This window comes from Equus quagga, chromosome 11 (assembly GCF_021613505.1).
Source record: "Equus quagga isolate Etosha38 chromosome 11, UCLA_HA_Equagga_1.0, whole genome shotgun sequence".
Taxonomy (NCBI): domain Eukaryota; kingdom Metazoa; phylum Chordata; class Mammalia; order Perissodactyla; family Equidae; genus Equus; species Equus quagga.
In genome coordinates, this window is record NC_060277.1 from 5052234 (window position 1) to 5196412 (window position 144179).

Below are 144179 nucleotides of genomic sequence, written 5' to 3' on the forward strand. Positions count from 1 at the left end.
CATTTTGCAGTTCTCTGAAAGGAGACTGTCTGCTTAAATAAAGTTTGTTTGTATCATGAAATTGTCTTCTTGAACCATTTCTAAGCGGTCCTTACCTCCCAGAGTTCCTGCAGGGGTTCAGTGGGTGGGGGATGCTGGGTACCTGGCACAGTGCCGACAGGGAGCAAAGATGAGTTTCCCGTCCCTTCCTTGGCTGCTTCCTTTCTTCGCCATTTTTCACTCAACTGAATTTCAAACCAAGCAATTGAAGTCGACATGATAGGATTGGCATTTTCACCAATTTTGAAAGGATTTTGTACGGTGATAAGAAGGCAGGTTGACTCGAGACATGGGATATGTGTGACCCAAGACATTGAGCTAGCAGGGTGAATTGATTTTCTGCCCCCAAAATGTAAGGAGCTCCAGGGCACTGTCACTGAATGAAATGGGATCAGACTAGTTGTGTAATCTGTGAGGGAGCTTCCCTGGCTCTGGCCTGCCCTCCTCGGCACCGAGCTCTGTGTCTCTTAAAATGCTAACGTTGTTGTTTTTTTCCCCAAAACTCTCTTGCAGTCAGCTCTGGCTGCTGGTGCTGGTATCAGTCATAAACGGCATCTCTGCTGGAATGAGTATATTTCCAACTTTCCCCGAGATTCTCGACTGTGCATAGTAAGTCACTTCCGTTGCTCGAAGAGCTGTATTGTGAATAGCAGTGAACATTACAGGCTTTTCTGAATTTCTCAATTTTGTAGGATGTTGGGTATTTTTTTCCACAATACTAAACCTTCAAGATTTCATGTCATACAATACTGTGATATAAATAGTGTAAGCAATCATACAATAATATCAATGATAATATGAAGTAATATTAATACAGTAATGGGTAAAACAGGTTGTGGATAGAGGCTTGGCTTGGTTTATGCTGTGTACTGATATACTTTTCAAAAGCCCGAGCACAATGGAAAGCCCTCAGCTTTGTTCGCCTCTCATGGGGAAGGTCCACCCAAGGGCATAGAGTGACCGGCTGACCTGACCCCGGGACCAAGAGCAATGTATGGGGTGTCCCCACACCACCAAGGAATTCTCTGAAACCAGCCAGGTGTCCTGTGATCCAACTTAATTCTGACACTGTTTACCCAGAGATAGCATCATATCCCACAGTTGAGGGCTCAGTCCCACAAGACTTTGTCCTCCACTTCAGATGCCAATCACAAGCCCAGGTTGTTACCTGTGCTTCTGAACAATGGACTATAAATCAGAGGTTCCCACGACCCCCTCCTTTGGTTCGATAATTTGCTAGAGCAGCTCACAGAACTCAGGAAACCAGTTCACTCACTGATTACTGGTTTATTACGAAGGATATTAAAGAAGAGATACATAGGGCAAGGTCCCAAAGAAAGGAGCTTCTGTCCCTGTGGAGTTTGGGGCCTGGCACAGTGGCATAGGGAAGCACATGGAAGCATTCTGCTTCCCTAACCTGGAAGTTCTCTGAACCCTGCCCTTTTGGGTTTTTATGGAGGATTCATTACATAGGCATGATTGATGAAGTCATTGGCCATTGGCAATTGATTCAACCTGCAGCCCCTCTCCCCTCCCTGGAGGTGCTGGGGTGAGTGGGACTGAAAGTTCCAACCCTCTAATCACATGGTTGGTTCCCCTGGCTACCAGGCCATCCTGAGAGGTGGTACAAAGTCACCTCATTAACATAACAAACGCTGCTTTCTATTGCTTTCATCACTTAGGAAATTCCACAGGTTTTAGGAGCTCTGCCAGAAATGGGAACTAAAACCAATTATATTTCTTATTATAAATCACACTATCACACCAGGCATTTGTCACTTGGCCATCAGTCTTTGTTTAATCCACCCGATGATGAAGAGCACAAAGGGCACGTGAGCAGGGAGAATATTGATGGCTACGCTGTGTCAGTTCAACAATTCTCAGAGGAACAAGGAGCTGCCTCCATATTTTCTAAAAGTTGCCCACTGTTCTCTTTACATGTTCATCTCATTTTAAGAATTTCTTAATTAATTATATATTTTTATGAGCATTTAGTGCAAATAGATCGTGATTCTCAATAATGTATCCTATATATTCAATCAAATTATTTTTGGAAAACCGTGGAGTAAACATAACTGAGAATTCCTTCCAATTGCATTAGCTTTTTATCTTAGAAATGGAGTGTTCTTGTGGGTTGGTTTGTCCAGATTATCGCTGGCTGATCTGAGTGTATCTAGCACACCCTATTCCTTTTTTTTCACGTGGGTCTCCTTTTAATCACGGATATGCTCTTGTCTCTCTTTGCAGTGAAAATGGGTTTGAAGAAGGATTAAGCACACTGGGACTTGTGTCTGGTCTCATTAGTGCAATGTGGTCAGTTGGGTGAGTAGCCATAGAATGTCATTCACACCTGCAAGATGGAAAATACTATCCCCATTTTACAGATGAAGAAATTGAGGCACCAAGAGGTCAGATCGATTGCCTGAAGGCACGTAATTCATTGAGGGCAGAGCTGGAGTCCTAACCCACACCCTCTGACCCCAAGGTCAGGCAGTTTTAATACCTGATCAAAATGGTCCCATATACTTTGTCTTATTTAAGTGATCTTTTAAAGTTCCTTTAACAGGAGCATGTCACAGCTTTAAAAATGTATTCATTTGTTTATTCATGTTTTTACTCTCTACTGTACCAGAGAAGTGAAATGTATGCTGGCCATGTAGATATCATCAATAAATATGTATGAGTTATTTTCAATACAAATACTGAGAAGAGAAGAGAGAATAATATAAAGAGTCTTTTGAATGTGTGTCATTTTTTATTTTCATATGAGGCACCAACTTTTCAGAAGCGGTTATAATTTTAGGATTGGTTAAAAATCGTAAACATCATCGTTATCAGGTGGAATTATTTTCTGATACCCAATGCTCTGTCCAGGACTCGGCTGTTTTCTTTAGTACTTATGTTCCAATTTAATGAAGACCTGTGACTGAGGGATCATGCAGCCTTTAGGACATGACTCTTTTTTTCACACTATTTAGTACTTTTCTTCCTTTCATTGTTAGTGCTTTTGTGGGACCGACACTGGGTGGATTTCTGTATGAGAAAATTGGTTTTGAATGGGCAGCTGCTGTGCAAGGTCTGTGGGCTCTGACAAGTGTGAGTCACCAGTCTTTTGTTTTCATTTTCCTTATATTCATGGGGAACCCTGACTTGGAGAACTGGGATTGACCAGTCCCTTTAATTGCGTTACAGGGCCTAGCGATGGGCTTGTTTTACCTACTGGAGCACTCCAGGAGGAGGAGGTATGGTCAGCTCGGGAGCTTTAAAACCCTTTAAAAGTCAGCTTGTGGGAGTGGAAAAGAAACACCATTTTCCATCTGTTCTTCCCGTCAGCAGATTTCTGGGTACTCTGAGCCTCCTCACTTGGTAGACACATTTACGGACATAGTTGGGTAGAGATGAGGGGACTGAGTTTTTTTCTAAAGATGAGAAATATTGAGTTTCTCCTCCTCTTTCCTTCGATGTAGATCTAAACTTCAAAACATCCTTGGCACAGACGGGGAACGAGCTGCTCTCCTGCCTGATGAAAGCCAGCCTTAAGAGTCCCGGGTTGCTACAGGGGAGGGAGATGCACACTCCTGGCCTGGAACATCAAAGTTGGAAGGGTTTTCTTAATTTTACGCACAAAACTCCATGGACCCCACACCAGGATCGTGGACGTGTTCATGTATTTTTGGATGATCCTGTGTTGGGCTGCACCTACTGTTGTCCTGAAAAGCTGCTTTGCCGAACTAGCCATATTTGAAACATGAAGTATGAGAAGAATACTTGAAAATCAGCAAACGTTGGTGTTTTTAAGGGCCTAGACTTGGCCTTGAAGATGTTACTGATTCTAGGTCTTCTGCTTCCTCTCTTTACTTTTTATTCGACGTGCACTGATTCTGTGAATGTGACTTTTCTTATTAACAGGGAAAGAAACGAATAGATTTGATATGCTTAAAAATTACAGAAAGGTGACTCAAAATATACAAAATAATTGCTATGAAATAAGTTTTTTTAAAAGATGTGCTTTCTCTTTTCTCAAAAGATTTTTTGATCAAGAGATTTTTATTCTGGTTCAAAAGACAAAATTCCAGCCTCCTATGCAAAAATTAGAGCAGTCCCTGGCCCTCAGCTCTTCTACAAATTTTGTTTGCGGGAAAGCGACAAGAATAACATTTCTTAACACTTCCATTTTTGTAACATACTTTGAATTATGATCTGGATTTATAAACAATGCTTGGTATAACCTCATTCATTTCCCTTGGTGTCTGTTTCGGTTCTACCATCTGTTTTTTTTTAAACATACTCCTAGTAGATATATCCCGTTTGCAGAGCGAGTCATCCCCCAGGAGCTTGCTCTCTGTTAGGAAGGGGAGCTCTGACTTCGTGGAAACCCATGCTGCTGTTGGAAGTGAGTGAATCTCTACTGTGCAACTCCCATCCCTCCTGGTCCGTTTACATGGTGTAGTAGCCACATTTACCATTTTTTAAATAGAAGAAATGATTTTATCTCTCATTAATTCAAAAATATTTATTGAATGCGTTCTCTGAGCTGACGCTGTGCTTGCTGCTAGGGCTTTAGCTGTGATCAGGATAAACAATCTCTGCCTTTATGGAACTTTTATTCCAGTAGAAGAGACAAATTGTAAATAAATACCATAATCTCTAATTATCTTACAGAGATGGTGTGAAGGGAAAGACATGGTGATAAGAAAGAGTAACTGACTGGGGTTGATTGGGTGTGGGGTCCTAAGGTAGACGTGGCTCTCCGTGGAGGGGGAATTTTTCAACTGAGGTCTGAAGAATGAGGAGGAGGCAGTCATTCTGAGGGCTGAGCAGTCCCCAGCATGTGCAAAAGGGTGTGACATGTCAGATGAGATGGTGGCGTGTGTGGAGAAGGCAGCCTGTTAGTGGGGGATGCCAGAATTCCGTTCCTATCTCAGGAAGGTCGTTTGGTCTGCAGGCGGCTGGTGACTGGGGATGCAGATTAGCGGGGTTGTAGGGAGATCTTCAGAAGTTCTGAGAGAGACATGAAGGGGTGTGGAGAAGGCAGCCTGTTAGTGGGGGATGCCAGAATTCCGTTCCTATCTCAGGAAGGTCGTTTGGTCTGCAGGCGGCCGGTGACTGGGGATGCAGATTAGCGGGGTTGTAGGGAGATCTTCAGAAATTCTGAGAGAGACATGAATGGTTTGGACCAGGGAGGTGGTGGTGGCAATGCAGAGAAAAGGTTGTGTTTGGATGTGGAACCAACAGGACTTGCTGATGTGGAGGGAGAAGGAGAGGCATTTAGGATGACTTCCAGCTTTTGGCTTGAAGGTATGTGTGGATCGCTGTGCCTCTTAGTGAGATGCGGAAGACTAGGAACCAAACAGATCCTGAAGGGGGTAAATTAAACCATGATGGGATGCCCTTTGAGGCCAGAAGAAGGACAAAAATTACAAGGATGACAATACCAAGGTCGGGGACGATGGAGAAAACTGGAACTATGACCATTTAGGAAGACTGGCAGAAATTGCTAAAATCGAATATTCACAAATCCCATGAACTCTTCATCCCCTCTCCCCCGATGCTACCCTTGTTCACAAGACCTCCGGAGAGCGTGGTCCAGTGCACACCTCGCACAGCGGCCTGTGACCCCTTCCCCACTCCCACTCCCAGAGCGGCAGCAGGACGGAGTGTGACCCCGGTCCGCTGCACCCCTGTGGGTGCAGAAGGGGCCAGGCCTCCATCGCCCTGGTTAAATCGCCCTGGCCGCTCTCCAGCGCCTTTCCTTGCTCCGTGCAGGCTCCCGCGGGGCGCCGGTCCCCCGCCCAGGGGCCGAGGATGCCGCTGGACACCTGCAGTTTCCGCTGCTGCCGCGCGGGGGCCGCGGCTACGAAAGCACCGCGAGCGCGCACCGCCCCCACCCGGCGGCCGTCGCTCAGGACAGCCAGCTTATCCCCGTTACCAGCGCTGTTGACTGCTTAAGGTCAACGCAGAGATTCCAGGCTTTGTTCTCCTTCCCAACGCGCTCTGCCGTCGGTACGTGCTGCGGATACCAGTGTATTTAAAGACGCTTTGTACGAAACCAGCTTTGCCCCTTCCTCATTTTATGATTTTGAAGTATTATAACAAATGACCAAAAAAAGTTAAAATTATGAGAAAGGATAGAGGAACTTTGAACAGTGAAACCAAAAGACAGGTCAAAACTATCAAAGGAAATCTGTGTGTGTGTTTTTATTTTTATATATTATTCTACATGTATCAAAGGTGCCCAATTTAAAATCACCTTTTTTTAAAAATGAGACTGGATGTAGAATATAATAATAATAAGTAAAAGGTATCTTTTATGTTAAGATCATATTGCAGCCTATACATATATGATGTACAGATAAATCGAAAGGAAGAATAAAAAGGGCAAATCACAAATTTTTTTAATTAAACTTTTTTTATTTTGAGATAATTGTTGATTCACATGCAGTTGTAAGAAATAATACCCAGAGATCCTCCATTCTCTTTCCCCGGGTTCCCCAATGGTGACATCTTGCACCGCTGCAGTACGCTGTCATAAGCAGGGTATATTGGTGGAGTCGAGGGGGATAGACATCCGCCTCCTTCCTGTTGACCATGTTGCTGCACCCACTTCCCTCTAACCCTCACTCCCTCCTTAATATCTGGCAACCACTCCTCTGTTCTCCATTTCTGGTTTTGTCATTTCAAGAATGTTGCATAAATGGACTCACATAGTGTGTTACCTTTTGCGATCGGCTTTTTGCATTCAGCGTAATGCTCTTGAGATCCATCCCCATTGTTGCATGTATTGATCGTTCATTTCCTTATATTGCCGAGTTGTATTCCATGGCGTGGATATACAGCTTAACTCTTCATCCACTGAAGGACATCTGGATTGGGTCCAGTTTATCCTAATAACAAATAAATCTGCTATGAACATGTACAGGTTTTTGTGTGAATATGTCTTCGTTTCTCTGGGATAAATACCCAGGAGTACAACTGCTCCAGTGTATGGTAGCTGCCTGATTAGTTTTTTCCCTAAATAATCCATTTATTTTACATAGGAAATTTGATTTGGACAATAAATATCATACATTAATGAAATATTTTATTACTTGCTTATTAAGATACCAAGATTTAAATGTGTTAAATATACCCTCTCAAACCTAGCTGGCAAAAGAGGTGGACAATGAATGCTGACATAGCCAACTGATTTTCATTCAATGCAATAATAAATGAGAAGTGAAGAAGCAGATATCTTTTATTTACAAACCATCGTATCAAATGGGGATGCTCCAGGGGCTATGATAGCTGTCTTTCCTTTGGTATTGCTGTCATATATCCTCAATTTATTAAATAAACCCATAGGAGAGTAAGGCTTAGAAACAACGTGTTTAGACAGAAAAAATAAAATGTTGCCTAAAGTATTGACAAATGGAACTAAAGCCTGTTTATTCAGTCTTTCATTAGGAACAACTTGCAACTCTTAAAATATTTGCACTAGCTTCTCTCAGAAAACCCACAGCTCCGCCTCTAATCCCAACTTATTTGCTGTGGTGCCTATCGGGAGACAATCTGGGAGGGCGTGGCGTCCAGTAATGACTTATGACTTCCAGTTTAGTGCGGTTTCATCGTCACTACTGACATAAACAACTCAAAGTGATTTTCTTGTTGACAATGGTCAACAATAGCATGATAAATACAAAAAGTGGACCGTTATTATCTTTTTAAAGTTTTTGTCATTCAAGACAAATTTGAATACCACATCAGTTAAATCACATTAGTATATATTTCAAAAGTGACAGCCATGAAATCAGTTGTTGGATGAATTCAGATAGGAGAATTAAAAGCAGTGTAGATAAATGTTTCATTTCATTTTACTAACACCTTTCCTTCTTATACTTTCAGATCTTTCAGCTACATTCACTTCCTCTGCGGTTTCCCCTTCATTTCTCACTATTGCCGGTTTGCTTTTGCCTCTTCTGTTTACTCATCTGAGAAGGAGAAGTCACTTGATTGTTGCGGAGTCCCTTTCTGAGCTAGGCCCAGCCTCTAGATCTGCAACAGGAGGAGTGAGAGGACAAGGACGGATGTGCACGAGGAGGTGACGCTGTCATCTCACCGTCAGGAAGCTGCGGCATCAGGTTATATGCATGCCACTGCAAACTTTCTGAAAGAAGAAACAGTCCGGAGGATAAAACAGCATTATGAATTGAAAAAAACCGCGTGAGAAAGGAAGATCTGATCAGCTTCTTCTTCCTGTAGCTGGTGAATTTGTCCTAACACAGCTCTCAGGACTTGGTGAGTGGACTCAGAAGAGCGAGCACTTCCAAACAGATACTGCGCATTAACCGATCTTCCGTATAAATGAATTCCACTTAGCAGAGTTGGGGCGTAAGACTCAGATTTGGGGTGTTCAAAGCAGATAAATGTAAGACATCAGCTTTTCTTCTCTGTCTTTGCATATAGCCACTTTGGTTAATGGCCCAGCCAATAAGAAACTGAAGAAACAGCTCATAAAGAAATTCTTCGCGCCCCGGGACCTCTAAATTCTTCACCAACAGTGTCCCATGGTCCTCTTCCAGAGCAGGGAACAGGAGGGTGTGCTCACTGCGTCACCCGGGAGGGGCGTGGCTGAGATTAGCTTGTGAAGAAACTGCCAAGCTGCTTCCCAGAGTGGCCAGGGCTGTTTCACAACATGCCCTACAGCGATGTATGAGGGATCCAGTTTCTTGGTAAGTTTATCTTGTCTGTGTGTGAGGTTTAAAAAAATGCAATGATGTGTGAAGCAGAGAGTGAGAGCCAGTGATCCCCGGGGGAATCTAGGGAACAGCTGGAGGAAAAGCCGTCAGGGTTACCCAGCAGAAATGGACGTTAGGCTGATAATTCCAGGAGAACCCACTCAAGTCAGGTTGACACAGAAGAGGAGAAACGTGAGCAACTTTGTGGAAAGAGACAGAACAAGGAGAACTAGAGAATGTGAACTAACTGGCATTCTTTTAACAGGTTAGTGGCCAAGAACAGGTGGGCATCTGACCAGAGAGTTCAAGATCTGGGTCAAAGCTGCACCGGGCATTGCCCTCACAACAGAGCCCCCATCTTGTGGGCATGAAGCAATAATAATAATGGCAAAAATTATTCAGCACACAATGTCACCATTTTGCAGCTGAGGGAAGCTGTGGCACTAAGAGGACATAACTTGTTCATGGTCACACAGCGAGGAAGTGGTTGAAACCCAGGCATTCTGGCTTTGGGTCCATATCCTTAACCATTGCCTGACACCATCATGACTCATTACCACAGTGGGAAAAAAGTCATGCCAGGGGAGTTACCAGTAATTAGATGCAACATGCAGATGTAGTTATCTCTATGGAAGAAAGTTCTAGAGTGGATCTGTGTTACAGTAGAAGAATAAAGTGCTGAAGAGAAAGAGTATGACAGGAATTGAAGAGTCAACTTAGGCCTTGAGGGATGGAAAATATCCAGCTTCTACCGCTCTGTTACTTCTCCTGGCCATTTGGTCATTGTTCGGTAGAAATCATGTAATTCTATCTGGCCTGTGTTACCTGGCGTCTGCGACTGCTTGAAAGAAGACCCCAGAAGTCAGAGTTGCCAGGCTAGGATGAAACAAATACATCCTCTGCTGGGGCCTGAGGGGCAGAATCCTGGCCGGCTGCTACCCACCCAGAAAGGAAACTGAAATAGGAGCTCAGGGTGACTGAAGGGGCCAGAAGCCTTGGAAAGAGGAAAGCAGGTGGAATGAGGGGAGGGGAGGGTTTCACCCAGACAGAACCTGTGAGTAGTTGCCTTGGGTCTCGAACATGGTTTTTGCTTTCTTGCTCATTGAAAATGAACAAGGTGAATTCTCGAGATGCCCTTGCATTGCTCGACAAAGCAGTAAATGTACCACAGCTTAACACTTGTCTGTTTTTAACCTATCTGTTCATTTTTTTCCCCGTAAGTACCTGAAATTTCAGTTTTATTTTTGTATCTTACGCTTTCAAATGCATGTCTCTACAACTGCATACGTAAAGAAACATGTGACTTTGATCCAGCGCCTTTGAACTTATTTCAGTTGTGGTATCATCCTTACTTTACCAAAGGCTTTGAATCCAACTGTTTTAGTCTGTTTGTGTTGCTGTAACAGAATCCATAGACTGGGTGACTTCTAAACAGCAGAAGTGTACTTCTCACAGTTTTGGAGGCTGGGAAATCCAAGATCAAGTTGCTGGCAGATTCAATGTCCAGTGAGGACCTGTCTCCTGGTTCATAGACAGCCATCTTTTCACTGTGTCCTCATTTGGTGGAAGGGGCAAGGGTCTTTTATAAGGGCAGGAAGCCCATTCATTTTTTTTTCTTTTCTTCCCCAAAGCCCTAGTGCGTGGTTGTATATCTTAGTTGTAAGTCATTCTAGTTCTTCTGTGTGAGCCACCACCACAGCATGGCAACTGACAGACGGATGGTGTGGTTCTGTGAGCGGGAAGCAAATCTGGACTGCCAAAGCAGTGAGGCTGGACTTTAACCACTAGGCCATCAGGGCTGGCTCAGGAATCCCATTCTTGAGGGCCCCACTGTCACAACCTAATCACCTCCCAAAGGCCCCACCTCTGGAGAGCATCACACTGAAGGTTAGGTTTCAACATTTGGGGGGACATGAACATTCAGTCTCTAACACCAACCAGGAGAATTTTTAAACGTTCTTGTTGGTGAATGCTATGAACTTTTGGCAGAGTTGTGTCAGAACTAAGTTAATGATCTGTGAATGAAATCATCAAGAGAGCTTGCTACTTTTTTTCTTTTGAGAAGTGGGGGCCCTCAGTGTGGGAGCATGCTACCCGTTCAAAGGGGCTTTTGCAGCTCAGCATCCCACAGTCCTAAACTTCTTGGGGCAGAAAGGAGAAGTGTAGGTTGAATCACATGAAATTGCTGTTGCTGTGGGTCTAAAACAGTTGACTCTTGGCATCTTCCTGTGGCACGACCCTTTCCATCCAGTAGGGAACGCCAGGACATGGCATTTCATTAGGCTCGGATTTTCTCTTGGTTTCAGTTGCCTTACCTGTCTGAAGAGCTGAACACTTGTCCAGGTCTACACCTAGAGGAGCGCCTCACCTAGGTAGGAACTGGCACCAAAAGGTGCTTAAGGTTCAGGCTGGTTCTGCCCAAGCAGATATTCTCTTTCAAGGAGGCTGAGTCAAACAATCTTGGTGAAGACATGTTCAAGATTCCAGTGGGGACAGGGACAGAAACATTGCTTTTCACTACTAAATACTTTTTTTGGATACAGTATCATCCTTTTGTTGGTATATAGTAGCAAGAGAAAATAGTTTTAGGGGCCTGATTTTTCTGTTTTTCTTCTTATTTTGATGCGTCATCCTTGCTGCCTGTAAGGAAATGCTGTCAACAATTGTGTGTGCTATTTCCAACTCTTCATTGCTCAACTCACTGACTTGTCATTTCATATCTGGAAAGAGGCCAGACTGGAAAGTCCTTCAGCGTGTGTCAGAGCCCAGAGCTGCTCCTTACCATCCTGTGGCTGTGTTTGTTGGTGTCTTTGCTGTGTCTCCACTGCGTCGCGGGTGTGTATCTGCCATACCCAGCTTGGCATGATCCAGGAGTTGGTGCCCAGGTACCCTGTCCCCCACTTCATCCCCAGCAGTTCACTAGCATAGTACCCCAAATAGACTAGATTTGTTTAATTGAATAGTAGTAGTTCTGTGGGCCTAACAATTAGATGAGATTAAGCAGTCAGCATGATTACGTTACTAAATTGTCATGCATTTTTGTTAATTATTGTCATCCCATTATAACCTTACAGAGAACTTTCATGTGTCTTTGACTCTCGCAATAACCTTGTGAAGGAGATAGAGCAGGTATGATCACCTGAGAAATGGGAGTTCAAGAAGTGGGTGCAAAGGAGAAAGTATACTTCTACTCTTCTTACTTATTACACACTTAAAACCTGGCCCAACTGAGTACTATTCCGAGATGATCAGATTTACAATTAGAAGCAAGTATTTGAGCTATGATTGTTCTTTAAAGTGACTTTTTGATCTAATTTTGAATTGATTTTAACTTTTCACCCTTATAACTAAGTCTGTTAATCACACAATGATAAGTTAGAAGTAGGCTCTGTTAGCAGTGAATTATAATCAATGTTCCCTGTGGCAAAGTAACGTCATTTTATAACTGAGTTAAACTGAAGAAGTTAAACCTTACTAAACCAGTCACCTTTATGAACATGAAAATGTAAATTCTCGACCTTCTGTGTCCTGAATTGGGTCTTCTACTTCTGAAGTTTTAAAAGAAGATCAGCTCCCGCTATGGGAAGTGTTTGAAAAGATCATTCACTTTTTTTTTATGTCTTAAGGATCTTTCTACATTGAAGTTGCTGTTTCATTTACTAACTTCTGGCTCTTCCATGCAATTGCCTTTGTACTCAGATTCTCAATTTTTACGAATAATTTTGAAATAGCGCAGAGAGAAAAGGGAGCTTGGTCTTCTTGGCTTCACATCAGAAGCCATTTGCCCCTTCCCCGTCCAGCCAAAAGACTCTAATTAACACCATTTCTCTCGTTTATAGCCACAAAGAGAGAAAAACATCCAGGAAATTTGGGGACACTGAGACGTGAAAGACAGATGTGATTGTTTCTGCCCCTACCCTCAAAAGTAAAGATATTAGCTTGTCTTCACCAGCTTAGCCGACTCCTTCTAAGCAAGAGAGATAATGAAGTGTTGCTAATTGGTGAGATTAAGTCACATGGAAGCAGATCATGATCCAAATTATACTTGCAGAGAAGGAAGAGCTTAAGGGTCTTCACTGGGCATCAGCTGTGTCAAATCTTCATTCAGGTTTAGCAGATCCACCTGGGGTGTCCTTAAGGGGATCATTTTTAATTGGGTTCCTTAACAGATGCAAATGTTCAGACACTTGGATGCAGACATTAAACCAGAGCACAGACACATGCATGATATCTTGGGTGTCAGGGGAAGATTCTGGAATCAGGAATGAGAAGTACCACACCTGCTCTAGGTCACTCTGCCTCTCTATGCCTCAGATTTCTGTCCTGTAAAGTGTGGGCATTTGAGTTACATGCTCTCTGAACCCTAAAGACACTCATAATCTACCATATAAAAATAGATTCTATACACATGACCTATACTAATATACAAACTATTTATACAGTATAATCACATAATAATAATCTATTATACAATCTGCCCAAAATTCACAAAATATCTATTGCTTCACGTTTTCCTCTAAAGGACTTGACGATTTTTCTAGAAATTATTTTCAGTTTTCTATTCTATAGAGGTAAGAAGTTATTTCTTTAATAAAAAGTTCTGGTCAAAGCAGAAAATATGAGAAGAGCTTATTTACAGTCCTTAGACCTTACCCTGACCAAGAATTTTATCTTAGTATAAGGCAAAACACAGAAGAATTATCTTTATGTTTCTACTCTTCTATGCTGTCTAAAAGTATTTGAATGGCTTTTACCAAGAAACTCAGATTTTTTAAAAAAACAATGAAACCCTTGCATAGTAGGATTGAGACAGGGAAAGGGAGAAGATGGATGTCCTAGGAGGTTATCAGAGATCACATAATGTACGTGTTTTTTTAGAAACTCATTTATGTGGTTATTTGCCTCTAACAAAAATGAAAGTTACGTCTTATCTGGGTTATAACAGAAATGATCTCTGTGATCACCAACCCGAGACACCTCCCCTTCCCTTGTATCTATTTCCAAAAGAAGGAAGGAAAGAAGGAAGGAAGGAAGGAGGGAGAGGGAGGGAGGGAGGGAGGGGGGAAGGAGGCTCAGTCCCCTGAGGGTTGGGGCTCCCTCAGGAGAGGTTCTTGATTTCTCCTCTCACCAGACACCAAGAAGCAGCACCTGAAGAATCAGGGCTCTGGGCACTGAAGGTGCAGCAGTGAACAAACCAGACTCGAAAGCTTGCTTCAGGGAGTGCACGGTCTTTGTCTTTAACGGGTAAGTCGGAGCGTGGATTTGGATGAATTTGGTTCCTAATATTGTTCTGTAGTGCCTTCTCCTAGTAGTAAACATTTAAAAATTTTTCTCCTCTTCTAAAAATAAACTTAATGTAAATCATTCAATACAACAGAAAGAAACTGTTTCCTAGCTTTTGTAACTTAATAAACGAAATGTTTGTTGTATTATGATTTTTCACGTGGAAGTTAATTTAGTCACTGTTTTCCTTCTATTAATGAAAGAGGACAATTGTACTATATTTGAATTTGCTTTTTTGAAATTTGAGATCAAATCTCATCAATGGTACGTGTTGTATAGTCCTTACAATACCTTTTGATTGTGTTCATTGAACTGCAATTTTATTTTCCTTCAAAGTGGTCAAGCATAACATTCATAAGATTATGAAATAAGAGCCCAGTAGCTGGCAAGCATGCATTACATAAATGTTTCCCTCTATAAATATTACATGAATGTTAATTTAACTTTCACTAGACGTTGGCCATGATTGCTTCCTCTTTTCGAACCTCTGCGGCTGTTTTTGCTGTAATTATCCTGCATGTTGGGGCCCTGGATACTTTCATAGCTGCAGTTTATGAACACGCCGTCATACTGCCAAAAACAACAGTGACACCTGTCTCTCAGGACGATGCCTTCCTCCTCATGAACAAGAATATAGATATTCTGGAGAGAGCGATTAAGCAGGCAGCAAAGCAGGTATTCTTTTCTTTTTGCTAATCATAATTTATGGGAGGGGCATGAGAGCCAGTGGAAGATTGGCGTTTTGGATTGTCTATGTTACACGTGGAGAAATCGTTTTGATTTGACGTCTTTTGAACAGGGTGCTCAAATCATCGTGACTCCAGAAGATGCCCTTTATGGTTGGACATTTACCAGGGAAACCATTTTCCCTTATCTGGAGGACGTCCCAGACCCTCAGGCGAACTGGATTCCGTGTCAGGACTCCAACAGGTATTTTAACCATCCTAGTTGTTTGTGCAAAAGGGTTGTAATTCTCTAAAATATGAACCTTCACCACAGCAAAATGACAAATCCTGAATTATCATGTAAGTGGTGTATGTTATTATTATATTTATCTTGGCATTGGTTAGATTAAAAAAATTGTACTTAGATACCATTTAACAATCATTTATTATTGAATGTCTTTATTAAATTTGGAGAAAGTACGTAGTAGGGTATTTATTACGGGGATTAGAAACTAAGGGAAGAGAATCTCGTGAATACCAGTTAGTAAGTTAATTTCTGAGGAGGATAATGGGTTGTGTTTGGAAAATACTCCAAGGTCTCTATGGAAGGTAATATATTGCAATTTTATGGAGTCTCTGTTCCAGAATCGCTTCCCAGGCAGAAAGACCTCACTATGTACTCGCTAGTGAATCATAAGAGCTTATGCTTTGAAACTTTGCATTTTCCTAGGCTTCTCAAGCTAGTTTTCCAAGGAAAGTGAAATCTAGAAACCTTGTATTATAAAATATTTAATACATCTAAGTGTAAGTTTAATATGTAAGTCACACTGTCTACTAAGACTTGAAGATTAAATTTTTTAGGTACAGATTGCACACTTCTGTACTTGCAGTCAAAGATCTCTCACTCCTTCACCCTCATTCTCTCTCACCCGTCAGATCCTTTCCCTCTCTCTTACCTTCTCATACTTTCTCTCACGTTTTTACCTCCAATTAAGTTTATTAAACATTCCTCTACCATGTTCTTGCTGGAGGATTATGGATACCACATGTTTTTAGGCATCCCTCGTTATTCTGATAAGAGTTATCAGGAAATGGCTTTTCCTAGCTCAGGAGAGATCAACTACCCAAAGAGGAGAACATGGGTTTTGTGATAGTGGAAGGTTCCATCTTCCCATCCTTCGTGTTTTGAGCTGACACTCTCTATGGTGTTTGCGTGAAACTTTCTTTTGTGTAGGAAGAGAGGCCAATAGCTGGAGAGTCTTTCTGCATAGAAGTTTTGAGAATTGGGACAACTCATTTGTTTTTCATTCACAGTAGGATTGAGTTCTGACTATCCTGTTAAAAACAAAATATGTTGTCTTTTATGGCTGAGTCAAAGATCACACTAGCTATGAAAACTAGTGAAGGTTGGGTGAAGGTAAGGGGACAGGTTTATTCCATATGGTTAATAAATAGATCTTTCATAGCCCTAGAGTGGAAGGGACAAATTTTGACAGAAAATGGGTTTGCATCATCACCAATATAGTCACATTTAATTCATCAATCTCTTCATTCATTCATTTAACCATTGTTTACTGAGAACTTAAAATGTGCCAGATACTATTCTAGGAGTAGGGGATGCATCACTTAAAAAACAAGTTGCCACCATCTCTGCGGCTTTTGAATGTTCTACAGGGAGAAGTCAGATGTAAACAAACTCAGGTTTTGCATAGAATGTCATATGGTGATAAGAACAGGGGGAATGGGGTGCTTGGGTGGAGTGAGGTGTAGGACCTATTGTGGTTCTTCTTTTATTTGGATTGATTACAGAGCTTTGAGTGACTATGGCTTCAGTGTATTGGCAAGGGACAGAAATTGGGGCATGCTGTCAGAAAGGTGCCATGTTGTGCGAGTGATATAGATTATGTTGGGTCTTGAAGTTGATTGTAAGAACTTTGGGTTTTCCACTGAGTGAGACGGGGAGACACTGGAGGGCTTTGAGCTGAGGAGTGATCCAATCTGACTCGTGTTTCAAAAGGACCACTCTGGCTTCTGTATTGGGAAAAGACTAGGCAGGCAGTGGCAAAGCAGGGAGACTATTTAGGAAACTCTTGTGACTGTCTTGGTTAGAGCTGATGGAGACGGAAACTGGGATGGAAGAGGTGGAGGTGGAAAGAAGTGACCACATGATAGCTATGTTTTAGGTGACAGGATTTGTTGCCAGATTGTTTGGGGAGGTATGAGAAAAGAGAAGTATCAATAGTGACTCCCAAGTTTTTGGTCTGAGGAACTGGAGGCATACAAATGCCATTTACAGACATAGAGAGCAGTGAAGGAATAACAAGTCTGGGATGGAAATAAGGAAATCAGTTTTGTGACTCTTAAGTTTGAGCTGCCCTTCAGACATCCAAGTGGAGATGTCAACCTGACCATTGCGTATACAAGTCTGGCATGAAAGGACAAGGTTAGGGCTGGAGATGGAACATCAGGAGTCTGAATATAGATGGCTTTTAACATCGTGATGGGTTCTCCTATGGAGTGAGTTAGAGAAGAGAAGAGATCTAAGGCTTGAGCTCTAGGAAATTCCAATGTTTAGACTTAGGGGAGACGAAGGAGGAACCAGCAAAGGAGATGGAGAAGAGCAGCCAGTGAGGAGGAGAATGAGAGAGTGGGGTCCAATGAGCAAGGTGCAGTGTTTCCAGGAGGAGGGGTAATTAACTGTGTCAAGTGCTGCAAGTAAGTAGGACAAAATCAGGTAAGATGAGGAGGTCATCACTGGCATTGCTAAGAGCTGTTGGTGGGTTGATAGAGATGGGAGCTGCTTTGAGTGCTTCAAAAAACAATGGGGGAGGATGAGTTGGGGACAGCGAGATAGCCAGCTTCTTCAAGAAGTTTTACTGTAAGAGGAGCTGAGAAATGGAGCATTAATTTAGAGGGGCTTGTGGGGTCAAGAGAGGTTCTTATTTTATTTGTTTAAAGATGAGAGATATGAGAGCATATTTGCATGCTGATGAGATGATTCAGTAGAGAGGTGACACGGATGATCAAGGAGAGTGAATGATGAATTGCTGGAGCCAGAGATACGATGTGGAAAAAAATTCATCAGGTTTAAGTATAATATGTGACATTTTAAATCTGATCTCTATCATGTCACATAATTACCATTTCTTTTTTGTAGTGAGAACACTTAAGATCTACTCCCATAGCAACTTTGAAGTTTATAAGATGGTATTGTTGTCTATAATCACTATGCTGTGTGTTAGATCTCCAGGACTTATTTATCTATTAGTTGCAAGTTTGTCCCCTTAATAAACAACATCTTTCCAGCTCCTTGACACCCTAGCCCCTGGTAACCACCATTCTACACTCAGTTTCTACGAGTTCCACTTTTTTAGATCCCACGTGTAAGTGATATCATGTAGTATTTGTCTTTCTCTGTCTGACTTACTGATATGTCTTAATTAAAATTTGATTTAGATTTGGTTACACACCAGTACAAGTAAGACTCAGCTGCCTGGCCAAGAACAACTCAATCTATGTCTTGGCAAATATGGGGGACAAGAAGCCATGTAATCGCCATAACTCCATGTGTCCTCCCAATGGCTATTATCAATACAACACCAATGTGGTATATGATGCAGAGGGGAAACTGGTAGCACGCTACCATAAGGTAAGGGGGTTGGGTGTGTAAAACGGAGCCTGCTCTGACAGTGGTGGATGCTGTGTTTAGGAGTTTGACCTTCATTCCCCATATAATATGATGTCACTAGAGATTTTTTTAAAAGGGACAGTAAAGAAAATGACATTTTAGAAGAAAACTAATCTGGATAAAAATGTAGGCAGAGACTTGTGAGAAAGGTGTTGTAATAGTCCAAGATTGAGGTAAATTTTTTGCATATATAAAACAAGTGATTTAAATATTGACACAGAAGATACTAAAATGACTAATCTGGATACCATTTAATATTGAAATGACACAAAGATGTTTCCAAATTCTATGAATCAGTTTCAGGGAAGTCAATTTCCCTGTTTTCTATCAGGTCACAAAAGTGATCTCTCTATTTATTTTCTACACCAATTAATTTAGTTACCCTCTTAATTGATTTAAGGCCAAATCATAAAATTTTTACTTTAACCTCTGAAGTGAAAGAGTAAAATAGCCTGAAGTTGTAATTTTATACTAATTGGCTAGAGAGAAAGGCTGGCCTTTTAAATGGACATGTGGTGTGCAGGTCAATGTGAACGTCCCTCTTCCTCCCCCATATTTTTCTCAGCATCTTAAATTATAGCCTCAGAATCTTTTGAGTGGAGAAATTATCTCCTGAAAGTCCCAGTTAATATATAAGCATTAGTCAAGAGGAGTGATATTAAATGAGTAATTTTCAAATGTTTTTGATCATATACCCCAATCAGAAGAAAATTTTAAGTCCAAAGTTTTGTATTTATAAATAAAACTCAACTTTCAAAAAGTTTTCTCCATAACTGTAGGTTTTGACAACTTTTCGTATATAATTAAACTTTCATGTTCTCCTCAAAAATGTGTCTCATACTAGGAATAGAAATGTCAGCTCTCCCATTTTCTTGTTTTTGAGACTATGTTTATATTATGAGTATCATCTTTTAATGCACTTTCTTTGCAAGAATCATTTTAAGCTATTCTTCCATCTGTGAGTGTTGATTTAGTAAAACTGGTAGCAGAGTTTGGTCCACCCACTTACCCAGGCCCAGGTAAACTGCAGGGTGGCAGAGCGCACTGCGAGGGGGCGAGCTAGTGAGGAGTCTGTGGTCCTCCTCATCCTAGTGGAGGGCCTCGCTCTCCTCTCAGGGTGCCTCGGAGACGATTCGTGCCCCACGACCTCTGACGCATGGACCCAATCAGAGTACTTTTGTCAATCAATTCTTAAAAATACTAGTAAAGTTCAATTTCTCTTTCATTTTTTTAGATAGAAAATAAATCTAGAGAGAAGTTTTAATAGTCTTATTTCTAACCCTTGGCATTCCTTACTTTGGAAACCATTTTATTAAACTGTTGACTCTGATTCTTATATTAGGGTAGTTTTTCAAGTTTTCCTGAAGGGAATCCAGGAGAATTAAATAAAACATTCATTTGCAACAGGAATTTTGAAAGCTGAATAAGAGTCCCCCAGATTACTTTGGATGGGATGCTGTAAAGAGGGTGGTGGCATCCTGTATCCGATTCACAGGTATTTATTGTGCATCTGTATGTTTCTAGGTATCAGAGATTTCCCTGATACTGAAACATAAAAAAGCTTCTCCACTTTTCAGGAAGCTATTTGGCTCCTCATCGAGAGAGGGGCAAGGTAGGTAGGGGGAGAGAGAGAGTGAGAGAGAGGCTATATTTCTCCATGCTTTCCTTGGACATTGACTTTCAATCATAGATTCATGTACTTCCTATAGGCTTCCTCTTCTTGACCACAGCCAGATCCATTACCAACTTTGGAGGGTTTTTACAGATTGTTGCTTCAATAAACAAGCCTTCCCTGCTTTGTTCCTATTCATCTATTACAGTACCACCTCTACTCTGAGCCTCAGTTTGATGTCCCTGAAAAGCCCGAGTTGGTGACTTTCAATACCACCTTTGGAAGGTTTGGCATTTTCACGTGCTTTGATATTTTCTTCCACGATCCTGCTGTCACCCTGGTGAAAGATTTCCATGTGGATACCATCCTGTTTCCCACAGCTTGGATGAATGTCTTGCCCCTTCTGACAGCTATTGAATTCCACTCGGCTTGGGCTGTGGGCATGAGAGTTAATCTTCTTGCGGCCAACACCCACAATATCCACATGAATATGACAGGTAATTCGTGACCAGATGAGGTCTGCAAGGGTACTTCTAAGTGCGGAGAAGCTAATGTCTTGGACATAACCTGCCATCATGTTTTACTTCTTTGTTGGGACTCCTCACTATGTTTGTCAGTCTTTTACAGAGAGAAAAGCTGATTATGACAGCTATGGTATATTAAGACCTTTATGTGTATTATTTCATGTATTCTCACAAAACACTACGGGATGGGTATTATCATCCCAATTTTACAGATTGGAAAACTGAGACACGGAGAATGCAAGTAACTTGCCAAAAGCTACCAGCCAGTAAGTGGCAAAGCATGGACGTAAACAAGATCCTAACACTGGCAAAGAGCAGAGGAGAGTGTGATTGACATGTTGCTGTGTAACAAATTACCCTAAAAGTGAAAAGTAAAAGTGGCTTAAAACAACAAGCCTTTATTATCTCACATTTTCTGTTGGTCATGAATTTGGGACTGCCTTAGCTGGGTGGTCCTGGCTCAGGCTCTCTCTGCAGGTTACATCAAGCTGTTAGCTGGGCTAGGAGTCATCTGAAGTCCTGACCGGGGCCGTCAGGTCTGCTTCCAGGGTAGCTGCCTCTCCTGGCTCCTGGCAGGATCCCTTAGTTCCTCAGTGGCTGTTGGCAGGAGACCTTAGTTTCTTGCCACTTCGGCCTCCAGAGGGCTGTGTGATGGACCCTCATGGGGTGGCAGCTGACTTCCTCCAGAGCCAGTGAGGAGAGAGAGAGACAGAGAGGACGGTGGTGGTTGGGCGGAAGCTACGCTGCTGTTTATGACTAGTCACACACCGCCACTCCTCCATGCTCTATTCAGCAGAAGTGAGTCACTAAGCCCAGCCTGCCGTCGAAGTGGAGGGAGTAGATCTACCCATCGGAGGGAGGAGCACTGAAAAATTTTTGGATGGATTTGACAACCACCACCACAGTGGGGAACAGGAGAGAATTTTGTATTACCTTCCCCTACCTTTCAGAAACTCCCAAATACAAAGATTTTTATATTTGGCTTAATTGTCCATAATGCTAATGAATAATCCTATTATATTCAAAGTTTATTTGAAATGAGACCATTGAGCATCTATTTTCATTTCCTCCAACAGACAATAGAAGTCCTTAGGTGCTGAGTGTCACTAGCAGCCTGTGTGCTGTCTCCCGTGAATGATGAGGTGACATGACCACAGGCCCAGTTCTGATGGGGGAACTGGCGGTGATGATTTTGTTTTCCTTTCAAAAAGACTTGTCTTGTGTTCACAGGCAGCGGTATCTATGCACCACAGTCTCCCAAAGTATACCATCATGACATGGAGACAGAGTTGGGAAAGCTCCTCCTTGCGGAAGTGGATTCGCGTCCCCGAAACTCTCCTGCCTACCCAACAGCTGTGAACTGGAGTGCCCACGCCACAACCATCAGACCATTCCCAGGAAAGAAAAACACCTTCCGGGCATTTATTTCCCGGGACGCTTTCAACTTCACAGAACTTTTTGAAAATGCAGGAAACCTTACAGTCTGTCAAAAAGATCTCTGCTGTCATTTAAGCTACAGGATGTTAGGAAAGGAAGAGGATGAAGTGTATGCTCTGGGAGCTTTTTCAGGACTTCACGGCCGAAGGAGAAAAGAGTACTGGCAGGTACTTTGAGCTGAAGTGAGAGGGAGCATTTAGGTGTCACTAAAGGGAAAAGGGTAACTTTTTGTGCCTATCTCAGGGAGCCAAATGGTTTTTCTTGGCACAACTCCACGCATTGCCTATATTACACACCCACACACATGCGTACACATGCATGCACACACACACACACACCCCTATGCTTTGGGATTAATCATATGATATTTGCAATGGGAGTTAAGTATAATCTGATTGCTTGCTTTGAGCAAGCAATTTTGTAAAAAAAATTATTAATCTGACCATGATGATTTTCTATTAGACCAAGGAACTAGTTTACATATTGTAGTGTACTTCAATAAGGCTTCCTTAAGTAGTTTTGCTGACATATCTGAGTATAAATAGTCTTGTTTTAACTATTAAAACCATCAATGCGTAGGAATACAACTTTTATCTTAGTTTCTGTTGTAATCAGATGTCCTGGTCATTTTATTCCCTTCCAATGATAAATATTTAAAACGCAAACTTTTTATATGGTGTTGACTGTGCAATTTGTATTTTCTTATTATACTCTGTGCCCCACTGCCTTCTCCTAAAGAAAAGGAGATGGAAAAAAGAGATGGTCAGGTTTTAGTCAGTGTTTAGCACTAGTACTGTTGTTGCCCAAGGACCTCCACTCTCTGGGGCCAAGTGCCGTCATCTGACATGCCAAACTAGTGGTTTCAGTTTAATTCTAAATGGATTTCTTTTTTTTTCAGTCCACTTGTTGCCCAGGAAGTGGGGTTGCTTCTCAAGTCATTTGCCATTTCTAATAAAGCGGTTAACTATAAGAAACATGATCCAAATCTCTTCAACAAATGGAGAAACTGTATGCTTTCTTATGGTTATAAACTGAGTCAACAGTCCTAGTACAAGCAACTTAGATGTAAAGCATGGTATTTTATCCGTGTCTGTTCCTCATAGGTGTGCACAATGCTGAAATGCAAAACTACTAATTTGACAACTTGTGGGCGGCCGGTAGAAACTGCTTCTACAAGATTTGAAATGTTCTCCCTAAGTGGCACATTTGGAACAGAGTATGTCATTCCAGAAGTGCTACTTACTAAAATTCACCTGTCACCTGGAAAATTTGAGGTAGGAGGATTTTAAGAGTATTTTCGTTTGAGCTCTTCTCTGAAGCCAGGTGAAACAGGCTGCAACAGTTGTATCAGTTAACTTTCATTATGCAACAAAGTTCCTCAAAATTTAATGACTTGGAACAATAACCATTTCCTTAGCCTTAGATTTGGTGATTGGCAGTGTGAACTGGGTATAGCCAGGCTGTTCTTCTGGTCTGAAACAGTGTCCAGGTGGTCTTGACTGGGCTCAGACACACATCTGCCCTTAGCTAGTGGGTTGTTTGGGGCTGGCTGGTTTGTGAGGCCTTGTCGTGGGCAGGTGGGATGACTGGGGCCACTCCCCGCCATGGTCTCTCGTCTTAAGGCAAGCTTGGGCTTGTTTACATGGTAGTTGAAGGAGACCAAGAACATCAATAAAGAAAGCTACATGGGCAAGTTCCTTTCAAGTCTCTGCTTGCACCATGTTTACAAATGTTCTCATCAACCGAAGCAAGTCCCGTGACCAGAGCAGCCTCACAGGGTGGAAAAATAAATGATGCGGATCTCTCAGCGGGAAGAGCTGTAAGATCACATTGCAACAGGGCACGGATAAAGGAGGGGAACATTTTGTGGCCATTTTTACGATTTACAGCAACCAACTCTAAAATGAGGACACTTTGTTGGAATAACGGTAGGATAACTAGAACTTATGAGCTCAAAGCGCCACTCATTGAAAAATGTTTGTTTATAGATTTTTAAATTTCTTTTCTCACATGTGGAGAAAATCAGATATTCATTTCACACATTATAGTGGCAATAACCAATTAATTCACAAATTAAGCTGGCCTCAAATTAGAATTAAGACTTTGCGGTTTTATATCAGCACCTGCACACACACACAAACACATACGTACACACACTCCACCAGTCTGAACCTTAATGTCTTCTCTGAACTGTGGCAAACACTGGCAGCCTTCAGTAACTGGGCTGAAGTCATTGCATTTTCTGTAAAAGAAAAATAAGATCTAAGTTAATTATCTAAGGCATTTAGCAAGAAAGTCTTTAAAACTGCAGATTGCTTATGGTCATAAATCTCTGTCTGCCTGTATTATCAGATTGGAATACGTTATATTTATAAAAATATTTAATTCTGTGAAACCAACCATTTAACATACAGTATGGCTTTAAGGCTGGGACACCCAGAGAACAGGAATCTTTGGCTGCTAATAGAACCTGGTTAGGTAGAAATTTCTTGAGCAAATGCTGGAATGAAAGCTTAAATGCCAATTGCAGAAAATCAGATCTGAAGTGAGGGATCTGGAACAGAAATCAAGTAGTTGAAAGGTGGCACAAATAAGCGTAGATGAATTGAAAATATCTGGGACCACTTAAGGAGCTGAGAGGAGAGAGAGCAGGGCTCACACGGGTGAGCTGAGGAAGGCGTGGGTTCTGGCAGCACTGGTGCTCACGGGGTCGTGTAAGCCCTGCCATTTAAACTGAGCACAGTCTAGTTGTCTAGGTATTATTTTGACACTTTCCCCCACATCATGTACTCATAGAAATGTATCTCCCTGAGAAATTATCCTCAAGTGGGACTGGGCATTTATTTCCCCAAAGCGTCTCATCCATGGGAGAAAGACAAAAAGCTGGTAGAGTTCTCCAGACCAGGCTAAAGGTCCAGAGCCAGAAATGCCATTTCACTATCACTCTGAACCACATCAGTATTTTAAGAAGATGGATGGTGGTAGTTGGTGAGGAGTTGTAGACCATGAAGAAATTAGTACATACCTACCTCCTTTCTTTGTTTTAAATTTTTTATCTCAAATGGTTTCAGTCAGTTGGGAACATTTAGAGAATGATACAAAAGAGTAAAAGGGTAAGTGCTTAACCCTATAGTATTTGTAGGTCTCAACTCTTAACAGTTCTCAGAACTTGTCCTGCTGTCTCGCATCTCTGGATACTGACCCCTTACTCCCAGCGTGATTGGTTTCAAGAATGACTATATTTCAAGTTCCTGGGAATTTAACATTCTGTTCTCGCAAGCACATGCACCCTGTTTCTAGCCAGACTGGAGTGAGAATGAACGTTGCTAGACCTGTCACACACACTTCTGTCTCAGAACGAGCCTTTGCTGCTTTGATTTCCAATTCCCAGGATGTCTTCTGTCATACAGCCCCAGGGAGAAATTCATTAACTGCACCTTCTTGTGGCGTGTCGTGTCTGCTCTGGGAAGCAGACCAGTCCAGCTTTTCCTTCTCAGACCTCCTAAGCACTTACCTCTTTCCCTCTCTAATATACTAATATACTGATTTCTCTCTTTATGCTTAGTATCCGCTCCATTTCACCTTTAGCTTTTAAGTTTCTTGAGGGAGGGCTGTGGTTTATACCCTCGTGGGTCCTGATTGCCTCACACATAATTGGACTCAATAAATCTTCGTTGCTGCTGCTTTTTTGACTTTTCATAAAGGGTTACATTTGATTGTTGAAACTCAGATATTGAGCCTGGTGGCTCTAGTCTTCATTACATGTAAAATGGCTGTCCCCTCCTGTCCTGCCTGTTCCCCCCACCCCCTCACCCCTACCAAGCTGGAGCTATTGATCAACCGTGACATCTAGGATTGTTTTGTATTCACTAGTCTGCTTGCAATGCATATTTTAATCAAGCTGACTATACTTTTCCCACTGTTTCTCTAGGTACTACAAGATGGGCGTTTGGTGAACAAGAACGGACCATCCGAGCCTATCCTGACAGTGTCTCTCTTTGGGAGATGGTACGCTAAGGACTCATCTTCCATCCCAGGCGGAACCAGCAATTCAGCAACAACTTACCTGCTGATACCCATTTTATTGATGATCGTAGCTTGGCAGATACTGTGATGGTATAGGATGTCTCTTGATCGCATTCATTTTTCAGCATATATTTTGCTAAAGGTGTTTATCAGGTTCCCAAGTTTACTAAGAAACTTTAAAGGGCTATCTCAGTAGTATAGATTAATGATCTCTAAATGTGTATTTTTGTCAGCAAAGATTATTTTTAAGTATGATGGTAATGTCACGCCTTTTTTGGCTACTCTGAAATATTGCAGTGCAGTATAAGAGAAAGAGCGTGGGTGCTTGGGTCCGAGAAATGAGAATCAAATCCTAGCTCCAGTCTTATCTGCTGTGTGACCTTGTGTGTGTTTGTGTGTGTGAGAGGGAGCAGAATGAAGAGCTCCAGGGCCATTGTAAATATAACCGTGGCCTTTGAAGAGACCAGTAATGATGGGATTAAGAGGTTTATGACATTAAAGACAATTTGAACTCAGCTAGTTTTCTGTGCCAATGATTAGGGGGAAAATTTGCTTTCCAATCAGATGGCAATGTTGAAGTTTATCTTAACAATGACAGTTGCTTTGAGATGTTCTGGAAGAAATGACAGCTAGTCCAGGTTCATATCAAAGGTGACTGTCCAGGCTATCCATAGCCCCAAATAGTCCTACCTGAAGGCTGTGGTCTAATTTAACAGACACAAATCCCATAACACAAGAACCATGGTTGTTAGTGGTAACACTTCTTTCAACATTGGGTAGTCTACTTTTTTCAAAATGTATATATCTCATGCTACTTGAAATGTAAGAGTGTATTTGTTACTGATAATTTAATGCAAATATTCTTAAAATTAAAGAAATGACTTTGAATTTCCAGATTTTATACCTCCAAAGCTATTTTGTCTAATATTTTTACATTAAAAAATCACAATTGAGGCTTTTATGGTTTGTTTCTATGTATTGCTGTATATCTACTCCTTATGGATTCAATGAATATTCTATTAAAATGCAATGGGAAATTAACACGACTTTTATAGTCAAGTGGTTACTAGTAAGAGAAGGGATATGGAAGTTAAGCCATGTTTTGTGTTTGATTTTGAGAAGGGCTATTTGTCCCCTGTGTTCAACATTGGCACATCAAAGATGCTTATATGAAAGTGGTGGTGAGTATCCATATATGTAAATAGTCTAAATCACGTTATCATTAAAATACTCTGTTCTTTTATCTTTTCATAAAACATAGAACACTTCAGATTTGCCAGGTTTTGCTTGAGGAAGTTAGATGTTGTGCAATGGTGTTGCTGTGTGTATCATGACACATCATCTTGGGCAATGGTGTTTCACTTCCAGAAGTTTCAGCCTGGAGTCAACAGCTGACTCTAAACCCAATGGTTTGAGAAAGATTCAAACAAGGATCTCCTCACAGATTCCAAGGGACAGTTCTTCCTCTGATGCACACTTAGGGCTGTTCGCTGTGCTTCAGCTCAATAAAAACAAAAGCCAAAACCAAAATGCACCGCGCCCCAAGGAAAAGAAATGGCTCTTAACTCAATGGTGAAGTTGCTTGTGTTACAACATTTTGGCCCCTACCTCCTCAGTGGTTTACGCACACACTCACTTCATCCAACCAAACAAAGAGGACATTTATTGGTCTTGATTTAGGGAAATGCGCCTGAGGGCATAGCTCTTTGGTTTCTATAGAGTCTAATGTCAGAATCCGGTTTCTTTGATAATCATCTTTCTGGCTCACCTTAAAATCTCCTTATACTTCTTGAGTCCCTTCGTTCTGCAGGGAGTAAATGACGCTCTGGTTTCACCTGTTCGGCTTCCCCAGGCCTTGTTTTCTGACACACCCTATTATGACTTCGCCTGTATCACAAGTCGATACCCTCTGCCTCAGCATCCTCTCAGCTGACTCTCTATTCTTTGTTCCTTCATTCAATAGCACGCATTGATTTCACACTGTGTTCCAAGCTCTGGGTCCTAGGACACTGGTGTATGCATTCTCTTTGCTCTCTTGGCCACTCTGTGACGTTGCCTCTGTGGTATGACTTATTGCGGTAATTTCTGTGATCTACTCGCAGCCTACTCTGCAATTATCGAGGCCCCACTTTCTGCTTTGTACTCCTTCTTTGCATTCTGATCCATTCTCGTGGTGGCAGCTCATTCATTTACATAAGTGATTTCCAAGGCATTCTTTCTGTTCTGACCTGTTTCTTAAATTCGATTCACATTTCTAATTCCGTTCTGACTGCCTCTCCTAGGTATTCCATAGATGATAGTGTTCTAAAAGGAATCTGAGGGCAGATGCGTGCTCAGGTAAATATGGTCATAATACACCCACACGCACACACACACACACACACTCATCCACACACATAGAAACTTCTTGCAAAGGCATTGTTGAAAAGGCATCTGGGTGTAGAAACAGTGACAACTGTGAAGAGGATTTCTTGAGACATGAAGTATTTGGAGTGGAAAAGAAGATACTTCAACAATCTCTTAGAGAATTTCCAGGCCACTTGAAGACAAGTCAAAGGAAAAAAATAATAGAGGTGAATTGAGTGATTTCAATTTACATGTCTTCAAGAATCTTGTGACATCTTACTTATGTAAATATGGATTGGACACCCTTCTTATAACTGGCTTCGGCCAGTTATAAGAGCTAGGATCCCTTGCTCCCCTGCTCTGTTTATGTACTTTTCCTTTTTTATGTCAAAAGTTAATTTTTTTCATACTGTATTCTTCATCTATTCCTGTTGAACTCTTGAATTTGAGTCCATTAGCTGGCGATTAAGTACTTCTTATGCTAAGGTCATTTTACATTATAATTTTAATCTTTGATTAAAATATTTGTAAATATAGATAATTAATTTATAATTTATACTTATTTATAAGTATAGTATAATTATTTATATTTAATTAATATAAACAATTAGTAAATAGTGAAAACATTTTAGGCCATTGCCAATTATAAGTCTCTAATTCATATTGTTTGACGATAAAGTCTCTGAGTCATTGATTTTTTTAAACTTTTACGATGAGCATAGAGAAAAGAGGCAAACAAGGAGGCAATACTCTTTTTTTATGATAAAGAAAAATGGTAGTTTATATATCTTCTAGAATTAGAAGTGCAAATTTGCATACAGTTAGCCATGATGACTAATGACCCAAAAAGTCTTTATAAATTAAAAGCAGACATATGAAATATTTGAGTTCCAGAAGGCTGACATGGAGATTTTCGTAGATAATTTTATGAGGATACTCACATGACTACTGACTACAGGACAGGAATTTACTTCCCTGTTTTTGGTGTCCTACCTCACATAAACTGCATTGCAGGTGGCTTTGTCGTTTGGTCTCACCACCTGTTCTCCTACATTTGGCCTGCCCTTCTCTTTCCTTTTATCAGGAGGCCTACTGCAGCCACTTCTAGGTTACAGATAAGGTTCTATTTGTTGGACTGAATCCGAAGAGCAAGAACTAAACAAATATGAGACTTAATAAAAATATAGGAAATGATAGATTTTAAAGAAAAGAACGTGAGGCCTAAAATATTTTATATCTACAAGACTTTACATCCATTATAAACTCTTACAACCCTCATGGCATTGGTAAGTACTAGTGACCTCATTTTTCAGATGAGGACACTGAAGTCCAAGAGCTGGATAAGTCCCCCAATCTTGATACAACTAATAAGTAGAGAACTACTTGTTAACTACTTATTAACTTGTTATCTGCTTCTTGACAATTAACTTGTCATTTGGCCCCAATCCAACTGACTCAGTAACCTGGTACTTATCCAAGACATAGTCCTACCTGCAGACAAATGGAAAATAGCTACCTCTGGACTCCTGTGGAACATTGTACACTTCAAGTTATAAAAATCATCACATTTGATATATTTACCACTAAAGTGAGCTTCTCAAGGACAGAAATCATGCTCATTCATTTTCAATGTGTTTCTAATGCATAGCACAGTGCCTGGAGCAAGGTGCTGAATGAACTGAAAAGATTACTAAGAGCAGAGAGAGTGGTACCCAGAATGGGTTCCTGGTCTGCATTTGGGACATCATGCTTCTATAGTTTCTACTGAATGAAATGAAAATCTTTCATTGACCAGATCACACTTTCAATATGACCATATATGAGTTCAAGTTTAAGTATCTCAGCGATGTGTAGGACATTAGTGAATTAGCAAGAATACCGTCGTTGGGAGATGACATAAAAGCAATTGCTTATAATTTACTCCTGCTGGGAGACATCTAATAGAAATATACTCTTGACCTCATGAAAATGGAAGTAGGAATCACACAGCTGGAGGGCAGGTGTGTGCCTTACTGTCAAGCCCTAAGTCATGCTTCATGGCCAGGAACCTATCCATCAGTTAAATATCTCATTGATTTGAAAGGAATCCAAATGTATTGGAAAAGATAATAAAGTGATAGTATAAGATGTTAAGTAGAAGAATAAAAGGTCTAAGAAGGAATGAAAAAGCATAAGTGGAACAAATGTCAGGGAACTTGGTGACCTTCAGAAATGTAAGTTGTCTGCCTTCATTGCAATTTTAGGCCTTCATTCTCCCAGAAAGAGATCAAAATGGTCGAGGGAATCAGGATTAGGATTATATTCAGAAACTTTTGTAGCTTCCTGTAGTGAATGTCTATTGTTTCTCTGCCAGACCTCTGGTCTCCTCTCTATATTAATGGGAACTCATGCTGTTTGGGTTGGCGAGCATCCCTTTTAGCTCCAGGATATGGGGTTATACCCAGGCCTGGCCAATCACAGACTAGCCCCGCAGAGCTAGAGGTGTATGCAGGCCTGAGCACATGTTGAAGCCAACCAGGTGAGAATCAGCCCTAGGACTTTTGATAGAAACAATTGGAAAGGAAGCATCTTCTGTGATCAGAGGCACAAGGACCATGTAAGTCTGGAGCGCCCCAGGAGCCGTCTTCACTACAAATTGAAAAGGGCATTTCCAAGGAAGAGGACAAAGGAGAGCTGAGCGGGAGAACTCTGAAGACATCATTTAAGCCCCTGGATCCAGCCAAGTGAAACCAGAATTTCCAGTTACATGAGCCAAGGAGTGTCATTTCTGCTCAGTATTTTGAATTGGATTATCATTACTTGGACAAAGGCACTTCCTCATTTTTGTTACTCTTGTCTAATTCCCCATAGCGAGATGCACAAAACCTCTAAATGCAAAGGACCTGTGTGCTTTCTTCAGGGGGAACTTTGAAGGCATGGTGCTACTCTTCTGCCAGTCTTGGGTTTAAAAATACAGGGTGGGTGGCAGTAGCTATGTAGAAGGCAATGCATGGCTTTTGTCATGTGGAGGGAAAGAGAGGAGGGAAGACACACTGGGGTTAAAGAAGGCGGGCCTGGGACTTAGAAATGTCAAGGCCCTGTGGTATTTCCTTATGAAACATCTGTTTATTAAAAAACAAATGCATCTTCCAAGTTACTTTAAAATTTGTTAAGCAAATGTTTCTGACACAGAAATGTATAAAGGATTGCATGCCAAGTGCCTGGGTACCCACTGCCCGGTTTATGCAATAAAGTGGTTTGAATGCAGCCATATCTCTTGGGTTCCCCTTGGATCACATTCTCCTCCTTTCCCTGTTTTTTTCCCTTAGAGGAAGTCACTATCCTAAGACTCTTCTAGGTCATTCCCATGACTTCTTGGTAGTTTATTATATAGATACATATTCCTTCTTAGTACTATTTTGCATCTTTTTGAGCTGTGTGTATACAGTGTCAAATTATACATATCATTCTGCATATTTCTTTTTATATGTAAGAAATTGTGAGCTTCATCCGTGTAAATAAGCATTACTCTATTTCATTTCATGCATTTTCACTGCTGTGTGGTGTAGTCGTATGAATATGCCAGTTATGCAGCTCTTGTCTCTCAGCTCCAAACCTACCCTTCTGCAGTCTTCTTTGTGATGCCAGGGCTGGAGGTGGGCAAACGCAGTTCTCTTTTGCCACCTGGCTCCCTGTTAGGTTCTGTCGACAGGAGGCGCTAGAGGGACACGAAAGGTTGGAAGAGAGACAGGACTTCTTTCCGTTGCTCGCCCATCAGTGTCATCCTGTCGACAGTGATTGTACCTGGTAGCAGTAGTTTGTGCCGGTTGGTTCTAGTTTTCAGTTTTTTTCCAAACTCTTGGAACCAGTGTCATTGACCTCTTACAAAAATACCGGCACCAGCCAGTGTCTCAGGGGATTCGAGTCCCAGCTCTGCAGGGGCCCTCCTCTGAGGGTCTGGCTCATCAGCACCAGCTGGGGAGCACCCCCTCCTCAAAGGGTCCTCTGGAAATCTTCTTGCTCCTAACACCCTCCTCTTCCTTTTGTTCACGAGCACTAGGAGTGGGAGCTGCCTTCTGCAGTTGCTCTCTCTGTGTTACCCTGCTGTTCCTTTTGCCCTTCATTTGTCAGATACCTGTTTAACCTAGTCCCTATGTTAAAATTACTGGAGCGGATTCCGTTTCCCTTGTTGCATCTTGCTTGATCCAATGGATAAAAAAATATTCATTTGTCCGTTTTCCCATTGATGAATATAGTGAGCATGACCAAACCTGAAATGCTTGCACTGGAATCTTGGGTAAACTTGACAACGTAGTAACAAAGTGTGGGAGCATTCAGCGGTGGTGCAGTGGTTACCCAGGCATGTTGTCATGGCCTCTCGCCCAGCCATTAGTACAAAACCAGCAAGCCCAATGTCTGGCTTCCTCTGACCCGCCATGTTCTTCACCCATTAGGGCTGCTGAAACCATGAACTTCAGGTATACCTGTGTGAGAACGCAATTGTTGTGGCCACTTATATCCTTGATCTTGAACTTATACTTTGTGGTGCTTATGTGATTCTCAATGACAAACTGAACCAAGAAGTAACATTAGCTGACTCTGAGTCATCATTTCTGACAGTCTTTGTCCCTGGACCTGTTTTTGAGGTTTAGCCCAGTTCAATGGATGCTGAAGTTTTCTACTTTTTGGTTACTTATTTGTAGTAATTATTGTTCCTATTACTTCCTCTTGTAGACAAAGCTTCTCTGAACATTCTTGGACATGTTTCCTTATGCATTTTAAGAAGTCAAATGACTTTTTGGATGTCGGCCATAAGTCAGGAAGGTCCTGTGCTGGATGGTGATGAGGAATTAAATGTTCTATTTCTTAAGGATCTCAGTCTAGAAGAGGAGAAAAAGCATCACCATCATCATCTTCACTCATTATCATAGTAGTCAAACACCGAGCGCTTAGAACCTGCCTCACACTGTGCGATGCATTTTCAAGCATCTCATTTAATATATATAAAAAAGTCACAGAATATGATAATATTTCAATCAACATAAAGACTAGGAATGGATCAGTTTTACCTTAGAAGGCCAGAAAGAGTCAGAGACCAGCTGGGCAAGTTAATCAGGGCATTCTAGTTAGAGTTAATCGTGCATGTGAAGACAAGGGAGAATACTGTGCTGCAAGCAAAGTCCAAACAATTGGGGCCAGGAGAAGTGAATGGAGGGAGGGTAAGGAGAGACGATGAAAAAATGAGGCAGGAGAGACAGGCAAGGGCCAGGTCACAGAAGGACAAGTGAAGTCTGGACGTCATCCTGAAGCTAGGAGAGACCCATGGAGGATCTCAGAGTCCAGCATCACGATGGAGAAAACAGTTTAAAAGAATAACCTTGATAGTGGTTTGGAAGATGGAGTAGAAGGGGGAATTCTAAAGGCACTGTGGCCATGGAGCAGGCAATTGTAATAGTCCCATCACGGTTGGGGTGGCAGGAGAGCCTGTGGGACATGCTTGAGGTGCAGCAAGGAGGCCAGCACAACTAGAGCCGAGTGAACATGGGGAAGTTGGTAGGCATTGATGTTAGAAGTAATAGGAGGCTGGACCACAGCAGATCTTGTAGGCCTTGCAAGAACATGGCTTTTTACTCTGAGTGAAGCAGGACATCATTGAAGGTTTTTGAGCAGAGAAGTGATACAATTAGTTTTACATTTTAATAGGATTACTCTGACTGTTGTTGTGCAAAAGTAGAGGTAGTGGTGAGAAACCAGGTAGGAGAGTATTGGAACAATCCAGGCCAGCGGTGTGAGTGCTTGGACCAGAGTTGCAGTAACAGAAGACCACCTGATTGAACAGGTGTAGACTGAGAGAGAAAGGCAGAAGTAAGGGTAACTCCAAGGGTTTTGACCTGAACAACTAGAAGATTAAAGAAGTCATTAACTGAGATCTGAAAGACTGCAGGAGTGTTGGGGAGAGAAGGTCAGAAAAGCGTTTATTTTGTTTATGTTGATTTGATATGCCTTTACATATCCAAGGGGAGATTTTGACCAGACTGTTATTGGGCACAGGAGTCTGGAGTTCAGGGGAGAGGTCTGAGCTAGAGATATAAATCCATGAGTCACTAATTTATAGATGGTATTTACAGCCATGAAATGGATGAGATCACCTAGGGAGTGAGTGCAGATAGGGATGGATCTCCAAGGGTTAGGATCCAGGGCACAGCAATTTTAAGAGGTCAGGGATAATTAGAAGGAACCAGAAAAAAAAGAAGTCCACAAAAACCTCCGAAGTAAACAAATACAAAAGCCAAGAAAGAGGAAAGAGGAAAACCAAGAGATTGTGGGGGAAGAAATTGCATCAAGAATGAGGAAATGGTAGCTGAGTCAAGTGCTGCCAACATGCCAAGTAAGGTGGGACTGAGAATTGACCGATGGACTTAGTAACGTGGAGATCAATGTTAACCTCGAGAAGGTGATAAAATCATGGGGGCAAAATCCTAATGGCAGGAAAGGAATTAAGACAGAGGGTATACACAACCCTGTAAAGGAGTTTTGTTGTAAATGGAGCAGAGAAATGAGGCAGGAACTGGAAGGGGATTTCAGATCAAGAAAGTTTTTTGGTTCTTTTTGAGATAGGAGACATAATAAGATATTTGTATGCTGATGGTAATAACCCAATAGACAAAGAAAAATTGATGAGAAGGAAGAAAGAGAGAAGAATTTCTAGAGCAGTGTCTCTGGGATCCAGTATACAAGGCTAAAGGATGGACTTAGAGAGGGGCATGAGCAGTCATTTATGGTGAGAGGAGGGGAGACAGAATTGGTAGGTACAGATGGTGGCAAGCGGGTTGATACTTGTGGAAGTCTCTATTTAGTTAGAAAAACAGAACTGCAGTTCACGAGAGAAGTTTGAGCTAAAGATAGAGACAGTTGCCAGGTCATAGAGGGTAGTTGAAGGTATGAAGTAGAAAAGGGTCTGCTATGGGGAAGAGATGGTAGAATAAGAATTGAAAAGCAATGAATAACAACGTGGCTACTGACCTTAAGTGCATGAGAGGTTCAGAGAAGAGAAGAGCAACAAAGACTGGAGAGTGAGGGACTTGAGTCAAGGGGCAGGATTTAGTGAAGAATCATTCCAGGATCAGAAGAGCGATGAGATGTTAAAATACAGTAAGAAGAGTGGTCTTAGCTAAGAACAGGAAAGATAAAATGGGAGCAAGCAGGAGGAGGTTCTGACTGTCTGCCTTGATTTGATGTACACGTGGGAAGCATTTTAGTTCATGAGAGCAGTGGTTAAGGGGACTTATGTGGCTTGCAGTATTGATTGAGGAGTAGGCAGGGAGGAGTGGGATCAGAGAGGCTGATGGAGAGCCTGTAAGAGTAATTCTTGGTCACAGAGTCGGGACTCTGATAATGGGAAAGGAAAGAAGGTTTTACAGTGGATATTGGAAATAAAGACATGGGAAGGGTCAACAAACTCTTCGAGACTTTGTTCTAGGGTCCTTTCTCTCCTTTAAAATATATTCCTTACATATTTAAAAGCAGAATTATGTTTATTTTAACATAAAACTTTAGACTCTAAACTTACTAATATCACAATAATTTCAAACTCTCATTCAAGATATATATGGATATCCTATCTAAATAATTTGCATCCATGATCCCTACTGAGGCGTAAGGACACATAGGAGGCAAAGGCATTGCTACCCACATCTGGTAAGGAAATATTTGATCCAAATTTCTACTGATTTCAACATACTAAAAGGTTGGTATGTTTCCTGGAATCAGGGACCAAGAGAATGAAGGGGAATTCCCATGTGTTTCCTTTTGATTCTATTCACAAAATCAGGTGAACCAAGACAAGAGCTGGAATTTCAACTGAAAATATGGAAAGTTTCTTCCTTCTCCCTACAAAGAAATTCATCTGTTTCACACAGTATCCATCTTATCCTCAGATGTTTTTTCTGGAATGAATTCGCATCTGATGGATATCATTTCAGGGCATAAGGACACATAAGGGCCTGGGAGAAGCAAGGCATATTCAGATGGTGTAAAAAGGTTATTGTAATTAAAGGGTTTTAAATTATAGAAACAAACCAAACAAAAAAAGGACACAAATCTCCAAAGCCTACCAGTTTCCCTACATCAGATAAAGATTAGAAAGAATCCAAGAAAGAGGCTGCCAGTATTAATGACTCTAGAATCAAAAAGAAACTTTTTACATGTCAAATGAACTCACATTCAAACAAGAGAGTTCATTTTCAAAGCTGGACCAGGAAATTGAGTTTAATAAATCAGAAAACGTTGATAGAGCTTAGCCTGATCCAAAATTCCACAAGAGCAGCAGAGAATCATAATGTGGTCCCTGTTCTTACGGAATTTATAAGAATGATGTGTCTGAAAAATATAAGAATTTAGAGAGAATTTAGACCTCTCTTTGAAGTATTTAATAATCTGTAAGCGGGAAGCCGGGTTGGAGTTATTATTTTAAACTGTAGAAGATACACAAAACGAATTGCATCTCAGTTCAAGAAAGAGTGTTCTAAAGAATTCGCAACGTCCAAACATGGAACAGACTAGAGTTTCAGGTAGCAGACTCTTCAACATTCGCTCGTGTACTGGGCTCCCACAGCCGTCACGCATGTGCTGGAGTGAGGAGGTTCAGCAGAAAGCAAGACAATTCTTTATCCTCCGGGAGTCACACCCCTGGGATGCATCATCCCCAGATGATGTGGATGTTCTGAGAGGACACATCAAGGTTCCTTTTAATCTATTTAAGAAGACGAGACATATATATACAGAACTAAATATCAGTGCATATAAGATTTAAACTAAAGGTCAAGACAACAGCAAGCAGTGGGAGACATTTACCAGGACAAGAAAAATGTGCCAGGAGTGTTCAGAAATATCACTTAGGGCTGGGGTAGATTTGAGAGAACTCTGCAAGGAGCTGGAACTGAGATGGAGAGCAAGGGCTCTTCAGGGAGAAGTGGGCATCCAGTCACGCAGGTAGAGCAGTGCATGGATCGTTCAGAGAACAGAGAATTATTCAGCATCACTGAATAAAGTGTTCATACAGGCAAGTTGTAGAAATAACTCCAGACTAACATGTCTGTGGGTTGTAGGAGAACTTGAACAATGTCAGCACTCCCTGAATTTCCGTTCATCCTGTCAATATGTCATTATCTGCACGACTTTTACATTAACCATGCACCATTTATTACTTACCTAATACTCTTTTAAGATTCATGGACACCTTTTATGTTGCCTCATCCTCAACTCTACTATCCGTGGGTTTGGTGAGAGAGTTATAAATTTTCTAGTAACATGCGAGTTAACCTGTAACTCTTAAAATAAAAAAGTATTTATCTATATATCTTGCAAAATCAATTTGCTGACTCCTATTGAGCATGGATCACATCTGGAAAACTAGTGTTTTAAATAACAGAGAACCACAGACTCCTTTGAAGTCCAGGTGAACGTAACAGGAGCTGTACTTTAAGGAAAGTTCATCTGGTGGCTGTGTGTCGAATGAACAACTTTGGCCATTGTGGGAGGTAGGGAGACAAATTAAAAAGCAGACATCTGGTTTAGCATAATACATTAGAATAGAAAGAGATGTTTAAAAGAAATTATATGATGAATTGGATGTGGGAGCATAGGGAGAGGAAAATGTCAGAGACACCAGTTAAATAAATAACAACTATATCTTAAAAATGTTTAGCTCTTTAGTGGCACAGGAAACAATCTCCTGAAAATTAGATTTTGGGTGACGTACTAGTACAAGAATTTAGGGAAGAGGGAATCACTTAAAAAATGAGCAGATTCTATGAAGATGAAGAAATTGTATGACCCTGAAGCCTCGCACTGTGATTGCCATCACTGATCATGTTATAATTGCTCTATGTTTTACAAAGTGTTCAGGTTAAGTTCCAGTATTTCAGACTATTAGGCAGTCTTTCCAAGAGAAACTGACAACTGTGGTTTCTGCTGATAACCTCTTACAATGCAAAAATTGAGGGCCATGGTCATGAAAAGTGACTCCCATCATCAGTATGTATCTATATGTTTTTTCTTGTCATTTTGTGAGCTTGGTTAAAACTGGGCTTGCCTGACGCTCTTTCCTATTTCTGTCACAGCTAGATGTATAAGTTCTCAACCAATTGTTGTTATGACGGCTGCCTTTTAAAGCAGTCCAATATTGGCCCTATTAATGGAAATATCGGAATACCAGGACAATATATTTTATTGAAAGAATAGAGCCCAATAACCAGTGTGTACTGGACTGGAGTGGATTCATCTGGTTGGCTCATTAATTCTACTTTTAGAGTTGGGTGGAGCTCTGAACAGTGTCAACAACAGCACAGCCCACTTGAGTCAATCCAATTATGTGCTTCTGGCTGTCGGCTTTCTTGCACAACGTCTTTTCTCAATGCTGCATTGTGCAATGTATTCCTGAGGAAATATAAACAGCTGGTCGCAGGCAGCGCCTCAATGTAGAAGGTTTTCAAGTGACACAAAATTTAAAAATCTGAGTTTATCAAAGTGCGCTAAGTTTTAGTTATGATTACATCATATTTTCCAAAATGTGTGGCCGTTTTTGCCCTCTCTGTCCTGAGTGTCGGTGCGCTGGACACTTTTATTGCTGCAGTGTACGAGCATGCTGTTATATTACCAAACGGAACACAAACACCTGTTCCAAAAGAAGAGGCTTTGCTCCTGATGAACAAGAACATAGATGTTTTGGAGAAAGCAGTTAAACTGGCAGCCAGGCAGGTATAGCCCTTTGGGTAACAGCTGGGATATTGTAAAGGAGATTTGCAACTTGCTGAGAGTGTGAGTACTTGGGATTTATGAAAAACGTTTTTGCTCCCACTTATTTTGAGCAGGGTGCACATATCATTGTGACCCCAGAAGATGGAATTTATGGCTGGGTCTTCACAAGGGAGACAATTTACCCCTACCTAGAGGATATCCCACACCCTGAAGTGAACTGGATTCCATGTAGAGACCCCCAGAGGTAATGTCATTTCCCTTTGATTTTTGAACAAAAAATTGTGATATTGTACAATACCAATAGCAAATTCATTAATCTTGCCTAGTATTCTTGCTGACAAGTAGTCAATCTGAGGCTCTAATGCTTCATAACGTGTACCATCTGGCATGCCTCCTGTTTGGTAAATGACTTGAGGTGTTGATGCTTGGTTGGTTATTTGTTGTAGTTTTCTTTAATGAATACTGTGTGTATACAGTTTTTATAATAAATACAGTTAATTGGATTTCAACAAAATGAGAAAGTTGTACTGTCTGGGACCTGTGTTCCCAAATGTAAGTAAGTTGGTTCGCCCATGGACACCTGCGTCCTTTGTAAGAATGGTAAAAAGATGAATGAGCCTACATTTCCACAGAGCTTTGATACCACTATCATTTGCAAGGTAATCAGTATGGTGAGTGGAAATTGCATAGAATTTGAAAAAGGAAGTGCAGTTTCTGAGACCACATTCTGTCACCTCCCGGCTGAGTGATGTGGGGCAGATAACCTGAACGCGTGACGTCTCTGTTTCTTGATCCATAAAACAGGGATTCTAAAATTTCCTCTCCTACTTCCCTTACAGCGTAGACAAGAGTGTCAAGTGAAGTGATACTCACAGAATCTGTGCGCTGTTGTCCTGTCTCCCCTCTTGGCCGTCACTGTTGCTTTTTTTAATAGAAGAAATGGAATGTAAATTTCTTTGGTTTTTGTCCTTTGAGAAGTTTTGGTAATTATTAATAGCTGTGGTGTAAGCATAACTTTTTTAAAGCAAATTTGTATAAAACATAAGAAAGATTGATGAAATAGATTATTTTAGGTGTATTTACTTTTTAAAAATAGTTTATATGTAATTCTTTTAGCAAAATCAATGCATTAAAAAGTAATTTAATCTGTTAATTTTAAATTTACACACATCTGTTCAGAACTATACCTATTGCACAGCAAGAGGAAGTTCTTTAATAATTCTGACTATTTGATATTAACTGGAAAGTCCAGTGTTGCAACATCGGAGCTCTACTATGTGAGTGAAGTCTTGCCCTGAAATTCACGTTGGGAGAAATATTCTCTGAATGTCGCACAGTCTGTGTTTACAATAACCATGTAACTACGACTCAATGTCTACTTGATTATGGGGCTTTTCCCAGAGCAGGCAGGACTCATTATTTGCAGTCATTCAAGAGGCTTATGCTAAAATGATTAGGCTCACGTGTGAGGGGATGGACTATAATTAGTTTTTGGGTGGTGAACATGATGTAATCTACAGAGAATTCAAAATATATTATGATGTACATCTGAAAGTTATATAATGTTATAATCCAATGTTACTGCAATTAAAAAAATTAAATTAAAAATAAAAATAATTATAATTATAAAAATAAATAATAAATTAAATTAAAAATTAACAAAATAAAATAAAATACATTCTATTTGGGCAGATAAAACTGACTTTCCTAGAGGAAAGCTGTCTGAAGTCTGATAATTCATCTCTGATGCATTATTTAATTAATTTATTTACTGAGGAAAATTAGCCCTAAACTAACATCTGCTGCCAATCCTCCTCTTTTTTCTGAGGGAGACTGGCCCTGAGCTAACATCGTGCCCATCTTCCTGTACATTATATATGGGATGCCTGCCACAGCACGGCTGGACGAACAGTGTGTAGGTCTGCACCTGGGATCTGAACTGGCGAACCCCAGGCCGATGAATCAAAATGTATGAACCTAACTGCTGCACTACCGGGCTGGCCCCCTATTTATTTTTGTGTGTGTGTGAGGAAGATTGGCCCTGAGCTAACATCTGTTGCCAATCTTCCTCTTTTTGCTTGGGGAAGATTGTCACTGAACTAACACCTGTGCCAATCTTCTTCTATTTTATGTGGGATGCTGCCACAGCATGGCTTGATGATTGGTGCTAGGTCTGTGCCCAGGATCCGAACCTGTGAACCCCAGGCACCTAAGTGGAGCATGCAAACTTAACCACCATGCCACTGGGCTGGCTCCATCTGACACATTATTTTAAGTTGACTATTTAAGGTGACTGATGAAACTTTAACATTATTCAAATGGCAAGCTTTCAGCTCTGTGTTGTAAAAAGGAGAAATCCAGTATTTTCAGAAATCCTGAAGGAAATATTAAAGTACCATTAATATAACGGTAATGTTGTTAAAGAAAGCCACTCCTTCTTCCCTGGTAATATTTATCCCTAAAATGGATAAGAGAGGGCCATGTGGTCCACCTTGTGTATTTAGATATCGTCGTTTAGAATACTGGCACGTCTCATGCTCTCTTGGGCTTTCCTCATGAGGCACTAATAGGAAATATTGAAGTACCCTAATTATTTGGTCAAAAAAAAAATAAAAACAAAATACATGATATTTTTATTAATGATCTTAATGAATATGAATGTTGACAATATTATCCCGGTTTTCCTGAGGCCAAAATAAAAGAAACAGTCTAAAACAATATTCATAAATCAGTCCTTTCTATTCAAAGATTAGCTCAACATCAACTGTAGAGTGGCTGAGAGATTATGGAGAGAACCCGAATGGCCTCTGAAAGCAATAAAACCATCAGTTTCCTGGGTTGTCTTCTTGTAGTCACAAAATCCATAAGGGCCACTATTTATTTGTTGAGCACTTACTTGGTCCCAGGCACTGTACTTGCTGCACTGTGCACATTATCTTATTCAATTTATGCAGAAGTATAACTATTCCCATTTTAAATATGAGGAAAACAAGGAGGTTTATGTTCTCATAATTGGTAATGAGTGTCGGTAGAATTCAAACACATCCATTGCCATTGAGCCGAGCTAACTGAATGGACTCTGAGTGCCTAGAGGCACCATTTTAGACTTGAAATTTCCAATGACTAGTCAATCTACTTCTCTGACAGCATGTTCTAGGTGCTAAAAATCTTTCTAGTATTTTCTGCTGACATCTGTCTCTCTATGACTTCCTTCGGTCTTTGTACTGCCTCTGTAGTACTACCTATGACTCATCTCCTTCAAATTAGAGCCTTTCGAGTACTTGAAGCCCAGCTATCATTCCACCTATTTCATCATCTCAATCCCTTTTTATTTCTAGGGTAAATATCTCCTATGTGGATGGATTTGGTATTACTTTGAAAAAAGCAGTTTCATAGCCTGTGTTTATCTCAGGGTTTCTTACGGGGGCCCTCTAAGGTACAAAGGAAGCCATTATGTTGCATTGACAGATGAGGAAACTGAGCCAGCATAGTGACGTGCTTTTTAAAAATATTTCTTGTACACAATGCTGTGTTTGTTCTCTATAGCAGATGATCTACATGGGACCAACTATTTACTGCCTGCTAGTAAGACAGCGGCTTGAATTATAGAAAAGGTCCTCCCTGTTAGACGAGTCTGTTACATTTCAAGCCCTTCATTTGCTTTCCTGGGAACCCTTTACAAGAGAAAGTGTCACTTCTCTTCTTTCTCCTCTTCCTCCGGCATCTTTTCTGTGCTTACGTCTTGCACTGCAATCTGGAGTCTGGCTCATTAGAATAGGTTAGCTTTCACAAAGATGAAGATGATGTTTGTATGTGAGTTTTTAAGTCTTTTCTGTAGATTCTTAACCTAGAGGTGTTGTGTTACAGGTAATGGGCAAGTGAAATATCACTTTGGAAGTTCAGAAATTGCTAAGATAGAGTAAGTTTAAGGCAATATCTATTGAATTAGGTTTGGCCACACCCCAGTACAAGAGAGGCTCAGCTGCCTGGCCAAGGACAACTCTATCTACGTCGTGGCAAATATTGGGGACAAGAAGCCATGCAATGCCAGTGACCCTGAGTGTCCGCCTGACGGTCGTTACCAGTACAACACTGACGTGGTGTTTGATTCTGAGGGCAGGCTGGTGGCGCGCTACCATAAGGTGAGAGCTACTTGTGCCTGAGCTCAACTTGATTTACTTCTTTCATTCCTTTGTGTTATGTATGTAGACTTGTCTGTTGAACGTTGGTGAGAGAACTGTTATGAACACATCTCTGAATTATTACATGAAAAAGGGATTTAATTTACCTAGGTCTCATATAAATGTTCTGAGTTTGGCTTAGTCATAAAATAGAAGATGGCAGAATATTAAAGATGTGATAACAACCTTGCAAAGATTTTAATATTCTCTGAGAAAGGAGAAATGCTCTGTTTTATCCATGATTTAATACCAGAGTTGGTTTTTGGCCCAATTTGTTAACATTTTGTACTAAGCTTTAGGTCATTCATTCCATTATGACTTTGATTGCAGTGACAGAAAATCCCAGCTGAAACTGTCTTTAAAAATATGAAATTCCCTTGTACCTGAAAAATATAAATTAGAGAGAGAGTAGGTCTAGCTTCAGACCTATAGTCTGAAACTCAGTCTGTCCCTCAGAGGCTCAAAGGATGTCATCCACTGCTCTAGCTCTCTTGGCCCTTATTACAGATGTTTTTAGGATAATTGTCCTTTTAGACGCCATACGGCTGCTCGATACAAAGCTCACATTCTTATAGCAACAAAATCCAGAGCAAGAGTGCATTTCTCTTTCCTAGGAACCTTGAATAGCCTTGTCATTCCTTGACTCCAATAGGCCAGCAGCCTTCCTTGAGTCATCGCTGCAGGATGCGGGGTGGGCTAACGCAGGAGTCGGGGGCGGAGGAGCTCAGAGTCCCCACCGAGGAGGAGGGGTGTTGCCAGAGCACACATCTGCACACATCAGGCCAAAAACAAACCTGAGCAAAACATACGCTGTACACCTGAGCCCAGCTGAAGTGGGGTTCGGCTATTACGTTGTCTATGTTAATTTTAAATTTCCTTCAGTGCACTTACATAAACCCAGCAATATTATAAGAGACACGACAAGTTTCCTTGATTACGCGTGTTAGACTTCACCCGGGCAGGGCTCTTGTTATTTAAAGAACACAGTGGAAAACAATCTGAAATTTGTAAGATTCAAAATTTCAACTTGTGGTTTTAAGACAGAAATATTCACCTTTTAAGTATCATTTGTAGATATGATCTCATTGGTTGTGGGAAAATAAAGTTTTTGATCAATGTGACAGCAAGAAAACTCATAGACCTTGGTATACTGGGTATGATTTACAGAAGTTTGTGTAACAGTTTTAAATATGACATCAACATGCATGGGACACAAGACTATGGGGACTGATCACCTCTATTTGGCAGTTTTCTTACTAATTTTCTCCTTTGCTTTTTGTTAACAGTACAATCTTTTTGCGCCTGAAATTCAATTTGATTTCCCCAAGGATTCAGAGTTCGTGACTTTTGACACTCCCTTCGGGAAGTTTGGCATTTTCACCTGCTTTGACATTTTTTCTCACGACCCGGCCGTGGTGGTGGTCAATGAGTTTCAAGTGGACAGCGTCCTCTACCCGACGGCCTGGTACAACACGCTGCCCCTCCTCTCCGCTGTTCCCTTCCATTCGGCGTGGGCCAGAGCCATGAGGGTCAACCTGCTTGCTGCCAACACCCACAACACCAGCATGCACATGACCGGTAACTCCCGCCGTCATGCTCCACGAGGCAGGGCTGCTTCGGAAGTCTTCTTTGGTTTTCAAGCCGTGCTTCTCTTAAATGACTCTTTCATTAACTATAATGTCACAAAATTAATAATAGCGTGGGTTTCTACACCAACGTTATTTAAGGAACGTTATCCCTTTGAGTAAGGAAGGAGGCAAACATTATTATCTCAATTCCACAGGAGGGGAAATTGCAGTTAGAAGGAAGTCAAGTCCCATAAAAAAACAAAGCCAGATCTAGAGAACTTTGCAGCCAACACCCATTAATACTATTGAAATACATCTTGCTGTTGAAGGAAAACATCACTTTAGACTTAACCAGGTTTTAGAGTTTAACCTTTAGCGTCTCTGTGTTCAGGGTGGGGCAGCTCCCCTCTTGACTGCTTCGTTATTCCTTGATCCACATGAAGAATCTCAAAACAAGGAAACCGGATAGGTCAGTGGACAGCTAAAATTATTCTTCATGTTTGGAGAACTTTCTAGTTTGTTATTAAGTTGGCTAAAAAAAGGGTAGCTTAAGTAAAAAAAATAAGCCATCCAAGTCAGATGATAATTTCAGTGAAAGCAGTCCCTTACGGAGGACGCAGAGTCAAGTTGGAACTCATGTCCGTGGAACAGCTGTCTCCCTACCTATCTTGAAAATGTTTATGCTTTCATAACTTTCTATTTAATTTCTCACAAAAATGATTTTGTTCACTTGTTTCCAGGCAAAATTTGAAACCAATATTTGTGTTTCTTTATGTCGCTCGTAGGGAGTGGAATCTACGCACCGGAAGCAGTCAAGGTGTACTACTATGACATGGAAACGGAGAGTGGCCAGCTGATGCTCTCAGAGTTGAAGTCCCGGCCTCGGCGTGAAACCACCTACCCTGCAGCCGTTGACTGGAGTGCTTATGCCAGAGGCGTCAAGCCGTTCCCGTCTGAGCAACCGGATTTTCCAGGGATGATCTATTTTGATGAGTTCACCTTCACTGAGCTTCAGAAGAACACAGGAAATTACACAGTTTGCCAGAAAGACCTGTGTTGTCACTTAACTTACCAGATGTCTGAGAAGCGAACCGATGAGGCGTATGCGCTTGGGGCTTTTGACGGCCTGCACACAGTGGAAGGCCAATACTACTTGCAGGTAGAACGGCCTAAATACGTTAGAATGGCTTTTTTACTGGTTTTTCTTCTAGGTCATCATTGCATTTCTTTAAAAATTGGGCTGGATTCAGTTAATTGGAATAATGTTACATTTATCACTGAACTTTCTCCCCCAGAACACTTTATTTGTTCAGTCTTAGCAAGAACAGAACTAGATTTCTTGGCTGCAAGGTAGAAACACAAGGCAGATTGCTTAGTTTGCAGCGGACCCGGTTCAAGTTTAAAAAGCTGCAACTTCCATGCATTTTCTTTTCTTCTCAGGTTACTTGGGAGCAGGGATTTTCAAACTGTCTGCAACTAGGGCCCAGAGCAAGAAGTCCATTTCGCATCCTGACCCAGTGCAGTCAAGATGTGTGAATGAGTTAAAAGAGATATTTAGGGGCTGGCTCAGTCATGTAGTGGTTAAGCTTGCGTGATTGGCTTTGGGGTCCAAGGTTGTTGGGTTTGGATCCTGGGCGAGGACCTACACACTGCTCATCAAGCCATGTTGTGGCAACATCCCACATACAAAAAAATAAAGGAAGACTGCCAGAGATGTTAGCTTAGAGACAATCTTCCTCAAGCCAAAAAAGGAGGATTGGCAATGGATGTTAGCTCAGGGCCAATCTACCTCACCAAAAAAAAAAAAAAAAAAAAGAGAGAGAGAGGCAGAGAGAGAGATTTAATTGGAACATTTTATGAAATAATTCCAATTAGAGTTAGAAATAGCTGTCAGTTATATGCAATGAACTCTAGTTTTTAAAATTCTAGTCTATTCCATTTTTGCTTTCTTGGGAAAAAAAAAAAGAGCTAATCCTGACTCCTGAATTTATTTTAGGATCCACAAATAGGTTACGACCTGCAGTTTGAAAAACTCTGCTTAAGAAGCAACCTAACAAATATTCCTCTATTCCTTGAAATTGTGTTTTTCAGTTGAAAAAATATTTCCAAGATGTCTGACCACTTCTCTTTTCTTTTCCTCCCTAGATATGCACATTACTCAAGTGTCAAACCACCGAGCTGAGAACTTGCGGGGAGCCTGTGGGGTCAGCATTTACCAGGTTTGAAGAATTTTCCCTCAGCGGCACTTTCGGAACGAGTTACGTTTTCCCACAGCTCATTCTAAGTGGGAGTCAGCTTGCCCCGGAGAGACATTACGAGGTAGGAGGTTTCCAGGATGTTAAATTTCCTCGAACAGAAGGGGTAGACTGCATAATGGAAATCTTTGAAACGATGCGACAGCATTGCAATATTGTGGTTTGCGTTATACAAGCAACACTTTAAAGACACGTGGAAGCTATGATGTGGAAGACAAGCTATGATGTGGTTCTAGACTATCTTCAGGCTGTGATGGAGAATCTGGGGTTCCTTTTTCTGCATAAATGTACTTTTGAGATCCAAGGCAACAATGAGGTTGCGGAGAAATTAAAGTAAAATACTGATGGTGGCCTGCGAGTAATGTTCTCTGTCTCTGCATGGTGTAGAAGGGTCAGGTTAAAGACATTAAATAACGCATCTACAACCTAGTTCATTCATGCATTATTTTGAGAAGTTGTAATATGATAGTAATAATTAATACTTTGTACAGTGTCTCAGTTAAAGGAGCTCTTGTTTATGTTATCTTACTTAACTCCTTGTGCAACAGATTTGTTTCCTGCACTTTCACCCAAAGTCCTTCTGCTTTAGTCCTTTGGATCTGAAATGCGGGTCTTCTGACTGTTTCATGCTGCTTTAGAATGCTGTTGTCTGGGGATGCCTCTGGGCTGGAGACCAGGCTCTGCATTGGAGTTAATTTTTTGCTTTCTTTGGTCAGGTTTCACAAGACGGACGTCTGAGGAGCCGAGGCGGAGCCCCTTTGCCTGTCTTAGTGATGGCCCTGTATGGAAGAGTGTTTGAGAAGGACCCTCCGCGCTTAGGGCAGGGACCTGAGAAATTACAACGACCCCCTTCACTCGCACCTTTTCAAGATTAGCCCGGCAAAGAGAGGGAGAAAAGAAAGAGAGCCCTTAGTTTCTGTTTAGAAGAGATGTCATAGATTTGCTGAAACAACAAACTTAAGAAGATTTTAAAAATGATAGATGTGTGTACCAATTTTACATTTTACCTGTTTGATACAGCACAAACATTTATGGGAGCTGCATTTACCTTCCATGTGGGTGCATTTAAGTACGTGTGAGTATGTATAGGGATAGTGCACCATATATTTCAATGGGAGGGGGCCTGGAAAAATCCTTTTGTGGTAACTGCTCTAATGTATGTAAATGTTGTTTCTATCATTTGTAAACACACAGGGCAGGTGTTGAATTTACAGAGGGTATTTGATCTAATCGCTTAAGATACAGGAAGCGAAAAAACAAAGGGCATCTATTTTTTTTGTGTGAGGAAGATTGCCACTGAGCTAACATCTGTTGCCAATATTCCTCTTTGTGCTTGAGGAAGATTGTCACTGAGCCAGTATTTGTGCCAATCTTCCTCTATTTCATGTGGGATGCTGCCACAGCGTGGCTTCATGAGCACTGCTAGGTCCATGCCCAGGATCCAAACCTGCAAACCTGAGGCCACTGAAGCAGAACATGAGAACCTCACTGCACTACTGGGCTGGCTCAAAGGAATTATGAATAGCTTTAAAATAATTAAAAATTGTTCCCTTATCTCTTTATTCTACCCTTATGGTCTATTCATATGGAAATTAGATACTTTGAATGGAAATAAAAAAGAAATAAATGATCTCCTTCAGACCACACGCTGTTCCTTCTGAAATTATTCTATCCTGGAATCTGCCCAATCCTGGGGAAGCCCCCTCGATACTCAGGGGTTTGTTGCAGCCTGTGCTGGACTAAGAGCTTCCTTAGATAGGGCCACCTGCCACTTTTCTCCCAGTTACCCATGCACTAGCACCCTGGCTAGGTCAGTGATTAACTCTGGGAAGAGACACACATGAATGCAGGACGTGTGGGAGTGGTTAAGGATCACTCTGAGTTTGGGGACACCTTTTTCCCCACAAAAAGTACGACAATTGCTTTCCTAGACTTTTCCCAGGTGTTTATTTCCACTCCATTTAATTCAATCCAGTTCCAGGAAGCCAGAGACATTCTGGGCAGAAGAAAATGCCCTTGCTCTCTCTGCTGCCATCATTCCTGGATTCTCTCTCCAGGGCCTATGTCATAGGGATCCGAGGATTGTACCTGTGCTCTCGACTCTTCTGTGTGCACATGGCTGTCTTCGCACCTGATGGCCTCATGTTGGTTCTTTCTAGGCTTCTTTCCTCTCTCTCCTAGACTGTTGTCTCAAGGCTGCATTAGTACCTAGTGGCCCCAGCTTCCTCACCACCCTTCACCCATGCATCTTACATAAGCCCATCTCTGTTCCCTCTCTCGTACAGGGGACTGCAGAACTGCCGAATCCCCTGGGAGTTCTCAGCTCTTGCCCGTCATGACTCAACCAAGCTTTCCCTTTAAAAGTCATTTGCTCCTTATCTTTTAATACCTCACACTTTTTTATTTCTTTGACCTATTTTTTTCTCTCCTCCCACCTCTCGTTTTATTTATCATGACTTATAAATGAGGACCTCTGCTAGAATCAGCCCTCACAGCTATGTCTTCCTCATCTAAATTCTTTCTTTGGAGAGTGAAGCCACTCTCCTGGCTTCAGTGAGTATTTCTGAGGCAGTGGAGTATAATTCACTGGTGAGAAAAATTATTTTTTTCATGGGAGCCAGTTCAGGCTGCATAATAATGATTAGGGACTTATTAAAGAAAAATAAAAGTTTTATTAAGTCCTATGGCATAAATATATATTCTTACAATGTAAACAACTTTATCAATCAGCTTAATGTCAATCAGAAAATTGACGGTATTCTAGCCATTAAATATTAATATTTAGGTATATATATTTAGTAGCAATACTGAGGCATATCTCTAGTCTTTTATCATATTGTTAAAAAAACAAACTTCAACTGAGTAAATTTTAGAGATTTTATTGGCTTTATTCATTGACTCGTAAAGGCATTCCATTTAGAAGATAGACAGAAAGGGGCTCTGAGGAGCTGTACAAAATGGAAGACTTTTATAGGCAGAGAGAAACCAGGCAAGGAAGTTATTCTAGCCAAGAACGGATCGTTTCAGCAGTGGCACCTTCCTTTAAAGGAAGGCAGGGGTCTGTCAGTGGATTACCTCACTAGTGCTAACCATTAATTCCAGATCAGCTGATTAAAGTTTACACTTCTGGGAGGGGCTGAAACTGCAATTAGGTGAAGTTTCAAGTCTTGGTTTGCTTATGTGGAGCTGAGCACAAGTGACTTCAATGTGGGCCTGTTGTTTCTATTTCTTTCTTTCTTCTTTTTTTTTTTTTTAATGATTACCCCTTTTGATCAGACTCTCAGCCTAACTGAGAGACGTGATCAAAATTTAAGGCCTTGGCACCACTCTCAGCTACCTCTCTGTTGCTCTCCCAGCTTTTACTGTGTGCTAGTCACAGGTTATGACGTCAGACTCACATTTTTTAAGTTGGTCATTCTCTTTGTTCCTTTTCTGATGTTCCAGTCTTAGGAACGAGGACCATTTGCTTGGTGGTTAGTGGCTGCGAACACGCATTTAAAGCTGTTGAGAGAATACGGTGCACCAAGGAGACTACTTTGATTATTACAAGTAGGATAATTTCCAATGTTTGGAATGCACTTCAGATCATGGTCCCTAAGACCCAAACCAATTAAAATCATATAAGTCAAAGAAAGACTCCATTGAAGGAGTCACTTTCTTAAGCCAAGTGTCTTGTTCAGTAGCCATATGTAGCTGAGTTTCAACTTCCCCAGAAGTGCTAATCCAAGTGCAGCAAGTGGCATTGGCCACAGCACAGACACCTCCTTGCTCAGCTAAGAGATAATTGAGGACTATCCTATTATCAAGAATAACTTTGGCCAGGGAGTCTAAGAGTTTTTTTGGGGCAGCTATTGCTTTAGCAGCAGATTCTGTGATATCTTCAAGAGTTAAGGAGAGATTCCCGGTCATGGCCTCATCTGTACTCACTCCAGCTAAGAAAGTAGGGACCTGCCAAGGGAAGTGAATCCTGAACACTGAAAACCTCCTGGTATGCCCTTTCTAATTCAATGACGTAAATTCAGGAGAGATGACCAGTGAGGTGTCTCAGCCTGTCTGTGAACAGCTAGGGGCACAGTTAGGTAACCTGGGAGGCTTTGCTCACCATCCAGGCATTCATAGGCTCAAGGAGAGTGATCACCACCACACAAAGATACATCTCGTCTGGGCACAAACCATTCTCACTAAAGTGGCACTGTTAATAGACAGATTAAAGTTTTTGATGACAAATCCAGCAGTCTGAATGGTTACCACCCTTAGCAATGGCCTGGGAGATACAGATGATGGCATTATCTTTCCAGGCCAAAGCCAGAGTAAAGGAAAGAAAGAGGAGAAGAGGGGTTCTCATGTGGTTAAAGTGTGAAGTCTTGATCTGGCATCTTGGGCAGAAGAAGTCCACACTGATGTCAGTTACTTCTCTTCCTTGTCAATGTGGTTCAGAGATCTCCAACATTTGCACAGGACCAGGTGTCAGGTGGAAATGTCCTTAATTGGGGGATATGGACACAGGGTTCAAATCCCTAAAGTTTGGCTGCCATCTGGGTAGTGAGGAGAATCCACATAGACCCTTCCAAGGAGGTTCAAGGGTAGTCTTTGTTCTTAGTGATTCTGATCAGAAGGGTGGGAGAAAATCGGAAACATTGGTTTGGAGAGTTGTAGCCAGATATTTGAGGAAACCAGAAGAATTCAAGATCCAGTCCAGTTTACCAGTATATAGCAAAACTTCAAAGACAATTGAGAGGACTAGAAGCTAATATCTAGAAAGGTGCAAACACAATTTTTCTCTTTATAATCACCCCATTTTTTCCCAAAGATAATCACAGCAAAACTAATTTGTTTGCATTAAACTTGGTCTGATTATTTACATAAGTGCAGCAAGAATAGTGATTGACATACGCTCTTTTGAAGATTGCTTTGCTGGAAACTTGTAAGCAAGGTACCAGGCCAATTATTTTAAGGGGCTTTATTGGCTCAATAATGTCAATCTTAGTTTTTAAAAGCTGTCTGGGCATATCTGAGTCTATGCACATCTCTCTCAAATACAATATTCCAGTCAAAGTCTTGGTAATATAACGAATGTTTCCAATTATGTCCTGTTATGAGGAGAATGGATTCTTATTGGATTTATTGAAATAACTAACTGTATTGCTGTGAAAAGAATACTCAAAAGAGTTTTTGAACTCTGGAGAGATGAGATAGGGAGAAAAAGTAAATGATTCATCTTTGTTTACAAAGGTATACTTTATCAAATTTGTGTAAGTTATAGGTCGCTTAAGAGAAAAGATTTCCCTAAATCTGGAAAAACAAAACATTAAGGAACCAATAATGTCTCAAACAAAAAGTCATGAAAAATTATAATCATCCTCCTCAGTTCATTCAGTCCCATGTAATTAATACCATTGGGCTTGAATCCAGTTTTTTCATTAGTTCTGGAAATTCTTACCCAGTTCAGTTTTATGATATCAAGTTATTAGAAACCTGTACTTGTCAAGTCCTTTGCATGATTCTCCTTGAATATGAAGTAATTTTGCAAGAACACTTTTCCAAGAGCATCTGAGTAAAAAACATAACTGTAAATGACCAGACTTAAAAATGACCGTAGTTAAGATCTGATGAGAGTTCATTATAATGAAATTGACAAGAAAATCTGGTTATTTCTGTGATATACAACGTTTTAAGATAATAACTGGAATTATGACTGGTAACATTATACCAGGACATATCAGATTTCCAGTAATTTAATACAATTTCTTCAAGACTTACAACATATACCTATATAAATACAGCATAAAAAAGGCTTGGTATTACTTCTTATTTGACAGCGCTTCCCACGTAATTTAACATATCAAATAAGCCCAATTAATTTAACATCTCTCTGTTTAGAAAGACAGAGAACAAGTCTTTTGAGATGTTCCGTGGGCCCTCTGGAAAATCCCAAAGTTATTTTGAGCTCAAAAAGACTTAATTTAGAATTTTATTTTGATAAATTTAATAAAACATAGGATCTTTTCTTTCTAGGCAAATCACTTAAAAGGTAAAGAAACTTTCACAATCTGTTATCAAAGGCAGTTGACAAGTCCAAGAAAATTTTGTCCTTTTAGCTGAGAGAAAACCAATTCTAATTTTGCACTAGTGTACTTTTGATGTTAAAACTCTTTTTTTTTTTTGCTTAAATAACTTAATTCTATTCTCAGCCAGCTTGACCACACATAAAATTATTTTCCCAAGATTGCTTGTCCACAAAAACTTCTAAAATTTTGCCCTATGCTTTTCCTCTTTCCCACTCTGAAATAATCAGTCTCACTTTAGGACAAAATTACTTTCTTTTTCCTCAACGAAAATGCGTCTCAGCTCCTCACATATTCTTTTACCTAAAGCACACATCTTTCCTTGCATTCAGAAATGTTTCCCTTATTACTTTTAGTAGATTTAATTACATGTGGTTAGAATTCTTAATCCTTAAAAACTTTACTTTCTAGTGAAAATAAAGAAGTAAACAATTGTGAACCGTCTTTCACGTTAGCATTCTGTGGTTTGGCAAATTTATAAATTCTTTTTATAATTTCTAGAAACATATGCTTTCTCATAGTAATATTTTTCATTGTGGCACAAAACATGTCTGTTAATAGACCCAAATATCTTTAGTTCCTCTATAAAAGGAAGCCAAAAGTGGATAAACCTGTGTTCAGTAATTAATGTTTCAGTATGTTATCTTATTTGGAAATGATCTAGATACTTAACGACTACCCAAAATTTAATTTAAGTTAGCAAAACCTTAAGATTTCAAGTTACCAAAAGGGTTTGGGGAAACTATTTAAAAAGTTTGCCCAAAAACTTTTGTGTCATTTACATTTGTCTAATTCACTTGTTCTCACCAATTATATTTAGATTACTTATGAAAATTTCATCATATCAAGTTATTTTTCTTGAGGACAAATTTTGCAACAGAAATAACATGAACTTATTTTATCAACAAACCCAGATAGAATAAAAGTTGCATGTCTGCATTATATTCAATATTGATAACTCTAAAGACATGTCTATTTTATAAACTAACAAACTCAAATTAGTTTTAATACCAAATATTTTCCCAGATCGTGTTGAACATGAAAAGCATTTGGGTTAGTTTCTATTATATTTTTGAAAATTTTATGAATATTTAATTCATATAAGGGCTTAATTTTCTTTAAGCAAATTTAATAGAGCCCTTTTACAAATTCATTTTAGCAATACTATCTGGAGGTAGAAAATATCACACATCTTCAGCCAGAGCAAATACTAAGTGTGTCTGGCAGTATTAAACAAAACTTAGATTTAAGAGGTGCCTCCAAAGAGGCTGCAAAAGACATTTTATTTGTCTCTTCCTGCTGGGTACTGCAGACAGATCGGGGAGAGCTGACTCTGGTGAGAATTCTCACACTTCGCTGGCTGCTACCACTTTTCTCAGGATCTCCTCTGCAGGTTCTGAGCAGGGTTTAAAGTAGAGGGTATAGCTCTAATATTTACCAAAATTTGGCAAGGTTTTCTATTGATTTTAATTTTGGTTTCCTTGGCTGTTTAAGGGAATAACATTGCAGTTAACCAGGAAATCTCTCAGAGTCCTGTCAACTTTGGGAGGGGCCCATACCAGGGCCCTTCTTCAGGGTTAGATACGAGAGAGTCTGTAAGGCCACTATCTTGACAGACCTTGTTCACAGTCTTGTTCCAAAGTCCTTTCAAAGAGCTCAGCTGTGGTCATGAGTTCAGTCAGAACGGTCCAATTAGATAAGATCATCTAACAAGTGCACTTGAAATGAAGGGTTCTCAAATAAACAAACAGATTGCGATACCTATTTTAACTGGCATGCAGAAGCCTCTAAAAGTCTTCAAGATTCCAAAATAGCTTCAAGGAAAGATTCATTACACAAGGCTAATACAAAGTTAAAGATAGAAGAGGTATCTAAAACAAAAGACTATAAGACAACATAACTCCTGCTGTTCCCGTCTCTTTTATTTGAGTGCTCATTCCAGTAATCCTCTATCTGAATTGCCTTTCCACTCTGAAGAGACCATTAAACAGTTACCTTTTAAAATAAGACCGTCCAAGGCTACAGGTGATCCCCTTCAGGTATCTTTCACTCCTTCATCAAAGGCTGGACTAAGGGCCATAGTTAAAAAATTTCCTAAACCCAGGGAGGACCCTCAGAAGTTTTTGTAAATGGATTACCTCTTGAGATTAGTAGATTGATAAAAAGGCAGAAAACCGGATGAGTGTCTTCTCTCCACACACAAGTTTTGTTGGAAACTATTCCCTCAGTCTGTCTACTCTGTTTGAGCAGAAAAGCTGCATTAGAGGAGCTTGGCCGGCTGCACATTGCTTATCAAAGGTGATGCAGTGGCATTAGCCATCAGGAGACCCAGCTCAATCACGGCAGCAGAGGCTGTTGGTGCCCCACCGCTTCTAGTTTGATGGCTTTCTACTGCAAGAACTGCAATTGTCCTTCTGAAGACTTTCTCTTGGCTAATACATGCTAGGTAGGCAGCAAACTCCAGATTGCCATGGTGGTAACATGTCAGGGGAGGGGAAGGTTTATAGAGTCCAATGATGACGTTTCTGTGTTGTAGTGAGCCTGTGCCCCTGGGATGTGACTTTCATGAGTGCTTCTCAGGTTTTCTTTCCCTCTTAGTTGAGACAGGAAGGCCAGGAGGGCGAGAGTTGGGGGTACCCTTCCCCTAGGTTGGTTAGGCTCTGGTAAACAGTTTCTTTTGAGGGCAGACTTTTGTTAAGGAGAAGAAAATGCTCTGGGCTTATTTCAAAGTGGAGGTATTCCCCTTCCTCCTGTAGGAAGCTTGAGGCAGAGGGTTTTTTCCTCCATTATTTGCCGAGAGAAACTGTGGGGTTCCTGGAGGTAAAACTCACAAAAGTGTGACAGCCTCCCTAACACTGGGACCCTCCTAATTTTTAACTTTCAAGCTTGGCCATAGTGGGCCTCCAGCAACTCATCAATGACAGTTTCAGCGATCAAACCAGTAGAAGCTCCAACAGCGGAGCCATTTGCTAACCATCTGCCACAGTGGTTTGTCCTAGGACTTCAATTCTCTGATATAGCCAAGAAAAGTTGTTGATTTTCACTTATTCATCCTTTTTTCTTGTTATGTAGTTGAGCGAGATGACTTTCAAGCTTTTTATATATCAGATGGGAAACCAAATTGGAGGTTCTTATTTAGTGTTTTTAATCTGATAAGATCAAAGAAGTAAGTTTTTTAACCTTTGGGTAACTCATTTCAGTTTTAACTTTTATTTCAGAACCTCCTTTTATAAATTGTTGTGTAACAATTACATCCTTTGAAGTATGAGGTGTCCCTACTTACTCGGGAATGGAAAGTCGAAAGGAGGTCAGCAGACAGAGGGAGCTGGCGTTGGCCGTAGGCTCAGGAGGATGGGGCAACCACAACTTCTTGGTTACTTTGGCAGCCCCAGAATAAAGTTATTATAGTTCTGAAGTAAAAAAATAAAACATCAGACACACCCATTTGCAAATTCAACCATAAAACCATCATCCAAAATGAAATATCCTAAAAATAGAATGGATAATCATAAATACTAGTTCTATAAACATAAAATAATATTATACTTAATTCACAACCGAAACAAAACTTATACACTTGTTGCATACCAAAATCTATAAGCTCCTTTTCTATTTTCTATTATTTTCCTCTCTCCCTTCTTTAGTTCTCACGCTTGTTCTTTATGCTCTTCTCTCTATTACCCCTGTGGGATGCAGCCTCTAAAATGGTCCCCAGTGAGCCCTGCCTCATTCACACTCTTGCGTAATCCCCTCCTGTCGAGTGTGGACTGGACCTACTGACTCGTTTTTGATGAATAGATTATGACAAAAGTGATGAGGTGTCATTTTCCATATTAGATTACTAAAGCACTGCGGCTTCTGTCTTGAGTGGATTCTCTTGCTCTCTGGCTGTGAGGGAAGCCAGATACCATAACGTGAGCTGCCTTTTAGTGAGGCTGAGGCCTCCATGGCAAGGAACTCGTATCTCCGGGCAACAGACAATGAGGACCTGAGGCCCGCCATCAGCCATGCGAGTGAGCCTGCAGCTCGGGAGTGAATCCTTCCCAAGCCAAGCTCTGAGATAACTGCAGTGCTGGCGAGCAGCTTCATTGCAGCCTGTGGAAGAGATCCTGGGCTTCAGGTTCCCAGCTCGGCTGCCCCTGGAGTCCTGACCACAGAAAATGCGAGATAATACATGCTTGCTGTTCCAAGCTACTAAGTTTTAGGGGTGATTTGTATAGGAATAGATAATGAATGACTATTTTATATTTCTCTTTGTCCTGGCTTCTCCATTTTGAGGAAACTGAAGTGAATAAAGCATGGAGCCCAGATATTCACATGATGATAATAAGAATAATTTTAAACTGTAAAGTTGTTTACTCTTCACAGTGTTTACATACACCGCGGTGTGTTTAAAACAGGTGAATTCCGACAGTTTGTATGTTTAAATCCTAACCACCTGTACCTCAGAATGTGACCTTATTTGGAGAGAGGATTGTTTCAGAGGTAATTAGTGAAGATGAGGTCATTCTGGAGTAGGGTGAGCACTAAATACAATGACTAACGTCCTTATAATGAGGGGAAGTTTGCACTCAGACATGCGCACAGGGGCAACGCCGTGTGAAGACACACAGGGAGCACAGAGCCATATGCAGGGAGGGTCCCAAACAGACTCTTTCCTCACAGCCCTCGGGAGGAGCCAACTCTGCTGACACCTTCGTCTGAACCTTTTTGCCTCCACAACCGTGAGACAACACATTTCTGTTGCTTAAACTATACAATTCTTGGCACTTTGTTATGACAACCCTAGCAAACTAGTACATAAGCATTTGCTTATTTGATCCTCACAAATCCCTTCCATGAGGGAGGGTCATTTGTTATATAAGGAGTGTCTATATCTATGTCCGTAATGTAAAACCAGAAAGTTTTCTTAAAGTTAGACTTTGTCACTTTAAAGTCCTAAGTTCTGGGAACCACATGATTTCTTGTGTTTTCTCTCTATAAATATCAGGACTTGATCTATCTCTCAGCAAATCATTGGATTTCAGCATGATTTCTTCTCAGCTGCTCGCTTATGTGGCAGTTTTGGTTTTCTGCACCTTCCAAGCCCGCTCCCTGGAGACCTTTATTGCAGCTGTTTACGAGCACGCAGTGATATTGCCCAATGCCACCCTAACGCCAGTGTCCCGGGAAGAGGCATTGCTATTAATGAACCGCAATCTGGATCTTCTGGAGGGAGCAATCGCCTCAGCAGCCAAGCAGGTACCATCTCTGAGTGTGCTGGATTCTATGTGCGCAAAGGGTGGGGACTTAGGAGACAGGGTTACTGTCAGCATCAACACCCCTTGGGACAACATATGTGTCAGGGAAGGCAAGAACTGAATCAGAGTCCTACCTCCTTCTCAAAATTATTGGAGCAAGGACACTATTGCACTTCCCTAATAGTGAGACAAAGTTAAGGAGAGAGCAGGCTGGTTATCATTAGAGGCAGCAGACTTTTGAGGAACTTGCTGCAAATTCAACAACTTTGTTGCTCTTTTCTGCTACATGTGGTGGGTGGAGGATAAAAGGGTCAGGGACCAGGTGCTGTTTGTAGAGTACTCATGGCCTCAGTGTGCTGTTGTGCTCTAAAGAGTTGGCAGGTTTTTGGTTAGTTCACAACATCAAAACAATTAAACTTCAGTTGCAAATTACTTAACAGCATGTATTATATACTTCATTCTAATGACAAGATAAAAGCACACATGTTCATGCACAGTAAGTCCTTGAGTTGAATGGTTAAGTTTAAGTGTGTGGTTTGAAAGAATATAGTTTCAATAAGATATTCATAGATCAAGTACAGACGAGGAATGTATGAAGCATGATGAAAGTCATAGATACATACATATCACATATATCTATCAGTATACATTCTTATACATAAGGAGATTTCAAAGGTTATGAAGGATTCTGAGGTTTTTTGCACCCTTAGTCCAGCTATTCTTTTCAAGGCCACAGCAGCTTTCAGGGTGACTCACCCTCCCGAAGGTGCCCAGGGCAGCTCACATTGTACCCCTGGGCCCGGCGTCCTTCAGGTAACCGGTGTCTGAAGTCCCTCCTTCTGAGAAGCAGAAATCACTTTTGCAGCATAAGGAGCAGGGAAGGCTGGAGCAAGGGGGGAAGTGAAACAGAGATCGAGTTACAGATCCTTCAGGTGCATGCAGACACAACAGTCGGCCAAAGTTCAAAGAGGGTCATTTTGGGAAGAGCTGGGTTTAAAGGTAACAACTCTAGTGCGTGGCGAACCTGTGAGTAGCCTGGAAAGCTATTCATGTTTGTGAAAGAATGAAGAAGTCAAATAGAAATGACAACAGAGGGATTCGAAAAGGAACGTGGCTGGGCAAAGAAAATAAATTGTGAAAACATAGAAAACAAAGGAATAAGATTGAAAGAAAAAGAAAGCCCAATTGGTTGCTCCTCAGCTGCTCAGTTCCTCAGATCCTCTCCCAGCCGCCCCCCCTCCCACTTTGATTGTTTGCTTAGTTGAAGAATACGTTAAGTTCCATTTTTAACAGGGTGCGCACATCATCGTGACTCCAGAAGATGGTGTTTACGGCTGGAACTTCAGCAGGGACACGCTCTATCCGTACTTGGAGGACATCCCAGACCCTGAAGTGAACTGGATCCCTTGCAACAATCCCCACAGGTAAAGAAACACATTGTTAAGAATTCAATCATGAACATGAACGCACTTCACTTGGGAAAACTTTATGGAAGATCACTGCATACGACCCGCTATCAACTCTAAGTTTCAAGATAGTTTTATTATCTTTCATCTCATATGGATACATTTAATAGGAATGTGAATATGAATTACGAAATCACAGAAATCGGTGTGGGAAGGTCACGTGAAAATCACGGAATTCAATGTGAATTTCCTTTGAGGGAGTGAATCTGGAGAGATGATGGTGTAACTTGCTTAGGGTCACGGGGTAGTTGGTGAGTGGAAGAACCAGATCCACTCTCGTCTTCTGACTCTTTACTAGTGAACGGAAAATGGTTTCTCTGTTGCATCTGCAATTTGAAAACTGTGTGAGTAAATAGCAGAATAGAGTCACATGCCAGTTTAGGATTATAAGCTTTCCTTTCTCACCCATAAGACAGCTGATGTTTAATGTATATGAAATTCTTAAACTTAAGCTGATTATCAGCCTAGGAAGTTATGATATAGCAGGTTTAAATCAAGTCTAGACTAAACAAAATAGCACTATCACTTTTACTATAAGCAAAACAATACCGTACACATCTAGGGGAACTGTGTCAGTTAACTCACTTCTTTCGAAATGCGCCATTGCTGAAATCGTAGGAATTTGTCTTTGGGAACTGCTCTCAAAACCACACAAACTACTGTAACTGCTTATAGAGATGCCTTGGTTTTGACAAAGTTCAATAGTTTTCTGTTAATCATCTACTGTATGCATATTTCATTGTATCATAATTATTTTTTAGTTAACTATCTCCCATGCCTAGCTTCAGTTTCTAAAAGTCAAGAACTCTGTTATCACTTCCAGTATGAACTGACTTCTCTTGGTTCTGAATGGCCTTCCCCTAGAATCAAATTTCCAAGAGCCTCTTGAAAATCCCTTCCAGGATGTTCCATTTGTTCCATTTCAAGGAGTCTGGTTTCCCCATCCTGTTTGCCATCAACCAATGACATCTCCATTCCTTGCCTTCATTCATTTATTCAACATGTTGTTTGAGTCCCTACTATGTCCAGGCACTATTCTGGGCAATAAGGTGAACTAAACAGGTTTAAAAACTCTGTTCTCCTGGAGCTTATAGTCTAGTGTGGGGAGAGAGTCAATTGAAAAACAAGATAATATCTAGTGATCTATCATCCACCTATCCATGATGTGGCGTGGAGGCAAATGTTGTGGAGAAAAATAAAGCAGGAAAGGTGAATATGGTGGCAAGTGTGAGGCTGAAATTTTTAAGTCATCAGAGGGCTTCATGGTGACATCTAAGCAAAGACAAGGGAAGTGAGGGAGTAGGTCACATGGATATCTGAGAAAACAGCATTCCAGGGAATTCTAAATGCCAAGATCCTGTGGTCAGAGTGTGTGTCTGCCATATTAGGAACAGCAAGAAGGTGAATGTGGTTGAGTGATGTGAGGGAGGGGGAGAAAATTGGGAGATGGAGGCAGATAAGTGGGAGGGGACTGAGTGCATAAGGCTCCATGCGCCTTAATAACGACTTTGTTACTTGAGTGAGGAGGTAGCCATTGGAGAGTTTTGAGCAAGAAGTGAAGTGCTGTGACTTCAGTTTTAGTGTAAGGATCACTCTGGTGGCTATGTAGAGAACAGACTCCACAAGCAGTCAATAAAGAAGCAGGGGACACTTAAAAAGCTGTTATAGTGATCTAGGCAGAGAGATGATAGTCTTGGACTGAGGCGGTAGAAGTCTGGGTATTGAGAAATGACCAGAGTCTGAATAAAGTCGGAAGGTAGGTAAGACAGATCTTGCTGAAAGATTGGACGTCGGATGGGAAGGAAAGAGAGGAGTCAATCTCCTTTACCCCTCACATACAGTCAGATATCACTTCTTGTTGAGTATGTTTGAAATATCCACTGAGTCAAATGCTCTTTTTTCTCACAGTCACCAATCTTTTTTTGGCTCACATCACCACTTACCCTGGATGTTATAGGAACAAGGCCCTCATCGTTTCTCTTTTTACAAAAAATTTATTTATTTAGCATTTATACTTCACATACTTCTAGAAGGATTTGAGATTTCTTATTACATCTTATATAATTAAAAAGTAAGATAGTTTAGATGTAAAAACTAGAAGCCACATGAATGAAGAAGAGAAAGTAGTTGTTACAAAGCACCGTGGTAGTGGGCTGATCGTTACAACTGGACATGCAGTAGACGTCTGAGAGTTCCTGGGAGGTTAAGAGAGGAACAATTTGGCGCAGAAGTTTCCATTGCCTCATAGAAGAAAGCTCGTAGATTTCTTGAGAGACAAGCTATGTCCAATAACCTAATTCAAAGATGAATTTATTATTCACCTTTTAATGTGGACTCTTTCTTATGTACCGGGAACTCCACTATGTGAGAGTGTAGGAGTCCTTGTATAGAGGGCATCCTTTAATACAGTGACTGGCTGCACCTGTGATCAAGGTCATCTGGCCGGCAGATTAAAGAGTCAATCATTAGTTCAATAAATTAAAAAAACAATGACTGCCTGCCCCAGTGTCTGCACTTCCAGGATCAGAAGCAGTTATCAGCGATCAGGATGCAGAACGCAAACGCAGAATGCAAATGCAAAACGTTAACTGGAGGACAGAAATATTGCCCACCCTGCTCCCATAGGCTGCCTGCAAGGTGCTCCAGGAACACCTGCATGGCTGCCTGCCACTGGCTAGAGGGTGGAGAGAAGTGGGCATGGTAGCCACTGCTGAGCCAAGAGCTGAAATTGACTGAAATTAACTGCAATTGACCTTCCAAGCCTTCTTCCGAAAGTTGCAAGCCTTAGAATAGACCCCAGAGTTCCAAAATAGTTACACCAGACACATTCTGCCCTGCAATTGTTATCTAGGTGGAGGGATGGATTCCTGGTGCTTTCTACTCTGCCATCTTCTCAGAATACTCCTATTTCCAAATTGTTCTTTCATTTGAAATATTTCTTTTTTGAGGAAGATTAGCCCTGAGCTGACATCCATTGCCAATCCTCCTCTCTCTCTCTGTCTTTTTCTTTTTTGCTGAGGAAGATTGGCCCTGAGCTAACATCTGTGCCCACCTTCCTCTATTTTATATATTTTATTTTATAAGCCTGCCACAGCATGGCTTTTTAAGCGATGTGGAGGTCCGCACCCACGTCTGAACTGGCAAACCCTGGGCTGCCGAAGCGGAGTGTGTGAACTTAACCTCTGCACCACTGGACTGGCCCCGAAATATTTCTTAATGCCTCTTTTCTGTCAGCCATGGGTCCAGTGAACAGGAGATGTGTGCCTTTGCCCTATAAGATGGGACACATATTATAAGATGAATGCATAAATGAATATATGATTACAGATGATGATAAATGCTATGAAGAGAAAAATACGTGGCCTGGAATCTTATCCTAGAACAGTTTCCTAGAACCAAATTCCAATAAGCTTGTACTTCCTCTGAAGTCTTTTGTTTTCATCTTTCCCTTCTACTTATGTTATTTAGAATTTACTTTTGTGTATATCGCATAATAGGTTCATGCAACTATTATTCTGAATTTTGTTAAAAGCTTTGATTTTTTTTTTCCCTCTTCCAATGAACACATACCAGATTTGGCCACACTCCAGTCCAAGAGAGGCTCAGCTGCCTGGCCAAGGACAACTCTATCTACATTGTGGCAAATTTCGGGGACAAGAAGCCATGCAATGCCAGTGACCCTGAGTGCCCCCCTGATGGCCGTTACCAGTACAACACTGATGTGGTGTTTGATGCTCAGGGAAAACTTGTGGCACGCTACCATAAGGTAGAATTAATTTGCAAATAATTGACTACTGAGTGTTTAACAAAATAAAGTGGACCAGAAGGAAAAAATCCATTATTGTGGATAATAATAAGCATTCTTTAGAAGTAGCGTGGAGACAGAGCACAGAAAGTAATGATTAGGTGCAGTGAGCTCTTCACGAGGATTCCTGTGCCTTTAAGAGCACAGGAGGGTGTCGCTGAGTGTGTGCCAATCGGTAGGAGCCTACTGCATGGAAACATAACGCTGACTTTTGGACTTTGTCCTTTTAAAGACGTGCCCTGACAATGGATCAAGGCTAGAATGAAAAACTACTTGCCAGATAGACTTGGCAAGAGTCTAGGTTTTGAAGAGAAAGGAGCGAAGAAACTTCTTTGCCCACAGAAAATAGTTAAGTGTTCTTGGCAAATAGATGTTAACTATTTCGTGCCCATGTCTTGTAAGATTCAAGAAGGTCTTAATAGATAAGGATTCCCTTGTACGTATCTACAAAATGTGGAGACTGAATCAAAGCCTCCTGTTGGCTGTGGTCCTCTCTGATTCTCTAACACTCTTTCCTGTGAAGACAGTGGTCATAGATGAAATTGGCACTGACTTATGTGAGCTTGTACTTTTTCAGACACAGTGATGTCCAGGACAACTTCTTAAAAGAGATTTTTTTCCCCCTTTATTTATTGCAGCAAAACCTTTTCATGGGTGAAGATCAATTCAATGCACCCAAGGAGCCTGAGGTCGTGACTTTCAACACCACCTTTGGAAAGTTTGGCATTTTCACGTGCTTCGATATTCTCTTCTACGACCCTGCTGTTACCCTGGTGACAGATTTCCAAGTGGACACCATCCTCTTCCCGACAGCCTGGATGAATGTTTTGCCACATTTGTCAGCTATTGAATTTCACTCGGCTTGGGCTATGGGCATGGGGGTCAATTTCCTTGCATCCAATATACATTACCCCTCAATGAAAATGACAGGTAATGTGACATCTTTAAGATTTACAGGTTTGATGTAAGCAAAAAAGCAAAAAAAATTGCTTTTTTTCTAGCTAACACGTACTCCTTAATACAACGTTCTCCAGCTCCAGCTGGCGGCATGCTGTAGAATCCATCTCAATCTAAATTATTTAGTTTTATTCAGCTTGAATGTACACTCTCTCTTTTTTCCAAAATTCACCACTTTTCATGTGAAACTCTCTCTTCTTGGCTTCTTGATGTCATACTCTCTTGGATTTCCTCTTACCTCTTGTTCTTATCAGCATATTTACTGAAATTAATGAATTGTATAGCTTAGGGGGAGTAAAATGCTAATGTGAGTTTCAAATACCAATAACAACTGTGCGATTCCTTTTCACTTTCCCGGTTCAAATGCCATTTCAACTTATCACTTCCAGGAAGCGGCATCTATGCTCCTGATTCTCCAAGAGCATTTCATTATGATATGAAGACGGAGGAGGGAAAACTACTCCTCTCACAGCTGGACTCCCACCCGCACCACCCAGCAGTGGTGAACTGGACTTCTTTTGCCAGTGGTGTGAAAACACTCTCAACGGGAAACCAGGAATTTAACAGCACTGTCTTTTTTGATGAATTCACCTTCCTGGAGCTCACCGAAGTCACAGGAAATTACACAGTTTGTCAGAAAGCTCTCTGCTGTCACCTAAGCTACAAGATGTCTGAGAAGAGATCAGATGAAGTGTACGCCCTAGGGGCATTTGATGGCTTACATACTGTTGAAGGGAGTTATTATTTACAGGTAATGATTGCTTTGGTGGCAAGGGAGTTACCAGGTAAAATACAGGACACACAGTTAAATTTGAATTTTAGACAAAAAATGAATTATTTTTATTATAGATATGTCCCACTTTCGAGGATATACATATACCAAAAAATTTGTGGTTTGTTTGAAATTTGAATTTAGTTGAAAATCTTGAAATTTTATTAGCTGAAACTTGCCACCCTCGATGTCAGCTCAATTTTAAACTAGTTGGGAAAAGGCAGAACATTTATTTGCAGAACCAGTGTTTAAAATGATATAATAATCAAATTACAGATAATTTTAATGGATAATTAACCTCTGATATTTCCTGCTTGAACAAATTTAGCCATTTTCTCTGTATGTTCATGAATGCCTATCTTGTTTTATAAGAAGCTTGACACTGAGTATGTCCTGGAGCCATATAGCGTTAACCTCTGAGATGTACAGTAGAATATTTATTGCTGCAAAGATTCAGATATCTCACAGCCCTCAACAGTAGAGGAGCAATTGGAACCTGATGAGATGGAATCCCTAAGAACAAGCAGCTTCCATGTTCCTCTCTTTCTGCCCTTTTCTTCCTTGATCTGGCTCTGAACCTATTTCACTCAGATTATTGCAACATCCTCTTAACAAGGCTTCCTGTTGACACTTTCAGCTCCATCCAGTCCATTCCCTACACTATCATTGCCAAAACCACTAAAAGCCATTTCAGATTATTTCACTCCCTTGCTTAAAATTCCTCATTGTCTTCTAATTGGCAAATCAAATTCCTTAACATAAAAGGCTCAGAAAGTCTCTGTGTGGCCCCTTCCTATTCTCAATTGTCTTCTCTCACTCTACCAACGTGTGCCCTGGGCTCCTGGCATATTGAGACATTTCCCCATCTCCAATATGCTAGCATCTGCAGAACCTCTGGATGTTTGCACAGATTGCTTCCTTTATCTATGGTGGCCCTCACCTTCTTGTCATTCATTGGGCTTTTCAGGTCTTGTCTTCACCAGGGAGCCTGCCCTGACACTTCCTGTGGCACCATTCCCACCGCCCCAGCTGGGTTAGGAACCTCTTTTATGTGTTCCCAGACACCTATGCTTAACTTTATCAAAGACATATCGTGTCAAGTTATGTATGTACTTGTTGGAGACTGAAAGCCCTTTGAGTGCTGGAACTATTCCCACCGTGTAACATTTTGTTTGCTGTATGATCAGCACTCTAAGAATGCTTGCTCACTTCGACATTTATCAAGTGCCTGCTGCATACCAGGTATCTACTCAGGGCTAATGATATGAAGATGAATAAGCATAGACTCTCCTCTTGAGGGATTTGGTAGGGGAGAAAGACACTTGAGCAGACACTTCAATACAGGTTGGCATGTGATAGAACATAGAATGTGCACTTTGCTATAGAAATAGTAGGGAGTTGTACTCAGCCTAATTTGTGGATCTGGGGATGTTTCTGGAGACATGATACATGAACTTATGCTATTATCCAGGCGTAAAAGAGTGGGAGGGAATTCTAGGTGAAGTGGAGGGCGTGAGCAAGTTGTGGATGTGTGAAAGAGCGGGGTGTGCAGGGAAGAGCAAGCCATTCAGTGTTATGAAGGCATAACATCACAAGCAGTGGTTGGTGGAAGATGAGCCTAGAGGTGGGATCATATCCTGCAGAATCTTACATGGTTCCTAAGATCTGGACTTTATTCCGTCAGTGATGGTCTTCTGTTGGAAGGTGTCCAGCAAGGGAATGATGTGATCCAATCTTCTTTGGAGTAGAACATTTTGGCTATACTGTGGATGATGAAATAAGGGCAAAAAAAGACTAGTTAAATTATTCAAATACTCCTTTTAGGACCTGTACAGCAAGATTATGTTAGTAAGAATAAAACCAGGGTATGGAGTCAAGAAATATTTAAAAACTAAACTGGGCAGCCAATTTGATTTGGAACAGAAAAGCAGAATGAAGGGTCTAGAATGTGCCAGGTTTCTAGCTAGAGCGGCTGGGTGACTGTGATGCTCTGAAAGATCAGGATGCGAAGGGAGGAGCAGACTGGGTGGCAGTGGGGAGATGCTCAGGTGAGCTCTGGATGTGCTAGTTTTGAAGCTCACATGGGACATTCATCTGCAGCATCCAGTAGGCTGTTGAATATATGGGTCTGACGCTTAAGGGAGATATTAGATTTAGAAATATTGTTTCGAGAATCAGGCAGGATAAAGAGGGTGGTTAAACCCTCAAGAGTGAATCACATTGCAAAGCTGGCTACTAGACAGTAAGGAACAGCGTGCTAAAGGTGGAACCTTGCCGAGCTCCAGCGTTTGGGCAAGAAGTGGACAGAAGAACAGGAACCTGAAAATATGATTGGGAAATGAAGGAGAATTTAAAGAGAACCTTCACGGATGGCGAGGAAGTAGAGACTCTCAGGAGGAGGAAATTTTTATGCAATATGTTTACCATTATTGCTATGAATGAGTAGAATTTTGGTGGAATTTCGTGGGTTCATAATGGTAGAGTGAAAGGCAGATTACAGTGAGTCGAAAAGTTGAAGGGAAGTGAGAATATTGAAAGAATGAATGAGAATTTCTTCCTCGAAAATCTCATCTGAGATGAGAGAAGAGAAACAAGACAGGAGCCAGACAGAGACTTGCGGTCAGGAAAGGCTGTTTTTGCTTTTTGTTTCCCATAGATGAGATGTCCTGAATTATCTTTATAGATCTAAGAGGAAGGGCAAGAAAAAAGGAGAAGGATGAAAATATAGCAGGAATGAATACTCCTAATCAGTGCTTCAAGGTGCTGGAGAAAAGGGGAAAAAATAATATAAATGATATCAAGAACACAAGTAGAAGATGTCCAAAATTCAAATTAGTTAAATTATGTTGTATAAGAATATTTATTGCCATATAAATATTACCACATATTATGTGGCATATGGACCTATATTGTACTATATATGGTATTATATGGCCATATTAATTTTTAAAATTAAAAAAATTGTGATGTATTATTTTTTTTATTTTTTGTGATGTATTTTTAAGTTTAAAAAGTTGGTTACAAAGCAAGATAGCCCTCTCTGGGCTCTTCCTCTCTCTTTCTCCTTCCTTCCCTCCTCAATCTTGGCTCACCTCTCTGCCTTGCCCAGACCCTTGGCTGCACTTGAGGAGAGCCATGGTGGGTCCTTCATGGTGTTCAGAGGAAGGTCAGCTCTGCCAGGTAAAACGAAGCCCTCAGTTGTCCTTGCCGGGCAGAGATCCCTGAGCTGGACCACCAGTGCCAGGCAGGTTTTGGAAGTTAAAATTCTAAATTTAGAAGCTTTTCTCATCTATATGGTGACCCTTTAGTCTTACCAAAAAGAGACGGAAAGTTCTGAGCGTGTGGGTGCTTGCCCATCTTAAGCTTCACAGTAGGGCGATCTAACCGGGCCTTTTGTTGGGGGAAACCCTGAGCTCAGTACCTTTAGAGTGTTCCTCTCGGGATGCTCAGGTTTTCCAGGTTTCAAAGTTCTTCTAATTCTCCTCCTGAATAGGGTTGCCTAATTCAGCAAATAAAAATACAGGATGCCCAGGGAAATTCGAAGTCTAGATAAATAAGGAATACATATTTTTAAATATAAGTATGTCCGTGTGATATTTGGGACATACTTACACTAAAAACTATTTTTAGTATTTTTAATTTATCTGAACTTCAAATTTAACGGTCATGCCTGACCATGTTCCTGAAGGATAAATGCCTTGCTGACGGCTTTGAGAGAGCCGAGTGGGAGAAATGGCCTTGCAGGGTGTGGTGGTGGTGGTGGGAGGCGGTCTCAACAATGATGTGTTCATGTAATCCCCTTCAACCACGTCTTTCAAAGCCTCCATCGAGACATCATCTGCTTTACCCTCTCTGGAAATAAATGCCCAGCCTTTCACTGAAATAGGGGAGGGGCAGCTGCCCATCCTCAGTATCTGAGGCATCCTTAACAACTGCCCACCAATATTCCTTACTTTAGCCACCACGACATTCCCAGTTTCTGAGGTATCTTGTGTTCCCAGGGATGGAACTTTGTGAGCATTCTGCAGTGTAGATAAGGTTGATTCTTGGCTTTCACCACTGCCGAGACTCGATTAGGACTTGGCTGTGTTACATCTGCTGAATCAGTTACCACTTTTGCATCAACATCCCAGTTTCTAAAATTGTGCCGTGGTCTATCCTCCTGCTCTCCTATCCTTGTGGGTTTATTTCTTTTTTAAAAAAGCTAATGTTGGTTTTCGGACTTCGAGGGAATGAAACAGAAGCATGCGCCCATGCTGCCTTTACCTAGAAGTTGTTTGAAGCCCATCTTAAAACACTTGCCCTAAAGTGCTTGTTCTCCAGCTTCAAAAGTAGAAGCCGGGGCACCTGCTTCATTAGAACCTTTAGTCAGGCAAGAAATGCAGGGGGTTTGCAGTGAGGCTTGGAAGATGCAGTGCAGCTGGAGTTGAACGGACGCGGATCTTCCTTTTGGGGACTTTGCGCCTGCATGGTGAGATGATTCACATAGGTTTTACAGTCACACGGCGGCGTAGTAGAGTGTAACAACGCAGAATGGTGAGAGCTGTTCCAGTCCTTGCTCAGATATGAAGTAAGTGACTTTTCCAGATCACAGAGATTGTCTCTAGATCAACTCTAGGGTTCACTGAACTTTAAAGTTCTTTCATTGTGTGAAATAGGCAACAAAATGAGATTAAACTAGTGACTAAATTCAACCCTTTTTTTTTTTTAGAAATTGAACACTCTTGATTATTTGAAGCATTGCCTACCTGAAAACAATGAGGGTATAATTGTTCGTGCCTATAGATCAAAGATCTGATTCTTTCTGTGGTTTAATGTGCGTCGGTGAACTGTGGGAAGCACTGGGGTGGGAAGTTCTTTTGTGTTATGACTTGTTGCAATGGCTGCTCAGCAATGAGCTGGATTAACCTAATGGGGAAGTAACACTATTTAACCAAACGAAGGGGCCTGGGCGTTTGTCCAGGTCAGGCCGGCGTTTCAGTCGACTTTCCTGGGACTTACTGGTTTGTTTCTACTTTTGCAGGTTTGCACTCTGTTGAAGTGTAGAACCACGGACTTACACACTTGTGGTGACTCGGTGGAAACTGCTTCCACTAGGTTCGATACGTTCTCCCTCAGTGGCACTTTTGGGACCCAGCATGTCTTCCCTGAGGTGCTGCTGAGTGAAATTCAGCTCGCACCTGGAGAATTCCAGGTGAGACTCTTTGCTTATCATTGCCAGTTCACTTCATGTAAGAGGAAGCACTTTTTAAGAACAAAACGTACCCACGTGCTCACAAATATGACAAAACTGCCGTTTGGAAAGGGTAAACTATCCTTGGGGAGCACGAAGGATGCTGAACGGGCTGGAAAGCCTTACTATAAGAATTAGGGTGTCCTTGAGAATAAACAAATATGTTCTTGTAGGGACTATGGGGAGGCTGGGCTGCTTCAGCTCTGTTGAATGGGAAGAAGCCTCTAGAAGACTTTCAGGCCCAGTCCCACCAGAGGGAGCCCCTTCGCATCAGTGGGTAGTGACGGTCTAGGGAAGATAGAAGGAATTCCTCTCCTGGTGTGGGTGAGGGCCCTGTGCGACCGTAGGAGACCAGGGAAGACGGAAAAGCTGAAGGAGAGAGAATCTGACAGTGGCTGATGTTGGCGAGAAAGCAAAGAGGTTTTTTTAGAGGCCAGATATGATTCCTTACTGCACAAGAGCCCTGCCCAGCCACATCCTCACTGTCTTGCCCAGCAGGTTCTGCTCTCACTCTCCTTCCTGGTGGAGACAGTTGCTGTGGGGAGTTGGGGACGATGGGCAGGTTGGGAGGCTGTGCCGAGTGAGTGACAGGGAGGGTAGAGGCTCAGCTCCACCCTCTTCCCCAGCCCCTTCCCATCATTTGGAGGAGGCGTTGCTTGTCTGAGAGAACTAGACTTCTCTCTTATACTCTCCCACATCCATTGTTTCACGTTTATTAACTCATGGAATGCTTCCTTGACAAGTAAATTCTGAGATATCGATTACAGGCATTTCAATAAGAAATGAATCAGTGCCAATTCCATAGCTCCAGTTTTTCGTGTGCTCTGTGCCATTTCAAACATCTCTAATAGAACAGAATCTGCCCATTATCTTTATTGTTCCCTCATCCAGTTGCACTGAATTTGAGAAGTGTGTTGTGAGGTTGCACCACTTAAGGGGAGACTCAGCCCACTCTTCTGTGTTTGTGTTAGGTGTCAAGTGATGGACGCTTGTTCAGTCTGCAGCCCCCCTCGGGACCTGTCCTGACAGTGACTCTTTATGGGAGGCTGTACGAGAAGGACCAGGTATCCGACGCCTCATCAGACCTCACAGCACGAGCACTGAGAGTAATGCTCATAGTTCTAATACCTATTGGGTTCTCATTAAGTTGGTAGAATATTTACATTTTCTCTCTTTTATTTTGGATAATTTAAAAAATGATGGATAAGAAAAGAAAGATGGGTCTAGGCTCCTGATGAAAGTGGTTGTGGCCTCTGGCATAAGTGAATTACTAATATATATTTTTCTTTATTTAGACACACACACACACACACACACACACACACACACACCAGACAATGTGAGCTGGATAAATAGTGGTAACATTTTGAAAGGTAAAATCTATAAAATGAGAATAACAATTGTACCCGCCTTCGAGGGCTTTGTTCTTGAGAATTAAGTGAGTCAATACATTTAAAGTGCTTGGTCAAGCTCCTGGCTTGTGGAAAGCACTGTATATGTGTTACCTATTACAACAATATGTGACTGTCACAGTGAATCCAACTGGGATGTATTTACTGCTGAAATTACATCCCCTCTGGTTGTTGAAAGTGCAGACATTCAACAGTGGTTCAGCCGCCCTTCATACGTCAATTAGAAAATCAATGAATGCAACACCAGTGGGTCGCTTTGGCCTGATGTCTAGCACCAAGGCATCCCAAAAGGCAGCTGGGATTGCGTCTGGGCACCTTCTAGAGGACCTTCACATTTTGTGTGTTTTTCAGTGGGATTTACCACCTGTTTAGGGCTTTGCCTATCTTGTCAGCCTGTAAGCGTATTTACAGGGGGGCTCTAAAGCAGACATTTACCAAATCTGGCCTGTTAATTGTTTTCATATGGCCTGTACACTAAGAAAGGTTTTTACGTTTCTAAATGGTTGAAAAAGAAAATCAATAGAATAACATTTTGTAACACATGAAAATTATGTGAAATTCAAGCCTCCATGCCTAAAGTTTTATTGAACGCAGCCACGTTGACTTGTTTGGGCACTGTTGATGATTGTTGTCATGCTGCAATAGCAGAGTTGAATAGCTGTGACGTAAACCATATGGGCAGAAAAGCCGAAAATATTTACTTCCTAGCCCTTTACAGAAAAAGATTGCTACCCGTGCTCTAAAGCATTAAATAACAACGGATTTTAGCACTGGAAACCTTAAATACAAGTGAGCGGGCAATGTGCCCTTGAGTATCTTTCCTATAATTCTTCCACACAAGCATATATAAAATATTTTTATTTGCTTTGTATTATATTACCATCACACAAAAAAAGATTACCTTGATTAACTTAAGACCAAATACACTAAATGGACTAATACACTAAACAGGAGAATGTGGTTTTTATAAATGTGATTGGTATCTATTCCCCGTAAGATACCACACCAGAAAGTCTTTTGTTGCATTTGGTGTATTCTAAAATTCCTGACAGAAATCATATGAGTTTTTGTCTTCAAAGTTTTCCTGGAGATCGACTAAGAACTGCTCTTATGAATACACTGTCTGATATTTTCCCCTGTGACAAACTTACTAACTTAGAATTTCTCTTAAAATTGATTTTTCTTAAAACTCAACATTGCAGCCGTGAATTTACTTTTTAAAAAATGGCATTTACTACATCCATACCCAGCTCTGATCATTTTTTAAATCTAGATTTCTTTAATGCATACATGTGTATTTTATGCTAATTTCGATGTGCTTTTTAACTGTAATTTTTGTTACTTCTGCATAAAACATTTGGAATGCTTCTTTGATACAAACAACCAAATTCCAAGAAAGACCAATGCTCAAACACAGTTTTTTTCATCTATCTTTTTCTGCCTCAATGAATTTGAATGGTCTAGCAAGCAATTTTGACACTTCCTGGTTTGCAGATACAATTTATGTTACCAACTTCATGATGATGTAACATGCACACCTACATGTATATTCACTGTGGCAACCAGCTTACAAGGGAGCCCCCAGTGAGCCCCACTTCCAGGCTCCAAGGCCAGATTCTCCATGATTAACGATTCTGCTACTATTAGCCTTGTCACCTATATAAGTCTGAATCCATTACCACTTTTATTATAACACAGATCCTTATTCAGTTCTGTTTAAGAGTTCCAATGATTTTACTTATTTGCTTTGTTAGTTCTTTACCTAAAGAATACATTTCAGTTCTCTTAAGGCCTGAATTGTGTCCCTCCAAATTCATATGTTGAAATCCTAACCCCATACGTCAGAATGTGACTGTATTGGGAGAAAAGGTTGTTAAAGATGTACAGTGAGGTCATTAGGGTGGGCCTTAATCCAATATGGCTGGTACTCTTATAGGGCAGATTAGGAGATTAGGACGTAGACATGCACAGAGTGAAGACCATGTGAAGACACAGAGGAAGATGGCCATCTGCAAGGCAAAGAGGGAGGCGCTCAGAAGCAACCAACCCCGCTGACACTGTGATTTGGACCTCTAGCCTCCAGAATTGTGAGAAAATAAATTTCTGCTGTTCAAGCCAGTCTGTGGTGCTTTATTATGGCAGCCCTAGAAAAATAATATAAATTCCAATCCTCTCCCTTCTCCATTTTCCACTATCAACTGAAGCCTGAACAAGAGGGTTACCTAGTAAGAATATCCAGCTGGCTGGGCTCCTCGGGACTCAGCTAGAGACGCCTAGGGAAGCATTGCTGATTAACTGGTAGTGAAACCGCCAAATCATTGAAGATCCTCTGGAGTAAGGAAACCAGAAAGTCACATGGATGAAATTACGTAATTAATCTGTCATTAAATGTTCTTTCTCGGTAACAGCAGAATCTCTTGACGTTATACAAATTAGTGAAACACACAACATCTTTTAAGTCAAGTCATCTCCCAAGGGATAGACCGTCCACATAACCCTGATATCAACCTCACCCTGCACACACACGACCTTCTGTGAAGGACAGCAGGGCACTTGCAGCAGTGATCCATGTCAGCAGCACATGATTTGGAAAGAAACATTTTTGTGGCAGATGCCTTTCCTGAAAAATGCTATATCACCCAATAAATATTTGAGTAAAATTTATCTTGTGCTTTGGGGTGACATTAACTGACTTATAAAAAAGACATTAGGAAATAAAGCTCCTTATGTACTTGGGAACAGGAACACCATGGCAAGCCTCAGTACCATCATACAGTTTTAGTTTAATGCAGAAAACATGCTGGTGTATCAGTGATAGGCTTAAAATATTAAAGCCTTCAAAAAACCCTAGATGCTTTTTCTCTGTTGGATATTGACAAATATATTAGTTATCCATTGTGACATAACCAATTACCCCAAAACTTAACAGCTTAAAACAATGGACCTTATCTCAGTTTCTGAGATCAGAATCTGGGAGTGGTTTAGCTTGCTGACGGTCCCTCCTGAAGTTGTAGTTAACCTGTCACCAGGGCCACAGTCCTCTGAAAGCTTGACTGCAGCTGGAGACTCTGCTTCTGAGCCCACTCACGTGGTTGTTGATAGCCCTCAATTCCTTGCTGGAAGCTGACTGAAGGCCTGTTACTTATGACACGGAGCCTCTCCATGGGCTGCCTGAAAGTTTTCACAAAAAGGCAACTGGCTTCTAGAATGAGTGATAAGGTAGATAGGTAGGTAGATAGATAGATAGATTGATTGATTGATACATAGATAGAGTAAGCAAGCCTAGGATGGAAGCTGCAATCTTTTATAACCTATTCTTAGAAGTGACATCCCTTCTGCCAATGCTATGAGTCACACAGACCAACCATGGTACAGTGTGCGAGAGAATCACACAAAGCTGGCAATATCAGGAGGTAAGGATCATTACAGACCATCTTGGATGCTGCCTATCACCATAAATACATACATTCATGTTTATATATGTATATATTTGCTATCTAATTTTATAACATAAGATGGTTTTCCTTTTCTTTTTGCTATATGTAATATAGCTTGGAAAATATATTCCTAATATTTATATCTGAAAGCATTAGGCTGAAGAACTTTCTACAGTGACTCAGTATAACAAAGATTAATTAAGTTAATAATCTCTACTTTGGTCTATAATAAAATTTAAATTGATTGGATTAACTAGTTTGTGGCAACACCATCTCCTCCTGATAAATACCTGTGACTTTTACATTCACTTTTTTTCTTTCCTTTTTTTTTTTAAAGATTGGCACCTGAGCTAATATCTGTTGCCAATCTTTTTTTTTTTTTTCTTCTTCTTCTTCTCCCCAAAGCGCCCCCAATACACAGTTGTATATTCTAGTCATGAGTGCCTCTGGTTGTGGCATGTGGGACGCCACCTCAGCATGGCCTGATGAGCAGTGCCATGTCCACGCCCAGGATCCGAACTAGTGAAACCCTGGGCCACCAAAGCAGAGCGCATGAACTTAACCACTCGGCCACGGGGCTAGCTCCTACATTCACTTTTCAGAAGTCCATTTTATAAGGCAATATACACATTAAAAAGTAACGTAGAATAAATAGCATAAGTTCCAGAATCATTGATTCATGAAGTGACACTACTGGGAAAAGGGGTCTTAAAAACATCAACATATTTACTTAATTAACAGATTTTTTTTTTAATCATCAAGGTTTTTTTTCTAATAATCTATGGAAATATACATAAGAAAAGCTGAGAAATAAGTACAATTTTTGGTTTTGTTTTTATTTTTGGCTGAGGAAGTTTTGCCCAGAGCTAACATCCATTGCCAATCTTCCACTTTTGCTTGAGGAAGACTCGCCTTGAGATAACATCTGTACCAGTCTTCTTCCATTTTGTGTGTGGGTCACTGCCACAGTGTGGCCACTGACAAGTGGTGTAGGCTCATGCCCGGGAACGGAACCCAGGTCGCTGAAGAGGTGCATGCTGAACTTAACCTCTAGGCCATGGGGCTGGCCCAGTAAAATGTTTTGAATATCAAGAGGAATTAGAAAAAGTCAACTAGGAAGTCATATCAATGTCAAAGACTTTTTTGGAACACATCATTTGGCTCTTACACTGAAAATGGCCCCTTGTTCCTCGTATTTCCTCTGATTCTCTATCCTGTGGATGTTTTGGGCATGTTCCAAATGCATCACTTTAATTTTTGATTTTGGAAAGAAAAATCTTCAGATGGGGAAAATTTCTTACATCCACTGTAATACTCAGGCAGTACACTCTGGTGTGCAGTAGGATATTGCTTTAGGTACAGGTGGTGCAAAATCAAATCTGTGTTCTAATAATACTATTCTTACCTGTCTGGCATTGGTATAATTAAAGTGAAGTGTAGTAGATAAAACAGTGAGCAAATATGGACTTAAAAAATCTAAATAGCACTTTAAAAATGAAGACAATTATCACCAAAGCTTCAAAAGTGAGGAAAGCAACCTATAAGTCAATGGTGCTGGGGTGTAGCACTGTTATTTTGTATGCCATTCTTATCGTGGTAATTTGCTGCAGGAGATCATAGCAGCATCTTGCTAAGCTTTAAGCCTAAGGAAAAATAAATTCCAAATGGGTGACTGGGGGGATATGTGGTCTGCTGACTCTCATAATCATTATACCAGATTGCTTGTGCTTTGGACTCTCAGGCCAGAGGGGAATATGTTATCGGGCATAAAGGCAAGGGGCTTAGGAACGCCGGGGCCTTGCAGGAACAGAATGCTGCCTGCATACCTTGCTGATCGTCCTTAAGATACTCCCCAAGGGAATGACCTGGGATGGGCTGGTGTGCTTTGGGGGATAAAGAATAGAACCTGTGGACTCTGGCCTGCATGTCCCTGCAGGCATGAGTTTCTGCTATTGTAATTGCTTTCGATTCTTTACCCGCAAATAAATGAGGCGATCCGAGGGACCTCACCTCAGTCCTTGAGGTTGATGGTCCCCTATCCCATTGAATAATATAGATTGTGTTCTATTAATTCCGTCCGCCCCTTCAGCTGGCTGCCTAGCTGGTCTTGGCAGCAGTAATTTACAGATTAAACATAAACAAGAGCATGTACTCTTGAAAATTGAGATCTGCTGTATTACTGAATTTCTTAGTGAATCCAAGGAGAGCAACATGAGAAAGTAAATTAGGTTTAACATGCAATAGTGCTGAGAGAGATGGAGGAAAGGAGGAAAACCATGAGAGCTCTGCATAATCCAATAAAAACATGGCACTTTTTTTTTTAACTAAAAGACAAAGGCTCTTAAAATGGCAATGCAGAAGAACAGGTGCTCACTCTCACGTGCATACACACGCCTGTACACACCCTGGCGACCACACACAGGTCAAAGCACAGATGCAGATTAAAAGGTGAGTCAGCCGTGTTTGTACTTTTAGAAAACTGCTTATGAGAGAAAGCTTTGTGTGGGTATGGTGGTGTTAGACAGGAAACAAACTGTGCGTTTCTTCAAAAGCCAACCCTCCAGAATGCAGTCTACAGGGAAATGGGCCTGGCTTGTACTAGGAGGGCCGAGTTCTCCTGCTCAACAATCTCTTTCTCCCTCAGCCTTCAGGCATCTCAAGAGCACTTGGCTGCTGTGTTGTTCTTTCTACTCATAGCTCAGTACTTGTTAAATTTCAACAGCCAGGTATGAAGACTGTGTGAGATTTCCTAATCATGGACTATGCTTTCAGTTCAAACTTAGAGAACTTGGATTTACTAGAATCAAATATCTTGTGGGCATGGATGCTGGAGAGAGCAAGGTCTCCCCCAGCTGGCTCGTACCCCACTGGGACCTGCATCTTGTCAGGATCCATGGGCCCCATGTCTGGTGGTTTGCTGACAGCAGCTGACCTGGACTGATGGGATTGTGTGTGCGGTTCTGCGACAGGATGCTGGGTGAGTAGAGCCCAGATGTCAGGACCAGGATAGAAGGGCCAGCTGGGCAGCTGGCTACGGGAATGTGGAGGCTATGGTCATGACGACACAGTTCATATATTCTGCCACAGGGAAGGGTGTTTTCCATGAGGTTGGACACAAGAACACTGACTGCTTAGCTGATGAACCGTGACTCTCTTCATCCAGCATTTTGTCTTTTTCTTTCTTCCTTACTAAACGCGTCCTTGTGATGACAGAAGTGCTTCGACGGGTTCTCTAACAGAGACTTAGGAAGCCAGCAGAGGTGAAGCAGAGGGATGAATGTGGGCTTCAGTGGAGACATTTTCTCCATCTCAGATCATGACATTTTTTCACAAAAAATCCCAAACCTCTCAAAATATTGCTGTGGTCTTTTCCTTCTTCCTTTGAAAAAAGTATTCATTTTCAAGTTGGCAGAGAAGACGGAAAAAGTTCCTCAGATGTCTTTAGGTATCTGTATAAAAATTCAAAGAATTGAAAACATATACCAAACAGAAGTTCCAAATTCCAAGTATAGTCAGTCCTTGGAGGGGGTTCAAAGACTCTGTGGTCCGCTCACTGTAGGAAGGATGCTCCTGCTTGCCCTGAACCCCTGGTCTCACAAAATAGCCAAAATTGCAGAAAAGAAAGGAAAAAATTAAACAATTGCAAAATGCAAAAATGCCCCGGCAAGACTCTATGGTCCCCTCACTCAGTTTCCAGAAGCCAGGGAATGCCCCACTCCTCACGCCCTCAAAGAGTGGTCACTACTTTGCTGTTTTCCAGCCCTTGACAGCCCCTCAGCGCCCTGCCCGGTGCATTCGGCCATCCATGTGTAGTGGCACCAACAAGAGTCATTTTATTTTTAAGACATTTTAACTGTATTTTATTATTGCTGAAGTAAAATTATTATTGCTGAAGAATAATAATAATAAGCATTTTTCAAGCATGAATTGTTAAAAGGTAAACTGAGGGGGCTGGCCCCATGGCCGAGTGGTTAAGTTCGCGCACTCCGCTGCAGGCGGCCCAGTGTTTCGTTGGTTCCACTCCTGGGCGCGGACATGGCACTGCTCATCAAGCCAAGCTGAGGCAGCGTCCCACATGCCACAACTAGAAGGACCCACAACAAAGAATATACAACTATTCTTTGGGGGGCTTTGGGGAGAAAAAGGAAAAAATAAAATAAATAAAAATTAAAAAGAAAAGGTAAACTGAGGTATATTAAAAATTTTAAGTGTTTATTTGAGCGAAAACCTATTTGAATGGGGCAATGCCAAACTAGGAGTGGTTAGGAGTACTTGACCCACAGGAGTTAGGGGCAAGACTGCCACAGAGAAGACATGAAAGCAAAGCAGGAAGTTGTTGATTGGCGATAGCTTAAGTGCTTGCCTTATTTGGGAAAGCCTAGTTGGCCCTTTGTGATGGTTGTTCTAGGTTTTGATTTCTTAACCTTGAGGCATTTATAGGCTTAGGTTTTGGTTTGCTCACACAGGCTGCTAAGGTGTTAGAACCACCACAGTCTAACGCCTCCTTGTTTAATTGCCTTAACACTACTGAAAGCCAGGCACTTTCTCACATGCAAAAGAACCCTACGAAGCAAGCATTATTACCTTCATTTTAAAAGGATAACACTGAGGCTTAGAGAAGCTAAGGAATATATTCAAAGTCAACCAATAATAAGTCATTGAGCTGGGATAAAATGTCCAGCTTTCTTTTGCCTCAAATGTATATACTCTTTCACTCTGCTATACCTTCACTTTAGAATGTGTATAAGTCAGGATGGACTAGTGTGCAGTAACAAATAATACCAAAAATCTCATAGCTTAACTAAACAAAAGTTTATTTTTTGCTCATTCAGAGTCTACTCCAGGGCAGCTAGCCTCTATATCATAGCTCAGAACCCCAGGCTTTTTAAATCCGTGTCATCTGTTTTGATAAAACAGATGTGCTCCCATAATTTTTGGAACATGAGAAAAGAATACGGAGAAGTTGCACACTGCCTCTGAAATGCTTTTATCCAAAGAGATACATATCATTTCTACTCATATTTTATTGGCCAAAGAAAGTCTTATGGCCACGCCAAATTTAAATGGGTAGGAAGTCTAATTTCCCTGTATGTCTAAGAAAGGGAAGCAATTCATAAGTATTGGTTAGTGCTAGTAATGTTTATCACTGAGTTTAAGTTTTCAAAGGCATGTATCTTACATTCATCTTCCACATTAGCATATAGAAATCACTCAGTAAATGAATAATGAGCTATTCAGCCATCAGTACCTTCCAGAAACTTTGAATTTCTGCCAAAGCAAATAAGGCCCACCTGTCAGTGTGATAGTAGATTATCTGATAAACAGTTAATGTTTGGGCAATGTGCTTTGTAGACATGTTGATTGGACAAACTTTGAATTGAGTTATGAAAATATTAGTATCACAAAATGCTGTTTTAATAGATTACGATGTTGATTTAACTGAAATTGATTGTGAATCAGCTGATTTTTTTTCTTCTTGTTTATGACAAAATTTCACCTTGCTGTATCAAAGACAATTAACTGGGGGTTTCTTTGCTGTCACAATATGAGTAAAAAGTAATTGAAAAGCCTGCCATCTTGGGTAACTAGTTCTAGGAGACTACTGGTTATAGACTGGATTATAAAATCATTGCAGCAAGAAAATAAAATCTGAGAGCCTGAAGATATTCCCTAAGCACATATTTATCTCAGTTAAAGTTAAATTTAACATGTGTAAGTTATCTTCAGAGACTGCTGATAAAAATGTACTTTAATAATTTTAGTGATTAAGACAATTACAAACACTATTTTGAAAATGTTTTAAAATTACTATTAGTATGTTATTATCTCATCTGCCTAGCTTGTAATTAATAAGATTCCCCATTCCCACAAATCCATAGATGGTTTTAAGTAAATTTCTCATTAATGTAGCTATCTCATTGTTCTCCATCCAGCTGTTTGGAGGGTCTGCTGGAGAAATCAGCTCTAAAGAAGGGACTCCCTTCATTCGAACTTTTTTCTCCAAATTCTTGGTAGTCCTTAGGAGGTGGAACTCTGTACTAAGACAAATCTGGAGTTAAATTCCACTGCTGCCCCTTAGTGACTTACCTAATTCTCTGCTCCTTGTTTTGTAAAGCAATGATAAAAATAGTATCTATTATTTAGAGTTATGATGGGAATAAACCAGAGATTTCACGTAACGCCCTCAGCTCAGTGACTGATACAGATTCAGTGGAAGGTGTTCCTCCTCCCTTTCTTTCTCCCCTTCCTTCTCCTCCTCTTCCTCCTCCTCCCGTGATTCCTTCTCTTCCTTCTCTTCCCTATTCACCTCTCTTTCTCCTCCTCTTCTTCCTTATTATTTCTCTTCACTATTATTGACAGTAACCAAGCTTAGGCTGTGCCCACACCTGCAGCATGTTCAGGTCTGTCTTCAAGAGTTCCTGAGATGCAAGAGAAGGTTCTGCATGGCGCACTGTGGGCAGTCCACTAATACGAACTGTTGCCCTAGTTTATCCCTCCTTCTGCTCCCATGGGGAGAAAACAGATGAGCGGGACGAAGTTACTTCACACTGGGTCACTCCATTCTGGGGCCCTTGGGAGGAGGGAGAAGGGATCCAGCATAAAACCCCACATCCTACAAAAATTGGTGGAAGGCTGCCCTCTATGGGCCCATGTGAATATAATACGTGGGTCAGAATTCAAGTTAGACGGGAAATTAACATTCAGGGTGTAGTTAGTGTCTTAGGGTCAGTTCAGAAGGAGAGAACACCCTTCCTGAAACGGTTAAGCTGAAGGCCTTGTTCCGTTCCATTCTTCTACGTGTGGTGGCCAAAGAACAGATGTGCAGACAATCCTCCAAAGCTCCTCCCTGTGATGATCATGAAAACTTTCAGAGTTGGTGGCATCAGGATAATTTTATTTATCAGTCAATGTATTTTCTGAAAGGAGTTTTAGGAGATTTATGGGACCTGTTAACATTTGGTCTGAACTGAACACGGTTTTTGAAGCACCACTTTGATTTTTAGCTCCACGCTATTATTAGTTTCTGTAACTACTATTTACTGAGTTTCTAAGTTCCGGGGGGGCTGTGCTAGGCCCTTTAGCTATGAATGCTCCAGATATACTAAGGTATTTAGATATAAGTGCCCCAGATCTAACTTCAGCTCTAACTTAGGATCTGCATGAAGTTTTCTGAATAGTCGCCTGACTCAGTAGCGGTGGACTCCAGGCCATAGCTGGCTTCCTGTGTTTTGCAAGGCTAGTAAGAGGCATTGTTGTCATGTTCTGTACTTACACACTCTCTGCTAATGAAGTCGAGAAATGGATAAATTGTACAAAGTCGCCTTTTTTGGGGGTCTCTTCCTGTCCAGTTTTCCAGACTGCAAATTCTCTTAATTCCCCAGAAGCCATCAGGCTGTGGGACATTGAGTCACTCTAACTAGTCTCCAAAGACAATCATCAATCAGAGTGAGTCTAGTTGTTTATGTAACAGGAGAGAGAAAATGGCAGCACAGAGAGATGGAACTTTGGACTTAGGCCTGCCTTTGATTCTCGGCTTTGCCTCTGCTGTTGTGAGACCAAATTCCCTAACGGCCTTGAACATCAGCCTCTGATTAAATATGATGGCACGGTACAGGGTCTGGCATACAGGAGGCACTCCATCAGTGATTGATTGCTTACCACCAAGCCAGCTGGATACCCATTTCAGAACAGCAGCAGCTTCACGATTTAAGCTTCCTTGGGAAACTCAAATAATACCTATAGGCTACTTGTTAAAAATTGTTTAAAAATTAGAATAAAAGGGATTTATCTTCTAGTGGAATACTTTTCAGGAGGCCATGATCGTTTGTTGTATCAGCTTTCTCCACAATAAGAATGGCACTGCCCAACTGACCATACGCATGTCCCATGTCAGGAAAGGCGAAGTCCTAGACAATGCCAGGGTCTTGCAGTGACTTCATGGACTTGAAGCCACATCCTCTATACCAAGACTTTTCTCCCACCTGCCCCGAACTCCACAAGTTGAGACATTCCTTTATGTATTGAACACCTAGTTTGCTTCATCTTTTCAGCGGCAAATAACTCTGGGCATGGTCATACTTGTTTTTCTGCTGAACTCTTAGGGCCATTGACCACCATTCACCCTGTATTCCCAAAAGGATGGGCTCTAAAATGGAAAGAAGTGGGGGGGCAGGTGAGAAAAAGGAGAAGTGGAAGACATCAGACAAAATCTTTTAGCTTTACCATAAAATATTGAGAGATGATTAGGAAAGGGGAAGGCCCCTCATATCAGGGAATTCTCCTAAGCCTAGGACATTTCTCGGTCAGTTTCTAAGTAATAACCAATCATGTCCATGGTACCCTTACAAAGAGATTTATATATATAGTTTCTTGCTGCGATAACATTGCTTTCTTTTGATGTTGGTAGAAAACAGCTAAGCGCAAATTTAAAACTCAAATACAATAGTAAAGAGTGGCATCTTTTCCCTTAATTTTGCCACAATCAACTAATTTTTTTTCTATTGCAAATTACATTTCTACCCTAGTTATCCTCTGCATTTTTAGCAGAATGGAGAGAAGGATCTTACCAACAAAATGGCTTTGAATTCCCATCTTCTTGCTTTGATAGACGGTGTGAAACACCATAGCATTCCTTCCATAGTCTACATCAAAGATCAGTGAACTAGTTTTTGTAAATAAGATTTTTTTGGTTACAGGCACATCCGTTCATTTATGTGTTGTCTACGGCTGCTTTCATGGTACAAAGGCAGCATTGAGTAGTTGCCACAGATCTATGGCCCTCAAAGCTTAAGATAGAAACAATTTGCTGATCCCTCATCTGCATGATAAGGAAAACCTATGTGGATACAAAAGCAGACATTTTACTCCTTGCTTATGCATTTATCATCATTTCTAAGGATGTGATTCATTTATGGTGCTGGCTGGTTATAGTACTTGTCTCCTCCCATTACACTGAAAAATCGTCGGTATTTACGAGCTACATTCTGCCTTGATGCATCTGCTTTCAGTATCTTTTTAACAGTTCAGAGCATTTAAAATATTCCTGCTTCAATAATGTGACCCCCTCCTACTGGAAGTGGCCCCAAATTTATCCTGAATCCTTCTTTCCATCTTAATACTCTGTGACCCAGCAGCTCTGTTCTCATAGGCTAACTTGTACTAACTAATAACTTGTGCTAAATGTCTGTTAATGTCAGTGGGGAGAATCCTTTGAGAACTTCTCCTTCACTCCTCGCTTTACATTGAAGGCACTGCGGGAAGTGTGAAATAAAGGATGCAGTCCCAATGTTTCATAATAAAGTACAACAGGTGATATAATACCTGCATTTTAAAAGAAAATTTCTGGAGAGAACGCCTTAATCCAAAGAAGCTACTCGAAAAGGGTGATTTCCAATTCACTTGCCCATCATGAGCAAGAGGGCTTAGGGCAGATATGTTAGGTTTATGGGACATTCAAAGCATATCATATGATTCTCTCAAATTGTTTAGTGATAATACAATTGTACTGATGTGGCGTGTAGAGGGTGGAGGACTGCAAAATCCCTAGCCTGGGGGAAAACCTGAAGAGTGTTGACCGCAACCAAGCTAGGAAGAAGATACTCTGAAAAGACTCGCTGAAGCACAGCTTTGCAAAATGAGCCTTCAGGTGTAGAGGCTGGGGAGCAAGACAAACCAGCTTAGTTTGATGGCAGTTCCAGATTGGCACATAAACTCTTTAGGTGGAGGGTAGGAGCTCAGTCTTGTTCACTATATTAAAAACACTCAGCACAGTCCACCACATAGGAGTAGAAGATACTTCCTTCATAATCACTGAGTGGATGAATGAATAAATGAATGGATGGATGGATGGATGGATGGATGGATGAATGGAACACTAGAGACAAAAGAAACATAGGGATTATCTATGCCAATCTATTCATTATAGAGATAGCAATTCTAAGGCCCAGATATGTCATCTGATGAGAGGCAATATTTGGAGCAAAGACAGTGAGCTTTGAAAGAGATAAAAATTCCAAGGTCCAAGTAAAGTTAATACCATCAAATATCAGTTCCACTCACACAACCATTAATTCAGTCGATATTGTTTGTATGTATATGCAAGAAAATATTTGTAATACAGCATTTAATATATAAAAATCAATTCCTAAAAACATAAATGAGTAACTGTATTACGAAGCAGCATATAGAAAAGATAAAGTACTAAGGAAGTGAAGGGATGAGCAGAACTGATTTTGATTATGAGGTGGAAGTAGCATGTGGATTGGGTCTTGAAGGATGAGTAGAATTTGATACGCTGGTGGTAAGCGCTGAATTGTTATTACATTCCATTTCTCACTTTCCTTTCACTGTCATGTGTTTCAAAATATTAATTGACCTGGCTACCTCTATTTTCTCGCTATACCTTGTGTTTCTAGTCTCATGAATCTAGCTTTCCTCTGACCCCCTCCCCGTGGCTCACAATACTGCATTGAGCTTGCTCCAAAATCACTAATGACACCTTCTTTAACCTATGACGTTATTCTCAGTGCATATCCTTACTCTGTCACTTTGTAGCATTTTATGCCGGGACTTCATCTTAAAACTCTTTTTTTCCCCTTTTCTGTATTGGTCTATTTTTTTCTCTCCAACACCTAGAAGCATCCTTCATTTAGATATTGAGATTCCTCACAGTTCCATCTTCCTCTTTCTTTCTTTCTGTCTTGGGGGATTTTTAAAAATCCTCTACCACATACAGCTTCAGCTATGACCACTAGGCTGATGCCCTCCACATCAGTGTCACAAGCTCTGACCCCTCTTGTGCAGAGAATGAAGCATATGAGGTCTCTGGCTTCATGGAGCTCACAATATCTACAGGAGTGTCCCACTCAAACCTCCAGTCAGCAGGCAGCCTGCATGCACATCTAGCAACACAGACGTGACTTCTCTAAGAACTATCCGATGGCGGAACTGAAAAATGACCAACCTTTCGTTCTGTAATCAGGAAGCTGATGTCCACAGAAGTTTGGCAACATGCCCATGTAGAAAGTTTTCAATAGAACTGGGAAGTGAGTAATTGTCCTTTTATTTCCAGTCCTGTCCTCTGCCCATTATCTCAGGCAATCTCTCTTTTCCTTGAAGAATGCAGTTTGAAGTTGTTGTTTTCGCCAATTATTAGTCAAGAGAGTCTTAATACTCATAATGACTGAGAGCATGATTTTAACCCAGAGTTTCTCAACCTTGGCCCCACTGCCGTTTTAGGCTGGATAATTGTTATGGAGCCTGTCTTGTGCATTGTAGGGTGTTGAGCAGCATCCCTGACCTCCACCCACTAGATGCCATAGAACTGTCCCCAGCTCGCTCTCCCAGCTGTGACAACCAAAAATGTCTTCAGATATTGCCTAATGTCCCCGGGGCCAGTCCTCCCCTCCACCACCAACAAGACCCACTGCTCCAGCCTATATCAGTGGAGAGACTCACCCCTCTTAAAGATCTTCTTTCATATCTAATAAAAAGTGGATAGAGAGAAAACAATCATATTACTGAGATGAATTCTCTCTACCTACCCCCTCCTTCCTCCCTTTATTCAATCCATTTCTTTATAAATCGTCTTCTCTTATTTAAGTGATTATGTGAAATCATGATATCTTCTTTAATAATGAACTGTTTCGAGTATCACTAACTTGTCTCTGGAGACAGTTAGAATCTTCTCCAAGAGCACAGATTTGGCTTGATTTCTGGCTTTCACATTTGTTGGTGACTTGACATCGGAAAAGCCACTTAAACTCTCCCAAACTCATCACTATCTGTAAAGTGGGAATAATGATATCTACTTCATTTGGTTATTGTGAGGATCAAGTGAAAATATTACTTAAGCACCTAGCATAATTCCACTCATGGTAAGTGCTCAATTAGTATTATTTACATATAGTAGAAATAATTTTTAAAACTATCTTTTGAAAACCTCATCAACGTATTCACAGAAACATGGCATTTACAAAAATGATATTAAGTTATTCCAAATACAAATCAAGATACTTCACTTTCGTTCTTTGCAAATGAGACAAGGATGAAGCAAATCATGAGCTTTGGGCTTGGATAGTGGGAATTAGGACAATTATCATTGCAATAGCAATCGTATTACAATATATAACTGTATCAACATGTTGTATACCTTAAACTTACACACTGTTATATGTCACATGTATTTCAATAAAAAAATAAATGCATTACTGAATGGCAAAAAAAAGAAAGACATTTGCTAGCTTCTATTCCTTTTAAGTGTGTATTTAACAAAAAGGAGAAAGAAACTTTACTTGGAATGCCTAAAGCACACACACAATACATTTCTGTTGATAAGAAAGATGCTGGAATAAGATAATAAAAATTTAAAATATGATTGTTACTGATTAAAGGATTTTAATTGTCCACTAAGAAATTGCTTTATTGACTAAATAAAGTATTTTTGTGAGTATTTCCCTCTTCTAAATTTAGCCTTTTTGCGAAGTCCTCTGAGACCTTCTTTCCAGATTCAGCTTGTACACGGCTCCTGTGTGAAACCTTTCCCTGCCACCACACACCGTTTCAAGATCTCTCTTACTTCCTCCCATCATACAGCCTTTATGTTTTATGTAGCTCTCTCCTTCTTGCACTGTGAGTATCTGTTTGCGTGTCTATCTCAACTTTAGCTATCTATTTCTGGAAGGAAGAATCATAATTATCTTTTATCCCACAAGCCTAGCACCAGTAATTGTCAGTTAAGTAAAATTCCAGATTAAAAGAAAGAAGATGACATAAAACGCAAGGAAGATTGACTTGCCGTCCAGTTTTGTAATTAACAGAAGTGGAACTATGAGACTTCCTTGTTAATGTAATACTTGGATTTAAAAAGCTTTAAAAATAGTAAATTTAAGCAGTAATTCAACATTATTTAATCAGCAAATATGTACTGAGCATCTACAGTTTACCTGGCACCTTTTTAAGCCATGGGAGACAGTAATGAACAAAGCAGATAAGAGCTCTGATTTCCTAGAGCTTAATAAACTCCAACATGTGAGGCGCTGTGGTTGCTTGCAAAGTAAACTCATTCACAAAATGACAGGTATGTACATGATTCGGGCAAACATCGAACTCGTTTTCAGAAAGACGAATGATATTTTCTACATACAAGAAGTGAACTTGGGTATTATTTCTTGATTCAACCTTTAATATCTAGAAAGTTCTGAAGCAGGAGTTCTATTCACTTATTAAAAGGGTAACGTCTCTTAGTAAAGGGTAGTTTTCATTTTATGCTTGTTTTGTTTTTGCTATTACAGCTTTTGTGAATGGCTATTCAGATCATAGGTGACCCATCCTGTGGTGTCTGTGCTTCTCTGATGATCCTGAGCCAGGAGAATGGGGTGATAGATCTCAGTGGCTTCTTTTAGAAATGCAATTAACTGAGTTAATTATTGCCAAGAAAATGTCATGTAACAAACCACCCCAAAACTCGGTAGCTTAAAATAATAGCAACTTATGCTCATGAAGCTGTGGGGTCAGCTAGGGTGGCTCTGCCATAGGCTAGATGTCTTCACGCCCTATTCTGTGCAACATGCCTCTCGCCCTTCTTGGACCACGGGCTTCACTGGGGCACGTCCTCCTCATGGGGATGGCACAGAGAGCATTCATGAACATGTGAGTCCTCCTAACCACTCGGCTTGGAACTGACACGTTTTTCCTGTCTACATTCCCTTGGCCAAAAGAAGTCAAATGGCAAAGCTCAAGTTGAAAGAACAGGGAAGTACCTTCCACTCACAATGCAGCAAAGACAAAGGTGTAAATTCTAGGAGAGTGAGGAATTGGAACCAATAATCGATCTGTCATGTGATCCTATGCTTTGCTGTTGTAGAATAACAGAAATTGATGAGAAACGGTACTTGTTCAGCTATTCATTACCAAATTGAAGGCCCTGGCTCCATGGATAAGAAGAGGGTCATTTTAGAAGTTTTATACATAGAAATTTAAAAATTAATAGCTAAATATGTGTGATCATATAATCTCTAAATAGGATTAAATGGAAAATAGAGTGAATTGAATGAGGCAAGGAATATTTTTTAATGAATTTAACTTTTAGGCATTAATCTTTTAATACTTCTATTATGGATGCAAACCCACATGTGTATTGAGTCATAATATAAAATGTATTTCTTTATATTGTGATTAAAACAAAGTTTGAAAGCCACTGCCTTACATCATTTTCTAACTGTAAGATGTAACTGAGTTTAAGCACATTCTAATTTTTACAAATATTCCTTTGGCAGTACAAGTCATCTGTTTTGAATATGAACTGCTTTTTTAGCGATAGTTGTTTCCTTTGTACAGATGTCTCATACGGGAGCATTCAAATCAATTAACAATTAAGGCAGTTTGAGTGGACATGTGTTTTCATTTATGTGCTATTAACACCCATGACTGTGGTTACAGGTGGCCCATGCTTGAGCTTATTTTTAAAGTAATAGGCATATTTACCTTCTCTATTTAACTTGCTCACTAGCTTCCTGAGGCTCGAATAGAAGTACCCCCCCAGTTATAGTTACAGTTCTCCATAATATACTGTTACCTTGTTTCAGAAAGATTTACTATCAGCTTATCTTTCTCGGATTTTAATATTTGCGTCATTCTGTCAATGTTAACTGTGGCCTGTCGTGGAGCAGCAGTGGCTCTAGCCTGCGAGCAGCTGTGCAGGAGTGAAAGCAGCTGGCCTCCACACAGGCAGCGTTTCTGCCGTCCCCTCATCCCCGGCTCTGTCCACTCCTGCCGAAGAAGGTGAGTCTGAGTGCTCTGAGCGGCCACAGCAAATTGTAGAGCGCAGCCCGGGGGACCAGCCCATCTGAACAGGGAGGATGCTGCAGAGTAAGACTTATCCGTGGTTTGGTACTTACTCGTATATTAAAATTTAGGATCATTTAATGGGAAGATTAACAAAATTTCTGAAATTCAGTTACTTAATACCTGCTTTATTTAGTAAAAGAAGCTAAAAAAAATAGTTACATATTTTTAAATACTTTGCTTTACATTTTTTAAAAAATGTTTTGCTTTTATTAAAAATTCCCCTACGGAAAGCTAGGAAATTTGAAAAGTTGACACATGACTTTTTATCTCTTTTGCTTGCAAATGAAGAAAGAAATTCCATGCTACGTATGTTGGCTGGTTTTAACATAATAAAACGTCTTCATAGAGTTTTTTTTACAGGTTTTGAAAATGAAAATGTATCTTATTGTTACTATATACTAAACCATAGAACTAAAATCTTATACGCACAAATATTATTTGGTGGGAAAAGTTGTGGCACATTTCCAAATGACTTCACACTTTACTGTGTGTCTATACATGCCATATTTTAGATCGATTAACATGGGAATCTTTCGGTTATGATTACTTAAATCTGACACGTATTGTCTTATGCATGTCTACGTGGCAGAAACACTTTCAGGTTTCGTCTGTTGACCATAATACCGCTGGAGGTTGTTTTTCTCTCTCATCTGTTGGTCTGTGTTGATGTCCAAGCAGACAAATGGGTTTTGCCACGTTTCCTGTTTCTTCGGGATGGACACAGTTTGCTTCTGATGATGTCCCACCCCAAGAATCATGACTTCAACTCATGGAAATCCCATTTCCCTGGCCTTTGTCTCTTTCCCTCTTTAAAATAAATATTTTTTCCAAAACACTTTTAGTATTTTAATAAATAATACTGGATAAATTACTGAGCTGGAAAAATATTTTTGGAATAAAATTATTTATCAAGTCTATTTCTAATTTTGTTTCCAAATTTGCACAGTAGAACAACAGAATATGGGTTCAGTTCAGAGACATTTAATAGAAGTGTGATTTTCATATGGAGGTAAGTGGATAAATAACTCATGTAAAGGATTATACAAGCAAAAGAAGCACAAATAATATAAATTTATTACTAATTATTCACCAATAGATTTTTAAAGTTTCATTTGAAGCTTGATTCATAGACAAGACATTTAAGTTTATTAAGTAAATTTTTTCTAACTATGAAAGTGAGACATTCTCATAACAGAAAATTTGCAATATCTAGAAATTATAGAGAAGAAAGTAAAACTTAACCATTATTTCACCACCCTGGAAAAATTATTGCTAAAATTTGGTATTATTTCCCTTTTATTGCTGTTTAATTTTTTTTTACTTTTAATTTCACTATCTCTAAGTAAAAAATATTAAGAATTTGGATATACCATTCCATACCCATTTCCCATGCTTATACAAACATACGTGTGTGTGTTCCTATATATGGTATTTTAAAATACTCTGCAGATGTTTTTTCTTGACTTGACAAGATTTCTTTGACATCCTTCTATGTCTCTAAATAAAGAGTACCACTGATCCAATTTAACGTCCTACTGAACATATATCATATGTCTACTGTGCTGTATGTGTCCGATATAAGTTCAGATTATTTAATTTTTACTTTTATTGCTTTTACAAAAGCTATTGCACTGAACATTTGTTGGGTCAAACAATATAAACAGTTAAACTTTAAAAAATGCTGCTAGAGAGACTTTCCAAAATTAAACTGTTAGCTATTCCTCTTGAGATCCAGTCAAGAAGTTTGCTTTGCCAGCCCCTCACCAACCGTGGTAACAACTGGGGGTTATGGAAATAGCTGAGAACTCAAATTCCAGGTTAATATTAAGCATTTTCTTGAAATTAATTCTTTTTCATTTCAAAAATCCCTATTTCACAAGCATTGCTTTGCGTCATATTATTGTAGTCTTCTTCGATTTAGACTAAATCTCCAATTAGATATTACTCATGATTGTTGCTTTTCTTCTTCATCTCTTGCCACTTAAAAATTTTTGTTTCGATTGAATTTTTACATTGTTTAACATATTTCCTAGAGATTATTTGCTATCATTCTTTTGCCTTTATATATATGGTTACCGTTTTGGCTGAACATAGGGTTGTTGAATTGCCACCATATTTCATTCATAGTTTCTAAGCTCCTTCCACTGCCCTTTGACTTCCAAAATTACGGATGGGAAGTCCTATATTATCCTGATCTTCTTTCCTCTTTCTTTTGTTAAAAACAGCTTTATTGGGATATAATGATATACACAGAACTGCACATATTTAATGGGTACAATCTGATGAGTTTGGACATATGCAAACACCCATGATACTATCACCACAATCAAGGAATTTCCATCTGGATGCCTACAAGATTTTCTCCTTTATCTCTGGCATTCAGAACCAGGCTGTCTGTGCCTAAACTTTTATTGGTCCCAAGGAGCACAGGAATGAGCTAATGAACTCATAGTTAATTTGTTCATTCGTTCAATCCTTTGTTAACTTTTGTGCTCAGTGCATGTTCTGGACATTTCCCAGGCACGGGTCTGTAGCAGTGAATAAAACACAGTCCATTCCCTCATGGTACACGACCTGGATTTGTTTCATTTCACCTTATTGTTTCCCTGTTTATCTCCCTCCCCACTCCTTTCCCTCTGCCTATAGTGACCCTCTGGTGAGCATCTTTTTTTATATTGATTTAAATATTTGTGCATTCTTGAAAAAGCTTTGCAATGCTTCTTACGTATTCTCTTAACGTGCCCTTAACATTCCCCTTGCCTGTTTACTTGTTTGATAAACACTGTGCACAAGAGGCTGTTATCAGCACTTTATAAATATTAACTCCTTCCAGCCTCATAAAAGCCCAGGAAATAGATCTTTTTTTGCCACATAAGGAAACTGTAGCCCCAAGAGATTGGCTAGCACATCCAAGGCCACAGAACTAGGGAATGGCCAAGCCTGGACTTGAACAGAGAGGCAGCCAGGCACCAAAGACCACACTCCTCAGCCCGCAGCTCCAACCTCATGAGTTCAGAACTGAAGCCCCAACCTCCTCCTGCCTCTTGCCTTCCTCCAACCGCCATCTTTTCCATGTCAGGAAACGGCACCTCCACGCACCAAGCTGCTCAAACAAAAGTCTTGCTATTTCCCTTGATAACCCTCTCCCAGCCCACATTGGGTCCATCCGCCAATCCTGCCTGCTGTGTCTTCAGAGCACATCCAGACTTGACCACCACTCTCCACACTCGCAGCCACTGCCCTGGTCCAAACCATCATCTTCTCTCACCAGGTTATTGAGCAGCTTCCTCATCATCTCCTCACTTTGTCCTTGCCCTCTGCCTCTGTTCTCAACACAGCGGCCAGAGTGAATCTGTTAGAATCTGTCAGGTCACGTTGCTGGGTTCAAAACCCTCCATGTCTTCCTTCCTCACTCAAAGGCAAAGCTAAAATTCTTACTGTGACCTGTAAGGCCCTACTCAGTGTAGCCTTGTGCAGCTTCTCTGGCCTCCCTATCTATTTTACTTCGTTTTGCTTGTTCTGCTCTAACCACATTGATGTGTGCTATTTCACAAACACACTAGGCATGCTCTCACCTCAGGGCCTTTGCACTTGCTGTACCCTTTACCTGGATTGCTCTTCCCCCACATATCCATGTGGTTAGCTCCTTACGTCTTTCAGATATTTACCTGAAAGTCACCTTCTTACTTTAGTCTTCTGTGGCTACTTTATCCTGAATTTCAATCCTCTCCCCAAACATTTCATATCTCTCTTCCCCACTTTATTTTTTCTCCTTAGCAACCACTGCAACCTAACATTTTATTTATTTGTTTGTTTAATTTATTGCATCTATTGTCTGTACCCCCCTCACTGGAATGTAAGGTCCACAAGGGCAGGAAGTTTGGCTGTGTCTGTTTGTCACTCTCTCCCTAGCACCTAGTGCCTGACAGAGGGAAGGTATTCAACCAATATTTATTGAAAAAGAATGAGCAAATTTCCATGTCTTTGTCTTTTGGCTTAGGCTGAGTGATATTCCCCCACTTGATTCACACGGTCAGCGATTCTGTTTTCAGCTGTGATATAATTTCTTGATGGACTTTAAAAATATCTGATATCATTTCTTTTGGTTCCAGAACCTTTTTCTGTGCTCTAATTTTATTTCCTCAGGTTCATTTACTAAATTTTGTTCAAAGTTCTCATTTTTCCGCCTGTGGATTAGCCACTGTTTCTGGTGGACTTGGCCTTGCTCTGTGCTGCGCCTGTATTTTCTTAACAGGCGTATGAACCTTTTCTGGTGGTTCCTGTCAGGGGTGTGGAATTTGGGGGCATCGTGAAGGTCGGTCTGTCCGTCTCCTGGGCTGGCGCTTTCCTTTCACCGGCAGGTCTGTTTGCAGTTCTTGCTTTAGTTCTTAAGTGGTTTGACTTTCCTCGTGCTTGACTTTTAAAAAATGTTTCTCTTCATCAACTGCATTTCAATTTTAAGACAAAACTTGCCAGAATTATTTTAAACTCAACTCTATGTTTGATTTGCATAAAGCTAATTATTAGTCCTTTTATAACTTATCTTCCCAATTCTGGAAATCTTAATTCTCATACTTTTCACAAGCTATAAATGCTTCTCTGCAAGTAATTCGTTTTTTCAAAAACTATGCGTGAGTGGTGTACTTTGTGAGCGCTTGAATATTTTAGGCCATCTTTTACAGTCACATAAGGACCTATTCCTTATATGTCCTTTATATGTGTATATAAAATTCTCTGGTTTCCAGTTTTTCTCCTCATGGCCCTATATATACTGTTCCGTTAAAACAAGGGATTCAGTATTCTTGAAAGTTTGAGGTCAGCCTTATTTTTGTTTCTGTGAAGGTACGTTATTTTAAGGTTTTAGATTTGTAGGAAGAGACTGAATTACATCTACTGTAAAGATAAAGTATTGTATTATCTGTGAACGTAAGTATGTACCAAGTATCTTTAATTAAATAGGAAAGTGAGATAGCCGTGCAGAGCGAGTGAGCTCAGCAAATTTCAGCAGTGTCCATTTCCCTGGAAACACTGATGGGGCCATCCCGGAGCTGGCAGTACTCTCTGCAGGGGAGGGTCTTGACAGCCTGGCTAGAAACTTTAGTCTTGCTACACCCACTGCTCTTTAAATTGCTCTTTAAATTTCAAATTTAATTGAAACAACTTTTCAGAAGATTTTATCCTGACAACTATTTTTCCATTTTAGGGTATAGTTAAATGTCAGGCTTTCTTGGTTCTGGAACCAAATGGAGTCAAGAGGTTTCCAGTCCCATCTACAGGGAGAGGGCAGGTAGGGTCTCTGAACAAACATTTCCTATACTTGAGGGCTAGTCAATGCATCCACTAGCGTATTTGACTTTTCCTAGCATACTTTAAATCTTTCATCTCCTTTGAGCATTACAGACTCGTGACCTTTCATAAACTCTCATGGTTGCACTGGCTGGTGATGTTTTCTTTCTGATGCTCAAATGGTCAAATATTGGTCAAGAACCATCTGGAACTTTAAAAGTTCACCAAAAGTTTAAGTACAGTAGTTTCTGTAGGACCATATAATTTTTATAATGTTATCTAGGTGCAATAAGAAATCACAAAACATTGTATTTTGAATAAAGTAAAGTTTAGTTTCAATTTTAGGTCTATATTACTTTTAAATTCCCTCCCTCAAATCACTCAGGGTATCATATACTTTAGAGTTTTTTTAAATAAAAGCAAGTACAGAATGGCCGTAGAAAGTTCTAGAACAAAAAATCAAATCCTGAATTATACTATCCCATATTGCTATCCCTAATTTTGCATTCTGTGGTGACTGTAAAATCACCACATAGAAGAAACACAAAGTTACTTAAGGAAAAAATTCAAACAAGCCAGCCAAACGTTGAGATTCTGGCTTCCATCTCGGTCAAAGACAGTTGTTTTTTCTTAGTTTCCCTTAAGGTATCACATGGCCCCTGCTTTCAGTTCCCCAGCAGTTTAACTGCTCCACATCTTCTGCTTGGGGACCGTTTTTGCATGTCTATTATTTAGCTTGTGCATTTGGGTAAGGACACACCAGGACCTATACCTGGCAGAAGGTTCTGCACTATTGCCACTCCAGGACATTCTACTGCCATTTCCTTGAAAGGCTGCTGGTTTTCTTGGGGGAAGAGGCGGGGGATCTTGACTTCTCCCCAAATCTGCTGTGGAGCTCAGGTGATTTTCTCCAGTAGGGTTTGGGCCTGCTGACAAGCTCCTCATCTAAGCCTGTCTGACTCCTGCCTCTCCAGGCTCTCTGCACCTGGACACCTGTGGTTGCAGCTTGGTTTTTGAAAGGCTCTGACTTTTCCCTTCCACCTCCATGATTGCCTCTCTCAAGGGACACTGTGGGCTGCCTTTCCTCTTACTTCATAACTAAATCTCAGACCTGGTTGCAAAAAGTACACATTTCTCCTCTGCTGAACATCTTCTATTGAACATACTCTCCACACCTTCTATAGAATTCATTCATATTCTTTACCTCTTCCGAAATGGTGGTGAGGAAGGAACCAATGCATTTCCTCTCGGCTTAGAAGCTATGTGCTCAAGTCAAAAACATAAAAGTAAACCAAAAAGAAGGGGGGATTTAAGAAAGTTCAGATTATAAAATATATAGCTTCAGAGTACCCAGGAACGTTTCTGTTCTTTTCTATTATATTATTTGTCTCTAGTCCAACAAGATTATCTCCCCTAAAAGCTAACTGTGCCTGAAATTCAGAAGCTTTTTTTTTGCTGAGGAAGATTTGCCCTGAGCTAACATCCATTGCTAATCTTCCTCTTTTTGTATGTGAGCCATTGCTACAGCATGGCCACTGACAGGCGAGTGGTGTAGGTGCACACCCAGGCACTGAACCCAGGCCGCTGAAGTGGAGTGTGCTGAACTTAACCACTAGGCCACAGGGGCCGCCACAGTAGATTTTTTTTATACTTTTACCAAAGAAAATTGCATATCTCAATCACTTATTTTTTTAGTTTTACACCTATAAGTCCAAAATTATTTCACCAAATTGTCCTCTGAACACTGATGGGAAAAACCACTTAGCTTACACAAATCACAGAACTCAGTGTGTAGCTCTTTGCTGCCCTGTCTGTAAGAAAGGCATGACCATGGATGTGTGAGATGAAATGGAGTGGAGGACATGCTTATTAAGAAACAGAGGCTTGAGGAGCTGAAAGTCCATTGTTGGATCATTTATTCGGACAATAAAAGTATCAGGAATTTTGGCAGGAGTAGCCTTGGAGAGAGTGACAGTAGGTGCGGAGCTAACGTCTTGAAGAAACAGAGAAATGACTTGGGAGTCTATAGATGTCTGCGGCCAGCAGAGATGCAGTTTGAACACAGAGCTTCAAAGGGGTGGAGGGTTAGAAAGGAAGAAGGGACGATGATCTGCAATGACAATGAGTGCAAGAGGACACTTACTTTTCCTCCAGGTCCTATGGTAGAAAGCAGGAGAGAAAATGGCCACCTTGGCAGGGCTGCAGGGGATGAGGTTTCCTCAGGAGTGATGGTTTTAGTTGGAACAAAGCGAGGGAAGCTTTTGGAAAAGAGTTTGAGGAAGTCGGTGATGACCATGAGCTTCCGAGGGCACACTTGGAAGGGTTTTGTGGGTAATGGTAAATCGGGAGATGGGTTCAGATTAGAAGCTGTGTAGAGCAGCAGGACAATGAGAGAACAGGTAATTAGAGATGGATGGTTGACAGGACCGGGGACCAAGGGCGTGGTAGGATTAGTGCTGGTGGCCTTTTTCTGGGAAGTTGGGGCACTGCCAGTGAGTTCCTGTCCTGCTAGACAGATCTGTTTTAAACTCTAACTTCTACCAATATATTTTTAATTCATATGCCATTTTCAAACATTGGGTGATTAGATCATTTGCACAGAGCTGTTTACTTAGCTAGATAATCAAAGAGAGATTTATTAACTTTCCATGTTACTATTGTGTGTTCAACTTGGGTAATTCATATATACAGGTACTGATCCCTTCTAGCTAGCTAAATTTTCAGAGCTGGAAGAAAAGAAACAAAATCACTATTATGTCATGTTCTTAGATAAACATTAAATCATAATATCATCATAAGGCATTTATTTAAACAAGTAAATCTACTTAAAAAGAAATTATAACAGTTTTTAAAATACTCGCACGAAAAGTACGTATAATAGTCTCTAAGTTGGGCAGACATTTTATTCTACTGAAGTGGCATTAATATTATCAATAGTTTCCAAGATCCTTTGCTTAAAGCTCTATTTTTCTGCAATGAGGACATGCATATAGGAGGCTGAGGAAGCCTTGGAACCATTTTGATTCTATCTGGGAATTGAATATTCGAGATGCACAAAGCACAAGGCATACAAATTTGTCAGATGGCTTGTTCGTTTTCTAAAATTGAATTTTGTCTTTTTTCTCACCTTCCCTTACTTCTGTTGAGACCCTAGTCCCTGCTGAGCATTCCTGCTCAATACGACAACAGGTAGGAACGTTTTTGACCGTCAGCAATTAGCAAACACGTCTGAACAGTGATGACAGGTGTGTTGCTTGGTTCCTTTAATAAGTCAACAGCATAAATAAAAGACAGAAGGAAAAGGGGGAAATAGGAAAAAAGTCAAAGTAGAAGATTTATAACTGAACTGATAGAGTTTAGTTAAATAAGAAGAGGCATGAAGAGGAAGCCTAGTAGAAGGCTCCATCTCTGTTTTAACAAGATTTTACTTTTATTTGTTTTATAATTTGGGATTTCACAAAAAAAATTTGTTAATGAGTTTCAGAACTTAAAAATAAAAGAGCCCCAGTGCCACGTCCACAGCCCAGACCAAGCTTGGGTCTTGTGGCTCTCATCTCTGCACCCTGTTCTCTACACCACTTCAGTTTTACCATACGCTTTGGTCAGCATATTTAAAATCTCTAGTAATTTGGACCACAATATCACACTTCACTAACAGGTACCATTATTTAAGGCATCGTACATTCTTACATGAAAGTTCGAAGCTTAATGCTCTTGACAATAATAGATCTTGAGTCAATCCTTTCTGCAGTGGAAAGAAAAACTGGATTAGTAAAAAAGAACCTGTGCTAGTAACTGAGACCTCAGGTCATATGTCAGCTTTAATGGTTTTATGAGCTAAGCCTCAATTCCTTGCCATTAAAATTAGGCTAATAAAACATGTCATGTCTTCCTCATAAGGAATAAGGTTGATACTACTGATGTCAAAACGGTAAATGAAATAATGCATGGAAGATATGTATGTGTGCTTTGCAAACTAGAAATAAAGATACATAAGCTTCTTTCCATTACAATCAATTATAAAATAAGAAATAAAATGTAATATCAAGTGCAAAAGCAGGCACTAGTGGATATTCTGTACAAGAAGCATATTTAAAATATTTTTTCACTAACCTATTTTAATTCTAAACTTTTTGGTGATTTATTTCTATCCTTTAGAATGTCAGTCTCTTCCACAAGACTTTCCTTTGAGCAAAGATTATTTCCATAGATTAAAGCATATGAAAAAGTCATCATTTGACCTCAGACCTGCAAAAGTGACTGTTTCATATATTTCAAACCAATAATTCAGATTTGCGTTTCTAGCTCAGTGTCCAGCATCAAGTAGATATTAAAAAGATTTGTTGAATGGCACTATTGAACTAAACTTGGAACTAACAGCTCTTTTCAAAATAATTATTTTTCAGCAAGAGGTGATAGGTAAATGTGTTAGAAATGAGAAGAATCGGTTTGGTGATGATTTACTCTTTTTTTTTTCCTCCCAGGTTTCTGGCATAGGTATATGGAAATTAAAGAAGAAGGAACTCTAACCTGATAATGGATTTCAGAGAAAGATTCCTCAGCACACAGAGGAAAAGATAAACTGGTGGATAGCCCTCAGGAATGATGTCCTTTTGCCACAGTATAATTAATATTTCCTGTGTGAAAAGCAGCTGGTCAAATGACGTCCGCGCTTCCCTCTACAGTTTAATGGTGCTCATAATTCTAACCACGCTGGTTGGCAATCTGATAGTTATTATTTCCATATCACACTTCAAGCAACTTCATACCCCAACGAATTGGCTCATTCATTCCATGGCCACTGTGGACTTCCTTCTGGCGTGCCTGGTCATGCCTTATAGCATGGTGAGATCTGTTGAGCATTGCTGGTATTTTGGAGAAGTCTTCTGTAAAATTCACACCAGCACTGATATTATGCTGAGCTCAGCATCCATTTTGCACTTGTCCTTCATTTCCATTGACCGCTACTATGCTGTGTGTGACCCACTGAGATACAAAGCCAGGATCGGTGTCTTGGTTATTTTCATGATGATCTCTATTAGTTGGAGCATCCCTGCTCTTTTTGCATTTGGAATGATATTTCTGGAGCTAAACTTCAAAGGAGTTGAAGAGTTGTATTACAAACATGTTCACTGCATGGGGCATTGCGCAGTCTTCTTTAGCAAAACATCTGGGGTCCTCGCCTTTATGATTTCTTTCTATATACCTGGGTTTATAATGTTGTGTGTCTATTATAGAATATATTTCATAGCTAAAGGGCATGCAAGATCAATTAATGATGCAAACAAGAACCCTCAAATTGGATTGGAAGAGAAAAATGGAATTTCACGAAGCAAAGAAGGGAAAGCTGCAAAGACTTTAGGGATCGTGATGGGAGTTTTCCTAATCTGCTGGTGTCCTTTCTTTGTCTGCACGGTCATGGATCCTTTCTTGAACTATGCTATCCCACACAGCTTGAATGATGCATTGATTTGGTTTGGCTACTTGAACTCTACTTTCAATCCAATGATTTATGCATTTTTCTATCCCTGGTTCAGAAGAGCACTGAAGATGATTCTATTTGGCAAAATCTTCCAAAAAGATTCATCTAGGTGTAAATTATTTTTAGAATCAAATCCATAGGATTATTATACCTTACTGTGTTGCACAGCAGTTGGTGGTCATATTTATGAACACAACACAACCGACCACATGCACCAACGGCAGGGTCTTTTACCAATTCTTTGAGTCAAAGAGTGTCTGGTGAATTCAGTTATAATGCTCGTAGCCTGCTTCCTATTTTAGGCAGAGTAGATGTGTTCTTTGCCATTCTTACCGTACATATTGAAGCCTTGCAAGTCCAGAATTTAAGGGCTTACAATTTAAAGAACTTTTCCTGCCCTTAGATGAACTGCCATGAATTTACAGTGGTACCTTACTCAGTTGTTCAGTGGTGGAAACTAGAGGATTGCATTCAGGGACACAAATTAGAATGACTTTGTCATTTATTTGCTTAGATATATATGTCTTTTTGTAAAATCAACTAAAAGTACACATTAAATGTTATGACTAAATAGTTGTTTATACATGATTTGCTATTTATCACTAATCCTTATTAATATACATTCCAAGTCTTAAACACCTTGGTTTTTATTTTTTTTAAATAAGCTTTTCTGATTCTCATACTTGTAGGAAATTTGGAAAAGAAGGGAAAAAAATAAAACATCATATAGAAAGAAAATGAAAATAAAAAATATCACTCATAGCTCACTTCCTGAAAGAATTATATCATTTAAAATTCATAAAAATATCATTTTTAGTGACTATATAATGTTATATTTGTGCATGCACAAAGATTTTTTTAACTGTTTTCCTATTGTTGACCACTTAGGTTGTTTTAATTACTTTTTTAAAAAATCATAGAAAGTAAATGAAATTTCTGCCTGTTACCTGCTACTGAAGCTCGAGAAAGTGTCTGGAAGGATTTCACCATATTTCCAGGTTATGCCTGGTACAGTAGGATCCAAAATACAAGCTACATGAAGAGAAACAAATTCAACTGGGCTCCAGTCTACACTGACAGGAAGGCAGTCTTCCATCGAAGCAGCTAAGCGTGAGGGAGGACAAGAGATATAATCAGAACAGACACGCCTAGACTACTGAGATAGTACATATGAAAAAAAAAAGGAAACGAGCAGTGGTTTCAAACAAGATCCCCTAGTAGGAATTGGGCAAACATTCTTAATTATAAGCTTCGGTTTACAACTGAGCTATTTCTCACACAGACTTCGCGCAGTCTATTTCATGTTGAGTAGCTCCAGGTACCTGGGTTTGCTTATTTAAGAACAGTGACGTATGCTCACGAGTAAGTTAGGGTAGGGCAGCTAATTTTAAATGAAACTGAAATGCACTCCCTGCATATGAATTTCTGTTCACAGACCTGATGATGCCCTGAGGGGAGGTCAGCTCCTTCCATCTATTACACTCTGTTTCAGCACTATATATTTGGTTTCATGGATCTGACTAGATTTTTGTTCTAGTACATTTTTAAAACATTATGAGTTACTATATCGGCTATATAGTAATTCAGGTTGCCTCTAATCACTCCTAGTTTCAAAAACTACCTTGACTTTTCCTGGAAGACCATTTTGACAAATTCAAAACAGGGAACAAAAGCACTTAGACAGTTTTCAGTATCACAGCACGTTTCTGTGATTTCTTCATTTGCTCCCAAATATTTCTTCTAAGATGATTCCTAGACATTTTGTAGTTTGTGTGTTTTGCCTATTGTGAATAAGCCTTTTTTAAGCCATTATATTTTCTATGGAACCATTATTGCTGGCATACAGTAAAATCTATTTTAGCTTTTCAGTTGGCTTGTTTGGGTTTTCATTATATATAATCAATGTATCCTCAAACAGTGATAAGTTTTATCTCCTTTCCAATGGTTACGATTCTTATCGTTCTTGCTGTATTTCATCACTCAGAATTTCTAGAGCAATACTGATAATGGAGATGAGTCATTCTGTTTTCCATTTATTTTAAATTATTATTTCGGTTTTAATATTCCACACTAAGTTCATGACATAGATGCTTCTGTCTTTTTTTGCTCAGTACTAAAGCCCCTATAGCCTACCTTTCTTTGTAGCTTCTGTTTTTCATACTCACAATAGGGGATAATCCATAACCCACCCCCTCAGCAGAACAAGAAGAGAGGCTTACTTTGTTTTCCCATAGTCCCAGCTTTGCTCTAGCTTCTGTTTCCTCATGCAGAAGGTACTTTTATCTCTCAGTTGTCCAGAGTCCATTTCCCAACTGGAATCCAATTAGCTTTAGAGACATTTCCCATTCCGTCTAGATATAGTCTGTTGAAACGGTAATCAAGAGACTGGCCTCCTTCTTTTCCTCTTAAGTAAACAGATGGGTGGATAACCCAAGCTAAAATTTTGAGAAAGTCTTTCTCTAGAATTTGAATGTTTTTCAGAGGGAAAAAGGCAGTGATCTTTAGCAGAATCGGTAGCAGAAAACAATGAAAACATTGTTGTGGATTTCCATTCCATCCACATGGTGACATCATGAGCAGACCGCTCTTGGTGTTGTCAGGGCTCTTGCTTCCCAGACTCCAGGCTGCCTGTCTGTCCATTTCCAAACTAAGTTCTCCAGCTTCTCATTGATTCCACGAGTCCCAGGTAGTCTTTTAACAAATTCCCTTTGAGAATACTTTTTGGTTGCATCCTCAGAAAGAATCTTAATTTGCTATACAATATTACGGTAAATACCAAGAAAGCAATTGCAGTGTGACCCTCCTTCCCCAAGTCCAGGCAACTTCCAATCAAAAGAGTCTCATTTTCGGGGCTGGCCCCGTGGCCGAGTGGTTAAGTTCGCGTTCTCCGCTGCAGGCGGCCCAGTGTTTCGTTGGTTCGAATCCTGGGCGCGGACATGGCACTGCTCGTCAGACCACGCTGAGGCAGCGTCCCACATGCCACAACTAGAAGAACCCACAACGAATAATACACAACTATGTACCGGGGGGCTTTGGGGAGAAAAAGGAAAAAATAAAATCTTTAAAAAAAAAAAAAAAAAAAGAGTCTCATTTTCCACTTTCCTCTCAAAGAAGAGTATTCACAAAGTTTGGATTCAGGAAGAGATAAAAATAAGTGTGTTAGCAAGGAAGTTTGTTAGAGTTGATTTATTATTAATCAACATAATAATGCCATCTTAAGAGATCAGTGAACTGGAAGATCCATCCCAATTTTAAACTTAGTTCTTGAAGTCAATAATCCAATCTTTGGCAAGTCATAAATATTTGCCAAAAAAGTAGGGTAGGGCATATGAATGCCAATCCGTTGTGGATTCTGGTGAGCCTGTTTCTGTTTAGTAGTACTTTGTCCACAAGAGCTTGAACATTAACTTAAACGTTTAAAGATTCACGAAGAATGATTTGTGTTTTTACATTTAGCAGACCATAAAGTGTACCAACTAAACAACTATTCAGAGAGATATGTTGAGTGCTGCACTCAAACAATCTTCATGATTTTAAGAATCAGATTGGAGTATTGGTTTTTTCTTTTAAAGATAAGGTATATATATATGCATTTTCCAAAATTTCCAAGTTCCAAAGTTCCAAATCTGTTTTAATACAGGTTATTGAATACTTGGCCACCTATAAAAAGTATTCAAAGAAAGTAAATTTGTCTTTGACAGGTTCTAACCTTCTTTTCCACATCCTTCCCCCTCCTAAACAGCTTTCCCAAATCTCTAAGCTTCCAGTGAATTCATGCTGCTCCAACATTCTAACTTGGTTACAATTAACCTGATTAGACATTCTACCATCAACGCCCATTCTGCGGTGAAGTCGTATCAACCTCAGCATCTAATTTGTTTCTGATTTTTCCCAGAAGAAAGAAATCATTGACTCATACAAATTTAAAGTTCTCAGCATATGTATCAAAGTGACTTAGAAGCTTAAAGTCAAGCCACTCACAATGGTTTATCAATGGCAAACTTTCCTCTTCATAAATTCACAAGTCAGATAAGCAATAACTGAGATGGCAAACTCTGAAATTTGTTTAATAGTCAACATTTCACAATGTGATATGTTAAAGTAGTGTTTCTCAACCCTGGTGGCTGCTGGGGAGCTGCAACATAGACATAAATAATATAGAAACTCAGACCTGATGCCATGAAGATGATCTGTGCTGGAGAGGGCAAGCTTGGGAGCCGGACACCAGGGGTTGAAATTCTGGCTCCAATTTTTATCAGCTATTGTTTGGACAAAGTTACTTAAAAACTCTAAGCTTTAGTTTATGCACCTACAAAATGAGGACAATAATATTCTGTACCTCATTGGACTGTTGATTATTGGATGAGAAATACTGCCTAGTGTGGGGCCTTGCACATAAAAACACTCAGCAAACACACATTATTAGCTTTATTCCCTGTCATTTTATTGATGTGGGTTATCGTGGTGCTCACTCAGAATATCCTAAGGCAGTGTACACAGAGAAGTTGGCATAGGCAAACATTACATATCGATTAAAAAAAAAAGCTGGTGCGGAATTACATCATCCTCTTTCCTAAGAAATGTCACAATCAAAATTACGCACAATCATAATTATGCACAATTATGCAGAAGACTTATTCAAAGCCCTACGCAGAAAGAAGTGAACCTGGTGACACATTTACACATTGCTAGTCTGCGATGTGTCCGTGTTTGGCATATAGGATATTTGAAAGGTGGTGGAAATTTTTATTTCTTTAAAAAATAATTTAAATAAAATGTACATATAGACATAAAATAGCTATATATTTATATATGCACATGTAATATTGATATTTACTGCACAATAACTATTTATTATCCATCTAGCTAAAGCCTTTGGACGAACCCTTTGTGTAAGCCCTGAAGCCCGCCAGCGTAGAGCAGAGTCCCCGGGCTCCCCGCACAGAGGGACGGCCTTGGGCTTCAGAACCAGAGAAACCTGCGTGCAAATCCCAGCTCTCTTTGTCGTTCCCCTGCTTTGTCTCATTCTGCCCCCACTCCTGCAGCCCCCTGCTGAAATGCCTCCTCCCCCACTCCACCTCCCTCAATGGGCTGACGTTTACTCATTTTAAAACACTCATCTTGCTTACTTCTCCCTTAGACCAGGTAGGTGTTGTTCTCTGAAGTCCCAAACTATCCTGTGCATGTCCCCATCAGTAAGTGCACTTACTGATGATATTAAAATGCCCTCAGCCCCCACTGGACTGGGAACTGCAAAAGTCAGCAACTGTGTTGTATTCCTCATTGTACCCAGTACTGAGCACCACGCCTGGCACGGAGAAGTCAGTCAATGCACTTATTGTAGGGGAATCAATGAATAAGTCACAATAAGGTATCCAAGGGGATAGAGTTAATAAAAGTTAGACAGATTGGAGCTCAAGTCTGTCTGGCTACAAATTCCACTCTTTCCTATTTTGGGAAGTGGGGCCATCTATGGGGAAACGAGGGGGAGTCATGATTTATCCCTGGCCAAGTTTAAGCAGATGAGCCTGTATGGGATTACTTTGGCAAAAGTTACATTTTTCTTTTGGTGAGGAAGATTGTCCCTGAGCTAACATCTATGCCAGTCTTCCTTTATTTTATATGTGGGACGCCACCACAGTATGGCCTCATGAGAAGTGTGTGGGTCTGCACCCAGGATCCGAATCTGTAAACCCTGAGCCACTAAAGGGAACACATGAACTTAATCACTACGCCACCGTGCTGGCCCCTAAAAGGTGTATTCTTTACGAATAGAAACAGATTTTAGCAGTTATTGAAACATTTATTTAAAACTTGTAAGTAGATTGAGCTCATGGCCGACTATGGAGGCTGATGCTGGAAGCCCTCACCTCCTCAGAATTATTCAGGATGATCTGACTGAGTCTCAGAGAGCTGCAGTTTCAACCAGCAACCCAGGTTCTTTGGATTACATTTCTTCTGAGAACCCTTAACTTAGAACTTTAACAAAAAAGGATTCTAAACATTTCAATTTATATAGTATGGTGAAAAAATAAGGGAATAACAAATACTACGACGTACTTTATAAAAGATCTCAGAGCCTGAACTGTGAGCTCCTGTGGGTGGGGGCTCCTTCATCTCCAGCACTGGCTGCAGGGCCTGGTATAGGTGACGTGTTCCAGGGACATTTGCTCGAGGAAGGGAGAAACGAAACATAATGGATTAGAATGCAACATTTTTAAAAAGCAAGGGAAAAATTGTTTCTTGATATTTAGGCAATTTAATGTCATTTGCTCAAACTAATGATGCCTTGACAGTCTAACTCAGGGATTCCCAAATCTTCCCAATCTAAGGATTAGCATGACAAACTTTTTACAGGTCATTGAAAAGTGACAAAATAAAAAGAATGCAGTGAGTTTTTCATTTTGGAATACTTATCCAATTTAATAGAATGTCTTTCATCTAAGAGTATGCCCTGCTAAATTTCCAGGATTAAAATAGTCTTTTCTTTTATGGAAATATGGTAATTATAGATGGAAGTTTAAAAAAAATGACCTTATTTGACAAACCTATGATTGCCCCCCACATTTAAAAGAATTTTTATTTATGGAATCCCCAAGTCCAGTCTTCTACCCTGTTAGTACCCTCAGTAGCAAGAAAGGAGTATTTGGCACCAAGGTCTTATGGTGGGCCTGAAACGTGCCGGGGAGGCATCTGGTCAGCTCCATCACTGAAGAAGTTAAAGGACTACTAATAACCACAGTCAGAGTCCACTGGAATCAGATGACAAAGGCAACAATCAAACACAAGCAAAATAATTCTTTCTACTAGCAAAAAGTGCGCCTTCTCCTGCATTACACCCTCTATTGACTGAGGATCTTAACTTATTGGTACATATAATTTACTTATAATTTTGTCATTAAGGGACAAACAAATGAGTATCTAATTGAGAGTTCTCTTATGAGCCAACCGGGGCTGAGGTGTGATGTCAGCTGAATGGTTTTCCTGACTTATGAAATTTTCCAGGTAAGTGACTCCCTGTGTTTTTTGCTCATGAGGCCAGCTCTGTAAACAGATTTACATCAAATAAGAAGAGAGACTAAAGAAGAAGCCACTACTTTCTTCTCTCTTGCATCAGCTAAAGTTTTCTTTCTCAGACTGAAACTTTGCCTGTGCTTTATAGACTGAGAACTCCCCAAACATTTGATTCTTCAAATAAAGTTCTGCGGTAAATCTTTTCCTATCGCCACCAAGTACAACCACTTCCCCGGTGACTTACAGTGTGAAATCGTTTCCCATCACGCTCAAGGCAGAACGGCAGCCGTGTTAATAATGCCCTCTGGTCTCTATTTACTCGGAAGTTTGCCAAATGAGAGCAAAGCGAGAGAAAAGCTGCTTCTACTTGTCTCTTTGGACTGTGGGCCTGAATTGCGGCTTCACAGTGTCAAGCTGTAAATGAAGTGCGGTGGGCATTGGGGAATCTCCAACCAACACGTTTAATTACTGTTATTAGCAATTCTCTCAAGACGTTCTTTTAACAAGCAAAAGAGTTTGCAAACAGTGATATCATATGCTGGAAATGTGTTGATAACCTTATTTTTAAATGGCTTAAGGTTTTCATCTTGACTGTATATTCTCCTAAACACAGAACATTATTAAAAGTTTGGGGAATAAGGAAAAACACATAGCTCATCCACTGGTTTTCCTTCTATGTTCATATAAGGAACAATAAAATAAAACCCTATAAAAGAAAGCACCTCAGTAACACCTGAGTATTAGACTAGAGATGGAATTACCATAATGCTAAATTTGAGTATGTACAGCTAGATCACAGGTTAGTTAGAGTTAGTTAGAGTGCAAACTAAACTAAATTATCCCATTACCCAACCTTCTCCTCTTGTGTTCTCTACTGAGTGACACCACCATGCCTGGAATTGCTCAAGCTAGAAAATTAGTCAAGCTAATCCTTGACTCCTCCTTCTCCTTATTCTTCGTATCCATCAAGTGTGGGCAATGCATCTTAATTCAGATCTTAGCTTTCGTACTCATGGGCTCTGGATAAATCCAAAAACTGGTTTCAATCTTCAAGTCTTGACCCCTCTAGTCTGTTGTCCACACAATAGCCACTGATGTGTCTAAATTTGGCTCCTAGTCCAAATGTCTTTCTGCTGTTCAACATCCCAAAGTGGTTTTGTAGTACTTTTTGCATTACTTGCCTCACACTGTCCAAAGTCCTTGGCTAGCATAAAAGACCTTCTGTGATACATCCCAGCTACTTTTCTATCTGTATCTCCTATCCCTCTCCTACAACCATGTCATATTTCAGCCATACCACGTGATCTAAATTTCCTGAAAACTCTGTGTCTTTTCAGAACTCCCAGGCTTCAAACACTCTATTTCTGTGGCTCAAAATGCCCTTCATGAAACTGTTTACTTACTCATTCTTGAACTCTCACCTTAAGAAGAGCTCTTTTGTGAGGTTGCCAGGCCCTGGTGGTGCTTCCTTCTCCGACGTTTGAAAGCAATTCAGGCATAGTTCTATTATTGCACATAACACGTTGCATTGTGATGATCTGTCTTCACAAACAAAGGAGCTTTTAATAAACATCGAGTAGAATATTTAAGAGGCTATATTTTGATCTATTTCTTTATCCCTTTACCAGTCCATCATTTGTTAGTGCTGCCTAAACAGCTAAGATACATACAGCCCATGATTAACACAGGTTATCATGAGGGAAGCCATCTTAGAGAGGGGGACAGTGTTGGAACTGTAGAGGACCCTGGTCCACAAGACACCCCCTTTCCTTGTCAGCAATGCTCTAGCTTGCACGTCGCCTAGGTAAGCACGCACCTGCTTGTGAGACATATGCAGGCTCTGCTATTTCCATAGCTTTGGCCTATACGTAGACCTCCCTAAATCAATAAGGCAATAACTTTGTTCTCTAAGTTTCCCCAGGGATGTAAGGACCTCTGGAGAAGGGCCCTGTGCTGGTATCAGTCACCGGTGACAAGTGAAAGGGATGATCGGGCGTCTCAAGGACTACAACACTAGATGGTCAACATTCCAAGAGCCCTCTTTTCAGCCCATTTGCTCTATGACTGCTTCAAAATTTTGTAGTTTTAAGATGATTCTTTAGGGCACTAGTCTGCCATCTTCCCCTTTGCCAGCAAGCTGTAATAAAAAGACCCTTTCTCTCCTACCACCTTGCCTCTGGACTGTTGGCTTGTCTTTGTGGCCAGTAGAGGACATTTTGGGGGGTAACACATTGTCTTAATCACTCTAACTTCGTATTAAGACTTTAAATGAGGTAAAGGAGCATCCCTTCACTGCATTCTCTCTTCCTTCTCCTCTTCCTTTTTCTTTTTTTTTAATCTGGAGAATTTAGGTTCATGTGGTCTTTTTGTAAAATCTTACAAATTTTTGAGAGAACTTGTCAAATAACACATACACACACACTTTGAAGTTTTGATAGAATTTGTATTAAATCTATAGATCATTTTAAGAAAAATTAACATCCTTACCATGGTGATTTTTCTAATTCCTGAGTATGATATGTTTCTTGATCCATTTGTATCTTCCTTGATGTCTTTTAATACAATTCTAAACTTTTTCCATAAACAACTTTCGCATCTATTTTAAAGGCATTTTATACAATTGGATTATGTTATAAAAATAAACTTTTTAAGAGTTACAATTTCTATTCCTTTCTTGTTGTTAGATAGAAAAGCAATGTATTTCTGTACACTGATTTTTTAAAAAAAATAGCAATCTTGCTAATCTCTCTTATTAATTTTAAAAATGTATATATATATATATATTTCTTTTTTTTTGGTGAGGAAAATTGCTGCTGAGCTACATCTGTGCCAGTCTTCCTCTACTTGGTATGTGGGATGCCAACACAGCATGGCTTGATGAGCAGTGTGTAGGTCCACGCCCAGGATCTGAACCTGAAAACCCCAGGCTGCCAAAATGGAGTGTGTGAACTTAACCACTATGCAACTGGGCTGGCCCCTTATTTACTATGTTTTATATAGACATTCATATCATTTTTCAATAATAATAGGTTTTTTTTTTGTTTCTTCCTAATCCTTGTACATTTTCCTCCTGCCTTTCTGCACTGGCCAGAGCCCCTAGCAAAAGAAAGAAATTGAAGTGATTTCAGAGCTCTTTAGCTTATTCCTCATTTTCAAGGGAATATTTTTAATATTTCATTATTAAGTAAGATGTCTATTGAAAATTTTTTTCTTTACAGCTACTCTTAATTCGGTTAAGCAAATTGGGGTTTTTTCCCCCCTAGTTTGCCGAGAGTTTTTAATTTTTTTTAAATCACAGATAGGTTTGAATTTTCCTATGTGTCTATTGACATAACTCAATGGTTATTATCTCTTAATCTGATATTAGGGTGAATTAATGTACATGAGTCCTAATTTCAAAATGTCGAGCCTTGCTTACATCCTTGGGGTACACCAACATAGGCATAATTTATCTTTTTTTTAATAACTCAGGAGTCTATAGTATGTTGCATGTATGTTTATGAGAAAGAATAAACTTTAACTTTCCTTTTACATAGATCCTTGTCAGGATTTGTGTCAACTTAATGCTAACCTCATAAAATCAACTGGCAAATTGATCATTTTCTGTGTCCTGAATGGTTTGTGTAAGATGGGAATTATTTGGTCTTTGAATATTCAATAGAACTTGCCATTAGAGCTGTCTGCACATCGAGTTTCCTTTATGAGAACATTCGAAGCTGTTAATTTATTTTAACGATCACAGGCCATTTAGTCACAAGTGTTTCTGCTTTAACATAATGTGTAGGTACTGGAAAACCGACATCCTTACAATTGTGCACTAAGAACAACAGGGTCAATGGGAAAAACAGGGTTAGTGGCAGACCAACTAAGCACCGTGCAGCCCTGCAGCCAGGGCCCTAACAAAAGCAGGAGGAATCCTGGCAAGGACACCAGCAGAACAAATACCCACTGGAATTGGCACTCAGCTTCACTGTCAACTTCTTTGACAGGGTTTTGTGCTTGCTTCTTTGAATTGTGGACCCATGAGTGCATTCGCTTCCAATGGAGATCATTTAAATAAAAACATGAAAATAAAGCATCTAACCTAGGGCATGTCATTGATCATCGATCAAAGAAACTTTTCATCGGAGGAACTGCCTTTGCAGTACATTCATCCACACCATCAGCCTCACCAGCTCGTGCAAAGCTGTGGAGGGGTAGCCGTTTTCAAAGCCACCAAAGCAGCCAGTCCTTGTACTTCAGGAAGATTCCGAAGGTCTCCATAGACAGCTCAGGTTTTTCCTACAATTGTGAAGGAAGGTGCTTTAATCACTTCACAACATTAACGTGTGGGGGAAAAACCACATAAGAACCATCATATAATTCCGAATTATACTGACATCCTCCTCCTATGCACTTATAGGGTATGAGCTAATTTGTGCTATAGAAACACACACTGCTGGACAGGTGGTCTTCCATTTCTTCTTGAGTCAGTTCTTATAAATTATATTTTCCTGGGAATCTGACCTTTCACATAGGTTTTCAAATTTGTTGGCATAAAGTTGTTCAAAACGTCCTCTCATTATCTTTTTAATATTTGTTGAATATGCAGTTTTGCATATTCATATATCTTTTTAACTTTTAATATTGTTTATTCTCTCTTTCTTAAAAAAAATTCTAGACTGTGTTGATCCTTTCTGTTGTATGTTGGTTTCCTCTATCAATTACCCACTATTTCTTTCCTTCTGTTTCTTTGCATATTTCATGGTTTTTTCCGTTAACTACTTAATTTGGATGGTTATTTAGTTAATTTTCAGTCTTCCTTGTTTTCTTCTTTCTTCTTTTAAGCAATTTAGACAAAAAGGATCCCTTTAAGTCCTGCTTTAGCGAACTTTTTCAAGCCTTAATAAATTTGTTCATTGTCCAGTTCAAAGTAAATCCTAATTTTGTGTGTGTGTGTGTGTGAGGAAAATTGGCCCTGAGTTAACACCTGTTGCCAATTGTCTTCTTTTTGCTTGAGGAAGATTGGCCCTGAGCTAACATCTATGCCAATCTTCCCCTATTTTGTATGGGTTGCTGCCACAGCGTGGCTTGACAAGTGGTGCTAGGTCTGTGCCCAGGATCCGAACATATTGACAAACAAAAATGGCAAGTAATAGGATATATTGGAATATATGAGGAAGCCATTTGGTGTAAACCTAATTCGGCCTGACCTTGTCTTTCCAAAAGAGCATGCATTGTATATCTGCTTTAGAGATTCCCTATTCCAAGAGCAAAAGGCCCTTGAGATAAAGGTGCAACTTCCCTCCCCCTCCCAACATTGGCGTTTCCTTAAGGATTAAGTATCTTTCATCAGACTAGAAACTGATTGCTGCGCTCACCTGTGACCACCCAGCTCGAGACAATAGACTTGCCTCCTGCTACGCCCACCAAGATAGCAGACCCACTACCTGCTGTGTCCATCAAGAGCTGTGCCTACAGGGCAATCTTGTGACTATTGTGGGAGGGACATTTCAATCACATGTGAAACACCCTCTTTAAGGGTATATAACCACCCTGTGTACCCCCACTTCTTTGGAGTGCTCTGTTCCTTTGTGGAAAGACTCTCCCAGGTTATAATCCTAAGATTTAAGCTCAGAATAAACTCACCCAAATTTTCATTTATAGATTGGTTATGGATTATTTTCATTGACACTGTAAACCCTGGGCTGCTGAAGCAGAGCAAGTGGACTTAATCACTACGCCATGGGGCTGGTCCCAGTAAATTCTAATTTTAATGTTTAATTCCACCTTTAGTCAATGAGTTATTTAGAAATATATTTTTTAATACCCAAAGGTAGACAGTTTTTCTAGTAATCTTTTTGTTATTATTTCTAGGTTAAATGATTTGTGCACAGAGAACCCAATATGTAGGGTTTTAGTCCTTTGAAATTAGTTGAAACTTTATATCCCAACATTTCGTCAACCTTTGTAAACATTTTGTGTATGCCTGAGAAGACTGTTACGCAGTCACTTTGTATACTGTTCCACATGTTTTCATTAGGTCTAGCTTATGTAAAATCTTACTGATATTTAGTTTACTTATTCTTTCAGTTGTTGATAGGTATGAGTGAAAATCTCCCACAATGATTGTGGATTTTGTTTTCTCTTGTAGTTTGGTCATTTTTTCCTTTGAGGTTTGGAGACTGTTATTAAATGTAGATACATTATATCGTCTTGACAAGTGGAACTCTTTTCTTCATGGATCCTTTCACCAGTCACGCTTTTTGCCTGATCGTCTGATATTAACATAACCCCAGAAGCTTTCTTTTGATTTATATTTTTTTGGAATATGTTTTCTATCTTTTTTTATTTTCAAAATTTCTGAATTCTTATGTTTTAGATGTATCTCTTTAAAACAGTTAGTAGTTGAACTTTTTTCTATCAAATCTGATACTTTCTTTGACGAAGGAGAGCTGTAGGAGATGAGGTTAAATAGTAAGCCATAAGCCAGATCACAAAGAACTTTTAAGTCAAAGATTCAGTTCTTCCAAGATGCCACGAGGTGTCGCTGTTGAAAAGTGGGTGAACACCCAGGCCGATGATGCCATTCCATCTGCAATGATGTAGAGATGTGGGGCTGTGAGGGGACGCTATGGTTTCTTTTTTTTTTTAAAGATTGGCACCTGAGCTAACAACTGTTGCCAATCTTCTTTTTTTTTTCCTCTCTGCTTTTTCTCCCCAAATCCCCCCAGTATATAGTTGTATATTTTAGCTGTGGGTCCTTCTAGTTGTGGTACGTGGGACGCTGCCTCAACGTGACCCGACGAGTGGTGCCGTGTCAGCGCCCAGGATCCGAACCAGTGAAACCCTGGGCTGCGGAAGCAGAGCGCAGGAACCTAACCAGTCAGCCACAGGCCAGCCCCCAACGATACGGTTTCTAAGGGCTTAGGAACAAGGTGTGAGCTGGGGCTCCTTACAGCTGCATTCACCAAAGAGCTCTTTCTTTTAGATCTTGCCCTTGGGATTACAGAGGCTGGTTCAGAAGAGTTTTAAGGCTCACCCATATACTATTTCTAGGCTTTGGTTTTGACTCGCACCGTCAATCCTCCTTATGCCCTCCCTAGTGGTCAGTCCCGCTCAGGAAGGCTGTAGTATCCTTTCTTGCCAGGCGGGCTAAAATGATATGTTTCAGTCTGTTAGATACACTCTAGTGGGAGTGAACCTCAAAGGGGAAGAGGACGGGACTCATTCCTTCCGCTTCACGTATGTTCCTTAGCTCTTTAAAAATAAAAATTTAAGTTCTAACCTTTTTCTGCTACTTGTCTCCCATCTACATAATTAAAAAAGAATGCTTGAGTAAGTCTTTGCAGAACCAAGAAGGTTCATCCAGAATGGCTTACTGTCTCCCCAGAAGAGATGGAAGTTGCAGACAACTTTTGAGTAATAATGTCTTCTGCTATTAAAAAAACGAAATTCTACCTTCTTAGCAAAGAATTGTGGTAATAAAGAAATACTTTAATATACATTTTTCTCATCATATAATATAAATATGAATCTGCTCTGAAATGAAAAGAGATTTTTTTTCTGTTCCTCTTTCTCTTCTTCAAGAAGAGCTCCTGAGTAAGACTAAGCCAGGACCGGCTACATAATTTGTGCAGCCCATCACAAAATGAAATTGCAGGGTCCTTTGTTAAAAAATTATTAGGAATTTCAAGAGGGCGACAGGAGGGCGTTAAACAGTGTGGGCCCTCTAAAGCTCAGCCCTCTTGTGGCTGCACCAGTCACATCCTTAGACAGCAGGCCCGAGCCAAGCAGACTGAGATCACACAGAGCGGGTAGAACTTTAATTCAAGCAGGACCCCGATGTCTTCTGGTGACCAGTATTGGATTTCATCTATATCTGGGGTATGTTGTCTCCTAAGGCTGACCCAACAGAGAAAAATGAACTTCCATATTTTAAAAGAACACAAACAAAAAAGTAGACCCTTTCTTATACGAGTAGATTTAAGCTGGGAACATCTGAGAAGATTCTGACATCATCATCTGAGTTCCTTAGAGAGATAATAATTATGCCCCATTCCCTCTGGTCTAAGAGGGTTGATGAGGTTTGTTCTCAGTCACAATTACACAAAGGAGAAAAGAGAAAAACAGCGGGTGGTAAGGCCTGTTCTCAGTGACTGAAACGTGAGATGAAATACGGACAGTGACAGTCTCAGATTTTCCTGAAGATGGAGGGCACATATCCATTTTCCTCTTGAAACACTGGCCCCATCCCTCTGTGCTTGGGATCAGGTTCTTTAGGGCCACCCGTAGCTCAGTGGTTCAGATCTGCTTTACAGACGTTATAAAATAGCGCACTCAGAGCCTTCAGTGCTGTGGGTGAGGAAAACAGGTGAGCGGAGGCTCCTGAGAGCCTGGAGGAGCGGTTTAGGCTCGTTAAGCTGCTAGACTTTAGGAACACAAAGGTTTGTTTTTGCTTTTTTTTTTTTTTAATTTTTCAGACCCAATTCCCTTGAGATCAATTGTTAAATTATAGACGCGCACCATTCACACAAGTTCAGGTCTTGGAGCTCTATATAAGCATTCACAGTAGTTAGAAAAGAAACAAAGTTCCCTGAGTAAGGACTTGAAGCAACAATGGCATCTTCTATAGTGCAACAGGTATGTGGAGAGGGATTAAGAAGGAAGATCTGTGCTTTCTCTTCTTTGAGGTTTTCTTGAGAAGTCAGTTGTCCCCCTAACAATGCAGTTGCATTGCTGGCGCATCGACTCTTCTTTCTTGCATTTTGGTCTGGTGCATAGAGAATGTGTAGGAATGTGGAAGATTGTCGGCGCAGGACTTAATATGAATTTGTCATAAAAGGCAGAGCCTTTTAAATATGTGAACAGGATAATGTGCTGCCTTTTGGCCAGTGCAGCATGTTTCCTGAGAAGATCTAGAATCCTGGAAAGGTTACCTCCTCATAAGCGGCTGAGTAAACTGTTTATCACTGCTGTTCACCTAAGAGAAGCAGAGGATTAAGGCGGTCATCTGGTCTTTGCATACACAGTTGCATCCCTCTACTTTCTTAGGAGAAATCTCTTCTGGTTGAATGTATTTTTGAACGTTGTGTTCATCCCAACAAGGAAAGAAGGAAAGAAAAAGGAAGACGAGGGCAAAGGCACCTTTAATAATGCCCTTTCTGTATCAGGCATTGTGCTAAGACTGTTCATAGTATTATTTAATATGTTAAGATTCCTTAACATTGAATATTTGATAAAAATTGAACAACTAAAGGAAATCAATAGGTTGGGCAAAGGCAAAATAATTCAAGGAAAGCAAAAAGAATGATTAGCAGGAAGAAGGACTTTGTAACGTCCCTTACAAGTCTTAAAAGTGGTTGCTAAAGCAAAGGAATATTTAATATGCAAGCACCGATCAAATTTAACGACAAGGCAAAAAGAAATGAGATCATATTAGAAAAATCAGAAAAGTCTTTATTATTGGTCATGGTCCTGCAGCTCAATCACTTTCTCAGGGGTGTAGAAATCAATTTATGTGAACAATTGAGTAGAATAAAAAGTTAGACATGGTATCTATTCACAGGCTGAATGGGCAAGCAATTCAGTATGTTCCAAATCTTGCTTTTTTGTGCCTGAGCCTCCTGTGGAAACATAACAGTGTGGAGAAAAGGCCAGATTTTCTATTGCAATCCTCATTGCAATCCTTGTATCTATATATGCTTACGTTAATAGGTTTAAAAAATGGAAAAAATGATACTTGAAGGATATAGCCTTTGAAAACATTGTTTTTGGCATTTAGCTTTCCACAGTTGATCTGAAACATGTAAAGATATGGCCACTGAAAGGTTTAAACTGATGATGGATCACTTGCAAGAAATATGCCAAACGTACCACAGAGAAAGATGATGATGAAGTGGAATTTATTTAAAAATATTGTTTGATGAAGTCACCAAGTAGTCATCTAATGTGCCCCTTCCTGCTCTGTGGCCAGTGTACAAGGAATGCAAACTTGCACATCCTATTATGTGTTTCAAAGAACTTTATTATAGTTCTTAGAGTTGACCGGCTAAAGTTCCAGAATGCTCAAAGGCAGGGAAGTCAAGCTCCGTACCCTGTGATTTGAAGCTTAGAAGAACTGAGTAAGACTTTTCCAAAAGTGGTAAGGTAGGATGATTAACAATATCAAAGTCACTGAGCTAGGAGCACAAAGAAGTTTGCAATTAAATCTTAAAAGTTACTGTTGAGGAGTTGCCTTTAGGACAAGAATATTGTGTGTGTGTGTGTGTGCTTTTTTCATTAAAATGAAAGTATTTGTTATTTCTCCTAGCTTTACTTTCTAAGAAGTGATGTGATTTAAAAATAAACTAAGAAAATTTTCTTTGGCTATCCTGTGCTTTTCAGTGAGCATTTTGAAGGTGATTAAAACTTTCTTCTCTATTTTATAAAACTGCATTTTCTCCCAGTCTTGTCTTCTGTGCTGGTGCTTAACTGGTCAGCAGGTGGCTAAGAAGGAATGGTAATTAACCGAAAAACTTGGTACCAAGATGGGGGAAAATTCCTTGCCTCTTGTTTTTATCTCCTACCTTTTTCCCTGTGAGGATGTAAGGAGGAACAGGAGACAAATGCTATATGCATATTAGAAAGCTCTACTGTAGCTGCTGAAAATGAATACAGTTTAGGAACCAATTGTATACATTTTAGAAATTTGGGGATAAAAATGTTTTGGCAGAACTATCTTTCAGGAATGTCTGTTGTTTCTTTAAGCAGCATTAGTTGACAGAGACCCCAAGTGCAGTTTGGTGGTGTTCCTATTATGGGGTTGTAATTACCCATGTCCCAGATGTAAAGATGGCTCCTTTTCCATCTTTATCTCCATTGCTAAAATGTGTCCCATCTTATAGTTAGACCATTAGTTCTGCACAGGTGGGGACAGGATCCCAGAGCAGGAAGGATGAGGAGAATAAAATAGCCTTGGACTCAAAGCTCAGAATCAGTTGGAAAAAGCTTTTAATTTTATTCTTCTGTAGCTAACTCAACTGCTTCCATCTTTTTCTTTTTTAAATCACCACTTAAATTTGAGGACAAAGTGGGAAAGCCCCTTGACTCTATACTGGCTAAGAACACCAGTCTGGGGAGCGCCAATGAAACTAGAAACCCTCCCCTCTGCCTTTCCCTCCTCTGCTCCACCCTGCTGCTCCTTGGTGTCTCAGAGATCCTGCGAGTGTCTTCTGTTCACCCTTCCTTCTACTTGAAACAGGCTTTTTTCCCTTCTGTTCAAACCCTCTCCACCCATTGAGAGCCTGATCAAAAGCTCCCCCCTTGCTGGAGCATTTTTGTCTACCCCCGCCTGAAATTCTCTTGTCCATTTTTGATCTTTGGCGGCACACTTGCCTCGACCTCTCCTCGGCTGGTTAATCACCACTGTTCCTTTTTATCTGCGGTGCAGAATCATGAGGGTTTATGTATGGATGTGTTTCGTCTCTTCGGCTGTTTTGCAAACTTTGCAGCCCGAGACTAGCTCACGCTTTCTTGTTGCTTCCATTGTGTCTTGTGTCCTGTGGGCACTCAATAAACAGTTATTGATCTGCATGTGATGGTGCTCTTATGTCGCAGTAATTTAATGGTTTTCTTGTTGGTAACTGGTCAGGTCATTAATGGTCAAAGGCTTTCTGCAATATTCCCAGTTATGCTTCGTGTTTAGATAGTGATTTTTTCCTTAATGTACGTTAAGAAAGAAAGTTATGCTACTTTGTGAACATGTTACATCCAAATATACGTGTAGATGGCAGGATGCAAATTTTTATAGGCAAAATGAAGACACTGGCCAACACAGAGAGGGCGCGGGCTGTTTGGTTTTCTTGTGGTGGAGATGGCTTGCTTTCCTGGAGCCTGCCAGCCACCTGCTCCTAGCCCTCTGTGTGGCTCACACACTGGAGCTCCTCAGGCTGCCATCATGGCCTGTGGTGCATTTTATGAGGCTCCAAGGAGAGGCCCCGGGGGAGCTGTACCTGCTCTTCACAAAGAAGTGAGTGCTGTCAGCTTTGACCCCTGCCCACCTCTGATTTAGCTGTTCTGGCTGCCGGGATGCTCATCAAGACTCCATGACTGGCTGAATAGGGTGCTTCTACCAGATCATTGGACAGCCTTAAATGTTTCTTCCCCTGTCAAACAACCTTAGCACGAAAAAACTGGAAGCACAGTGAAAATAACGAAACATGAATGAAACTGTTTTCAAATAAACTCCTGATCACACAAGACAATAGACTTCAATCAAATCAAAACTGATTATGTTCCAGACTCTTTTGAAGGAGAAGTCAATGTATTGTCTAGTAGATATCTATGTACATAAGGAGAAGCAAGAATAAACTTGCTTCTTCTTTTTCTCCTTGTTTTCCTCCTCCTCTTTCTACTCCCTTTCCTCCTTCTCTTCCCTCCCTTCCCCATCCCCTCCCCTTCTCTCTCCTCACCCCTCCTTCTCCTTTTCATCCTCATTCTTCTTTTTAATTTCAGGCCTTGGCATAAACTAAGAGCTTACTAAACATTTTTGGTATAATTTGAATCAAAGCAATTATAGAGTAAATAATGATCATTTAGACTTATTAGGTTAGAAGTCTATAAAGTTGCAAATAAAGGTTAAGATAAATAAATGAGAAAGATCATAAGTAACATTTCAGCATAAATTAATTATCTTGCTTGAGTCTTCTACGTCTTTCCTAAATTTTTCTGCGATAGCACATATAAAACATAGAATATTTCATATTATCTGACAAAATTCCATGTGTTCTTGCTTTTTCTGAAGGAAATAGATTGCTCTGAATATGGAAATGGATCTTGCCCAGAAAATGAAAGGCCACTGGGTGTCCGAGCTGCCATGTATTCATTCATGGTGGGAGCCATATTCATCGCAGTGTTTGGCAATCTTGCCATGATAATTTCTATTTCCTACTTCAAGCAGCTTCACACACCAAGCAACTTCCTCATCCTCTCCATGGCCGTCACTGACTTGCTGCTGGGGTTCACCATCATGCCGTACAGTATGATCAGATCCGTGGAGAACTGCTGGTATTTCGGGCTTACATTTTGCAAGATTCATTATAGTTTTGACCTGATGCTTAGCATCGCGTCCATTTTCCATCTTTGCTCAGTGGCTGTTGATAGATTTTATGCTATCTGTTACCCTTTGCGTTATTCCTCCAAAATGACAGTTCCAGTCATTAAACGGTTGCTGCTTCTCTGCTGGTCAGTCCCCGGAGCCTTCGCGTTCGGGGTGGTCTTCTCGGAGGCCTACGCTGATGGAATAGAAGGCTATGGCATCTTGGTGGCTTGTTCCAGTTCCTGCCCAGTGATGTTCAACAAGCTATGGGGAACCACCTTGTTTATGGCAGGTTTCTTCACGCCTGGGTCTGTGATGGTGGCGATTTATGGCAAAATTTTTGCCCTATCCAGAAAACACGCTCGTGCAATCAATAACTTGCCAGAAAATCAAAACAACCAAATGAGGAGAGACAAAAAGGCAGCCAAAACTTTAGGAACAGTGATGAGTGTTTTCTTATTATGCTGGTTTCCCTGTTTCTTCACAATTTTATTGGATCCCTTTTTGGACTTCTCCACTCCCGGGGTTTTGTTCGAGGCTCTGACGTGGTTTGGTTATTTTAACTCCGCGTGTAATCCCTTAATATATGGTTTCTTCTACCCCTGGTTTCGCAGAGCGCTTAAGCACATTTTGCTAGGTAAAATTTTCGGGTCACATTTCCATGACACTAATTTGCTTACTCAAAAACAAGCTGAATAGACTTACTCTGTATGAGTGAATTGAAGCAAAAGGACTGGAGCTGGAAGAAGGAAGTTGCTTAAAGAGAGACAGTGTGTGTATATGTGTGTGATTTTGGCCACCATAGAAAGGTCTTAGCTTCTAAGACTTGAGGACAAAAAAGAAATCTTCTCTTTAGACCAAAACCTCACCTTTTCAGGACACTTCTTATACCAGCTACTTCCAGGGGGAGAAAAAGAAGAAAATTAAAAGGGACAGAGAAGATGAGGAAAAGCCAGGAATAGGATGAAGGGGACACACGAACACGTTTACACTCTTGGGAAGGGATCAAAACACAAGCCTAGCTTGAGGTCTGCTCCCTCTCACACTGCCACACACTCTTGGTGGGAGGGTTCCCTTCACTGTTTCTTCCTCAGTGTCTGACCAGGACATTTTGAACCATCACCTACCAAAAATTATAGGTAATTAAATATGTAAATAATTTTTAAAAAGCACGTTCTGTCATGAATCAGTCATTTGTTAGCTGAGAGTCAAGCCTTTGGAAGATTTTACTGTTGCAAGATTCAACGTTTTCTGAGTGAAAGAAGAAATGGAAACTGTGTGACTGAGGCCACAGGTTTCACGTACATTTTCATGTATCTTCTTAGCCGTGGCCCCTGGCAACGGTCTATTTTACGAGCAGGAGGATTCTTCCTCAGGCTCGTACACATTTTGTATTGCTAATTGCTGTTCTGATTTTTAATAAATGTAAAGCATATACCAAAAAAAGTTGTGTTTTGAATCTGTCATTCCTTTTTGCTCAATATTGACACAATTATTTTTGAATGGTAGAGTGGCGGGAAGAGCAAGCAAAGAAGAAGACCAATATCTGTATGCTGGAGGGTGCTCTGGGTACCAGAGACTTTATGTTTATTATTCGATGTCTTTTTAACTGCAAGCCGAGGCCCATTAGTAACCTGTAAAATCAATTTAATGGTCTGCAACCAGTGGTCGACTGATAAATGTTTAACAACCTGGCTTTGAAAAGGAAAAAGAAAAAAGCCCTGATTTGTAGAATTTGATGATTTCCCTGGTATATATAAAAAATCTTCAGTTAACTGATTTCAAGCTACAAATGCAATGTCAACTGGCCCTCAAAATTCCTGGAAAGTGAACAACCTACTTTGCAAGTGGGCATGAGTGGTCCCAGTATATCTGTGGCTTCACATAACATTTTTAATGAGAAACAAACTAGAATAGAAGAAACTAGGTAATCTCAGACTGCATCACTTGCTTTGAGGGTAAATGTTACCTTACGAAGTTTTTATTTTAGTTATATATAGGTATTTGTTTATGTATGTGTGTATATGTTTTTGCACATGTAAGTGAAATATTTTTTGTTTACCTTCTTCATTTGCATTATATCAATGAAGAAATTAACAATTTTTTTCCCTTTGTGGAAAAGTTTACGTAATCGTCCAGAAATTTTCTTTGATCTTAATTCACTGCACAGATCACAATTAAACAGTGACCGTTCGGCAGTCAGCTTAAGTGTTAGTCTTGCCTGCCTGCCCAAAGATGGGCCTGCATACCTTGCCCTTCCATCCTTGCTGGCCTGCTGAGAGGTTGGTCCCTCCCTACGGCCTAGAGGGTAGAGGTGGAATAGTGCGGTTTCTTTGAAACGGTGAAAGAGACTCCAAGTCCAAAATAAATGGAAAAAGTGACTTTCCAAGAAGAGAGTAAATTAAAGCCAGGTACAGTTATGAGAGCTAATACAGTGTGTTGGACACTGCTGAGTCTCTTTCATCATTCTTCTTAATGAAATGATGATGTTCATGCTGTTTTGGTATTTTAACACACACACACCCCCACACACAGACACACACAGACTTTCTCTCTTTGTTTTAAAAGCCCAATTGCTAAAAAATGAGTAAAAGGGATTTTAGCCTTACTGTAAAGTAGATTATTTTGAATGAATATTTATTGAATTTACCTTGCAATTCTTTAACATATGACTCTAGAAGATAAAACTAAATATTTTGGAGTAAGGTTGCCTGTTGACATTTGTTGAGGAGTTTATGACTATCTTCTTTTACAGAACGATGATGTTTGTGGTGGTGGTTATTGTTTATGCTGGTGCTTACAGAGGAGATAAAAATTTGGCAGCCCAATGTGGGCCATAAAGATTCTAATGATGCTTCTTCTCTCTTTCTATTAGAATCCTATTTGTATTTAAAAACATTCAAACAGCCCCACCATAAAGTTCCTCTCAGCTATTCCCCTTTCATTGAAGCAGATCATTTTCTCTGCACCTTGACAGGGCACTTTTTAGATTCAGAATGTAGGCATCCTCACTTATTTGCCAGTGAAAGAAAGAGTGATCCAGGCTCCTGCGTCCTGTCTGCCTTCCATCACTCATCCTGCCTTCATCTCCCAGAGTTAGTAAAACAATGTCTCCCCGCCACAACCAGAATTTTGTGGGAAGTTACAGATGAGAAAACTGAACCCAGACAGAGTAAGAGATTTGCCCTGGATTATATAGCTAATTATAGAAGCAGGACTCAAATCCAGCTCTCTTGACTTCTTATTGGGTGTTCTTTGTGTCCTGAACGAGTTTTTTCAAGATTTGTGACACTTGAATTGGCTTTTTCTCCCCTTTTTTTTTCACAAAGCATTTCAGTTAAACTGGTACAAATTGCTGAAGCAAAAATAAATCCTTCCTTCCCCCCTGAATATCTTCTCATTCCATTTGGGAGTCAAAGTGTAAACAGAAACCTTCTATGATTCAGACAATTATCGCTCCTTTGGATATCAGCCAACATTTAATTTAGCCTACATATGTCTATGTATTTTTAATATACAGGAGTTTCAGCACCTTATCTTCCCAGAATCGGAACCCAAATGACCATGAAATCATTATGACATTGCTGTCCTTCATTTGGATAAGAGGAAGTTGAAAACTATCGGGGACATTAAAAATACACAGACTATTTCACTATCCCCCAGGAAGGAGAGTGAAAAGAGCAATTCCCCTGGGGTCCTACAGTTACTTCCTCTCTTGGAGCTCTTGGGTCTGACTCCGTCACTCCGGTTCTCTTGAGAACAGAGGCAAACTTATATGAATCAGGCTTCTTAATCCTCAACACTCCACTTCCTAGACATTCCTGACCTCAGGCCCACCAAGCCACCAGAAGTGACTCAATGATTGACTGCTAACTTTCAGGAGAGGGAAGGTACTGGGTATATAAAAAGAATTGGAAATGTGCTATCCTATTTTTTGTTTTAAATTTTATTTGTTTATTTTGTGTGTGAGGAAGTTTGGCCCTGAGCTAACATCTGTGCCTGTCTTCCTCTATTTTGTATGTGGGATGCTGCCGCAGCATGGCTTGATGAGTGGTGCTAGGTCTGTGCCCAGGATCTGAACCTGTGAGCCCCAAGTCACAGAACCAGAGCATGTGAACTTAACCACTATGCTACTGGGCCTGCCCCTTCTTTATTTTTTTTAGTTGCTGATTTATTCTCTGTTTTCAAAATAATTGAACAGCAATAATTAAATTTTATAGAGAACCAGAAATTGTCACAAATAGGATGCAATAGAGAAGGGAAAATGATTATGATATTTAAGTGAAAGAAGGTCTGAAATTTTCCACTGAATTTCATTTGGCAAGGTTTATAAATTTCTATGTAGTGTCAATATAAAAAAATGTTTTTGTAAAGTGTAAGAACTATGCAAGACATGATTTAGTAAATGTAAGGTACTTATGTATTTCAATAATACTGAATTGTGCTCTTTGATGGTATATCTTAAAAAAAAAAAATCTTGTTCTATGCTACTTAATTCTCTGCCAGATACTAGATATTTCATTTTTGGTATTTTTTCTCTTGCAAGTAGCGTTTACTTAAGATATTCAGTTGTTCTTTGCTCCTCAAAATTATTCACTCATTTCAGATACAGAGTGTTCAAACTAAAAATGCAGTTTCTCTATTGTCAAGAACTGTTCTTCTCAAATTCAATGGGTGTACAAATAATGGAGGCATCTTGCTAAGAAGTACATTTTGAGATGAGTCTGAGATTTTCATTTCTGGAAATGTTCCCAGGAGATGAGGATGTGGCTGGCCTATGACCCATACTTTGATTAGCAAAGACTAGTTGGCAGAAACTATGAGCAGATGAAGCCACAGATCTTCTTGTTATCCAAATAGATCAGAAATGAATTGCTCCCTATTATTAGAGATGGTAAGAAGTGGTGTGAGGTTTACTGAAACAGGAGCTGATAGACCTGGATTATAACGTTGGTTCCAGCATTCAGTAGCAATGGCAACCTCAAGGCCCTAGTTATTTCACTATGTGGAACAGTTGGGAGGATGCAGTTGAAATGTGCCTTTCAAGTAATCTAGAAACTTTAAAACACCCAGAATTTTAATTGTTAACTGGGTTTCGTTTGGAACGCAGTTTGTTTTTAAAAGGGATTTATTAGCTATCTTCTAAGAGCATTTACTGTTCTCCTAGTATTTTCATCTTTCCCAACCATATGTCTCCAATACCATGAGATAAAATGTCTATTAAGCAGGTTTCATAATGTATTGGAATTAATTTCTTTCCATTTAATTCAACAAGTTGTCACTGCTTATCCACTGTGTACACAGCTCTGTGTTAAGCGTCGCAAGGGTTAGATGGTTAATAGGATGTTATCTCGGTAACTAAACTTCTTGAGAAATTTCTAAACTGTAAATTTTAAGATAAAGCAGTTTTAAAAAACTCTGTGCTGGAAGAGGAAACAAAGGTATTTGCAATCAAAGTCAGTAAGAGGAGGAAGTGGGATCACCCCTCTCTTGGAGCTTTGGCCGCCCCAAGAGTCTATAATTGCCTGAGATCAGCTCCAACTGGGAGAGTCATAAAAGGCTTCTGGAAGGAAATGATATTTGAGCTGAGCTTTGAAGTGGTCAGAGATGAAGGGACCGGCAATCAGGTGCAGGAAAGGGAGTTGGCCAAGCCACAGACTGGGCATTTGCAGGGCAATGTAGAGACCACTGTGGCGAAAGGTGGCTGCAGTGTTATAGACTGAAGGGAGGAGAGGCTGAAATGCAACAGATGCTGAAAAGACCCATTTACAACATGCAGAACCGTGCTCTGATGTGCTGGCCAAGGTGTGTTTTCCCACGCCCTTTCCTTTGTATCCGCCAAAAAAGAGTGTATGGACTTGATAAAAGATTTATTTATATCAATTCCTCTTGAGCGCGCTACTCAGATTCTCGGATTCTTCGGAAGTTGTTCTGCCTGTTCTGTGTATACATTTACTGTCCCTTAAAATGTTTTTCCTGCTCCCAGCTGCTTTTAAGAAGACCAACATTTTCAAGAGGTCATCTCTGCCCACTGCCAACTGCTGTGTGGTTTTATGAGGCTTACTTATGAACTGTGAGCTATTTGGAATAAATCAGTCACTTACACACCAGATACTACTTTTACTTTTTGATGTCATGATGTGTAAACTAGTATGGATAGTTATAAAGTAGATTTATGGAAGAAATCTTTTCCTTCTGTTTATCTTAGTTTTCAGCGTTACATTGGAATACAGTCCACTTATTGTCATCCCTGAAATGGCTTCCAAGTAGTCTTTGCCAGTATAGTCTTTAAATATTCATTGTCATCTATACTACATATTAGAGAATTAACCAGAAAGGATCCAATGTAATGAATTTTCATAAATTGCAAACCTTTGCTTATCTTTCTATTATACTGCATAGACCATTTACACTTTTGTAATACAATACTAGTCTAAATTAGGAAATTACTCATGAAATTGTACTATCGCCCTGTTGTTTTTATTTAACAAGTTTAATCAAAAATTAACACAAGTGTGTTCCTTGGATAGAATTTGCTTTTAGGCTAAGAATGATTTCGGAACTTTGAAAATAGTATTTATGTTTGAGGCCTTGTAGTTCAAGATCAATTTTTTAATAGATTATATAAAAATTGACATTGTCTTCTGACCTGTGGCAAGAGAAATGATGGAACAACCACTGTCAATGTCAGTTCCAGGTCATTAAATTGGTGCTGGTTTCGGCAAGAGCCTCTTTCTCTTAGCTGGCATACCATGAGCAGGCATTCCAAAGCGGTCTGAGGCTGGTTTGAAATTTTAAGGATTCTCTTAAGCAGTTACCTAATCAGCTGAAATACTTTAAACTTCAGCCTTAAATTCCAGGAGGCATGGGGCAACCAGAATTTAAAGCAGAAATAGAAAGCACATTATTTGTGGACATTACCCAAATTTGTGCTCAAATAAAAAAACTTTAAAATTTGCTTCTTCTTATGTTTCATTTGAGTCACTATGTTAAAGAAAAATAACATTAATTGTTCATTTCTTCCTTTGTTAATCATTCTTATCTGGTGTTTTTTCAACAAATAAAAATGAGAAAAATCACAATTTGGATTAATTTGTATCTCTGTACATACATACACACACAGGTGGCAATGGCAGTCTTAAGTGCTTTACTGAAATACTTAGGTTCTAGAAGAGGGGACTGTGTTTTATAGCAATAGTGACACTTGTATTTGTTTGTGCCTTATTAATAGCATGTGCAAATATTTATCTCCTTCTGTTAGCACCAAGGATGGTAAGTTTCCATTTTCTACTACATCTTATATGACATTCACACTTTAAGGCTATGAAAATTAGATTCTGAACCTAGAGTGTGCTGTCGGGCCACCTCTACCGACTACTCGAATGACTATGTCCAGCTCACTGAAGATCCTTTCCAATAATTTTTAGCTCCATGACATAATCATGCGTTGAAAATCTACTTCTTGCAAATGTATATCACTAGAGATATGCCAACCTTATTATCAGCCAGTACTTGAAACTGAAACTTGAGAGAGAAAAGGAAAAGATCCTAATGGGAAATTCCTTGAAATTACTAGTATTCGAGCATTTTAACTTAGAAAATTGGCAATTTCATAGAGGCTGTGTGGTTCAAGGTAATAGATTCCATGGAAGACTCAAAAAAGGGCCAAATCAAAGGAGACGCCGTAATTCTTACGAGGAATCACAAGGAGGAAAGTAGGAATGATGCTGATGGCCTCCAATATCTTTATAGACAACTTCCAAACTTATAAGCAAGTTATGAAACAAAGTTCATTTGAAAATCAGTGATTTGGAAATCAGAACATAGTTTTCTAAAAGAACATTGTTAGTTTGTCAAAGCTGGGTTTTACCGAGGGCTTATTAGATAAATGCCGTGATTTTCATACATTATCTCTGATCTTTAAATCAACTGTGTAAAGTAGGGCACATTATTCTCATTTTATCAAGGAGGGAACTGAGGCTCAGCGACACTGAGAAACTTGTCCAAAGTAAGACAGTTAATCTGTGGTAGAACAATGGTCAAACCCAGGTTTGCCTGATTTCAAAGCCATATTGTGGAATGAAGATGGCCGGGGGCTGGAAATTGCATTGCGTAATAAATCTTCTTAAACATTCCACTTGAGGTCTTCTCGAGTTCTGAAAGTATATGAATTTTCCCTTATATAAATAGGAATGCATACAGTGGAAGATTTGATGTCATGTCAAAACACTTCATCAAATCCTTCCAATCCTTAAAAAATGGAGCAGTTACTTGTATGCAACACCCATGAGGTTGTTTCAACATCGTGCCTGTGATCACGAAGATTATATCAGCGGGCCAGCCCCGATGGGCTAGTGGTTAAGTTTGGCATGCTCTGCTTCAGTGGCCCAGGTTGGTTCCAGATGCAGAATTATACCACTCGTCTGTCAGTGGTCGTGCTGTGGTGGCGGCTCAAGTACAAAAAAGAGAAAGATTGGCACAGGATGTCAACTTAGGGTGAATCTTCCTCAGTAAAAAAAAAAAAAAAAAAAAAGAAAGATTATATGGGCATCTCGAGTGTGACAGTGAGTTTCCTGGATAATGATATACTCTAACAGCATGCGTCTTCATGGACTTAAACACTGTACCAGTTTAATTGTAAGTCTGTGCTCTCCAACACAGTATTTTCTTTCATTTTTGAGAGCATATGAGTTTCAGCTGGAAGAAAACACCCCAACTTCCCTAAGTGGTAGGTAAGATGATAAGTATTGCATAAGGAGCTAAAAAGAGCCAGTACAACTCCGTCTTAACACGTCCATGGAACACCAAGGGGTCTCTTATGCCACCACTGCCACCCCCACCCAACTGCGCTTAGATAAAACACTCGACAGCTTTTTTTCTTTTCCTAATACCATTTTATCTCCATCTGGACTCAGCATCTTTAGTTCTCTTCTCACTACCCTAAGAGATCAGTATCTCCCAGCTCGGCCTGTCTAAATGCTACTCTGGGAGCATCAGAAGCAATTTAACACCAGAAGATATTTTTATGAACTGTGCTCCTGGAACGAGTCCACTAATTTCTAGCAAAGTTTCAAACATTTGAATCAGTTGCTTTTATTGCAATAATGCAGATATTTAAAAAACGACCATTTGTCATTTATTTTTATATTTATTCATTCAAAAAAATGTATCTAGTGCCTGCCACAAGCGTTAACCTGGGTACTAAGAAGCCAGAGGTGAACAAGACAGAGAAGTTCTTTGCCTCATGTTAGTATAGCAAAAAGGCAGGCCTGGGACCAACAGGAGGCACGTGAACTTTGACTGACCTGTGTCTGAGAATGTGAAATTTGTGATCCTTATGAGTCACTCAGGGATGGAGCATGTGACATGGCCCCACTAGTTAGAATTTCAGGTAAGCAGGAAGACTCAAAAAATTCAGCAAAAGAGAACGAAAAGGAGAGGAGAGGATGAGAGGAGAGGAGAAGCTCAGAAGCATTGACCCGGGACCACAGCTTAGCCCACAGGTACATGACTCTGTATATTTCAACAGCCATATGCCATTTAAAAGCCTTAAGACATCTGCGAACTTTTTACAAATGAAGATCTCAAATTATTGAAAGAATGCATAAAGGAAAACATGTGATTTCACTTAGCTTTTGTGTGTTAAGTATTACTATGGTGAAAGAGATGTTAGCGTGTTGTATCTCAAAGGAGTTTCTAGGAAAGTGGCTGGTCAAAGTGCTAGTCGACCACAAATTCTTTTTTTAAAAAACAGCGTTATTGTGGTATAGGTGATAGACATAGAACCACACAATCTGATGCGTTTAGACATATGCAAACACCTGTGATACCATCACCACAATCAAGGTCATAGACAGATACACCACCTCCCAGAGTTTTCCATGTCCCTTTGCTTTTAGTTTTTGAGGTAAGAACACTTAACGAGCGATCTACCCTCAACAAATTTTGGAGTGCACACTACATGTCATTAACTCTAAGCACTATGTTGTGCAGCAGATCTCTAGAACGTATTCTTCTGCGTAACTGAAACTCCGCGCCCGTTGAACAATTACGGCCCATTTCCCCCTCCCCCAGCCCCTGGTAACCACTATTATCTTCTCTGTGTCTCTGAGTTTGGCTATTTTATGCGTCTCATAGAAGAGGAATAAACTCTTGAAAAGCTTCTGATACAGTGCCAGGAGTAGAGCAGTTGTTAGATAAACCCATGTTGAATGAACAAATAGAAGGAGATAAAAATAGACTAGAACAGGAAAGATAAGCAGTTGAGATTTTCCATTTTCTAATGCAGCAAATAACTCGGAAAGCAAGCATGATTGGTATAATTTTAAATATTTAAATAAATTAGAGTTGAAATGAATTAACAGATGACTTTGAACTTTATTGTACCAATAGGAGCTGAAATTTACTGGAATCATTTCAAGAAGAAGAAACATTGACTCATCTTCCTAGAAAGGAATTTGAAGAGATAAAGCACCATGGATCTAACTTATATTCCTGAAGATCTATCCAGTTGTCCAAAATTTGGAAATAAATCCTGTCCTCCCACCAACCGCACTTTTCACGTCCGAGTGATAATGTATTCGGTTATGACTGGAGCCATGGTTATCACTATCTTTGGAAACTTGGTTCTAATGATTTCCATATCATATTTCAAACAGCTCCATTCTCCCACAAATTTTCTGATCCTCTCCATGGCAACCAGTGACTTTCTGCTGGGTTTTGTCATTATGCCTTACAGCATGGTGCGATCGGTGGAGAGCTGCTGGTACTTTGGGGACGGCTTTTGTAAATTCCACGCAAGCTTTGACATGATGCTAAGCCTGACCTCCATCTTCCACCTTTGTTCCATTGCTATCGACAGATTTCATGCTGTGTGCTACCCTTTACACTACACGACCACAATGACGTCCTCCACGATAAAGCGACTGCTGGCATTTTGCTGGTCAGCTCCTGCTCTTTTTTCTTTTGGTTTAGTTCTGTCGGAGGCCAATGTTTCTGGTATGCAGAGCTATGAGATTCTTGTTGCTTGCTTCAATTTCTGTGCACTTACTTTCAACAAATTTTGGGGGACAATATTGTTTACTACATGTTTCTTTACTCCTGGTTCTGTCATGGTTGGTATTTATGGCAAAATCTTTATTGTTTCCAAACGGCATGCTCGACTCATGAGCAATATGTCTGAAAACACAAAATGGGAAGTGAAAAAGAACTTATCAAAGAGAAAGGACAGGAAAGCAGCTAAGACTCTGGGCATAGTCATGGGGGTGTTTCTAGCTTGCTGGTTGCCATGTTTTCTTGCTGTTTTGATCGACCCATATTTAGACTACTCCACTCCCGTGATAGTACTCGATATTTTAGTGTGGCTTGGGTACTTCAATTCCACTTGCAACCCCCTCATTCATGGCTTTTTTTACCCGTGGTTTCGGAAAGCACTTAAGTACATAGTGTCAGGAAAAATATTCAGCTCCCATTCAGAAACTGCAAATCTGTTTCCTGAAGCCCATTAATAAAAAAGCTAGCACAAAAGTAAATCAAATATTGGAAATGAGACTGTTATTATTCTGACCTGAAGCACGTACCTTACATCCTCAGATGACTGCAAATATTATTTGAGTAATCCAGATAAGTGTTCTGTAACCTGCACAAGAGCCACATTCAATTTCTTTGACCAGTCAAACAATCAATCAACCAACCAATCATTTATTAATCGTGACCTCTGTATCCAATCAACACACCTCTGACTGTGGGGAAAAATGTACAAAAGAAATAGAGAACGTAGGTCAGAACAGGTTGGCCTCGATTTACACATGTGAGACAAAGACCAATATAAGAAGAAAGAAAATAAAGTGTTAGTGGTTTTGGTTCCTGTCTGATTCCACTCTAGGAATACAGAAAAGGGAAGATCATTGTGACCTGTGGATCCATGGAGGAAGCGTGCCATGAGGTAAGCCTTTACTACCAACTAGCAGTCCGCTTTACCCCTTGACTTGGGAGAATTATTAATCATCATGATATCAATTATTCAGTTATTCTCTGACACCCAGAAGCTCACTACGAAGAGCTGCCCGTGGGAGAAACAGTGGATCACGCAGCATCATATGTAGCCTGAGCTTTTATCCTCGTGAGTTTTCACTTGGTGGTTCATATCTGAAATGAATTCCTCTCACCTGTCTCCAGCTTCTTTTTCTGCTTGGTGTGTCTACACCATCAGCCAGCATCGCAAGGCCTCTCCTTGTACTTGTCTTAGGGTCTAGTTGTCCTAGGGTCTCACCAAATAAATTTCATCCACACCACAATACCTGATTTAAGTCAGATTATCAACATTTGGTGATCCTTCCAGTGATTTTTTGTAACACATCAAGAGACAAACAGAGCCTTTCTTTTATTTGATAGATTGAGAAATACATGAGTAACGTGACAATCATGTCCGCGTCCTCTCATACCCGGGATTACGGTGTGGGAGGGAGAAGAGGAGGAGTAGAAGCAGGGCAGGGTGTTACTGCATCCAAGCTCGGCCTCAGGTCACACCTCAAAGAGAAAAATGTTATCCTGTCTTCCCATCTCTCTTCTAAGCCCTTCTCTCCAAATCCCCTGACACCCTATGTTTTAGATTCAACTATGGGAAGTCATCCAGGATCAACCGTGTCTCGAAGGACAATATGATTTAGTAATGACTACTCCCCTTCGCCATCATTACAGTGTTCGTTCCCTGTACTTGTTAGAAGGAAAGCAAACGTGCATAATGAATGCATAATTGATGGCCATGAAGTATTTTCACGCCTACCCAGGATATTTACTGATCCAGGCTAACTGCTGGTCTTCAGGACATTTCAGGCTGCATCCAGGAAGAGAAATTAGAGCATTAAGAGCACCTCCAGGCTCATTCTTCCTGAGATCCCGCAGGACCATGGATATCACCCAGTCACATCTCTCCCTCACAGAGGAGGACATTAAAATTGACTTGCCCCACTTGGTGGTGACAGACACTTCATGTCCACTGACACTTCTACTGCTTTTAACTTCCTCTCAGTTCCTGTTTTTAGAAGTCTCGTTTGTTTCTCTACTTCTAAACTATTCCTCTACCCTAAAAGCTTCATGCTGCGTGTGCGCGAGACGAAAATTTATTCATGACACCTGTTAAAGACGGTCAGGCAGACTTTAATCAAGTGAGGCTTCTAGAATGGGTTTTTCGTAGTAAGAGAGAGGGATGGGACTCAACTTCAACTCCAACAAGGTCAAGTGGGGATCTATGCCCAAGGAACACGGTGGGGCAGTGGATGGAAATATTACTAAGAGAAAACACCAGGGTTAAAGAGGATTCTTGCTAGGCTGGCTCAACAGAATTCTTGCAGAAGGAGGCCACAGTGATAAGATACTGAGGCTGGTCAGATACCAAGGGTGGGGGATTTGTGCTAAAGTGACTTAGCAGGATTCTTGCTCAAACTGGATTCTACAAGGGCTGAGAGGGAAGCCCAAGGTCAGGCATAGTCAAGCGGAGGACTCAGAGGAGCCTGATTAAACTTGGGTCAGAGGAGTCTTGTGTGTGTGTGTGTGTGTGTGTGTGTGTGTGTGTGTGTTCATATGCTTCTCATGGAAGTGGAGTTGGGGTTTTCAAAGGGGGAAGGGAGAGTAAAGTAAAGGGACAGCAGATTTAGCACTGGGGACATTGGCATGTGGTTGTTAAACTGAGGACTCTCCGTAGATATAAATCTATCTGAACATAAATGGAATAATCTATGTGAATAGACTTAGCTAGCTAGCTGCGTGAAATATATAGCTATAAGGCTATAGGAAAACTGTCCGTATTCACTGAGATAGATATTGAGTATTCAGTAAAGGATATAAATATTTATTTAGAATTCATCTGTACGTATGCCTCCCCTCCCCATGTTAACTAGTGTTCTTGACTCCTGTTTCGCAGCTTTCCAATCTACTCTGCACGGTTATCTGAAGGTGATACTTCCTCTTAAATATCTTCCAGGGTTTCTGTGCTAGATCCCTTCTGTTTTCCTAGTTTTCTCCACTCACTCTGAGTGGGAGGCACAGATCAGGATAGGGATTAAGGAGCTCCCTTGCCCTGGGGTGTCCAACAGAGTTTTACCAATGAGAATCACCTGCAGGAGATCGGCGGTGGAGGTGGAGGAGGGTGAAATCAGGGTACTTATCCCAGGCAACCCCCCTGGCAAATTGCCCCGGGGTTGGCAATGTTTCTCCAGGAATGGCCACTGGGAGTCCTCTCCATGCAATCATCCTCTTGAGTTCCTATAATTGTTCCCGTCCCCTGTCACTTTGGGCCCAGCCGAGGTGGTGGCTCCCTGCTCTGGCTGCCCCTGGGTACTAGAGTCTTTCTTGATGATTTCCTGAAATGCTACCATATCTTATTAAACCCTCCTCAAGCACCCAGACTGATTGTGCCATCTGTTTCCTGGCCGACACCTGAACGCATCCAGCTTTGCATTGCTGAGATAAAGTTTTGAAACTCTCCCCAAAGGCATCAAGTCTGGAAAGCCCTGCTTGGCCCATCTGTTTCCACATTTAGTCGCTCCTCTGGGGTCCCCACCCCTCTGAAGGAATCGTCCGTCCGCCAATAAGTCGTTCTCTCCATCTGCTTTATCTAGAGGGTACTCACCCTCCTCCATGACTTGGCAAACTTTTTATTCTTAAGATCCGTCTGTCAGCTTGAGACTTCTGGTGTCCTTTTTGTGTATAGAAAGATTATTTGAGGTAATTTTGGCTTTTAAAATGAATGTTTCATTTGTAAAATAATATTGAAAAATCTAGCTCTTCCTTAAAACATTCTTATTTAACTTCGTTGATGCAAATAATCCATAACCAACCCATAAATCAAAATTGGAGGAAGTTCATTATGAGCCAGAGGGAGCATTATAACGAGGGAAGGCCTTAGACAGCGTTCTGGAGAAGCATGGGTTTCAGTACAGTCTTATATCTTTTTAGAACAAAGAACATACTTTGAACACACCCAGGGTACATTTTCATCAAAATTTCAAAGAGGTATTCAGTTGCCAGTTAGCAGGTCAACCTAACGTTGATGTCAGGACCGGGCTAGTCCGGGCATCACGAATAGGGCATTGTAGGAGGGGAAGTCTGCATTCTTATCTTGAGAGCGTATTCTTTACTTTAACGGTTAAGCAGACGGACAGTGTATGTTTGATGGGCCGTAAGTCAGGCTTTTTAGTTCAAGCCAAATCAGTTTTAAACCTGAATAGTTACCCCCATACCTAAAAATGTGAAACTCTCTTGTCAACTTATAACTTATTTAATTTATAAACTTTATTTAACTTATAAGCTTTATTTAAATTATAAACAGAATATGTTATTCTATTTACACCTTTAGCAACTTTTAACAGCAACTTTGAAATGGCAGTTACAGCCTAGTTAATTGAATTCCCTTAATATTTTCTTTATATCAAATTAAAATGTTCAGTTTCTCTTTTCGATAATTTGCCCGACTAATACATAAAACTTTCCTGCGTACTTAAATAAATCTTGAAAATTTAATCACTTACTTACAAATATATTGAATTTTAAGATTCTTAATCATTATAATACCATTTATAAAATCAGCAAACTTCTTTTGTGCCTTTCAACTTAAAAGTCATGATGAAATCAATTAATTAATAACACATTTAAAGTGGGAATCACAAGCCAAAGCTATTGTGGTAAATACTCTAAATTCTTTTAATCATTATAAATACTAAAAATCACAAATATACAAAGATTTTTAAACTGAACACAAACTATATTACTATCATAGGTTTGATTTGCTTTATCATTTCTATATCTAATTCAGAGCCTTCACAAACGAAAGCTAAGGGTTCTTTAGGCCCTCCCTATAGCTAAAATAAAGTTTAAGTTAAATTAAATTGTTTGAATAAAATAAATAAAACTAAAAATAAAATAAAAACTTGTTTTAAAAAAATTTCATTATTTTTTGAAAGTGGGAACATATGCATATTAAAAAGTTCAAAAGGGAACAAAGTCTATACACTAAAACATAAGTCTCCCCCTAGTCTTTGTCTTTGGGTCTTCCAGACATGGTCCCCAGAGACAATAAGTTTCTGATGTATCTTTCTGAAGATATGCAGACACGGCCATAAAGGATCGTATATGTACATATTACTCACATTTTAAAAAAAGAAATGGCAAAATATCGTACATGCATGCTTTCTGCAAGTTGGTTGTTTCACATAGTATATGTCTTGGACGTTCAGTCCATATCAGGAAACGTAGACCTCCCTAATTTTTCAAAAAGTCTACAGAATGTTCCATTATTTGGAGGTATCATAATTTAACTTTGTTCCTTACTATTTCTGATTTTTGCTATACCAAATTATGTGGCAATAAATATCCATGTAAGTACACGTTTATTCATTGGAGTATATCAGTAAATACCTTGGTTGTTTGATTTTTGAAATTTGTTTTACTGCATACATTGCTCCTCCATCTGTGATCGAATACATGCATAGTTATTGATGCCCACCCAGAGAGATATAGCCCAGAACACAATGATAAACTAGAATGAACCCTGTCCCCTCGAAATTTGCATCTTAGTGTGGGAAAATAAAACACATGCATGGATGAACATATATTTTGTGAGAATTTTGACCAATGAAGAATAGTATACCTGACCTGAACCGTTTGAATTTTGTGTTTATTTTAGACCTATTTGTTAGTGTTTGAGGAAAATCTATTCAAAATTCTTGTGTACAGTTGATGAGTATCTGTTGGTCTGGTGTGTGTTTTCTTTTTTTTTTTACTTTACTCTTTATTTACTTTATTATTTCACCTTTGTTTTATTCTATATTACTTTCTTCATCTTCCTTTTATTTTATTTTATTTTCCTTTATACTTTATTTTATATTCTATATTACTTTATTGTTCTTGGAGGATGGGCGGCTAAGAGCAGTTTACTGGTAACGTCAAGGAAAGAAAATAGCTTTTTAATGTCAAAACATACAATTGTTTTCTTTTTGCAAATTAAGTTACTATCTTTAGTAATAATTAAGTCCTGGGACTCTCAAAGTCATTTGTCCTTGTGGAGCCCAAGAGAGCTGTGGTGGTGGGTTGGACAGCTCAGGGGCCAACTGGGACACCAGAGTCTGTGCTTTGTGCTTTGTGCTTTTTCATGTCGAAACCTCACTGAGCATTATCTTCACACTAAATAATTTTCTTTAGCCAAACACCATTGAAGTGTGAATGTTCTTTCCTGCGCCTGAGCCTGGGCAGACTCCTAAAGCCATTAAAAGGCCTTAAGTCCCCCGATATCTCTTAAAACAACTTCCTAAATGGATTCCTTTGTTAAAATAACAATTTTCCTGACTGGACTCTGACTGCTGTAATCAAAATTTATAAAAATATACTACAAAGTTATGAGTTCTCTATCTGGGAAGAAGTTTGGAAAGAGAAGTTTTGTAAAGCCAGAAGAGCCTAAAAAGAAAAATCCATCTTCCAACCATCCCCAGTCACCAAGACTTTTCATTTTGTGAAGAAAATCCTCAGAGGTTGTGTAGAGGAGGAAGACATTTCCTCTACCCTCTGGGTCCTTCTGGCTGGGCTATGAATTAAATTCACATGCAACAGAATAACAGGAGAAAATCAAACAAAGCTTTATAACATATGTACATGAGAGACACTCAGGAAAACTGAGCAATTTGCCAAAATGGTGGAGACTCTTATCTTAAATACCATCTTCAGGGGGCTGGTCCCGTGGCCAAGTGGTTAAGTTCACGCTCTCCACTTTGGCAGCTCAGGGTTTCACTGGTTTGGATCCTGGGCACAGACCTAGCACCACCCATCAAGCCATGCTGAGGCAGCATCTCACGTAAAAGAACTGGAATGACTTACAACTGGGATATACAACTATGTACTGGGGGCTTTGGGGAGAAGAAAAAAAAAAGAAGATTGGCAACAGATGTTAGCTCAGGTGCCAACATTTAAATAAAAAAGGAGAGAGAGAGAGAAATCAGTTCTTTAAAAACAAAAAAGACCATCTTCAGCTAAAGACAAAGGAGGATGTTGGGAGTAGTGGTTCGGGACTTCAAGGGGGTGGAAGGCAATTTACATGGAGATGGAAATGTAAATGGGCCAACTACAGACAATGTGACCTGATGGACATGTTTTACATTACGTTATAGTTATGTTACGGTGTTAGCTCCTTCTTGGAACAGGCCCTTCCGTTTTAAATTCGTTTAGGCAGTTGCGGGGGTGGTCAAAGTTTCTTTCAGAGTCTTTTGTTATTAAAAATAATCAAGCCAAAGAAATACATTTTGGAGTGGCCAATTCTGATCTCCCACAGGTGTAATAAAGTTGGTTTTTATCAGTTAATTTAAATAAGAATAATTTGACTCTATTCTTATAAATACTTAATCTTCAATGCCCTCCAAAGCATTGTATATTTAAATATAATGATTTTGTGGCCTGGTTGGATGATAAAATGATCAACATAAACTCCTTGAAGTTTAGTGTTTGGAACTATCACTTTCTACTGGAAACACCTCCCCCAGCTGGCTCCCTAGGGTTCATGAAAATACCCACACAGTGATGGAAGTTTTCACTTTTCATTTGGGCGGTGTTAGTAAACAAATGACAAGCAACAGGATGTATTGGAGTATGAGGAAGCCATTTGGTGTAAAACTAATTTGGCCTCAACTTGTTTTTCCAAGAGGGCCCGATGTGACCAGTGAATATGCATTGTATATCTGCTTTAAGTATTTGCTGCATCCCAAAGACAAGAACAATGCCCTTAAAGATAAGGATGTAACTTCCCCCACATGGGTATTTCCTTAAGGATAAGCATCTCTCCCTAAACTAAGGATTAATTGCTGACCTGCTGCTCTCACCTTGTGACCACCGACCTGTTCTGTTCACCAAATTGCTGTGCTGGCAAAGCGATCTCCTGACTATTGTAAAAAGGACACTCCTATCCTATGTGATGCATGCTCTTTGACAGTGTATAACCACACTGTACACTCCACTTCTTTGGAGGGCTCCATTCCTTTGTGAAAGGACTCTCCTGGGCTATACGGTCCTCAGGATTGGCTCATAATGAACTCACCCAATTTTGATTTATAGATTGGTTATGGATTATTTGCATGGACAGTGTGAAATGTGGTTCTTACTGCTTTTTGTTTGGGTTAGGAAAACTACAGACTTGAAGAACTGTAGCGTGAATGAATACTGCTGACTTGTGCATGGTACCAGGAAAAGGTGAAAATGAGTCAAATTTTCACTAGGTATTAAAGATCTCACTGTTTGAAACATCTAGCATTTGGTAATAAGTGGAAAGAGCATTTGTCGGATTTGAGCTAAATTTTTTCCTTCCTTCCTTCTTTCTTTCCTCGCTTCCTCCCTCCCTCCTCTCTCCTTCTCCATCCTTCCTTTCACATTTTCATCCTTCTCCCCTTTGGCCTTGTGTGAGGCTGGTCCGTGTGGTCCCTCTGAAGTCATGGGGATGATAGTACAAAATGGATCCACCCTCCTGGAGCCAATTCTCTGGTGACTTGCTGTCACCTCTTTGCTGGCAGCACACTGGAGGTTGTTAAAGGACACACCTGTCAAAGCAGCACACAGGTAATGCAGCCTCAGGAGGCATGGTTCGTATATAGATACTGATGCCAGCACAGCCTGCCAGCAGCCTACCTGTAAGAGCCTGGGCCTAAGTGCCTTTTCTGGGGGGAAATCAGCAGGGAAGAGAGTGGTGGAGCACAATGCTCATCAGCACAACAGGTAAGTCACCTTCCAACGGTTTTAGTTCCAAATTATCTAATTAGCCAAACAAATTCTAGTAAACCAAACGAGAATATATTGAGAGGAAAAAAGATCAGTTAGATCAGCTTTTTTTTTTTTCTGGCATGTTGAAAGGAACCAAACTTAAAATACCAATCGAAAAAATAAATCTAGATCATTTTAGAACATCACTGAGATTCTAAAGAGGCAACGATAGGAAGACCCACAACAGATCTTCCTTAAATCTCATTCACAAGTAATTTCCTTTACCTAAGAAAGTATTGCGTGAGTGAGGCACATCAAAGCAAAACGAAATCATTATTTCCAGAGAAACAGTCTCAGAGCTGGAGAGGTTGAGCTATGTAACCAGTAAAGGAAGAAAAATCCTGCCTCATAAAGCAGCTATGATGTGTCCTCTCCTAATTTTTCACTTTATTTACAATACATTATTGAGTTTGTTGTGTATTTTCCTCTTTATTTGAGGGAAATACATATACATTAATAAATTTTTAGGTATTTAATTTTTGAGGAAAATTTATTCCATAATTTCTTTTTCCCTTTTTCTTTGAAATTCCAAGGAACTTTTACTTTTTCAAAATCGTTATTTCAGAGTCCTCATGTCTGTTTGCTTATTCTGTAACCTTTTCCCTTACAGAACTAAATTCAAACTAAAAAACGCTGCAATTCTTACTTCTCTCCAGAATTGTCCACATATGTTTCTTTTTACCCCTGGCAAAAATAATTAACATTTTCTTTGCTTTCATTAGGTGATCGTTTGCAATGTTGTCATTAATTTGGTCTTTTGTTGAAATATTATTGATAAAAAGAAAAAACAGGTGTAACAAAAATGTCCCATGATAAAAGTGAGATGTCATAGAAGGGTTAACTTTATTTTATTTTATTAAAAAATTGCTGTATTTTTTTTGAGGTGAATCTTTAAAGGAAAGGAATCTCTATTCTGTTAAGTTTTTAAATAACAAACAAAACCTCAGCTGCATTAAATTTCACGACAATTTCCTTTTTTGAGAAAGCAGTAGACGGGCAGTCATACTTGCAATTGCTTATTAGTTTTTGTAACTTTTGGCTAAGAATTTAAGATAGGTGCCTAAAGGTGTTATAACATTCACCTCCATCTTAACAATTCACCCAGGTAATAACTTTTAAAATAAATATGTGTGTCTCACTTTATCTTTCTGTCTTAATCTAACACTTAAATGTTTAAATATTTCCCTAATATCTATAACCACGCATTGGAAATATGAGATAACACTATTAATTTCTAGCAGCTGTTTCATACGTGTTTTCCACAAAATAAATAAATAAATAAGTAGAATGAAATTCACTTTACAAACCTAGGAGGTTAAATTATATCAATCCTTTCAGGGACTAGGTTTTCAAAACAAACTTAAAACTCCAAAAATCCCCCCAGGGCGCATTGAAGAGTGTACGATTTCGCACGAGGGATGCTGTCTCTATAGAGACACAGCCACAAAGGCTTAAGTAGCTTTGTGGTAACTGTTAGTTGTTTTTAAAGGTAACTTTTAAAAGAATTACAAGTTTTTTTTTTTAATTCACAAAAGCAAAGAAAATAAAAGGCAGGATAAAGTTAACTTTAAAAAGGTCAGGTATTTAAGATTTCGTTATATTCAGCATCTTAGAAATGTGGCACCAATGAACGATAGTCAATCTATAAATCAAAATTGGAGTAAGTTTGTTATAAGCCAAGTTTGATGACTATAGCCTGGGGCCTTCCTTCCCCAAGGAAAGGAGGACACCAAAGAAGTGGGGGTACAGCGTGGTTATATACTTTCTTGGGACAAAGAGCACACATCACATATGATCAGAATGTCCCTTTTACTGCTGTCATGAGATGCTTAGCTAGCACAGCAAGTCGATGGTCAGCAGGTCAGGGGTCACAAGGTGAGCACAGCAGGTGGGTAATTAATCCTTAGTTTCTAGAAAGAGATGCTTATCCTCAAAGGAATGGCCATATAGGGGGAGGCTACATCCTTATCCTTAAAGGCATCCTTCTTGTCTTTGAGACCTGGTAACTGTTTCAAGCAGATGAACAATGTGTGCTCAATAGGCCACGTCAGGCCTTTTTGGAAAAACAAAGTCAGGTTAAATTAGTTTTAAACCAAATGGTTTCCTTGTATGCTCCAACATATCCCATTGCTTTTCATTTATTCATCAGAGTTTAGGAACCAAAGTGATAAGTAAGCAAATAATTTGTGCTGTGCGTTCTGAAATTGATAGATAACAGTTTATAAAGGAGTCGCATAAGTCTTTTTTTTACATTTTACTTCTGCATGTTTTGGTTTCTCAAGTTCAGCTCAACTGCGTAATATTTGATTGGTACAATTAAAATATATCGAAAGAAAAATGCTAATCTCATAAATTAAATTAATATATCCAGAGTAGATAAAATGTACCATAATATTAAGATTTCAAATAATACATTGGAAAAAAGTGCTGAGCTCTAGCAGCAGCTACTGCAAATACTATTTTCAAAGGTACTTTTATTCTTATTAATGTCTTTTCCAAGTAAATCTGGTGAGAACACGCTTGTGGGTTCAATTTCCTGATGGACTAGAGAGTTTGAATCTATTCTCAGGCCAAAAGTCCACTTCTCCAACCCGGCCTTAGATCTGACTAATGCTTGTGGTTGGGCATCAGAGTTGCACAGCCAGTCCCAGCCCTGGAGAAACAAATCAAACCCAGGTCATACTCAGGGTGAGTCAGTCCCATTATTTTCACATTTTAAGGGCAATGGCATAAGTTATATAAAGCGACAGCTTAAACAATGAGCATGCCAAATTTGTTACCAACGTAGGATGAAATCAGTGGATTGGATGACCTCAACCTGAATTTGAATTCACGAATGAATGCAGCTCATAATGAAAGGAGACAACCCACAAGATGTACAGAGTCTATCATTTGAGATACTTCTCCTTTTTTTGAGATTATTCATATACAATTTTGTAGACTTTCGCATAGCTTTAATTTACCTTATACAATATTGCTCTAAATTCTAAAAACTATATTGTTCACATTGGATAGAGAAATGTTTCCTGAACTGAACAGTCTGTATTAAGTGGCAGGAACCAAAGCATTTGCAGATATGCACAGGACAAATTTTTTTAAAAAGCGCAATCTTTACATGGCATTTATCATTTAATCTAAACATTTAATAATAGTTCCACAGGTCCTGGTAATTCTTGAAGTGCTTTTATTAGGCAAATTGATTAATAAAAATGGGACAACGAAAATTCTTGACCTGCCTAT

At 40.1% G+C, this 144179-nt stretch overlaps 7 protein-coding genes across 19 annotated transcripts in view; all 7 read left to right on the forward strand.

Annotated features, from left to right (window-relative positions):
* Positions 1-4272, forward strand: part of SLC18B1 (solute carrier family 18 member B1) — a 38439-nt gene extending 34167 nt beyond the window's left edge. For both annotated transcript variants that reach the window (XM_046675722.1, XM_046675723.1), the window contains exons 10-14: positions 553-648; positions 2287-2361; positions 3042-3135; positions 3232-3281; positions 3507-4272. In XM_046675722.1, the coding sequence (XP_046531678.1) occupies positions 553-648; positions 2287-2361; positions 3042-3135; positions 3232-3281; positions 3507-3579 (388 nt within the window). In that variant the 3' untranslated portion in view covers positions 3580-4272. The remainder of the gene's footprint in view (positions 1-552; positions 649-2286; positions 2362-3041; positions 3136-3231; positions 3282-3506) is intronic.
* A 25-nt stretch (positions 4273-4297) lies between these two features.
* On the forward strand, positions 4298-26998 carry VNN2 (vanin 2). 10 transcript variants are annotated; one of them, XM_046675716.1, is made up of 13 exons: positions 4415-6042; positions 7921-8313; positions 8482-8747; positions 11482-11638; positions 11828-11882; positions 13885-13997; positions 14490-14711; positions 14836-14966; positions 18158-18350; positions 20210-20498; positions 21756-22129; positions 23066-23236; positions 25894-26998. In XM_046675716.1, the coding sequence occupies exons 7-13, from the start codon at positions 14499-14501 to the stop codon at positions 26074-26076; spliced, it is 1554 nt and encodes a 517-aa protein (XP_046531672.1). In that variant the 5' UTR covers positions 4415-6042; positions 7921-8313; positions 8482-8747; positions 11482-11638; positions 11828-11882; positions 13885-13997; positions 14490-14498; the 3' UTR covers positions 26077-26998. The 10 variants fall into 10 exon arrangements, with proteins under 10 accessions (XP_046531668.1, XP_046531672.1, XP_046531669.1 ...); XM_046675712.1 differs by lacking the exon at positions 11828-11882 and having other exon boundaries at positions 4298-4432; XM_046675713.1 differs by lacking the exon at positions 11828-11882 and having other exon boundaries at positions 11482-11588.
* Positions 26999-38779: 11781 nt separating this feature from the next.
* LOC124247932 (vascular non-inflammatory molecule 3-like) lies at positions 38780-48467 on the forward strand. The gene is made up of 7 exons (XM_046677803.1): positions 38780-39071; positions 39185-39315; positions 43021-43213; positions 44539-44830; positions 45606-45979; positions 46966-47139; positions 47792-48467. The coding sequence occupies exons 1-7, from the start codon at positions 38859-38861 to the stop codon at positions 47948-47950; spliced, it is 1536 nt and encodes a 511-aa protein (XP_046533759.1). The 5' UTR covers positions 38780-38858; the 3' UTR covers positions 47951-48467.
* Positions 48468-57745: 9278 nt separating this feature from the next.
* Positions 57746-74139, forward strand: LOC124246271 (pantetheinase). Of its 3 annotated transcripts, none has more exons than XM_046674237.1 (9): positions 57746-57864; positions 58131-58381; positions 59674-59804; positions 63420-63612; positions 64290-64581; positions 64998-65359; positions 70404-70574; positions 71585-71719; positions 73962-74139. In XM_046674237.1, the coding sequence occupies exons 2-9, from the start codon at positions 58169-58171 to the stop codon at positions 73977-73979; spliced, it is 1515 nt and encodes a 504-aa protein (XP_046530193.1). In that variant the 5' UTR covers positions 57746-57864; positions 58131-58168; the 3' UTR covers positions 73980-74139. The 3 variants fall into 3 exon arrangements, with proteins under 3 accessions (XP_046530193.1, XP_046530194.1, XP_046530192.1); XM_046674238.1 differs by having other exon boundaries at positions 71585-71677; XM_046674236.1 differs by having other exon boundaries at positions 71585-74139.
* Positions 74140-78368: 4229 nt separating this feature from the next.
* TAAR1 (trace amine associated receptor 1) lies at positions 78369-101610 on the forward strand. The gene is made up of 2 exons (XM_046677352.1): positions 78369-78439; positions 100080-101610. Exon 2 carries the CDS (start codon positions 100198-100200, stop codon positions 101215-101217), a length of 1020 nt encoding a protein of 339 aa, XP_046533308.1. The 5' UTR covers positions 78369-78439; positions 100080-100197; the 3' UTR covers positions 101218-101610.
* A 14379-nt stretch (positions 101611-115989) lies between these two features.
* Positions 115990-121847, forward strand: LOC124247849 (trace amine-associated receptor 2). Its single transcript, XM_046677617.1, has 3 exons — positions 115990-116030; positions 118149-118152; positions 120855-121847. Exon 3 carries the CDS (start codon positions 120927-120929, stop codon positions 121845-121847), a length of 921 nt encoding a protein of 306 aa, XP_046533573.1. The 5' UTR covers positions 115990-116030; positions 118149-118152; positions 120855-120926.
* A 9776-nt stretch (positions 121848-131623) lies between these two features.
* Positions 131624-132655, forward strand: LOC124247874 (trace amine-associated receptor 3). The gene has a single exon (XM_046677659.1). It carries the CDS (start codon positions 131624-131626, stop codon positions 132653-132655), a length of 1032 nt encoding a protein of 343 aa, XP_046533615.1.
* Positions 132656-144179: the final 11524 nt, after the last annotated feature.

What these genes read in the sequence shown, in the direction of transcription:
- VNN2 (XM_046675712.1), top strand. Translation starts at nt 14,499, where the DNA reads ATGATTGCTTCCTCTTTTCGAACCTCTGCGGCTGTTTTTGCTGTAATT. An exon ending in TTAAGCAGGCAGCAAAGCAG is followed by an intron (nt 14,712 to 14,835) that starts GTATTCTTTTCT and finishes TCTTTTGAACAG; the next exon opens with GGTGCTCAAATCATCGTGAC. An exon ending in CCGTGTCAGGACTCCAACAG is followed by an intron (nt 14,967 to 18,157) that starts GTATTTTAACCA and finishes AATTTGATTTAG; the next exon opens with ATTTGGTTACACACCAGTAC.
- LOC124247932 (XM_046677803.1), top strand. Translation starts at nt 38,859, where the DNA reads ATGATTACATCATATTTTCCAAAATGTGTGGCCGTTTTTGCCCTCTCT. An exon ending in TTAAACTGGCAGCCAGGCAG is followed by an intron (nt 39,072 to 39,184) that starts GTATAGCCCTTT and finishes TATTTTGAGCAG; the next exon opens with GGTGCACATATCATTGTGAC. An exon ending in CCCCGGAGAGACATTACGAG is followed by an intron (nt 47,140 to 47,791) that starts GTAGGAGGTTTC and finishes TTCTTTGGTCAG; the next exon opens with GTTTCACAAGACGGACGTCT.
- LOC124246271 (XM_046674236.1), top strand. Translation starts at nt 58,169, where the DNA reads ATGATTTCTTCTCAGCTGCTCGCTTATGTGGCAGTTTTGGTTTTCTGC. An exon ending in AAGGGAGTTATTATTTACAG is followed by an intron (nt 65,360 to 70,403) that starts GTAATGATTGCT and finishes CTACTTTTGCAG; the next exon opens with GTTTGCACTCTGTTGAAGTG. An exon ending in TCGCACCTGGAGAATTCCAG is followed by an intron (nt 70,575 to 71,584) that starts GTGAGACTCTTT and finishes TGTTTGTGTTAG; the next exon opens with GTGTCAAGTGATGGACGCTT.
- TAAR1 (XM_046677352.1), top strand. Translation starts at nt 100,198, where the DNA reads ATGATGTCCTTTTGCCACAGTATAATTAATATTTCCTGTGTGAAAAGC.
- LOC124247849 (XM_046677617.1), top strand. Translation starts at nt 120,927, where the DNA reads ATGTATTCATTCATGGTGGGAGCCATATTCATCGCAGTGTTTGGCAAT.
- LOC124247874 (XM_046677659.1), top strand. Translation starts at nt 131,624, where the DNA reads ATGGATCTAACTTATATTCCTGAAGATCTATCCAGTTGTCCAAAATTT.